This window comes from Camelus dromedarius, chromosome 33 (genome assembly GCF_036321535.1).
Source record: "Camelus dromedarius isolate mCamDro1 chromosome 33, mCamDro1.pat, whole genome shotgun sequence".
NCBI classification, from domain to species: domain Eukaryota; kingdom Metazoa; phylum Chordata; class Mammalia; order Artiodactyla; family Camelidae; genus Camelus; species Camelus dromedarius.
In genome coordinates, this window is record NC_087468.1 from 11,826,424 (window position 1) to 11,954,416 (window position 127,993).

General features: G+C 47.1%; 4 protein-coding genes across 8 annotated transcripts; all 4 read right to left on the reverse strand.

The window, feature by feature from the left end:
• Positions 1–3,802: 3,802 nt before the first annotated feature.
• MAL (mal, T cell differentiation protein) lies at positions 3,803–22,457 on the reverse strand. 3 transcript variants are annotated; one of them, XM_064481911.1, is made up of 5 exons: positions 22,230–22,457; positions 10,063–10,230; positions 8,688–8,813; positions 6,744–6,902; positions 4,358–4,422 (listed from the first exon to the last, which is right to left on the reverse strand). In XM_064481911.1, the coding sequence occupies exons 1-4, from the start codon at positions 22,320–22,322 to the stop codon at positions 6,786–6,788; spliced, it is 504 nt and encodes a 167-aa protein (XP_064337981.1). In that variant the 5' UTR covers positions 22,323–22,457; the 3' UTR covers positions 4,358–4,422; positions 6,744–6,785. The 3 variants fall into 3 exon arrangements, with proteins under 3 accessions (XP_064337983.1, XP_064337981.1, XP_064337982.1); XM_064481912.1 differs by having other exon boundaries at positions 6,744–6,869; positions 22,230–22,454; XM_064481913.1 differs by lacking the exon at positions 6,744–6,902 and having other exon boundaries at positions 3,803–4,422; positions 22,230–22,431.
• A 21,643-nt stretch (positions 22,458–44,100) lies between these two features.
• Positions 44,101–69,036, reverse strand: LOC105092946 (mal, T cell differentiation protein like). 2 transcript variants are annotated; one of them, XM_031441228.2, is made up of 5 exons: positions 68,842–69,036; positions 67,162–67,363; positions 49,693–49,860; positions 47,572–47,694; positions 44,101–45,559 (listed from the first exon to the last, which is right to left on the reverse strand). In XM_031441228.2, the coding sequence occupies exons 2-5, from the start codon at positions 67,264–67,266 to the stop codon at positions 45,497–45,499; spliced, it is 459 nt and encodes a 152-aa protein (XP_031297088.1). In that variant the 5' UTR covers positions 67,267–67,363; positions 68,842–69,036; the 3' UTR covers positions 44,101–45,496. The 2 variants fall into 2 exon arrangements, with proteins under 2 accessions (XP_031297088.1, XP_031297089.1); XM_031441229.2 differs by lacking the exon at positions 68,842–69,036 and adding an exon at positions 67,657–68,004.
• Positions 69,037–74,832: 5,796 nt separating this feature from the next.
• On the reverse strand, positions 74,833–113,570 carry NPHP1 (nephrocystin 1). 2 transcript variants are annotated; one of them, XM_031441231.2, is made up of 20 exons: positions 113,478–113,570; positions 110,852–110,925; positions 107,795–107,855; positions 106,611–106,735; positions 103,632–103,851; positions 103,236–103,337; positions 101,079–101,179; positions 100,705–100,747; positions 99,746–99,830; positions 98,533–98,627; positions 96,876–97,004; positions 92,709–92,783; positions 90,852–90,962; positions 89,721–89,803; positions 87,841–87,917; positions 86,809–86,908; positions 81,022–81,134; positions 78,926–78,999; positions 77,080–77,124; positions 74,833–75,536 (listed from the first exon to the last, which is right to left on the reverse strand). In XM_031441231.2, the coding sequence occupies exons 1-20, from the start codon at positions 113,544–113,546 to the stop codon at positions 75,264–75,266; spliced, it is 2,055 nt and encodes a 684-aa protein (XP_031297091.1). In that variant the 5' UTR covers positions 113,547–113,570; the 3' UTR covers positions 74,833–75,263. The 2 variants fall into 2 exon arrangements, with proteins under 2 accessions (XP_031297091.1, XP_031297090.1); XM_031441230.2 differs by having other exon boundaries at positions 99,746–99,833.
• Positions 113,571–117,178: 3,608 nt separating this feature from the next.
• MTLN (mitoregulin) lies at positions 117,179–118,058 on the reverse strand. The gene is made up of 2 exons (XM_031440977.2): positions 117,741–118,058; positions 117,179–117,302 (listed from the first exon to the last, which is right to left on the reverse strand). The coding sequence occupies exon 1, from the start codon at positions 118,020–118,022 to the stop codon at positions 117,852–117,854; it is 171 nt and encodes a 56-aa protein (XP_031296837.2). The 5' UTR covers positions 118,023–118,058; the 3' UTR covers positions 117,179–117,302; positions 117,741–117,851.
• Between the last annotated feature and the right edge of the window lie 9,935 nt (positions 118,059–127,993).

The following is a 127,993-nucleotide window of genomic DNA, read 5'->3' on the forward strand; positions in this document are numbered from 1 at the left end:
CATAGCATTGTCACGAAGACTAAGTGAATGAGTAAAGTGCTTCAAGCAGCACAGGGCATCCGGTGTTGTTGACAAGTCTTCTCCCATCATGTCCCCAGGTGTCTGCTTCCTACCAAGTTCTCATTGACCATGTATTGGCTGAAGGACATCCTGAAAGCTGAGCACCCTGCATGTATCAAACCTCTCTGGGTACCACCTCTAGAGCCTGGCACTCTAATTGTCCCAGGTTACCTGTGAAGGAAGAGAGAGGTCAGCACTTAGGAGCCCTGTTGTCTGCCTCCAGCACCCTAGCTCTTAGAGGATGCCCTGACTGTACGATGGAGACAGAACAAAGGCTATGAAACACCCAGAGAGTGGGGACAATCACTTTAAATCTTTTTTTCGAGTCGTGTTATTTTAAATGCCATGGGCGGATGCCCATGTGTGCAGGGGCACTAGGCTGGGCCAGAGGCTCTTTGTCCTCTGAAAGACCCCGTTGTGACATTGAACTGGCCCCGAGTGATTCCGGGAACAACAGGCCCTTGTGTGGACCCTGAAGGCTGCACTGGCCCTTGGCCCACTGCTGGCAGTGCGAACGTTTTGCTGTCTCTTTAAGATCAGTAGAAAGAGGCCTTAAATCCCCCACTTGAGCTTCTACCAGGGTTCTGATAAGAGGTGCTTTTTAGGTTTTGGATTCTAGGATGTCGGTGAAGCTCAGCTCGTCTAAACTATATTCTCCCCAGGAGGAGGGCAGACCCAGTGGGGCCAGCTGTGAGTCCAGCTGAGGGCAGGAGGTCGGGTCCCAGAGGAGGACCGTGTGCAGATGTAGCCCCTGCCAGGCCCCCCTGCCCTGCACAGGGAGTGCCCCTAGGACATGCCCCTAGATCTCCCATGAAGCAGGGGGCCGCAGTCACTGAAGTCATAGGCCAGAGCCTCCAAAATGTCCTGGTGGGATTTGTCCACAGCTGCCTCTTGTTCTTCCCATCCCGTGTGTACCACCCACGTGTGTAGTCACTGTGGTTTGTTCTGTTCGGAAAGCTTTGGCACTTGGTCACGTACAGATATCGATTTCTTCTTAATCCCTTCTGAGGCCTGTAGAGGGATTTAGCTCTTTGTTCCATGAACTTAAAAACACCCAGTTATTCACCTTCTTCCCAAAGCATCATCTGGACTGGGGAGGCTTTGGCATTGTGGGGGCTGCAAAGTGGCACTCAGTAGCTGCCTGAACGGGCGTGGCTGTGACTTTGCCGCTCAGAGCAGTCAGCACCTTTTGGGAGACACTGCACCCAGGACCTGGACTTGGCCAGGTGGCCTCCTGCAGACCCTGCACGTGTCTGGGGCTCTCCCAAATGCCTGGGGTCATCCCCCACTGACATCAGGTCTACTACAAGGTCTTGTCTTACTGTTACTTCCTCAGAAGCCAGAGGACAGACCCACATAGGGACAAGTCTGGGTACCCGAGGGCAGTAGGTGGCCACGGGGCTTCAGGGACAGAAGGAGTCAGCCCTCAGCCCAGTTCCAGTTCTCACCAGCTGAGTGAGTCTGTTTCCTTACCTGTGGAAGGACAGTAGTAGCCATCTCCTGTGCCCACTGGGAGGATGACAGGAGGCTCTCTATATGTAAAGCGCTTCTGCAGTGCCTAACCCAAGGCAGGTGCTCCAAACATGGCAGGCAAGATGGTCACACAGTGCAAATGTGAGTCCTTTGTGCAGTGGTGGTTGGATAATTGTGCTACCTGACTTTTGGTCCAAGTCAGGTCCACCAAGCAGGTAACCTCAGTAACCTGTAAGGAGTGTCCCGCCTGTCCTTGGCATGGCATCAACCCCAGAGAAGGTTCTCTCCTGCCCAAGACTCAGAAACAGACTGAGGTATACCAGTCATGAGAAGTTTGTGGGGTAGTACCATCACACACCTCAAGGGCCATTGGTCCCAGCACACAGTATGTCCTCAATCAACACACATTTTCTGTGGTCTGAGGACCTTTCTGCTATTGCCAAGTAGGCGGCTTGAACGCTACCTTCCCTAGGCAGCCTGGGTTTCCTGGGAGCATTGCTCTTAGCAGAGAGGCCTGCCCACTGGCCAGCGCAAACACTTCCTAAACAGCTGGATGCAAATGGAGCTGAGCAATAAGAGGCACCAGCAGGAAGGCTGGACCAGGGTCTGCTGGGGTTGGGAGGGAGGAGTGGTCTGGGTGAAGACAAACAGGACCAGGAGAGGGCATGTTTTGAGGCTGCCCACCCCTATTAAAATCCAATGCGAAAAGGATGCAAATTAAATGCTCAAGGAAGCTGCAGATTTAAAAAATGACCCTGGAGGAGTCCATAGGAGGAATGAGAAAATCATGTCAAAGAATCTTTTGCAAAGCCTAGGACTAAGGAGGGTTTAGGGTTTAGAGTTAGACAATTTGCACGTGAAAAAGAGAAAACAGGAAAGAGCATATCAAAGTTCCTTTAAAGAGGGTGATTGAAATTTGGAAACATTGAGATACCTTTGAAAAATTCAGCTAAACCTCTGGTTTGTCTGTCTGTCCTTTCTTTCTTTCTTTCTCTCTTTCTTTCTTCCTTTCTTTGATGGGGTAAAAAATGAGCCTCTGTTAGCATCATGGTGCTTTGTGAGAAAATGATACTTTCCTCAATCAACATTTAATGGCAGATTTTGTTAAAAAGTGACAAACTTACTATCATTTCCTAATTTTTATTTTAATTTTTGAGGGTAAGTCCCAATCAAACCATTTGCTCCTAATTTACTGTAACATTCTAATCTAAATTTTAAGTGGATTCAGTTAAAACAGCCTTTTCTGAAGATTTTTGGGGGGATGAGGAGGGAGGTTTATATATTTAGTTTTTAGGCAGTACTGGGGATTGAACTCAGGACCTTGTGTATGCTAAACATGCGCTCTACCACTTGAGCTACACCCTCCCCCCCGAAAATGACCTTTTCTGATACAGTTACCCTGGGATAACAAAGGACCACCCGAAGATACCACTGAGACCCAGTTTAGTCACGAGGTCCCCAAATTGGAGGGGAGTAAGATATTAACTAGTTAAATCTCTGCTTGAGGCTTGAATCATTGCTCTGCATGCCTGCTAGCAAGAGGTTGTCCAGCCTCTGCCCTCACACCTCCATGCTGGAAACTGGCCTGTTTTTGAGGCACCTGTTCGGGGTCCCAGCTCTGGAATATCATTAACTTCTTTGAATGAAGGGATAAAGGAGCATTTAACAAGAGCTGGGCTTTCAGGATTCCTAACTGAGTGCCCTCCTTCCTAGTCACCCTCTCTCCTTCCATCCCAGATGACTCATACCTGAAACGTGGTCCTTAACCACTTGTCACTGTGCTTCCTCTCACACTGTAGCCTGGTCCGCATTCTCTCCTATGGAGTCATCCAAGGAAAGTCTAAAAACAGTATCTTTTCCACATTCCTAGTTGGGACACAACACAGAATACACTTGCTGCCCTGGACATTTCTGATCAGCTTTGCAAAAAGTGAGAAGACACTTCTGCACTTGTTTTCTTTGGGCTTAAGAACTTGCTAGTTGAGCACAGAAACCTTTATTTTATAGGAAGAAAGAAGAGGGCCCCAGGCTGGTACTTGGTAAATTTCCAGAGAGGACGAGGCCTTCTGATCTCCCTGGTAGCTGGGGAGTATGGGGTATCAGCTGGGCTTTCTGAGATGCAGTGGCTGGGCACAACAGCTGTCATCTGAACTGCTCGCTGATGCTGCCTCGGGAGATCTGGTCTAAGTCAAGGATTCCTCAGAAAGAAAGCTGAAATGATGGTGTTCCCAATACTGGGGAATTAAATACAAAAAAACACCCAAGAAAATATTGAACATAAGGGCACTTTATAAAGCATTTCAAAGGTTTATCATCTCCCACTGTGGACATCTGCAAATACTTGTTGGGCAAGTCTTACTCCCCATGACAGAATATCTGTGAACACGTAGACTATCCATGAAGACATAGTACATCCATGAATATTAGAAACTTGCTGCAGGATGGACAATCAGAAGAGCTCATGGAAAATTCCAGTAGACAGTTCTCAAGATCCTGTCCAGGGGTCAGCAGGGGATCCTTGTTTCATGGTCTCTCAGATCACAGTCCCCACTTCCCACACCCACTGCCCCCTTTCAAATAGGAAATGATCTTAGAAAGATAGCTCAATAGTTAAGAGGATAAACGTAGCAAGTCCCCTACCCTAAGATGAGGGAATATGGAAGAGGAGACCTAATACCCACAAAGACACAGAGCGTTGCTATTTGTTTTCTTTTTCCATCATTGAGAGTATTTTTGCCTTCAAAATGTTATGCTGTAAGGTGGGCTGATCAGTTAACACCCTCCTGGGTTTTCAGCTAAAGTTCTTCAGCTGCTTTACGAAGACTTCCATCTGATTAAAGAAAACACTGCGTGGACCACGTACAGCAGAGTGACTGTGTATGAGAACACCTGAAACCAAGGCAAATGACCGTTAATGGGTTGCATGGGGAGAGGGAAAGGCGTGGGGAGAGGGAAAGGCGTGGGCTGCCCACAATAGGGTGACCACTTGCATGGTGCTCCTGGCTGACAGCCCTGAAGTTGTGGGGACCACCACTGCTTCCCATCACTCAGAGAGTTATCCTTTCCTGCAGAGCCCAGATGTGGCCCAGAATGCTCTCAGCACAGACTCCAGGGGACCTAACGACCTGCTGGCCTTGGTGTGCAAGGTCAGCTCTCTGCTATCACACATCACTATTTGGTGCCACCCAACTAGAAACAAGGGCCCTCAGAGACCCCACAGATGATAATTGCAGGCGAGTATCAACTGCTTTTCATGGAAAACTTCCCTCCAGCAAACCACTAAGACCAGAGTCTACTAGCGCTGATCCCAATGTCCTCGGGAAAGATCATGAACACGTGGGTTTGCTGTCCCTGCTTATGGTCTTGATGCTCCCTGGACCTCCTCAGACCAGACCCGAATTTTGTCCTAAAATTGTGAACTTCACAAGCATGGGCAAGAGAACCGGCCACAGGAAGTGAGGGACTGGGACAGGGAGGAAGGATTTTGCTTTTGACAAAAGGAGGAGGCTTACTGAGAAAGCCGCTGGGAACAGAGGCCCTGGAAATGTGGAAATGGTCACTCTGTGCCCTGCCCAGGCCCTGACCTGCCATGTTCGCTGGGCACCACCTATCCTATCACCCTGCTCCGGGTGGCTGGTCTCTGAAGGCTGCCTGCCCCCAGGCAGATACCTGCACCTGGCTTGTGACCTTGGGTGTGGGGTCGAGAGTTTCCAACCCAAGCACAGCGTCAGGCTGGCTACGCTCCCGTGACTATTGAAAATGCCCATAAAAACCAGCCATTACCATGCCTGCTCTCGCCCTGCCTCCACACCTGGGCGAACCCTCACCCTCATGGCCAGAGGCGATGAGTAAGCCGAGTTACTGAATAACCAAAGTAAGAGAACTCATCTGGGAACTCAAAGACACTGTCTGAAGGGAGCAATCACACATGAGTGAGAAGGCCCCAGAAGACACCTCTCCCCACCAGGAGGAAGCAATCTGGGGGCCTCCAGACCCTGTGAGAACCCTGGGCAGAAGCAGCTCAGAAGTCCCCACAGGGACAGGAATCAGAGACTTGTTTTCCAAGGGAGATCAAGAAATGGCACACTGGGGACACTGAGAGCCAGGGACCTGAATGGATATTTACCTCGGCCCTCAGAAACCCCTCTCCCTAAATAGCTGCCATTATCGCCCTCCACAGTTAGTATCCAGGAACCTCCAGATTGCTGCAGAATTTCCCAGCAACTCTCAGGAAATTCCCACCAATCCCAGGGACCCCTTGAGGACAGACTCCATGCTGCCAGCTGAGGAGGGAGGGAGAAGCTCAGGTTTTGAGGCAGGTCAGGAACCACAGAGGGGGCGAGAGGCAGGCCAGGTGCTCCCAAAGACCAGGGGTGTGTGGGAGAAGGTCTTGAGATGCCTCCCCACATCCTGGGACTGGCCACCCCCGAGACCATGGAAGGGCATGTTGTGGTTGGGCAGGGTGTGGGGTTAAATCCTGAGTGTGTGATCATGACCACTTCTCCTGCGGGCATGGATACAACTGATACTTTGAATAGAAAGGCGTGACTTTACATAGAATGGGGCTCATGTTTCATCTGGGTGCCTTCAGCTCAGCTTACCTACCTGCTCACAACATTTGGATTCCTGATTCTAGCTCTGCTGACTTTGCCTGGACCTGCTCATGGTTCTCCAACTCAACTCACAAAGATGTAGGGGCATGATCAGTCATGGGAGGGATACACAGATATTGGGGTGGTCATCAGTGCAGCCCTGTACAGCAATGAGAAGACGCCCTCTGCGTCCCCATCCTCCAACGTGGACGAGCCCCACAGACCTAAGCTTGAGACAGAAGCCAGATGTAGAAGGCACACGTATCATTCCACCAGCCTGAGGATCCAAAGCAGGCAAAATGGAACCCTGCAGCTAAAAGTCAGGACAGTGCTTATCCTCAGTTCGGGTGCACAGTGAGGGCAGCAGGACCAGCGGGGGATTTCTGGGAGCTGTTTATTATGTTCTGTTTCTTAATCTTGATGCTTGTCACACAGAGGACTTGTGGATTGCGAATAATGGAGGAAATATGGAAATTCACCTGCATCCTGCTCACCTCTCTGGATGCATGTTTATGCTGTATTTTGATAGAAAGTAAAAGAGGAAGGTCGGAACATGGTTGAGTCCAGTGGCTCTCAAATAGTGATCGGCCTAGCGGGCAGGGTCATTAGCTCACGCACCTGGTTGTTCCATCAGGAGCTGACCCACTATCCACATTCCATCTACGTTTCCCTGCTGTTGTCTGCAGTAAGCTTACTGAAATCATTGTCAAATGCCTGGCTGATGTCTCTGCAGAGAGGAGGCTCCTGGGGTTGGGATGGGAGAAGTACGTGTAAGCTCTGCAGTGAGGGGGCAATGAAATAGAGTCATTTGAAGGTGATAGAGGAGGCAGATTACCAGTCTCCCTAGGGAAAGAAGATGAGCCAAAGTGCTGCCTGGCTGTGTTACTGCTTAGAAACCAGCCATCGTGGGAGATAAGCCAGTGTCAGATATGGCCCCACACTGTGGGCCATTTGAGGGCGTCAGGGAGCATGAAGTGGCCATGTTTATGGAACTGGGGAGTAGGTTGGGAGCTTAAGGGGAGTGTGTTGCTTTCCCGAGGCAGGGGATGCTGTCATGGGGGCCAGCAGACAGGCTTTGAAGACCTCTCCTGAGACCCCGCCAACGGAAGCAGGAAGGGCAGCCTCGCTAAATCCCTTCCCAGACCTCAACACCACCCAGCCTGTGGGCTTTCCCTCAGCCTCTGCTCTGCCCTTTCCAAAAAGGGGTGGAGGTGGCACAGCTCTGGCACCTGGAGCTGGCATCTCATGATATGTCAAGATATTTGACCTCAGCGTTTGTATAATAAATAGGTGGATTGCTAGAAATCTGCGAGTGCATTTCCCGCAACATTTTCTTATTTTTAAAACAATATCCATGGTTAGAAAAACTTCCGACACCATGAGTTAGCATCCAGGGACATAGCCACACATGTACAACTCTGGAAGAGAGTTCTATGAAACAACACATTCTCTTATTCTCTGTTATTCTGGTCCATTTCGTCAAGAAGAAAATTAGGCCGTGACCTCACAGCTCACTAATGGATCTGGCCCTGCAGTTGGAGGACATCAGAGCTCAGAGACAGGCAGGCAAGGTGCCCCAGTCACACACAGCCTCACCCCCACCTCCTCTACTGATGGAATGGAGGAGGCTCAGCCCCTGTTCCACCCACTGCTCACTGGGAAGCCTGCGGGGGAAGTGGTTTACTAGCTCTCTAGTCCTCCAGGGAAACAACAGGAGTCACCACCCTATTTTATAGATGAGTAAGCCAAGGCTCAGAGGGCACAAGGGACTTGCACAAGGAATGGGTGAGTGAGCTCCAGCCCCTCCTCCTGTCAGGCAGGAGACAGCGTTGGGCAATGACAGGAAAGAGGACAGCCTGATCCCAACAGCAAATCCCCACAACTGGGGGTCTGGACACGTTGCACCTGGAAGGGCCTCCCCACAGCCCCACCCTCAGAGTGAGCGCCTGGGAGACACTGGCCACTCAACTTTCTGTCCTTGGGCTCAGCACTCCTGTGGCCCTGACTGTACGCTTTCCTGGAAGACTGGGGAGAGCTGGGAACCCAAGTTGCCATACTCTCTGCTCAAACTGGTGCTAAGAGTGTGGTGACAGAGCACCGGTCCTGGACAGCAGGGCCCACCAATTCTTTGTGACCTTGAGACAAGGTGTGTACGCTCTTTGAGCCCTGCTTCTCCATCTGTGAAATGGGTATAATAACAGCACCTCCATCCTCGGGCTGCTCTGATGGGTAAATAAGATTGTTCACAGGGAGCTCAGACAGTGCCAGGTGTGTGTGGTCATGCCTCCCGACACATCTGCCTTCCCCGAAGCCCACCCAGGCACGGACCCCCAGCCAGCCCAGGCCTGGGCAGTGCAGCACTGACCGATGGCTCAGGGAACCTGCGGCACATCGTTTCCCTTCTCTGGGGCTTTTTTCCTTCAGAAATGAGGGGGAAGGTGTACTTTATTCAAACATCAGTGAAGTATTAAAAAACAGGGAGGGCCTGGGCAGCCTTTGGCTCAGCCTGTCTGTCAATGGGTGGTGGGAGCCGTGAACATGGCAGGTTGACTGTGGACTCACCACGGCAGAGATGTTTTCATGGTACTGTTTGTACCTGAAGCCGTCTTGCATCTGGATGGTGGCAAAAGCTTCCAGGACGGAGGCACCGAAGTAAAACAGGGAGGCCACACAGTGGTAAGCTGCGTCCTGCAGGGTCAGAAGGGCCATCAGAGCGATGGGGCACCCAGATGTGAAGATGTGGGCAGCTGAGGCCCCAGGAGGGTCTGTCGAGCCCACCTGTCCCCACCTGGCATCAGCCAGGTCCCTCAGTCATTTCTGCTGCTTCCCTTGACAGCTCCCCTTCCCCAAACCCCACCCTGTCCTCACAGAGACTGATTACCCAGGGCCATGCAGCTGAGTTTTCTCTCACTGGTTTGGGAGCCAGAGTAAGGACTTTGATGGAGGAGGGACCCTGCTTTCCCTTGAGGTGGGATCAAGAAAGGGGTCAGGGAGGGGCCTCTTGGGATTGGTAGAAATTGATCTGGACCTGAGAAGTGTCATCTGTGGTCACGTTCCCCAGGTCGGATGTGGCCTTGGTGGCCATGAGAAGTGTCATCTGTAGTCATAGTCCCCAGGTCAGATATGGCCTTGGTGGCCAGTGCAGAGTGAGAGGACTGGGCCGTTTCCATTGTTGTGTTGTTTTGTTTTATTTAGTTCTTGTTCATGTTGAGAGGTTGGATGAGCAGGGGACTGGGGCTCCAGGCATGTTTAAAAGCAAAAAGGATGAGAATGGATCTCTGAGTAGTGATTTGGACGTGGTTTCCAAGTCTAGATTGGAGGCCTTTTGAGAGTAAGAGGCCTGGCCAAAGGCCCCTCTCCTTTCACGGGAGGTAAAGGCAGGTGGTCCCCGTGTAAGTTTACCTCCTTCATGGGTCTCAAGGCAGAATTCATGCAGAAGAGAGATCACAGGCCATCCCTCTCCCCTGGCCAAGTCCCTCTCTGGTGACCCTGCTCTAGAAGGCCGTGACTGGGAGCTGGGCAGTGAGCATGGTCTCACACTCGGCAGCCAGGGCCAGTCCCCAGGACCCTGCCCTCCTTCTCCTGAGATGGAAACGAACTCTCCTGGGTGGTGGGAGATGCCAGTGGGCGCCTGGCAGGTGCAGGAGGTACAGGGAGGCTTGTTGGGCTGCTGGTCTAGGAAAGAGGCAGTCACACAAGAGAAGGGAGACCAGCTGTCAGAGAATTAGGCAGCGACAGTCAACCTCTGCCTTTACTTCCACTGACCGCCTGCTGCGGGGAGCCCTGGGCTGCTGTGGACAGCTCAGAGCTCAAGGCCTTGGAGGATGGGTAGGAGACATCCACAGGGCACCCCACCCAGCGCAGGAAAAGCCAGTCTCCCAGGGGAGAGGGCCCAATACTACCCACCCCCTCTCAGACCCCCAGGGCTGGGACTCACCAGGGTGATCCAGAAAGTCCCACTGCCGTGTGCACCGATCACATAGAGAAAGAGCAGGAGAGTGGTGGTTACGAAGCAGAACACAGACACGAACATCACCCAGCCCTGGACCAGGGGGATGGGCACCAGAGAGGAAGAGATCAGGATCCACACGAGACCCCCAAACACCTGCAGAGGGAGGGAGAGAAGAGGTGAGCGTCAGACCAGGGGAGCCCGTGCCCAGGAAGGGCCAGACAAAGAGTCTGTGCTGGGGCACCAGGGGCCCTTTGCAAATACGAATTCAGTTAATCCTCACAGCATCGCTCTGAGTGTGGCGGTGATCCATTTGTGAGATGGGAAAACTGAGGCACATTTAAGTTAGAAACTCGTCATCCCAAGAAAGAACTTATGCCATCCAGTTTTATCATTAGAACAGCAAATGAGATTATATCCTTCCTAGTATTTTTGCTGTAAAAATATCCTTTCTTTTATAAAATGGTAGTGACCAGCAGTTACTTTTGGTTTTTACTTGGCAAAACAAATTAGCCACACTATGTTATTTACATTAAATAAACTTGACCCCTAAAGCCCCAAGTTCAGGAAGTGCTCTGACTACTGGAGGCAGGGCTGGAGTGGGGAGGGCCCAGGCCAACATGGTCTCCTTGGATGGCCTAGGACGGGCATGAGAGAGCACTGCCCCCATCGTTAACCAGAAGCCAGCCCAGCTGGTGTGCACAGGGTCAGTGAGCCCCATGTTTTCAAAGAGGAGCACAGGATAGATGGAGGGGTCATAACCTCAAAGCCATAGTCCAGCTCCTCCTTCAGACAAGGCACAACCCCAGCTGGGGTTTTCTGTATTTATCTTCCCCTCTTCTTGTCCCTCTCCATCCCAGTGAAATCACCTCCACCTCATCTACTGTCCCCACCCAGGGAAGGACTGGGCTGAGGGTGGGCTGGGACACAGGTGGAGGTGGCTTTGTAGTCAGAGTTTCCAGGGTTCTGTGGCACTTGGCACCATCCTCCTGAGGGCCCGGGGGCTGATTATGGGCTGTCCCCCAGCACTGTGTCCCCTGTGGTGTGAATCCACATGTTACCCAGATCCTGTCTCACTGCACCTGCTGCCCACTGTCCTCACAAGTGTTCTCTGAGCCTCTTAGCTGAGAAACTTCAGGAGACAATTGCGTTTCGGTAGATAGGTCAGTGCAGTGAAGAATCTGGAGTTAGTAAAACCAGGCTGGGCCTAAGGAATCAAATGTGGGCATCCTTGCCCAGGAATCTTCCTCTACTGATGACTCTGACAGCCAGTGGGACACACTTTCCAGCTTATAATAAGTGGTGCAAAATCAATTAAATAAAAATCCTCAGACTGCTGTAGTGTAAGATGTACTTGTAGATTCATCCATAGTTGATTTTAAAATCAAAGAGATTGCTGGGCCTTTTCCATAACGGACAGTGGCAAAAGGATGTGATTGTGCTGATGGCTGAGACAGACTTGCAACTGGGAGACAGGAGTGTGTGGCATGGAGAAGAGCATGGGTCAGGTTTGCCCATCCTGTGGGCAGAGGGCTGCTGGCACGTGAGCTGAGAGGGCCTCTTCCTTGACTGTACTGAAGGAGGCTGTAGCATGTCGTTGTGCCTCTTGGGCCTCGACTTCCTTGTCTATAAAGGCACTTGGCAGCTCTTGCCTCACGTTGCCTCCTGGTCGAACTGGCCAAAACTGTGTGAGCGTGAGGCTTCAGCCTTGTGCCTCGCACTAAACTATAACTGGAGAAGACTGCTCACCCAGGATGCCGGCAGCCCTGTGCAGACAGACGCAGTCAGCCAGTTTTAATGCAGGATGGTCACTCGCCCCGGGTGGGCAAAACAGCCCCAACTGCGCCACAGCCCCAGTCAAGTCTAGAAGGGGGGGTGGACTTAGCTGGTGAGCCTGGCCAGAGGGTCAAGATGATGTTTTCAAGGATGAGGAAAGAGTACATGCCAGGCCCAGAGGATGCTGGAGCACCAGGGAGGTCTTGAAAAGGCCGTGAGCTGGCATGACGTTTAGGGACAAGGAGTGGCTGGATGTGGGGCTTGAGGGACAGTGACCTCCAGACAGGACTGATTGCTGGGCCACCTTGAAGGCCTCCCAGGGCCAGCTCAGTGGAAAGCTGAGATTCAGTGTGAATCATGAGGCAAAGCCAGTGCCTGCCCCAGTCCACCTGCAAAGTGTGCATAGAGCAAACAGAGCGAGCATGGCACCTATGTCCAGGAGATAAGGCATCCCAGGCCGGGGCAGTCCACCCTACCCTGGCCACAGCACCCCACTGGCCAGACATTTGTCAAGAGCAAAGGCGTAGATGAAAGTTCAAGCACTTCCATTCCTAAAGAGAACTCCCGGGAAGCACACTGACAGCCAATTGGTTTGAAATACTAGTCACACAAGTGGAGGCATGGCCCCAGTTTCCGGTCATCTCTGTCAATGGGCCAGATTTCCACCACCCCTGAGTGCACCCAGGTCACCGTCCTCCATAACAGAGTTGAGGCAGTTGGCCAGGTTGGTCTCAGAGAGACATCTCTAAGCTGGGTGGCTCAAGAGTCAAGTGGGTTGAGCTCTCTCTGGGTCCCAGATCCCCATGCTAGAAAATGAAGGTGCGGCCTGGGTTATCGCTCTGTGGTCCTTAGTTCTCCTTCTACACTGGAATCACCAGAGGTACCTCAAAAAGCCCAGAGCCCAGGAGAGAAACAGTTACAGGGCAAGAAGTAGATATCCCAGGCTCTTTGCCAAAGGCCTTGGAATGTGTTTCCATAACACAAGCCCATGGAGGATGTTCTGGTAAGTCCTGTCAAACATGAAGAAATGGCTCCTGTCTCCAAAATCCAGCAACACCAGCCGAGATGGCTCTCCAGTTCCTTATTGGGCTCTGGGAGCAAAGTTCCCTTCCTTTCCTCATCTTAAGTTTTCATCCCTGTCTTGCCTTGAACATGAGAGTACCTAGTCCTTGGGTGTCCTCTAGATGTGACGCTGCCTCAGTGTCTGTGATTGGGGTGGAGCTGATGACCTGAGGCCTCTACCCACCCTGGTGTTTCAGGACTGGAAACCACCCATCTTTTAGTCCGGTTTTGGATGCTGAGCACAGGTGAAGTTCTGTAAGAACCGAGGATATTGTACAAAACAAGACACAAAATTTCCAAACATTTAGAAAAAGTTTGTATCTGTGGGATACCCTGTCAAATGTTTTTTGTGGAAAAAAAAATTCCTCAGGAGATGATCTTGGGGAAACTTCTCCTGTGAACTCAGAGAAGGTTCTCTCTTTTCAGAGTTAACCCACAGGAGGCAGCTGAGAGTGGTTAAGGGTGTAGACTTCGGAATTACAGAGTTTGAATCAGCTCTGCCATTTAATGCTGGGTGGTCTGTTGTCCCTGGCAGGTTAATTCCTCTCTGACTCTATGTGAAAAATAGTGTTAACTGTAGTGCCCTCCCCATTAGGCTGGGGTGAAGTGGGTTTATGTCTGCAAGGTGCCTGGCACACAGTGGGTGCTCCAAGTGCTCAATGTTACAACTATTGTTTGATGGGGTGAAGCCTCAGCTGTAACCATGTGAAAACCCCAGTAGGTAGGAGCTCAACATGCACAATTATCCCCTCTAAACATTCTTGGGACCCAGAATGTTACAGTAACTTCAGAAACATCGAAAAGAGAGAAAACCCTATGATCCTCCAGAAATCGATGTTGAGAAAAATGTGCCTGCCTCTGCGGAAGGAAATACAAAGGACATAAAAATATGAGAAAGCCTTCCTTTAAACAGTGAGCTCGGTTACAAAGGGAGAAAAGCACCCCTCCAGCACATTCCTGAGATTGGTAGGGCGTCTTCGTTGCTTGTGCAGGGCTGAGAGCTCTGTGTCCACAATTGTCCAGTGTTTTTGCTGCAGGACTTGGATCACTGAGGTCAAGGCAGAGGAATTGCTCACATTCTCTGGATATTTCTCTAGCAGTCCATTTTACTCTGCCAGCGTTGCCACAGGCACGCACTCTTCAACAGCAAGTCAAGACATGAACCAAGGATGTCCCATGCAGGGCTGTCCACATGCATACCTGGTAGTGTGAACCCTCGGAGCCCAGTGTCAGAATTCCCAAGCTCCAGGGGCATTGTGTGCATCTTGAAGGTTCGTATGAACAACAGTTTGTGCCTTGAAGTCTTGAGAAGTAGAGGAAACCGGCCACAGAACGCAGGCTATGCACCCAGCCCTGAGCCGTCCTGCTGCTTTGGTCAGGTGGGCAAAGAGCAGCTTCCAGGAAAGAGGAGAGAGATGGCCATGCCAAGCAAGGCGCATCCCAGCCGCTCTGAGCTGAGCCCTTTAGTGCTCTCCCCAGGCCACCAAGAGGAGGAGCTCCAATTCGTGTTTCTGGAAATGTCTGTACCCACTGGACTATCTTTGTGGTCGGGTTTTTGCAGTGCCGAGAGGGCATGTGCAGGTGTTTAGACCGGTAGAGTAAGTGTGTTGCAGGAGTAGCAGCAGTGGCAGCTGTAAGCCTCGGTTGACCAAAAAAATATAACCATTTAGTGAGGTAGAGTAGAGGGCACATGTGTGTGTGTGTGTGTGGTGGTGTGTTGAGGCTGGTTAAGGATGAGCTGCTGCAGAGAAGGGAACAGGTACCAACGTACGTAGCACCAGGAGAATGCAGAGAGGAGGTCAGAGGGTAAAGACCAAGACCCCAAACACTGAAGCCTCCCCAGGAACCAGAAGAACGGGTCTGAGAGGGAGGCTGGGGACTCCCCCTGTTCTGAGGGCAGAGAGAGCAGGAAGCAAACTCTAGGGGTGTGTAAGCCCCATCACCGCCCTTGTGTGGAGAAACTGAGCTCTCAGAAAGTCAAGGAAAGGTTTCCTTCACTTGCTCACTTACCCACTCACCCATTCATTCATTCACTCATTCACTCATGCATTTAACAGACACTGAGGGCAGGTGCAGATTTAGGGGCCCATCCAGGACCTAGTGACTCAGGGAAATAGACTTTAATCAAAGACACACACACTAGTAAGTGAAGCCCGTCTACCCCTTTCTTTCCTCTCTTATCCAGTCTTGCCTTCCTTTTCCCACTGCCCATGCATATCAACGTGACAAGGCTTTACTTTAGTTCCTACATATTTTTCCCAGATCCTAGGACCTTGGTGCATTAAAGTGATTCAACACGAATTGTTTTTTTCTGCAACGTGAGCAGAACACTAGCCACCTAGTGGGAGGGACAGAGAGCCTGAGCTGAGTGTGCCCATCCAGAAGCTACCAGAAGCTACCAGTAGCCAGACCTTCCCACCAGAATGTAGAAGGCAAGTTGGAACCCCACAATGTGGAGAGTACCAGGTCCCCACTCCACGCTCTCAGGAACAATCTTGTACCTGCAAAGAGTTGGCCCACATCTCCCAAGGCTTAGTGCTTCAGTGACCAGGGGTGCCATTGACCTGCCTTCCTCATACCCATCAGCATCCAAAGAGAACACCCTCTGGAGCATCTCATCAGCACCTCCTCCTGGTGGCTTCTGGTCCAGGGACCCATACTTGTAAGCCCAGGAGGAAGCCCAGCTGGGCTTTTGTCCGAGGTGGAAGCCAGGGCTCAGTGCTGAATCCAGGAGGAGTCAGCCCCCGGGCCCCACCCAGGTCCAGATTGGCTGTCCCCATCCCACCTGGCCCAGTCTCTGCTACCAGCCCTTCCCTCAGAATGTGTCCTGAGTCCAGAGTAAAGCCAAGCCATTCCTAAGGCTGTGCGGAACTGGCCTAGGCTGGCAGGCAGCACAACTCGCTCCCCAGCTCTCTCTGGCAGCCTGAGGGTGTGGGTGCAGATAGCCAGCCTCTGTCCCTGGCCTGACCTGAGTGTGAGCTGTGCCCTGCAGTGGCATCTGAGATCCTCCTACTCTCTCCTGAAAGTGCTTGGACGTGGGGGTGGGGAGGAATCTGCGTTGCGTCGAGGGTGACTTGTGGAAAGTTTAAAAGCCATCTTTTTCAACATAGCTTGGTTGCAGCAACATTCGCATGAGAATGCTGGAGCTGAGCCCCTTCATCACACTTAGCAGTTTCCAGAGAACAGTCAAAGTCAGTGACTCCTGATTAAATCAGGCCTCAGGTTCTTGAAAAACTGGAAAAGTCACTTCTCAATTCCGAGGACAAACCCCTCAGAGACCTCTGCCTATAATTCTTCCCCTCCCTCTAGAGAATAGGCAAGTAGAAAACCTTCGAAGCAGCTCCAAGGAGGGGCCTGTGGCATGAGAAGAGACGCAGGGCTAGGAGGCAGTGGACACAGCCAGGGAAGCCAGGCTTAGCCACTGTCCTGCACTAACCAGCAGGGCCAGCCCCCGCTCTCCGGTGACTGTAGGACAGGTACATGGCTGGGGCAGCAGGGAAATTTCCCCAGGAGCAGAGAGGGTGCTTGCCCTGAACGGGGGAGAACCTCAGAGCACCTGGCTCCCTGCCCCAGCCTCTCACTGAAAACTGTCTCCAATATCCCGTTCCCTCATTAAATGTTGAGGAGAGGGGTGGCCTGGCCTCCCAGTGACCACTCCAAACCTAGCTGAATCGATGCAGTGCTTATCAAATGCAGATTTTGGGGCCCATCCAGGACCTAGTGACTCAGAACCTTCAGGGTGTGTTTTTGACAATAAGGCCTAGGAGGGTGTGAGCTCCCCAGTGGCTCTGAGCTGTTTCTTCACTCCTTGAGGGGACAAGAGGGAACCAGGCCTTGCCCAGGGCTGCCAGATGGGCAGCATGATCCCTTCTGCTGTGGGCAGTTCACTGTGGGTGTTTGGTGAACGCAGGAACCTGGAACAGTAAGATGCACTAACTGCAAGAAGCGCCACCCTGGAGCTCGAGTTACCAGGCAAGCTGCCTTCTCTCTCCGAGCTGCTGCTCCTCCCAGAGCCTTAGTTTTCCCCCAACTCTGAAAAACTAGGTTTCTGTGTTTCTGCACCCCTTGTCTTCTGGGAGTCGTCAGGCTGCCTTCCCAGTGTAGCCAGAATGTGAACCGCCCGTCAGAAAGCTGCACTGTCATCCAGCCCCTGCCCCACGCCCACTGCCCAGTTCCGACTGTGCTGCTGCTCTTTCCCAGGCAAGTGAAGATCGAGGGCAGGTCCCAGCACTTTTCTGGTCACCTCCAAATAATACAAAGGCCTCAGTCACTATGGGTCCAAGAAACGGTCTCATTTGAGTAGCTACTAGGTAACTTAACTTTGAGTTCATTGTTAAGAATCAAAACTGTCAACCTACTCCAGGTGGCTCTCCCCTCTCCCTGCCCCCAAAAGTGCACATCGCAAGCTTTGCCCCTCACCAGCTGACCTGTCTGAGGTGAGTGGGCGGGGAGGCCAGTGCCGCCTCTGGAGACATGAATGGCACACCTAGCACACACTTTCAAGAGAAATGTTCTCTTAATTGCCAGCCATTCTGTCAACAGGTCCACCTCAAACAGGCTAGGGAGGAGGGAGTTGGGTTAAAAATTATTACATAACCCATTTTCAGGCATTCTCTTCACTTTGTTTTGAAAGCGGAAGGTGTCTCTCCCAGCACTTTGTGAGAGAAGTTTCCTCTGGGGTCCTGGCCAGAGCTGAGAAGAAAAACATCCTATGTTAGCATCCTGTTCTGTGAATATGTCCCAAGTGTTCTGAAGCCTCTGGCTTGGAGGGAGGAGGAGGAAGGGGAACAAGAGCTTTGGCTCTAAAAGGAAAAATCCCCTCTTGGGTAGGGATGGGAGGACAGGCTAGAAACAGAGCTCTGGATGGAGTTGTTTGGGGAGAGGAGACATTGGACTTTCCACAGGTGTAGTGAGGGTACACCTGTGACCCCTCTGCCTGCAACAGCAGCATGGCCTGTGTGGCTCAGAGGGGCAGGGCCACACCACCTGGTTGGGCCTACCTTCCCCTTCCTGTGAGGACTCTACAGCCTTCAGAGAGCAGGAGCTTGGGGGTGGGAGTGCAGGGCCAGGGCAAGGGCTACACCCCTCCCTACTCTGTGGGCTGTTCTCTTGTCTCAGGAACAGAGTGGAGCTTCACCCTATTGGCCCCGGGGGCTGAAAGTTTGACACCCGCACCTCCCAGGTCATTTGAGGGTCAGACATGGAATATGGACTGAGTAATCAGCAACTTGCCGGACCACAGATTTAAAAAATAATTAAGCATTTCACACCCACTGGGCTAGCAAAAGTGTCTGACTTTACCGAGTATGGCAAGCGTGAAGAACAGTGAGGACTTTCATATGCTGCTGGTGGGAGTTGAGGAAGTTTAGCTTGAAGCTTACGGAGTATGGGGACCTTCATAAAAGTCTGCAGAGTGAGTCAGAGTCTTGGAAGGGACCTGAGCAGGTGGGGTGGTGTTCCTGAGCTTGATTAGGCTTCATCGGCTTCCCAGTAACTCTGCTCCTGGCTGGGTAAGTTGGAATAACCCTTTTGGACAGCAGTGTGGTAACATCTGGGAAAATGAAGACGTGCATTCCCTATGACCCAGCCAGTCAGATCTCTCTCTTTTCCCACAAGAGGTTCCCAACATACAAGTCAAGGGGCAAATACAAGAATGTTCTTTCGCGATGCTGTCTGCAGTATCGAAAAGCAATAAATTGGAAATCACCCAAATGTCCGTCAACAGAAGATGAATAAAGAGCGTCAGAATATATAAACCTCAGAACAAAGTGGCATGAAAAGCATGTTGCAGGAGGATGTGTACAGGGGATACTACTTTCATAAAGTCAGGAAACATATAAAACCCTGCCATGTGTAGTCGTAGACAGGTAGGTGTGCGGTAAAGGTCTAACACATTCAGCCCAGGGGTTGTCCTGAGGCTGGAGGGAGGAAAGGAAGATCATAGAACATCCAGGGGGCTTAGTGCCGTCTGAAAAGCTCTGTTTCCTTAACACTGAAAGTAACTAAGGCAAGACATTAAGATTTGACAAAGTTGAGCGATCATTATGGGAATACTCATTAAAGTATTATATAATTTTCTGTAATGTTTGAAATAGCTGTTAATTTTTAAGAAATGGAAGTGAAATTGGCATAATAGAAAACTATTTTAAATTGAACTGTTCAGTGGCATTGAATACATTCATGATGTTGTGTGACCACCACCTCTGTCTAACTCCATAACATTGTCATCAGCCCAAAAGGAAACCCTGTGCCCATTAAGCCTGTCCCCATTGCCCTCTCAGCCACTGGTAAACCAGTAGTTGGTGTTCAGTCTCTATAGATTTACCTAATCCGGACACATCATATACATGGAATCATACAGTGAGACCTTTTGTGTCTGGCTGCTTTTACATAGCATAGTGTTTTCAAGGTTTATCAACTTCATAGTCTGTGTCAGTACTTCATTCTTTCTAAGGCTAAATAATGTTCTGCTGCATAGACTATCACAATTTGTTTATCCATCATCCGTTGATGGGAAATTTGGGCTGTTTCTACCTGTTGGTTATTGTGGGTGGTGCTGCTTTGAACATGAATGTTCATGTACCTATTCAGGTCCCTGCATTCAATTCTTTAGATTATAAACCTAGGTTTGGAATTGTTGGATCATGAGGTAATTTTTTTTTTTTTTGAGGAATTACCAAACTGTTTTTCATGGCAGTTGAACCAGTTTACATTCCTTCCAGCAATGCCTGAGGGTCCCAATTTTTCCACATCTAGGCCAGCACTTGTTAATTTTCCAATTTTTTGTTAACAGTGGTCCTAATTTCATGTGAAGTGGTCACTCATTGTGGTTTTGATGTCATTGTCCTTATGATTAATGATGTTGAGCATCTTTCCATGTGCTTATTTGCCACTTGTATGTCTTCTTTGGAGAAATGTCTATTCAAGTCCTTTGCCCATTTTCTGAACTGGGTGGTTTATCTTTTGTTGTTGAGTTGTGATAGTCTATAATTTAGAGAAAAAAAAGCCTCCCAGGGTGGCCAGCTCCTCCTTGGACCCTTTAATTCTGTACCCTTTCCACACAGCAAAACACAGCTTTGGGTATGTATAATCTGTGCAGAGAAAAATGTAAAGAACTGGCATCTGCTTTCTTTTCTGTTCTCCCAGGCACCCTGTGGGCAGATCCCCAATCTAGAGAGGAAGAAAGAGATCCAGAGATGACTACTGAGGCATCCAGGGCCCCTTAGGAAGTGGAAGGAGAGTCAGGGCGTAGGGGTTGAGGTGGAGGAGAAAAAGTAACTTCTAAGACACCTGGGGAGGGATGCGTTCGGGGCAAGGGAGAATTCTTTCTTTCGGAAGCCGCTACCATCAGCAGGTCACAAAACTACCGTGGAAGAGTATGTTTCCGTTAATCCATAGTTCGGAGACTTCCCACCCCTGGGTTTCTACTTTCACTTGGTGGTTTGGGAAGATCCTTCCCACTCCCACCACCAAGATCTCCCACCAGGATCAACTGTTCCTACCTACCCTCCTGAACATTCCTTCCTCTGAGCTGCGACACCAAGAAGAGGCAGAGGGCACTGGGAAGCTGTCCCTTCTGTGAAGCCAGGAACAACCCCCACCCCAAAACACAAAACCTGTCACCGCCTGCTGCCACCTGAGCCTGCTCTTGTCAGGGCAAGAGGAGGAGGGTGCACCAGAGTCTTTTGCATGAAGCCCAGCTAACACTGTCTCCCATGATTCTTGTTATAATGCTCCCCAAACAGCTACAAAGGCAGAGCTAGCCATTCATCAGGGCAACTTAAGGGACACTAGCAAGTCCTTTTGTTGCTTAAAAACCTCTCTGAACCATCACAACCCACAGTAACCATCTGTTTGATCACGAAACTCTGTCCTTGTAAATACAGTAGCCTCTGAAGAAACCACCCATTACTTATTACCAGGTCATAGTTTCTATGTGCTCATGTCCAAAAATCCTGCCTTGGGCAAGCACAGGCTAAATGCTGAATAAAAGCAGGGAGATGAGCCATTTGGGGAAGGAATGTTCCAGTGGATGCAAGTCCCTTCCACTCTGGGCCTGGGGGTCCCTATATGTAAATGGTGAGGCTGAGCTTAGAGGTGTCCAGGGCTGCTTCCAGATGTCACTTCCTGGATTCCAGCTAGCTCCAGGATTGGAAGTCACTCTAGATACACCCAGGTTTGGGCTCAAGTTCAGTGATAGGTAGCACCAGACAACCTTGACCTCTCAGCCCTTTCCTCCAAACCCTCCACTCCATGGATGACAGAACCTGTTCCCTTTGCTGTTCACACCCTCCTCCAACAATTAGGTGATAAGAAGCTGGAGTTCCATCTTTAAACAGTCAGGTTTGGAAATTTTCTTTTTTCTACCGACCGCCCAGACAGCTACTTCTGTGGTGAGGGTGCAGGAAAAGAGTCTCGTGGCCCATGGCACTGCACCCACAAGGAGATACAGCACGCCCTCTCCCAGGTGAGGGCCTGGCGCTCCCTGGGGAGTGGAGGCTGAAGGCATTCTGAAGCCTCCTGACAGCACTACAGGAGCGCACAGTAGAAAGCACTTTCCAGAGTCTTGCGGGGAGGCTGTGAGGCTCCAGTGTAAGGAGGGACCGACAGCAGGTGCAGAGGTCTTCAGGCTGCTCAAGGTCAGCCAAGGCTCCTGTCCACTCTTACTAGTCTCTCTCCCCTCCTCCTCCACCCCCCACATAGGGCAGAATGATTGTCAGGGAGCAAATGATGGCTCATTCTATTATTTCCAGATCAGAGTTCTCACAAATTTGTTTGCTCGCCAGAAAGGTTCGAAGGCCAGAAGGGAATAGTCCGGATTCAGCTCCTCCTAGGACACCAACCCAGTTTCCAACCCCGGCCAGTAATATTCAGGTTTCTTTTATTGATTTTTAAAAATCTTAATTGAAATCCTAAGCCTGGAGCGAGCTGGGCACCTTCATAAGGACGTCGCTCTCCAGTAAGGGCTGCTTCTGCGCTGCCCGTGGGAAGCAGGTCCCTGGCGCCGCTTTGGAAGCCGCGCGCTACAAGTGTACCCTGGCCTGCTCCCGACATCTGACTTGTGCTGTGAATCTGATTTTTCCTCCTAAGTCCTGTAGGCGATTTTCCCATTGTCGTAGGCTACATGGGGCCAAAGGACTGGGGGAGGGGGCGTGGTGGAGAGACTTTACTCTCCAGGGCCCTGCTACCCGATGCTCTGGGACCCGCGTGGCTTGCGGATCCGCCGGCGCATTGTGCGGAGCGCGGGCGAGAGCGCAGCACGGCCGGTCCCATCCCGCCCTTCCCCGGCCCGGGCGCCGGGCGCGCCAGCCACTCACAAACTCGAAGACGAAGAGCAGGTCCGGGAAGGTGGTGAAGACCGCAAAACCGCTAGGCAGGCTGCTGCCGCCCGACGCTGCTGAGGGGGGCATGCTGGCGGGCTGGCGTCGGCCTCGGACCCGGACGCGCGCGGCTCTGGCTCCGAGCTGACCGCTCGCGCTCTCGGGGAGCCCAGTGGCCGGACAATCCCGCGCGCGGGTTAAGAGCTGGGGCGCCGGAGCTGAAAAGGGAGGAGCCCAGGCAGCTCCCGCCCGAGACCACGGGGGCGCGTCCGGAGGGACCAGCTTAGCTTAGCGCCACTGGCCCCGCCCTGAACCACCTGGAGAATGGGGCGGGAGTGTGACTCCTGTGTCCCATGGCTGGGCACCACCTCCCACTGGGATCAGGACAAAGCCACTACGGGTGAGGTGCTTTGCATCCTCTGTCCTCTTCACAGGTGATCGCCACCCTTAGGAATGACGCCATCAAAAAGCAGCCCTCCAGATCTCCCTGCTGTGGTTCCCCCGGGGTCACCATTGCTTGAACTGTTCTTAAATTGGGTCTTTTTCTTCTTTCCACTCTTTGTCCACATGACTTCGTTTAATCCCACAGAGCCTTTCTGGTATCTGTCACTCCCTCTTACAGGCTCAGAGTGGGGAAGGAACATGCCCAGGCCACATGGAGGGCAACTGGGCCCTGACGCTAGAAGGCAGACTGTCTCCACTGCCTCTGTGCCCCATGCATGAATTCCACACACTTGAAAACCAGAGGTGGTGGGTTGTGGTTCTCAAGAGAGCTGTCCTCTGATGGGCTGATGGGGCACCTGTACCCTGCTGCCTCCAGTGACAGTGAGCCACTGAGTGTGACCTTTTTTGCTTGTTCCTGACCTCTTCGTATTTCCTGTGCCAGGAAGACTTGGCCCTCCACCACTGCCTGAGAAAGTCATCACCAAGCATTGTCTGGGTGTTACAGAGATGGGGACACAGACAGAGGGTGGCAGGTCCTTGAGTAGGAAAGACAGACTCTCTGCTAACTACATGAGTTCCGTCCAAAAAGATCATCATACTCGGAGTCAGTTGACATCTGGGCTAGGCCTGCACTAGGTACTTTCCCATCCTCTGCAGGTCGAACACTAGAGGTGGCACAAGGCCAGTCCTTCTACAACCAGCTTGGGGTGGGGACAGGCTCCCATTTCTGAGCACCTCTTGGGTGCACTGAAGATTTAACAGTACACCAGATAGAGACCCCAGGCCTCAGTTGTCCCATCAGTACCATCTCAGTAAGTGCTGGGCAGCAGGGATAGCATGGGAGCAGGGCAGACAGGATCCCTGTCTCTTTAAAGCTTATCCTGGGAGATGGAGATCAACCAAACACGTAATAGAATTTGGTCTGGAAGGAGAGTGCAGGGAGCCCCAGAGCATCCAGCAGCCTAGCCTGACTTGGCCTAGAAGTGGAAGAAGCTTGTGGGTGGAAGTGAACCTTGAGTGAGTGAGTGTGGGTGGGAGGAGGAGACAGCCTTCCCTGCAGAGGAACAGCATGTGAAGTCCCTGGAGGATGATCAGGCACTGCTCCACACACTGGGAAGCCTGCAGTATAAATCAGGAAATTCGTATTAGGAGTCAGAGCCCCACTCTGCTGGGGGGAAGAGGGCCAACAGCCGTGGGCATCCAGGGCAGAAGGAAATAGGCATGTGTGGCAGATATGAGTGAAGAAGACAGGACAGGGGAGTGTGAGGTGAGCCTGTGCAGGAAGAGGGAGGCAGGGTGTGCCAGGCCAAGGGAGCAGCAGGGAGGGGTCCTGGAGGCTGGAAAGCCTTTGATCTCTGTGGCTAGCCAGGTGGCTCGTGGGGCAGAGCTGGAAGGGCCAAGGGCAGGCTGGGCTCATGAGGAAAGAGGCAAAATTTTAAAAATATAAAGCACACATCAAGCTTAGTCATTTCCCCCTGTTCAGCCCTGAGAATAACTCTCTCTGTCCCAGACAAGGTTGGGACCCTGCACCTCTGCAAGGGAGCTCACCAGCTGCCCAGCGAGTTGCACCTGGAACTTGGCCCAAGTTGCCCAAAACATCAGGAAGCATGAGAGGCACAGAGAGGGCTGGGCCGGTGGGCCGCCTGGGTGCAGACTCACCCTCTCAGCAATTTGGGCTGGGAGGCCTGCTCCCTGTTACGCACTTGCCTCCCAGGTCTCACTGACAGCACCTCTCAAGTAGCTTTTGCCACACAGTATGCTCCTTAGACTCTGAAGAATTGTTGAGTAACATCGGAATTTGTCAGGTGCATCCTGGAACAGCCTTGGCCCCCGGGGCTTTCACTCAAACTCACACTGTTACCCGGGGCTTCCTCCAAAGGCCTCCCCGTGGGAACTGACCCCTCTTGGAGGACCAGGAACCACCTTCTAGGGAAGCCACTTGCCTCAGGCATTGAGAAAGTAAGAGAAACCTTTCCCTTCCCACCTGCTGGGCACAGGACCCTCTTTCTATCTATCCCTTGCACTTCTGTGTTATTTTGGAAGAAATACACCTACACTTAGAAAATGTAGAAAGGAAAATTGTACTAATGCCCCTTGATAGTTCCAAATCAAGGTAACTATTTTCAGTCTGCATATTATCTTTTAGAACTCATGAAATTGCAGACTTGTGACCTCTCTGAGCTTCTGTTTCCACCTAGCTTCCTTCCTGTTTTCACCTGACTTGTCCATTTATTCAGCCTCAAACCTCCGAGTGCCTCACCCAAGCTGTCTGAGCACAGGTAACCAGGCTGAAGTAGGAGGCATATGTGGGAGCCAGGGTGGTGGAGGTGAGGCCATTGTACCTGCAAGCATTCTAGGTGGGGGACATCAGGGCCCTTGGCAAGGCCAGTGTGAGTTCTTCTCTGGGAAAGGGAGGGGAGTCCAGCAGGTGCCCATGTTTCTTCTGTCCTTGGAAGGCTTGGTCAATGCCAAGCACTTGGGACAGAGTCTACAGAAACAGGTGTCCAGGGACCAGTTTGGAGGTCTCTGAATTGGCAAAAGGACCCTGGATATCTGTAACAGCATGAAGTCAGACAACACAAGAAAACCATAAAACCTCAACCAAGCATTGTGAACCTCAGTGCAGAAGAAGCATGGCATGTCCTCATGAAGAGTAGTAGGAACTTGCAAATTCATTTCTTGGTGCCCAGTACTTAGCTCAGTGCCTGGTGCGTGGGAGGGGCGACAAGTGTTTGTTGAAGGACAGGGAGAGAAGGTGGGGGAAACGGAGTGAAGAAAAGAGGGAGGGAAAAATTAAGCGTGCATGCAGATTTCTGGAAGCTCAGGAGCCCTCAGACTGCACAGGGGTTACATCCCTTCGGTTTCTTAAACTGCCACGAGGTGTGTCCTTCGGGTGAGTTGATTTCTATCACTACAAACTGACCAGTTTTTCCAGCTAAGGGGCCCAAATAGAGGGAGGAAGAGCTCTAGGCGGCCCCAGGTCTTGGTCTATGACTCAGGGCAGCCAAGCCCTGGAACGAAGGGAGGGGATCTGCTGCTGCTTCACCTGGATGACAAAGGAGAAGGCTCCAGAGAGCTGCACCCAGAGGTGTGCAGGACACAGCCTGGCTGAACAGGATGATGGCAACCACAGCCCATGGGGAGGAGGCCTGGCTCTCATCTGACCAGCCCAGCTGTTTTGGGCAGCAGTCCTGCTTGTGCAGAGCTGCTGTGGCATCATGGGAGGTGATTCAGACCCCATCACCTCTGCATCACCGCCCAGACCTCATCACCTTCCATGCTTGTCTCTTCACAAACCTACAACCTCACAGACAGGATTTCCCAGACCCCACCTTTTTCCAAACAGTCGATTCCCAGACCCCTTCACCTCTCAGATCCATCATACCCCTAAATCCCTTAAACATCAGAGGGACCAGAATCCCAGCATTTCCAGGTGCTCTGAGACTAAACATCCTCTCCCTACATCTGATCATTTGATGGGAGGGAGCAACACTGTGGGAAAGGACAACCCATTCTCAAGAAGGCCTTGTGATCACCTCCACTCAACATAGGACAAATGCTCAGACACACGAGGGCTTGTCATGTCCCACATCACCTTGGGATGTCATGTCAGCACTGGAAAAGGCACAGTAGATGTCCATGTGCTGACACAGGAGGATGGCCAGGGCAGCAGCATTTGGAGGTGAAAAGAAGTTGCAACCCATGTTTTCTCTTTTTAGAATATAGCATTTGGTAAGTGTGTAAATAACTAAGTCCCTGGAAGGACAGAAGCCACACTTTTGACAGTGGTTCCCTCTGGGGATGGGATTGGTGAGTAAGGGAGGGGTAAGGCTGAGGGGAGGAGAGAGAGGTCATTTTCTCTGAAAACAGTGGACATGGAACATAGAACTTGTTGTTAAAAACCGCATTTAGGAAAACGCATCTTGGCTTCAGCCTGCTGACCGGTGGCGTCTCTTCATTCTGCCACGCCAGGAACTCTTGCCTGAGCTAGCTGGGGCAGGAGACCTTGCATCTCAGAGCTCCCCACTTCTGGAAACGTCTTTTTCCTTCTCCCCATTCCCGAATGTCCCCAGCCTCTAACAGGCTGGACAGAGATAGTTGCACCTGTGAGTCCAGGGACAAGGAGTCATGCCTCCTGGCCCCGGACCCCTGGCTGATGAACACCCCCTACTCTTTGCTTGCTTGGACTTCCTCAGGCCCCCTGGTTGTCACCCCTCTTGCCCTGGGTTTCCTTCCTTCAGGAAGGACCTGCGCATTCAGGCAGCTGGCTGTTCTGAACTGCGGTCTCTGGCTTCCTCTTTTGCACGTTGTCTTCCACAAAGACAGTCACATATTGGTCCAGGGCTTGCACCCCTAATTTTATCACAGTCCTGGCCCCCCCTCTGGTCCCATGCTGAAGGTACAACAGACATTTAAGCAGCGGCCCTGGAGAGCGTCAGGTATGGTGAGTTCGGGACCTGGGTTAAAGTCTCCCTTCTGCAATTTACTAGCTGTGCAGCTTCAGATGAATTATTTGATTTCTGTGCTTTGGTTTGCTTGTCTGTAAAATGGCAACAGCAGTCCCTCTCTCACGGGGGTATTTGTGAATTAAATGAGATAATGTGTTAAGTGTCCTTTTTAGTGTCTTCCATAAGGTAAACTTTAAGATGTGAAAGTTGGTATGAATTGATGATCACAAAATCCCCGTGGGATTCACCACTGTCATGTGTTTGTCCTTTCACACAGCTTCATCTCAGAGGGTAAGTTTTTCCTCTACTGGACGCAAATTCCATTAGAGAACATTCTAGCCTTCACTCACATACCTGTGTCCCCACCTCCTTTCCTGGCAGTCACCTCCCAGGCCTGAGGCTATTTCTGTCCCTTCCTCTTTCAGCAAGTGGAAGTTTCTGTTTGGTCACTCAGGAGCCACCAACCGTGAATTCCTGTTACTCAGCTGATGGGAAGGCTGTGGGTGCCAATTAAGTCAACTGGCCACTGAGAACTAAACCAGGGGATGATCCGTGTGCATCGCCATGGCCTCACTGTGAGCTCTTAAAAGAGGTCCTCCTGGCCTTGCAATCCCAGGGAAGGAAATAGGTTCAAAGATGCCCCAGGGATTTCATCAGCAGATAAAGCCTCTCAGCCTCAGGGAAAAACTCGCCCTTGGTGGACTGGCTTCCTCCGTGGTTCAGCCCATTGCGCCCACCATGCCATCAGCTGGCACCTCGTTATGATGTGAACCAGGCACCACCCCAGGGGCAGCGGGTGCATCCTCCAACTCCGCCCCCGTCTCAGTCACCCACCAGCCTGCCCTGGACGTTCCACCCTCGTGTGGCCTCCTGGGCCTGCGGGGTGGATGGGGGCCGCCCAGCTCAGAGTAGGGGACAAGCAGATGTGCCTCTGGCAGCCCCTCAGGCTCCGCCTTGGGTCAGGCCTGGTCACTGGGTCTTGAGCAGCTGCCTTCAGCCGAGAAAGCTCCATTTTTCCCTCCATGAAAACCTCTCACCTCCAGCTCCTCCCGCTCAGAGGGCCTGAGTTCTCTCACCCTCCCTGCAGCTGGGCCCAGCTGGTGCCTGAGTCCAGGCCCAGGGAGGCAGAGGAGGGCGACATGACTACCCTCACCTGTTCCTCACCCTCTGCTCCCCACCCCCACGCCCTGCTCACCCGTTCCCTGCCGCCTCCCACTCCCCAACCCCATCACCATCCGTGGGAGCCCCTCCCTGTCCCCGCCCCTCCTCTACCACCAGTCCAGGACCAGTTCAGTGACAGTTTCTCTTTCCCTCTCTGCAGATCTCTTGTAATTCACAAAATAGAATTACAACTTCCCTCTGATGGTACGGTGTGGGAGTGTGCGTCCTAATTAAGTGAACAATGAGTGATCCTTTTTGCTCATGAAATTCCCTGTGCTCACCATTCTACATCCCTTATCTCATTAACTGCCCAACAACTCTGCTTAGAAAATAATGTTTAGTTGTGTGGTAACATACACTTAACATAAAATTTGTGATTCCAGCCATTTTTAAGTGTGCAGTTGAGTTACACAGAGCACATTGACACCGCTGCGTGACCATCAGCACCATACAGCCCCGTGACTGTTTTCCTCTTGTGAAACTGCAATTCCGTACCTCAGTTAAGCAGTAAGTCCTCATTCCCTGTCACCCCTGGCTCCCCAGCCCCTGGCAGCCCCCGTTACACTTACTGTCTTTATGAATTCGACTATTCTAAGTATCTCGTATAATTTAAATCATGCAGTATTTTGTCTTTTTGTGACTGAGTTCTTTCACTTAGCATAGTGTCCTTAAGACACATCCATGTTGTAGCCTGTGTCAAAACCATATTCTTTTTAAGGCTGAATACTATTCCATTGTATGTACATAGCACATTTTGTTTATCCATTCATCCTTAGATGGACACTTGAGTTGCTACTGTGAATAATGCTGCTATGAATATGAGGGTACAAGCCTCTCTTTGAGACCCTGCTTTCAATTCTTTTAGGTATATACCCAGAAGTGGGATTGCTGGGTCACATGGTCATTCTAATTCTAACTGTTTGAGGAACCCACCATAGTGTTTTTCATAGTGGCCGAACCATTTTACATTCTCACCTGAATAGAGTTCCAATTTCTCCACATCTTTGCCAACACTTTATTTTCTGCTTTCTTAAAAAAATAGTAGCCATCCTAAGGGGTGTGAGGTGGTACCTCATTATAGTTTTGATTTGCATTTTCCTAATGATCAGTGGTGTTGAGCATGTTTTTATGTGCTTATTAGTTATATGTACATCTTCTTTGGAGAGATGTCTATTCAAGTTCTTTGTTCATTTTTGCATCAGTTTGTTTGCTTTTTTGTTGCTGAATTTTAGGAATTCTCTCTATATTGTGGATATTAATCCTTTATTATTTTCTCTCATTCTGTGGGTTGCTTGTTTACTCTTTGGATAGTGTCTCAATATACAGAAATTTTCAATTTTTCATGAAGTTCAGTTTGTCTATTTTTAAATTGCCTGTGCCTTTAGCGTCTTACCCAAGATATCATTACCAAATTCCATGTTGTGAAGCTTTTGTCCGATGTTTTCTTCTAAGAGTTTTATGTCTTCATTCAGATCCTTGATCCATTTTGAATTAATTTTTGTATATGGTGTTAGGTAAGGTCCAGCTCCTTCTTTCACATGTGACTATCTGGTTCCCCTAGCACCACTTGTTGAGAAGACTGTCCTTTCCCCATTCAGTTGATGGAAGAAATTTTCACGTATTGAGCTATGGGGAAGTCATTCTGGCTTATACATGATTTAATTTCAACTTCATGCTAACTGGAACAACCTGTTTTGTGGCTTATTAAACATCCATTGTACATCTGCTTTAACCATTAAAGAAAATAATGCATTTAAAACTCAAAATGGAGTCACTGTGGTTCAGGCATTCAAAATGGAGCCAGGTGGCCATTGTTGATGTGGTTTCAGACACATTCTTCCATTACTGAGAACTTGAATTTTCTGAACTGTATCAGACTCAAGGACACCACCAGACTTTCTCAAAACAATACCTGCTAGCTACCAGCTTCAGTGTCACTGTCTCAAGTTCTCTGCCTTGCAACTGTGCAGCCATTTCAGACCCCAAACAGTTCTTGGTTAACAAGCACCCTTACTTCTTGCCAGCTCCAGTTATAATTCTTGACAGGCAACTCATGTAATTTTGTGGGTTTTGCCTTTATAAGCCTCTCCCATTTTGTAGTTGGTGGAGCACAATTCAAGTGCTTCTTGAATCGGTGTCTCCCGGGCTATACTCCTAGGCTTAAATAAAACTCTTCTATTTCAGTGATAGATTGTTCATTGATTATTTCATTGACAGAATGGTCTGGCACCCTTGTCAAAAATCATTTGACCGTATGTACAAGGGCTTAATTCTGGGCTCTGTCTTCTATCCCGTTGGTCTATAGGTCTTTTGTTCAGTACCACACTACTTTGATTACCGTAGCTCTGTGTTAAGTGTTGAAATCAGAAATTGTGAGTCTTTCAGTTTTGTTCTTTTTCAAGATCGTTTTGGTCATTCAGGGTCTCTTGGTATTCTATTTGAATTTTAGGATAGGTTTTCTGTATCTGCAGAAAACATCACTGAGATTTTGATAAGAATTACATGGAATCTGTAGATTCTCATTTATCTCTGCTCTAATCTTTATTATTTCTTTCTTTCTCATTATTTTAATTTGTTCCTTTTTTTCCTAGTTTCTTAAGTTGTAAAGTAAGATTGTTGATTTGAGCTATTTCTTGTTTTGTTTGTAATGTGTTACAATTTTCCTCCTTAGCGCTGCTGTCACTGCACCCGTAGTTTTTGGTATGTTGTGTTCTAGTTTTCTTTCATCTCTGAGAATTTTCTAATCTCCTTTGTAATTTCTTCTTGATTTACTGATTGTTTAAAAGTGTGTTGTTTAATTTCCATGATTTGTGAATTTTTCAGTTTTCCTCTGGTTAGGGCTCTTGCATTACTGAAGTAACTGGGTAATGTGGAAGGTGTTGGGGGTGGGGGAGCATGTAACTCGCAATACCCCTGAGGGTCTGGGGAGTGGGAGGTATGCAGGTGACCCCCACCTGAGCAACATGGACAATGAGACACGTGCCATTTCTCTACCTCAGGGATTCCAAGCAGCACTTCCTGGCACAGGGGTCGCCCGAAACACACAGACAAACCAGGGTCCTGCCCCAAAGGACAAAAAAGAAGAATGACACCGAAGATAGCTTAGGGCCCTGGAAAGGGCCTCTGGTAAACACTGATTGTTCCAGAAACACATTGGAACACCCAGCCCAGAAAAGTGCTGCTCCCGTGACCCATCACTCCTATGGCCCCAAAGCGGGCCCCACCCAAGCCAGGATGCAGCCCCCAGACTTGGGTCAATTAGCACTCTTCACTTGGGTGTTCCCACGCTGAGGAAGTTTGGGTAAGGAGAGAGTGGCCACCACATACTAGCAGCAGCGAGGCTGACACGCAAGCCCTAGTTCTGTCCCAGGCCCTCTCACCGTGGTCTGGAACCAATAAATAAACCAAGAGCAGTCTCCCGACAAAGCTCTCCAAGAGCCAGCGGTCACGGCCACGCCATCCTGCTCAGAGCACCAATTGTTTTATAAGACTTAAAGGTTCCTTTGATGGTGGACCCAACACAAAGATCCTCAGATAGATGAAAGGCAGACTCTTTGTCACTTACAGCTCCAAACCAGAGCAAGCTGCCAGGCAGGGCCACACAGGGGCTCGTACCCGGGACCGGGGAGCTGGCAGCTGGAGCTGTAGGGGGCAGCTTGTGTGGGGAAAGTGGGGTGGGGTTAGCTTCTCAGGCTCCCTGTGGACTGGCTAACTTGAATAATTTCCTGGGCTCTGAGGAGGACAGCTTAGGGGCTGTCCCTGGTTGTCTGGTGCCTGGCCCTGGTTGATTGGGGCTGGTCCCCAGGGTCCAGAGTGTGAAGCCCCATAAGGGAAGTGGTTGGAGTGGGGACTTAATCAGCTCAAGAAGGGCAACTGACCCACCACTAGCCAGGGCCTTAGAACTGGGTCAAGAGAGCATTAAAACAAAAACAAAAACAAAAACAACAAACCCCAAAGTCGCACTGGAGGGAACTGGGGGAAGAAGTACCTCAGGGGGCTGCCCAGCCCTGCAGAGCCCGGGGGCCGTCCTCTAGGAAGGCTGTCCCACCTCTGGTGGGACTTGGAGATCAGCCCGGCTCTGGTGAGTCTCAGGCCATCCTGGCAGAGGGGGACGAGAGAATCAGTGGCCCACACTCGACCAGACGAGGGGAAGCTGTAGAAGAAGGATGTGCCATGTCCCCTCTGTGTGGGCACTAAGGACCTGAAGACCTGGGGAGAAAGTCTAAGTGCTGACCGCCATGAGGCCAGGGCATTGGGACCAGTGACCTGACCCCTGGGCCGCAGGGCAGCACTAACCCCAGAGGTAGGGAGCATTTGTGAGGGTTGAGGACCTGGCAGCCTGTCCCAGAGCCAGAGGAAGCCCACCTCTGGGTTGGCTGGTGTTTGGGGCTCTCCCTTGTAGCCCATGACTTCTAGGCAGGAAGCTGTTTGGCGGTTTCCTGTTGGTGGCTAGAACCATGTCCCAGCTCCTCTTCTGAGCATTTGAGGGTGGAAGTGGCCATTTACTGAGCACGCATTTAGTGCCAAGCGCTTTTTTACCCATGACTGCTGGGGTTCACAACCTTATAAACAAAGAAAGCGATGTTGGGAGATGCCAAGTGACTTCCTTAAGTCCACACACCAAGGAGGTGGTGGAGCCTGATTTAAACCCATGTCTGATCCTATATGCAGAGCCTGCTCTTCCCCCGGCTACCATCCTGGGTATCCAGAGTTTTGAGCAGTTGCTGCAGTGGCCACTTGGTGCCAAGGGCAGGCTGGGCCATTATCTTGCCTGTGAGCCTCAGTGTCTTCATCTGTAAAGTGGGATGGTGCTGCTGGTAAGAGTCGGGAGAAATGTGTCTGGTGCCTGGTGCCTGGCCAGAGCAGCCCTTGACCCCTGCATGACCTGCCTCCTGGTGGACCACCTCGTTTAAAATTTACCTCCAATGATTAGAACTAAAAAAGGAGAGAGAGCTGATGATGGCATACGGAGAGAAGCCCTAGGCCTTCAGTCGCAATCACGATAACCTCACCGTCTCGTCTCCTCCACTGCAGAGCCCAGGGTGCAGAGGGCCTCCCGCCCTCACCACCCCTGACATGCAGGGAGCCGGAGGTAAGCAGTGGCTGTGTACACACAGGGGTGGGGGTGCCAACCGGTTCCGGGGGTTACAGCCTGGTGAAAATCCCTGGAATGTAATCTGGGGCAAGAAATGTGAGCCAGAGGTGACTCTTCTGTACAGTTTTAATATCTAGTTCCTTAAACTCACAAAAACGTAGTTTCTACCTAAGCATTTAATTTCAGTCAACAAATTTTAAAATTTTACGTATTTTATCTTGCATATTTAGCAGTCATTTTAAGAGCACTTTTATTTCTTGATAATTAAATTCCCTTAAGCCTTTAAAATTATATATATAAATATAATAGCTTCTATTTTCAAGTATTTTATTTTTATAAAATCTTCCTGTATATTTATGTAATTCTTAAAAATGTAATAAATTACATTTAAAAATACTGTGTTTTAAGTTCTCTCAAATATTTTAAAATTGTTGATAAATTTAGGATTTTTTACTTAAAATCACAAACCTCAGTTGAAGACATTTTAAATTAATCAAAAGGTGACCATTTACCCTACTAGGAAATTTCTTTTCAACTTGACAAGACACCTGGAATGTGAAATACGTACAAATTTACATGAAAAATGATTGTTATGGGTCTAATGAATTGTCAAATAATTCTGTGCTTCATTCTGAATGTTCCAGGGTGGCCATTGCGCAGACAGGGAGGAGCCTGGTGGGCAGAACAGAGGGGAGGCCGGAAGCAGAGGAGCTGGTGGAGGTGACCCGTAGGCCTGAGTGGCGGGCTTCCCTCGGTGGGGCCAGGCCTGGGGCAGGAGCAAGGCAGACAGGCTTTGTCTCTGCCAGGAGGGGAGGCTGCTTCCCTCTCGAGGTGCCACACTGCACAGACAGGGGACCTCGAGCCAAGCTAGAGGGGGTCTCATCACCCCCACCCGCTGCCTTGCAGAGATTCTGGAATCAGCCCTGTGGAATCTACAGTGTGACCCTGCAGTAACCTGGACAGGTGTTAATTTCTACTACACGGAAGGGAGTGTGGGTACTACGAGAGCATGTGTGCAGATGTTAACACGGAAATGTCAGTGGAGACACCAGAGTAGACGCCGCATTTCGCAGGAGAGGTGGGACCCCGCTGCATAGGAGGAGGGACCAAGCTGTGTGTACGTTGCTAAAAAACAAAACAGAACAAAACAAATGAACAAACAAAGCAAAACTCATAGATACAGAGAACGGACTGATGGTTATCAGAAGGTCAGGGGTTGTGGGGTGGACAAAAGGGTGAAGGTGTGGTGACAAGGGAACTAGACTTCGGTGGTGATGGCTTTGCAGTGTGCACATGTATGGAATGGTTATGCTGTACACCCGAAACTGACTCACTGGTAGTACCAGTTTTACTTCCATTAAAACAATGAAATGCCGTGTGTATTTTACACTTTCTGAACATCTCTATTCAGACTGGCCTCATTTCAAGTGCTCAGCAGCCTCGTGCGGCTCTCAGAGATTGAGGAATGATTTTGTTTTCAGGTATTAAAAAATTTGGTCCAGTCCACAACCAATGTTTCCATCTTGTCTCCAATTCGAATGTCCCCCTCCCCAGCCCAGGCAGACTTGGGCTAGGAAACCTGCAGTGGAAGGGGCAGCAGGTTGGTGGGGGGTGCTCTCCTCTCTTCCTCACTTTTTCCTTTTCTTCTACTGAATAGCTGTTCTCTCTGCTCCTCCACCCCACCCCTGTGCCTCTGCCCAGGACCAGGGAGCAGAGGCAGTTAAAGGACAAGGACAGAATCCTAGGCTGCTGTGTCTCCCTGAAGTTGTTTCTGCCAGAGTCATGCCCTGGCTGCCCTTCTTCTGCTGTGAGCTTCTGGGGAAGCCATGTGGGGCTCCTCCTCAGCTGGCTGTTTGCAACTCAGCTCTGGGCTCCTGGCTGACCCCTCCCCTCCTGGATTTCCCCGGGGGAGTTCACCTTGCCTCTCCAAGCCTCCCTGGCCCTTTGGAGGTGCCATTTGTGCGACTGCCCCTGCTGCCCACCCGTGGAGGGCAGCACGCGCTCTCCATTACTCTCTCCTCCTCCTGCCATGGAGGCAGCTCCAGCTCCAGCTCTTGCTCTTAGGTTCTCCAGGCACAGGTGTGTTGCTGCACCCTGGTACCCACCTCCCCACACCCCAGGGGACCCAGGTGAGTTCTCTGGCAACTCCTTTGATGCCGCTTTGTTTCATTTGAGGGTCATGTCCTCCCTTCCCCTTTACATCAAAGTGGGTAACGGACGATAATAGTGGCAGAACATCCCTTTGGTAAATCCTACGTGGCTGGACTTCCTGTCTCTCTGTGGAGATGCCAAGACCCCATTTTCACCCTGTCGTATTTACAAATACAGTCAGGAAGGGCGCGCCTGCACCAAATATTAGCATTGGCCGTCCCCAGGTAGAAAGCATTCCAAGTGACTTTTATTTTTGCTTTTTTTGCATCTCGAAATTTTCTAAAATATTATGTAAATGTCTATAATTCGTTATTTCTATAATGAGGTTTTTTGAGAAAAACCAATGACTCTGGGAGTCAAATAAGATAAGGATACGAGTATTCTAGAGAAAAAAATACATCAAGAGTGAAGCAGATGGCAGGTGTAGTGTGTGGGGTCTGTGCACATGTGTGTGAACAGGACGCTGTGTATTTGGAGAGTAAAACTTCCCAAACTGCTCTGTTCTGCATCATCTCCTAGGCTCCTTGCAGCTAGTGTTTTGTTACCTTTGGCCAATGGCAGGTTCTGGCGGGACCTGGGAAGCTGGTGGAAGAAGCCTTGTTCTTTTCCTCTACTTCTGATGGTTGACCTGGCTGCAGCAGCAGCCCCGGGCCTCAGGGGCCTCCGGGGTCCCCTGTGACAGTGGTCCCGCTGTGGCAGTGTGCACAGCCATGCCTCCAGGGCTGTGGTGTCACCACCTCCCCTCTTGTGTTCCTCTGGCATTTACTCCTGCAGTTACCAGTCTCGGTTCCCTCTTATTCCCCTTTTTGCTCCTTCAGCCCTTCAGACCATTTGTAACCACCTCCCTGAATTAAAGCCCCTCTCTCTGAAATACCCAGCCTGGTTTCATTTCTCCACACTGACTCAGCGCGGGTAGCTCTGTGGGCACAGTGTCACGCATTTAGTTTTACAGAGTGCCGCACCGTTTACATGCACTCACAACAGCAATGTATAGGTGATGCAGTTTTTCCGTATCCTTGTCAGCTTTTGGTGGTGTCATTATTTAAAATTTTAGCCATCTTGATAGGTGTATGGGTTTAATTAGCATGTTCCTACTCGTGAATGAAGTTAACAGCTTTGCATATGCTTATTGGCTGCTTGTGTGTCTTTTTTTTTTAAACTCTTTGTCCCCTTTTTAATGAGATTTGATTTTTTTGAAGCATATTTTTTAATGTTAATTTTATTTTTATTTTTGCTTGTGTTTTTGGTGTCATACCTAAGAAATCATTGCCTAATCCAAGGTCATGAGCACTTACTCCTGTGTTATCTTATCAGACTTTAGGAGTGTTAGCTCTTACAACTGTCTTTTGATTCATTCTGAGTTAATTTTTGTAACTAGTGTGAAGTAGGGGTCCAGCTTCTCTCTTTTGCATGTGGGTTTCCACTTGTCAGTATCATTTGTTGAGAAAACGATTCTATCCCCGTTGAATTGTCTTGGCACTCATGTCAAAAATCAATTGACTATAAATGTGAGGATTTAATTCTGGATTTTCGGTTCTATTCCTTTGATCTGTATGTCTCTCCTTTTACCAGTACCACACTGTATTGATTATTATACTTTGCATTAAGTTTTAAAATTGGGAAATGTGAGTCCTCCAACTTTGTTTTTCTTCTTCAGAGTTGTTTTGGCTATTCTGGGACTTCTGCATTTCCATATGAACTTATGGGGTCAGCTTGTCAATTTCTGCAAAAACTGCCACTGGGATTCTGACAAGGGTTGCACTGAATGAGTTGGTTAATTGGGGGAACATTGCTTCCTTAACAGTATTAAGTCTTCTAATCCATAAAAATGGGATGTCTTCCTATTTATTTAGGTCTTTTAAAATTTATTTCAACAATGTTTTGTGGTTTTCAGTGTGTGTACACAAGTCTTGCAATTTTTAAATTAAATTTTTTTCCTAAACATTTTCCCCTTTTGATGCTGTTAGACGTAGAACTGTTTCCTTAATTTTACTTTTCAATTATTCTTTGTTAGTGTACAGCCAGCCATCACTTTTAACGGGCCTCTGATTAACGTTTGTTTTCAATTGCAAACTCAGTTAAGGAAACATCTTCCGACATTTAAAACTGCCTTTATAACTTTAATGTATGTGTTTTCCTTTAAAAAGTACTTCAGTGGTCTGACAACAAAGTCATTTTGAGCCTTTTCACTTCAAATATTGAATTTGAAATATAATGAACCTTACATTCTCTTAAATGTTCCAGCACTGTTTACAAAATTAGATTTCAGCCTAAAACCAGAAGTCTGAAGTAATTATGCAACAACACACCGGAGTCTGAGAGTCCCCAGTCTCCAATACAGGCATAAAATTCCAGATCTGAGATTCCTTCTTGACACCCAGACCCTAATACGCAAATATTTCTGAACTCATGCGCAGTGCTTCTGAGCCGGCCATCCAGGTGCCTGGTGGGAGGGGCAGTTCCCGTCCCAGTTACCTGCAGACCCTGGGAGCAAGTGCACTCACTCAACTGAGCAATGATCTAAAAGTCTTGGTCAGGAGTTAATTGTAGTCAGTTAAAACAAACAAGCTTAGCCCCAAAAGCGTGTACGTAAATGCAAGCACAAGGCTATTTTGGAAAATGTATTTTGATGTTTCATACCAATTCCACATTTACTATCTATCTCCCCTAAACTTTTAAATTTATTTTTCATCATATTTAAGTGTATATATAAGGATAATGTAATGAATGTTTTTTCACTAAGCCCTATATAGTTATCTCAGTTTATCCCAGTGTGCAAAAAAATTGTATTATTTTCTCTGTGTTTCACGATGTGTGAAAGATTGTGAAGTAAAATGTAAGGAGGTTCTCCTATGTGCCAGGCTGTTGATCCAAGTCACCGTCCTCAATTCTCACACAAAACAGAGTGGCAAAAAGGAGAGGGAGCTGCCCAGGATGGAGCCTCTGACTGCTGGCCAGTTGGCTCTCGATAAACATTTGCAGGGGAAGGAAAGGCTTGTGTCTGCCATTTACACTTTAGTGTGAATTTATTTCTAGAGCATTATTTCACCTCTACTTGTGAAATGAAAGGCACATTTCACTTAAAATGCATTAGTAAGAGATGCCCTTGGGGCTGGCTGCTTTCAGCCACACGAGTGTTTCTACCCAGGGCTGCAGAACATCCTGGCCTGATTTGGTACTGAAAACACAGAAGACCTGTCGGTCTCGGGCAGATGAATCCACCTGCCTTGGAATTGTGACTGCACTTCAGGCTGGAGGGGAGCCAGTGACTTCCTGTGGGAATCCACAGCTTTTCAGTCATAGTTCCCTCCAGAGCTGGGGTCATTTATGCCCTGCTTTTTTTCTTTTAGTGTGAAGTATAGTTGATTTACAATATTCTATTAGATTCAGGTGTACAGCATAGTGATTCATCATTTTTACAGATTTTACTCCATTAAAAGTTGTTACTGGATAATGACTATAACTGTCTGTGCTATACAATATATCCTTGTTGTTTCTCTATTTTATACATAGTAGTTTTTATCTTTTTTTTTTTAATTGGCAACAGTCACGCCTCGGATAAATGTCATTGGCTACAATACTGCCACTGCGCAAAGCTGATAGTAGTTTGTATCTCTTAATTTGTCCCCCCCCCCCACTGGTAACCACTAGTTTGTTTTCTATGTCTGTGAGTGTTTCTGTTTTGCTGGATACATTTGTTTTATTTTTTTACATTCCATGTAAACAGGTGGAGACTAAACAACATGCTACAAAAAAAAAAAAAAAACCCCACCAAACAATGGGTTAATGATGAAATCAAAGAGGAAATCAAAATGCCTCGAGATAAATGAAAATGGAAACACAGCACTGCAAAATCCATGGGGTGTAACAAAAGTAGTTCTAAGAAGGAAGTTTCTAGTGATACAGGCCTAACTCAAGAAACCAGAAAAATCTCAAATAAACAACCTGGCCTACCACACCCTGCTTTATCGTGTCCCCTCTGGAACGCATGGGAGGAATGACTAGCAGGTTTCTTACACAAGCCACCCGAGGTCAGGAGGGGAGCCCTCGCCCCCTCGGCAGTACAGGCCACGGGGGCTTCACGGGTCAGACCAGACCCAGGCCTGAACACAGTGGCCCCACTCACTGGTCACAAGCTGTGGGCTGGCTATGTCCCTTTTTCCACCATCCGTGAGCCCTCAGCCCAAACTGAGCAAGGGCCTGTGAACAAAAAATACTGCCCACCATATCAGTAAACAAAGAATGCTGTGGCCATCAAGTCATCAGCCACTGCCCCCCCGCCCCAAGCGCCCCTGGTTTCTCTCTTCAGGGGCCTGCGAGCCCCTCAAAGGCAGAAGCCATTTCTTACCCATCTCGGCATCCAGGGCCCAGCGTCCAGTGGGATGCAACAGATGTCCTGAAATTGGCAAAGAGGATCTGAGACCGGCTCCGGGGTTTGGGCCCTGATTCTGTGCTTTGTCCCCGTTTCAGATTCAGACTCTCACTCTGCTCCTTCACACTTAAGGTGACCTCCAGCCGGGACCGAGGCCTCCCAGACCTGGGCTCCAGGTGGGGTTGGGAGAGGCCCATGTTTGGAGCCCTCCCGTCCCAGCCGCTGAGCTGGAGCCTCCTAGGAGCTCCGGTATGTGGGAGAACCTGGGGTCTTTGGAGTTGTGGCCCTGGGGCCGGCCCTGACCCCTCCTGGAAGTCCCCACCAGAGGACAGCACTTGCTGGGAGACAGCCAGGGTGTCCCTTAACACCTGCCACATCTGCTCACAAGCAGGCCCTGATGGCCGAGGGAGAAGTGTCTGTGTGAGGCTTGGTTCTGTGAGGCTCTATAAGAATGTTGGCTGTTATTACTAAAATTACTGATATTAAATTTCCAACATATTGCTGATAACAAAAGTTTAATCTTCTATACGTATCACGATGTGGAATCCAAAAGGGTCGTGTTTCATTCTTGGAGAATTCAAATGGGTAAACAGATTCCTGAGGAGGACACAAGTCCCCAGAGAGGCTCTGGTCACCTCCCTGAATGTCCTCCCGCCGGCTCAGGAGGCAGGGTGGCTAGCGTCAGCTTAGGGATCTGTGCTCCCTGCTTAAGCCCCCACCTCGACCCGAGCTCCTCACCCCTGCAGGAGAATCACAGTAACAGCTAGTATCTGTGAGCCGACACACTCTCCCCCAGGCGCTGTCGCCAGTCACCCCCACCGGCTGCTGTCAGCTTCTGAAACAGAGCTGCTTCAGACTCCAAGCCCTTCCTTATGTGGCTCCCCATCCTGATTACCCTCCCTGCCTAAGGCTGCATCGCACCTTTAGAACTCCAGCCGGTGACTCCAGGCAGGGAAAGGGCGTGTGGCTGACCACTGATCAATCTGGTAACTTTTTCAAGGTCCCATTTTGTAGGAGGCCTTTTGTAAATCCCTCCCCTTCACTTCCAGTTTGGGTCAGTGCCCCATTGCCCTGAAATGTGACCCCTCTGGCCCCCGCCACCTCCTACTCCCAAGTTCTTGAGAGCAGGAGCCCTGCCCAGGGCCAGACACACAGCAGACACTCAGCAGACATGCAGGTGGCAGAACCAAGCCTGTGAGTTCTTGCTGACAGCAAACATCAAGCCTGCCCCCAGAAGGCTGTGCCCTGACCGGAAGCTCTCAGTTGTTCCCATGTGTCTCCCGAGTCCACACGAAAGGAACCTGGCTTGGAGGGGACGCCCAGGTTTGACTTGGGCCTCATGACCTGCCCTCCCACTGCACAAAAATGCCCTGGGGTCTCCCACCTCAGTTTTCTCCTCCACCGTCCCCGTCCCTCTCTCCAGGACGAGACCCCAGAGGGCCTTCGAGGGCATCTCTGCATGGCCCTTGGTCTGCAGAGAAGCAGACCAAGGCACACAGAGAAGGCATGTGCCCAGGATGGGTGTGTTCAGGCATGCCGGGGCCCCTCCTCAGACCTAGATACAGAACTTCAGCAATGCGCATGGCCACATAACGGGGCCACGGCCCCAAACACCTGCGTAGAAGTTTCTGTTCAGGGGTGCTGGAGTGGGGTGGGAGTTGGCAGGGTATGGGGCGCTCCTGGAAGCGTCTGGAAACCTGGGCATAGACCAGGCAGGCAGAAGCTGATTAAAAGAACACGCTGGATTTTAATGCTGCACTGACATTGTAGTTCTCCCCTGTAACCTTGTGATCCCACGTGCTCGCCCATCCCTCCCTCAGTGGCTCCAGCAGCCCCAGGGAGCGCCCTTGCAGCTCAGCTTCTGCCCAGCGTGTCCCTCCCCGGCACAGGCTCATCACCCAGGGGCCCCGGAGTCTGTGGGCGCTTAGTGAACACAGCTGAGCACAAAGGGGCGGAGAGGGTGGTGATGCCCAGAAGGACATCAGACAGAAGTCCCTCTGTCCCCTACTTCGAGGCAGAGCACAACTGTCCCCTGGCTTGGGCCCAGCCTTTACCCAGCCACAGCGACGGTGGGTAGACAGGTGAGGCCTTCGTGTGACACCAGCCCCCTCTACTTCAGCCTTGACCCAACATGCCAACCGTGCCAAGGCAGGTCTGTCCCTGGGCCTCAGTTTCCGCATCTGGGAGGCAATGGGTAAACCTCCGAAGGCAGGAAGCGCCTCTGTCACTCCCTGCGGCAGGGGCAGCCTTCCCTGACGAGATCACCAAAGACCTCCCCCATCCCTCCGCCCCATCGGGTCCCCGCTTCCCTCCACTTCCATCCCGGACCACCTCTCACCACCGGGAAGACCCGCTCCTTCCCGCATCGGAGTGGAGCCCACAGCGCCGCCCAGTGGACCGTTCTGGTAACTGCACTGACCTCTTTCGACCAGCTTCCCGCCTCAATCTGGCTCCTGCACTATTTTCCCTTAAAAGGAGTCTTAATTCTGAAGGGAGAAATACTTTCATGACCTTAATGGCAGTGAAGATGTTTCCTAACATCGCTGGAGGAAGGGACCTTACCGCGGGGCACCCTCGTAGGTTCTCGCCAGGTTAGATTAAACAAATCAGTGATGCTCCCGTTGCTGCCACGGCTTTCACAGGTGCCCTACAGCTGATCTGCACCTTGAGATAACGTGACATAAACACCTTGACAAAAGAACATCTTGGTATAACTCCACTTAACCTAGCAGAGCTCGACATAATCCCCCTTGGCATCTAAATCTTGCGTAACTGCATCTTGACATAAATGCACCTTACCATTCCTCCACCTCTGCTTAATTACACCTTAACATATCTGTACCTGGACCTAACTCCACCTCGGCATAACCCTACCTCGACTCCGCTCCATCTTGACGTAAGTGTGCTTAGATATTATAGTGTGGGGATCCCATGTGCCCACTTTATGGATAAGAAGCATGAGTCCTGCAGCAGCGATGTGCCTCGCCTGAGTTCACAAGACTAGAAAGAGGCAGAAGCAGCCTCCTCTGCGTGGTCTTCCCTGCCCTCCACCATCTCCCAACTCTGGGCTCAGGGCAGGTGGCCTGGTGGATTTAGCCCCCAGAGAGTTGGCCCCTGCAGTCTCTTCTTCCTAAAGATGAGAGTGGGTCCCCAGCTAAAGAAACAAAGACACGAGGAAGGAGCTGCCCTAGAAAGAGTGGCCACAGCCCACAGCCAGCGTCCTCCACGTGCAGGGAAGTGGACCAGTTGCCCAGTCACACCCGAGGGCCACAGTTGCCCCTCCTGGGCCCCAAATCCCCATGCATCTCAAGTCTGGCTCTGATATTTTTGGAGGCATTGTTTTAGCAACTCACTCGGGAAAGCTCCCTCCCACCTGGGCTCTCAGGGCTCTGGGGGGAACTTAATGCTTTTTAATCTGCTCTACTGTGCGCTAGGCCCAAACCCGGCCAGCCAGGTAGCTCCAGCCATACATGGCGCAGCCCTGCCTCAGGGCCCCGCAAGGCCACTGGAGCAGGACCGGGTCCTGGCGGTGGTGGGCTGGGCTCTCCTCATTGTGGTGAGATTCTAGGGTGAAAGGAACTAACCTGCCACGTGGGAGTCTGGGAAGAAAAGGGACAAGACAGAGAACACTTCTTTGCCCCCGGGATGTCAGACCGTGGGCTGGAGGTGAGGCCTGGGAGGGAGGTCTCGGGAGCCAGCACTGCTGCCGTCGGTGCTGGCAGAGCACTCAGAGCAGAGGGAGGGTAGGGAAGAGCGAAGATGATGAAAACATCCAAGACCCAAACCCCCGGCCTTGAAACCTCGCAGTCTAGTGGGGGAGACCCCGTAGCACACGGGGCAACGCAGTGGGACAGCAGTATGTGCCCTATGTGCAGAGGCAGCCCGGGAAGGCGACGATTAACTCCAGGGGACGAGAAAGATGTCTTCCGAGATAAACAAGAGCATCCCCAGCTTTGCCTAAGCTGCTGTGTGAGTTTGGGTTCTGGAACTTGCACCCAAACAGTCCTTAATGAAGTGGAAATGATACCACAAACCCGAGCCCTGCAGACAGACTCGGCCACGCCACGCGGCCGCCCTAGGAGCAAGGCCGGGTGGGCTGGGCCTTAAAACCCTCAGGACCTGTGACGAGGTGGCCAGTTCTGGTGCTGATGCCACAAAAGCAACCAACTCAATGCTTTTTACTGTACAAATGACTTTTATTTGTATCTACTCAGTAAATATTTAACAGTGACCATCTCAGAGAGCTGCCGGCAATAAGGTGGGAGATAAATGGTGGCTTTTCAAGCTTTCAGGGTGATTAGAAAGTGAGGGGTCAAGAGGGTGAAGGCAGGCTTTCTCTTCAGTGACCTCCCTCCCGCCCCGCCCCACCCCCAGGAGCAGGAAAGCGTTGACACGAAACTGTAAGTCCCAGAATTGGCGAAGACAAGTTCCTTCCATGAAGCAACTAATTCCACTTCCCAGAGGCAACGGGCCCAGGCAGTCACGAGGCTGAGCCCGGGCTCACGTCAGGAGACCCTCTGACTCACGTCGGAGCCTGAGGGCAAGCGCTGGAACCCCAGCACAGTGGAGAATGGCCCGAAGTGCAGACGCCTTTGCGCTCCCAGGCCCCTGTGTGCCCGTGGTCCCAGGCCCCACCCAGCTGGACCACTCAGGGGGATGCTAGACCATGGGACGGGGTCCTTTCCAGCCTCCTGGATGTCCCGCGTGTGAGGGGAGCCCAGAGGAGAATCCTTGCACGTGGCGTCCTGCCCGTGTCCTTGATGGTCTGTTCTGAGGGGTAAGGTGGCTTCCAGTCCTTATGGGGTGGGGTCTTGGAGGCCTGACCCAGGCATCCTGCAGTCTGGCCGTTCTCTGAGCCACCTGGCTTCGGAGAAGAGGGTCCCACTCTTCCCTCCCCGACCCTCCTCCCTTCCCCCAGGCCTTACTGTATAACAATTTTGCAGAGTCAATCACTTATTTTCCCCACAAATCTACCTTCAAAGCTGATTTTAGGAAGATTTCCCTTGGCTCCCAAAGCAGAGGAGGAAAAGGAAGAGGAAGTGATTGGGGGTCGGGGACTGCAGGACGGGGCAGTGCGTTGGACCACAGCTGTGAAGCAGAGGCAGGACCAGGGGACAGAAACAAGGTCCTTGTGTCTTCAGATCCAAAAGCGCTGACAGCACCATTTTGATTTTAAGAAAGTAAGACTGAATGTTCCCATAAACCTGCTGTGGGGAACCTTGTTGCTGAGGCCAAATCCCCAAACAGGCGGGAGGCTGTTCTCACCGGTGAGGCCTTTGGCTGTTGGTTTTCTAGAAGAGCGAGGTTCATTGCCAGATAATTCCAAGAGACACTTTCCCAGGCACAACAAAACAACCACAAAGCCCCCTCACCCCTTGCTTTTTCATATTCATCATAATGAATTAAAATGTCCCAGCAGAGCTGCCAGAATGTGATTTCATCACTCAGTCTGAAAAGACGGTCTGTTAATCCATTAGGTCATTGCTGAGCTGCTGTTTATCGTCCAGATGGCGAATGTTGAAAACCACTTTTGGGAGCCGGCGCCCGGGGTTTTCAAAGAGCATTTCCCACGTGGGCTCGGCTCCCTGCTTCTTCAGTGGTAATAGATGCTGAAGGCGTGGAGGATGTAGAGCAGGGTGGTGATGAAGGCAAAGAACTGGAAGAGCCGGGAGGGTTACTGCTTTTGAGATGCCAGCGATCGCTGCCCACCCCGCCATCCCCAAAGGGCCCACAGCCTTGCAGCCTGGGAGGCCAGCGTTCTGACCCTGCCAGGTCTCCTGTCTGCCCATGTCCTGCCTAACCTGAGGGCAGCCACCACTGGCCAATTGACTCCATCCTCCTTGAAACGCTCTGTCCTGAGTGTCCGGAGGCCAGACTCCCGGTGTCCCACCCCAACTGTGCAGACGTGTGCTCCTCCACCTGGCCAGAAAGCAGGCCTGTCTCCATCCTGCCCTGGGTCCCCTCTCTCGCTGTCCTCTTGTCCTGGGCACTCTCCCCCCGCCCACCTTTAGCCGCTGTCTGTGCCCTGATGACAGTTTCACTCACTGGCCCTGAACTCGCCCTACGTGCCCATCTCTTGGCTCCGTGTGAATGCCTCAGAGGCCTGTGAGCTCTCAGTGGTCCAAACTGAACTTCTGAGATTTCCTCACAAGCTCAGTGGGTCCCTGGACCCTCGTCTCATCCAGCTACCCAAACCACAAACCTGTGGTCCCTCCATCACCCCACCTGCCACGTCCAGAGCCATCCCCAAAGTCGCCTGACAGTACTGCCCATCCACCTCTCTTGCCAGCCGACACTCCAGCCTCATTGAGCCCTGCTGTCCAGTCACATTCTGTTTCATTTATTCATTCACTTATTCATTCAACAAGTATCTTGTAAGCACCTGCTGTACTTCAAGAACAATGCTGGCTGTCATGGTGAACAAAAATGCAAAATTTCCGGCCCTCAGGGAGCTTGCATTTTAGTGGCAGAAGCAGAGAACAAGCAAGATAGACCAGTAGGGGAGCAGGTTACACGGGGCTAAGCACCCAGGAGAAAACACAGCAGGAAAGGGGCAGGGGAGGGGCAAGGCCTCACCGAGAAGGTGACTCCTGAGAAAAGATCAGAAAAAGGGGAGGGGTCTGGAGCCACGGCCGAGGTGGCAGTGTGTCTGTGGGTCCAGGGACAGCCAGGAGGTGGGTGTGGCTGGAGCAGCTGACCAGGGCTGGGGCCAGAGTGGTGCTGGGCCAGGAGGGAAAGGGGGCAGATGGGCTGCAAAGGCAGCTCGACGACCTCGCGGCCACCCTAGTGGGTCCCCGGGCCTGCCTGGCATCACTAGGGGACAGCACCCCACGCTGCGCCCCCGCCTCCTGCCCTCTGATCCCTGTGGGAGCCCCCAACAGACACAGGACTCGGCCTTTCTGGGCACAGCGACTGGTCGGGGTGGGCTGGGGCCCAGCTTAGGCCTTAGAGTCCTTCCTGGGAAGGATTAAGGAAGGTTAAGTGGCTCCAGAGCAGGAACTGCCTGGCTGTGAGCCACCTGCCACACGAGGGCGCCATCCCACAAAGAGAGGAAGGAGGCTGCCCTGCGGGGACTGGGCTGGCGGGGCCTGGGCCGGCAAGGCCCAGCTGGCCTCGAGTCTCTGGTCCCAGTGGACCTAAGGTCTGGAGGGGGGTCCTGCTCATCCCACAACTTGTCTGGACCACCTTGCCTCGGATTCCATCAGCCAATACGTTACCCCCGTGAACATCCATCATTGAAATAAAAGGACACAGGAATGGTCCAGCCATGCAGGGGAATTTGGGCTCCATTCTACCAGCAGTGGGAGCCATCAAAGGATTTTTCAATAAGAGAGGTGAATTTTGGAAAATTTACATTTTGGAAAAAACTACAAATTTTGTTTCCAATTTGCACTTTGGAAAATCAGTTAGTCTGAGGGCAGTGTATTGAGGTTAAATGGAGCAGTAAAAACAGAAGACGAGGGATGACACCTGACCTTGGGCTTGGTTACGCTACAATTGGGCACACCTGACATCACAAACACACACACACACACAGACACCCCCCTCCTCCCATCCCTCAAGGCTCCCTCAGCCCGAGGGCTCAGGGTCGTCTGTTCCCCACAAGACAGAATGAAGCCTCCTGCGTTTCCTCGGTTAGAGGCCGTCGTGTTTCCGTCCGGCACTCACCGAGGCTGCGGTGTTTATGTAGTAGTTTTTCAAGTCCGAGAACTCAGAGACGATGGTGGCGTGTGCCTGCAGGACGGCGGCACTCATGTACAGGATGCCAGTGGTCCCGTGGTACAGGCTGTCCTGGAAGGATGGAGCAGAGGCCACCGTCACTCGGGTACGGAAGCCGGTGAACACTTTCCCCTCTGACTGTGCAGCTGGGAAGAGGTGCCAAAGAGACAACCCCTGTTTCTCCTTTAGCAGTGTTTCTAGAGAAGTATCTATGTCGTGAACAATAGTGGGTAAATAAGTGGCAATAGTAATACCGACACGAGCCAGTATTTACTGAGTGTTTCTTCCCGGCCAAGCGCTAGGCTAAGCCTTTCCCGCATTTATCTCATTTAACCTTGTCAACTATGGTGAAGTAGGTGCTATTTATCGTGAGTGCCATTCTGAGGAAGTGGGAGTTCAAGTTAAGGTCAGTGAATAAAGGCTGAGCCAGGATTTGGATCCAGGCCACATGAACACCAAGCCTGTGCTCTTACCCATTAGTGTTATGAAGACCTACGAAGTGCTGGCACTGTCCTTATTATGTACACATGGCGTGTCATTTCATTCTCATAGCCAATCTCATAAGGCTGCCACTATTAATATCCCCAGTTTACAGATGAGAAAACTGGGGCTTAACTAACACAGGGAAGAGTTGGCCGAGTCAGGCTAATCTGACTCTAGATTCCAATTTTTGAACCTCCGTGCTGAACTCTCAGCAGTGTTCTTCAGCTCCACAAGAATGTCATAGTTATCAGTTCTGGAAGGACAGTCATAATGGTGAATCGGCATTTGCAGCCCCTAAAGAGACACTCAGTTCTGGGAAGCTCATCAGTGGAGGAAAGAAAGCATTAGAGAAAAAGTTGATGGGGTGAGGCTGTCACACTGAAAAGAGGGACCACCAGTCACCACGTGGGATGTGACTGGAAGCCATTTCTAAAGCGTTCTTGCCAGAAAGGTTTAACCCATCTTCAATTTAGCCTTTCGTGCTAACTTCTAATTTATAGAAACTTCAGGGACTAAAGAAATAAGTTAAATCACACTAGGAAGAAGCGAACAGACAAACCCACAAAATGTGGGACCTTTTACAGGACAGCTGACCGCCCAGTGTCTTCAGCAAGTCACTGGCAGGGAGAGCCAGTCTGAGTTAAATGTACCCAAGAAGCATCCGTTATCAAGTGCAAGTGGTCCTTGTAAGGACCCCGATTCAAACAAGCCAACTGCAAAAAAGACATTTCAGTTCTAATGGGGGAAACTGGAATGGGACCTGGGTCCTAGGTGATACCGAGGAATTACTGTTAATGTGATGTAAGCGTGGTAACGCAAGAAAGGCTGCGTGTGTTTTGGAGGTGTACTGAAGTGTGCAGGGTGGAATTACATGGTGTTTGGGGTTTACTTTAAAATCCTCCAGGAAAAAAAAAAAGAGGGCTAGACAAAGCAAGTTTGGAAAAATCTCGAAGATGCTGGGGTTATGGCTGCATGAGGGTCCTTAAGATAATCCTCCCTCCTTTTGTAAGTGTTTTGAATTGTTCAATGTAGAAACATTTTAAATGGTTAGCAAGATGATGTGATGACATGAAAAAAGTTTAATGATATAAAATTAATTGAAAGAATCTACATCCAAAATTATTGGTTCAGTGTGATGATCTATACATTTGGGATAAAATTTGCCAGGAACATGGAAGAAAGAACCCAGTGATTGTGATGGGACAAACCCAATGACTGAGAAGGCAGTGACACTTTTCCTACTAGCATTTCCTTCAGTGTTACTCCAATGATTTCACCATAAATTTCGAGGGAAATGCTTGAGGATGTACTTGATACAGGAGAAGACAGGGTGCGTATATTCCCAACAAGGAAGGCGATGGAGGGGACCGCAGTGAAAGATGGACTCTGGCAGAGGAAGGCTTTCGTTCCAACCTAGTTGTAAACGCATTCAATTAAAAAGTCGGGGTTCCATAGGGGCCCAGCCCAGGAAAGCTCTCTGGTTCTCCCTCCCCACCCAGGAGGCCCCATGACCAGGACGTTGGTCTGGGCGGAGCCCGAGGGTCTGGATGGAGCCCGAGGGTCTGGGCCACTCTCCCTGATTCTTACCAGGATTTTCCAGGACTCATATCTTTTGTAAAATCCGAACACGTAAGACAGCAGGAACATTAGGGAGATGAGAAACGAGGTGAGCGAGACGTACATCACCCATCCTTGCAGCAGGGGGCTTGCTACCTGGGTGGCGGCTACCAGGATCCAGACCCAGCACCCAAATATCTGCAAAAGAAAACCACAGAAGAAGGGGCTTTGTTGGCTGGCGCCGGGCACGTTTTCCTCTGCAGGCCATTCTCTCTCCTCTGGCTCCAGTTAAATGCTCTTCAGGTGGCGCTGGGTGGGAGTCAAGAGGGAAATGGGGAAGGAAGGCTGGCCCCTGGGTCAGAGTAAATTCTGTGAGGAAATTCAAGCGGTTAACACCGAGGTCGCCAATGGAAAGGCTTGGCTAAATTTGGCCTGTGGATGTGTCTTCTTGACCCAGTGTTGGCATATACAGTTTTTGAGATATTTCTGAATAAGTTACCTACATTTAAAACAGGGTATTTTACACAAAAACTCCAGATTTCAGACATTTCTTGAGAAAGCTGGCCACAGTCAACCCATTTCCCAAGCCAGAATAGGCTGAAACCAGTTGTGACTGTCTCTTTAAAAAGGACCTGGAGTTCTCAGTGGACCACATCTCCAACTTTCCCAGCCCCAGTGCCATTGTGTGCACATTCCTTGTAGCTCACTTTCACTGTGGAATAGTATCCGCCTTCTCCTGCCTCCCTTCACCCACTGACAGTGTCTGCCCGGCCCTGTGGACGTCTGGTTTGGGGCCCCCTGGTTATAGTATCTGACGCCCTGGGGTCAGTTCCCAGCTGGGCGATACACTTCCAATTTAATCACCTCTCAACTCTGGCCAGCCATTTCTTATCCCCTTGGTGGAGAAACTGAACCTTCTCCCTGTCCTCACTGGGCTCTGCGTTTGTTTGCTCTGGGGCTGGGCTTGCAGCCATGCTGGTGAGCCCAGAGGAGGAACCAAGTGTCCACCAGACAGCACGCTCAGGTTGACGCCTGGAGGGGGAGGGTTGATACGCACATGAGCACCAAGTTGTTTTGTTCTTGCCTCATCGCCTCTCCTTCCCAGGCCCTCTTAGGATGTCCTCGCCAGTCTCCTGGGTTCTCCCTCTCCTCACTCCTGTTACATTGGTGCTTTGAAGCACCGCATGGACTGGAGACCCCAAAACCCAGCTGCAGCGCCGTTCTCTCTGTGGCCTTCAGCCCCACATGCCCACCTGCCTGCTGGACGTCTCTACTTGGACGACCCTCTGCAGGGGCCAGCCCTGCACTTGCGTGACCACGAGAGCAAGTGCCTCATTCCGATTTGCACCGTTGGCATTCCACTTGCCCCGCCCCAGTCCTGGCCCTGCCCCGCAAGCTCTTTAAGTCTAACAGGTACAAAACCTGAACTCACTGCCCCTCCCCAATTCCTTCAGAACCCCCTTCATCAGCACCTCCTGAGAATGACCCTTCTGAAGAAGAGAGAGAGATGGGATTGGGCACGAGTGGACAGAGACCCCCAAAGACAATGACGTTCTATTTCTTCCACCTCATAGTAGGTACGTGGGAGTCTATCTCTTATTAAGCAATACAGTAATTCTGAAAAAGAAGGATTTGTGGGGCTATCTACAATTTCTGTCTGCTGAGATTTTGATTGTGTTAAATCTATAGATGGATTTGGGAAGAGTCGACATCTTTACTGTGGTGAGCCTTCCAATCCATAAACATGGTATGCCTCTCCAATGATTAAGATGGTCCTTGACTTCTTTTATGTTTTGTAGTTTTTAGCATACACACACTGAACACGTTTTCTTATAATTATGCCTAATCATTTTATCTTGGGGGAACTATTGTAAATAGTACTGCTTTTGTAAAAATTTCACTTCCCAATTGTTCGTGGCTAGGAGATACAAACATGATTTTTCCTGTATGTTGACATTGTATCCAGAAACGTAATAAACGCACATTACTTTAAGGAAGGTGTTTTTGTTTGTTTGTTTGTTTGTTTTGGTGGTTGTTTGCAGATTCCTCGAGATTTTCTATGTATCTCATTAGCTTTTAATTTTCATGATTACTAATGAGATTGAGCTTATTTTCACATATTTCATGTATTTCCTCTTCTGTGAATTTTTTTTAATTCATTACACATTTCTTACAGTTTGTCTTTTTTTGACTGATTCATAGGAATTCCTTCTATAAATTCGACCTCATTTACTGTTATAAATATTGCAGGATATTCTGCCAGCATATGTCTCACATTTTTTTCCTGTTTTATTTGTTTTATTTTTTAAAGTCTACATATAAGTGAAAGCATACAGCAGTTGTCTTTTTCTGTCTGACTTACTTCACTGAACACAGTACCCTCCAGGTTCATCCATGTGGTCACAAATGGCAAAATTGTATTCCTTTTTATGGAGGGGTAATAGTCCATATTATATATACATATATACATATGTATATATATATATAGATGCATATATATGTGTGTGTGTGTGTGTGTGTATATATACACACAGTGACACAGTATGTTGAGATGTGGGTATCTTTTCATTAATTTTGCTTCGTATTCATTTTATCTTCTACATCTGATAATGCCGTTGTCTTGGTCTTGGCAGCTTGATTCTGCAGTTTGTGGCCTCTGTTAACTTTCATTCCTGCTCACCTGTCCCCTCCTATGTTTACTGAATTTTGATCGTAAGCCCATGACTGCGGGTGCAGCTCAGCTCTGAATGGCGTGGTTAGGCTTCCTGGACTAAACGACCCCACTGGCTTCTGTCTAGCTCAGCTGAAAGTTACGCAGCTTTCTGGTCCTGCTTTTCTGGGACGAGCGGTTCTCATCTTACAAATAAACATAGATATGCCGCCCCGTCCCTTACGAGGCTCCCACAGCTGTTGTCCTAGAGAGGAAACGCATGCTTGGATGGATGGAGAGTTTCTGGGCTCGTATGAAGAGACGGGGAATGGGAGGAGCAGCCAGAACTGACCAGGGAGTCGACTACAAGGCAGAGCCTCCTGGGCTCTTACAGGGCTGGGCGGCACCTCCAGGAGCCTGACTGCCTCTTACAGCACTGGCTCTGGGAGCGCATCTTCCCCGATCTTAACACCCAATCGCCAGGTGAACTTTGGGGGTCCTAGGCTGGGCCTCTGGGCCTGGGACTGCCTGTGAGCGAGCCGGGCTGCCCTGTCCTGAGGAGGGAGTGTTGAGGGACCAGAGCCGCTGTCCTCTGCACCTGCTGATGCTGCAGGGAGGCGCCAGGGCTTGGCTTGTGGGCATCCGCCCAGCTTCTTCCCCACAGGCCACGGATGTGCACGGAGATGCCGGCCCACTGCCGGGACCCGAACCCTGCTGGCTGGTGGGGACGGCATTCGGGATTCAGTGACTGCAGCCGAACTTGTCGATTTTAGACCCACATTAGACCTCTGAGGGCGGAGACTGGTCAGTGCCATTCACCACTCATTCCTGGTGCCCAGCACAGGGCCCGGGACAAAGCAAGTGCGACGGGTGTCAAAGAACATTCTCTTTGCGTGAATCAGTGATAACCCCACCTCTCATTCCCTAGGTGCTTTACAGTTTATAAAATGCATTCACACAGACGGCCTCATTTCGACAGCTGCCACGTGATACCAGCCACCCCCTACTGCCCGTTCACCTGTGCCAGGCCCAGGGGTGGGCGAGCATGCCCCGGCCCCTCCGGGTCTCCAACTGCCAGCCCAGGGGCCCCCACCCCGCTCCCGCCCCCTGAGGCCGCCGGGCAGACACTGCCGTCTGCACACAACCTATGTGTCCGCACTTGAGTCCCATCACGGTCTGTGAGGTGGTGCCACCCTAGGTGGGTACTGAGGTCTGAGGTCACACAGGACATGGGGTGTCTCCTCACCACCAGATTCCCCACCCCGAGGGCAGGGGCCTCTGGGCATTTGGGAATCCACTTAAACTGCATGGGAATCTTCTGAAATGGCTATTTAGGATTGCATAACCGTCAGCAATGTTATGCCGCAGAATGTTATTTACTTTTTTCCCCACACCCTCTACTTTCCGAACAGTAGAAGGGACCAGAGCCAAAGACAAACTCCAGGTGAATTTAAACCCAGTGGCCTTTGTTATCTTGTTTCTATCTCAAGCAGTCTAGGTTGGACTCATTATGGGTAAAGCAAACTTTGAGTATTTGCCTTGACTTTTTTTTTTTACTTATATTTAGCTTTCCAAATTTTCTTGGCAGCATAATCTACTCTCTTACTTTTATCCTCCTTTTCTATTTCCCAAGAGCAAGAGATATTTTTAGATGTTTGGGGCTGGCCATCAACATGGAAGACTATTTTATTATAGGTAGAAGTTCCGAACGAGTGTATTTCAAGTCCAATCTGGCAGAGTCTGTTTCTTAAGGACACAGATCACTCCTCTATGCATTTTCTAAAGGCTGAACAGAAACCTGGAGGGCTCACTTAAGAGAGGACAGAGCTGAACAATAAGTTTATTTTTCACTCATTCTTCTCTAGAATGGAGGATAGTCTCTTACGTTTCGAGAGCTGGTTAAAGACACCTCATCACAGCGGATAGAAAACGCTTTCAAAGGCTCCTCGGTTCGGTCAGGATTCAGGAGGCGCCCACTGACCCAAAATGGGACAATCTGACCGTCCACTAAGTATAATAACTACTATGAATGGGAATAGACCAACTAAGTCAAAATCCATGAGTTGAAAATGATACTTTTAAAAAAAAGCCTGACTTTGGTGACTTCGGGAGGATGCATATTACCTTGGACGGCAACTGTTCACCACTATCCTGCCAAAAATCATTATTTTGAAAAGCGCTTAATAAAGGAAAAGAATTAACTCAAAAAACCTTGATGTAAGGGTAAGGAACTTCTAAAATACATGGATTCCTAAGTCGTCCCCTCAGAGTAGCACCCTGAGTCCTGCTACTCATGGAACCATCCAGGGACGCTGAGAAAGCCCCAAGGGCTGGGTCTTGCCCCAGAGATTCTGATGGGACTGGTGAGGGAGGCTGTGTTGTTAAAAGTTCCCCGATGACGCAATCGGGACTGCGAACCTGCAGAGCCCATCTCTCTGCTTCCAGGCTCCCTGCTCCAGTTCACGCGCAGGCAGCGGCGATGCTCCCAGGTTCAAACCCCAGCTCTGCCTGTTGGCCGGGTTATTGAACTCATCTCTGCCCCCATGTCCCTGTCCATAAAACAGAGGAGGTGGATGGCACAGGGTGAGTGTTGGGCAACCATTGTTGGCCATGTCATTAGCTATAAAGAGACGGGAAGGACTCTTCCCTGAGAAAGACCCAAAAGAGGGAATGTCCAAGGCCAGTCCTCCTGAGGGATGGGAAGTTCACCTCCGGGAGAGCTGGGAGACCAACCTGTGGGGTGAGATAACACTCAGGGGGTGCAGACCCTTCTGAGTTGATGATGACAGCTTTGGTCACCTAAAATAATGTGCCTATGAACATGTATGATACTGTCTACAGATCTGGAGTCTCAGACCCTCAAAGCCCACCTTTAGCCCCAGGTTGAAGTCCATTGCTGTCTCCAGCTTAAACAAGGGTGCCATCAACTGATCGACTATTTTGACAATATTTATCAAAACAGTAAATGCACATACTTTTCAATCCAGGAATTTCACTGTTTGGAATTTGTCCCATAAATAATGTACATGAACAAAATGATGAATGTACAAGGTTGTTTACTGTATCCTTGCTGGTGACAGAAAGATAAAGAAATATCCCCAGTGTTGATCCAGAGGGGACTAGTTAGAGCAATTATGTCTGCACAGTGGAACAGTGAGCAGCCTCCAACGAGAATGAAAAGCCCTGTTACCATAATGGAACAAACCCTAAGAGTTATACAAAGCACAGACCAGTGTGCCCAGTGTGCTGTGTAGAAAAGGAAGACTTATGTGGAAAAGGAAAGAACAGTGTGCTATGACTTATGTAGAAAAGGAAGGAACTGTATGTGTGCATATGTGCATTTATTTGTAGATGCACAGAATATTTCTGGAATGAGACTCAATAAATCAGCCAGTGCCCTGGCCTCCTGGGAGAAATGCTTGCCTCAGAGACGGGATCCTGAATATTCAAACTCATCCAGATCACCAACATATACAGTGAAACAGAAGGAAGAAAGACACTATGCTGGATGATGGAGACTCCCTTCAAAAGTCAAAGGCATTTGAATGGGATGGACAGGAAGAGATTGCCTTTCTTTTGGGGAGGATGGATCTGTCCACCTGGATAGAGCAGCTGGGAGCTGAGGGGCCTCTGCCAGGCTGGTGCAGGGGCCAGGCTGCCACAGGGCAGTGAACTTCACACACTGCGAGAGGTTCTGAAGACAGAGCTGCCCTAGTGGTGACACCATGGGAGGGGGAAGGAGTTGCCAAGAGAGACGCTCCTGGCCGGGCTGGGAGGTGTGGTCCATGTGGAGCAGATCAGGGGCAGAGAAACAGGGAGGAGATGCGGGCGAGACTCCAGGCGATACTGGCGGCAGGTTTTTCTGCATAGCTGCGTGGTATTTCAGCCTGGCAGGGCCACTTGCCAACACTGCCTGCTTTCTCTTACCACTTAATTTTCCTTCCCTGGTACTCTGGTGAATCCGCAGAGCTAGGTTCCTACGAGCCTGTGGTCACAACATGTCAACTGACCAACACATGACTTTGTTTTATGTGTGTTTCTGTTTAAAGACACTTTATTTAATATATAGTTGATTCATTAACATTGATCTCCCCACCAACAGCACTATAAGCTTATCTGACATGCATTTTCCACATAAGGCAAATCACAGCCTTCTCAAGCTTAGAACTTAGGACTTCTCAAGTTTAGCACTGCATCTGGGGCTAAACAGCAAAATCACCAAAAAAAAAAAAAAAAAAGCACAAAACTATGCAAGACTTGGCATTGAACAGACCTGGGAAAGGTCCCAGTGTGAGCTGAAACAAGAAGGCAGATATAGACCTCAGGTTGAACGTGTGTGTCTCAGATTTGTGACTCAAATTTTTTCCCACTCTGCACATGTCTTTGAATGACAGTGACAATGCAGCAAGTGTCGATTTTGGGAGTTAGAAATAAATTTTGTGTTCGTGTGTAACTGAAAAATTGTGCTCTACACTGGAATTTGACACAACATTGTAAAATGATTATAAATCAATAAAAAATTAAAAAAAAAAAAAAAGAAAAATTTTGGTGAGTGAGTGAATTTGCAAATACAGAATCCATGAGTAGTGAGGACCGACTGTACTTTCAATGCCACACCTTCCATCACATTGATAAAGCATCATTTACTCACTTAGACCCCAGGCACATGTGTTGGATGTTTCTAGCTTCTCCCTGTTACAGACGATGCTTCAGTAAATAACCTTGCAGAGACCAGTTGTCTTTTCAGCTCTTTCTGTGGAGTAAATTGCCCGCCTGGGCTTACTGATGAGTGGTGCAGGCAGGGATGGGATGTAGCCAGTGACTTTCCAACATCCATTAGGCTAATCGTATCCCTTGGCTGGGACACATATGTGACCATTCTGGCCAGAGAGATGCAGGCCTTCCGGGGACTCTGGGAAGGATTTCTTCCTGCCTAAGGAGACCCGGGGTGAGACAGTCCCCGCTCCTGCTCAGGCCACAGCTGTCTGGTATTGGGCCTGGGGCTATGATGTGGAAGAAGAGACAGAAGGAAAGAGCCTGGGCTGGAGGACACAGCTGGGCTGCAGAAGAATCACCCCGGGGGCAGAGCCCACCCAGCTCCGGGCTTCCCAGGACATGAGATCGTCTACTTCTGTTCCAGCCAGTCTAAGCCAGTGACAGCCCTGTCACAGCGCTGCTGAGGACCACCTGGGAGGTGAGTCTGCTCATGCTGCCGGCACCCCTTACCCCTGCTCCCTGTGATCCCCAGGCCAAACTCAGCCACCGCCCAGCGGGCCCAGCCTGCCTCTCCCCTCCCTGCCTGCAGCGCCCCTAGCACCAGGCCTTCCTAATGTGGGCTGAGACCTGTTAGCAGGTGCATTCCATTTAGTCACCACCAGCATTAAAAAGTTAAGCAGACCAGCAGCAGCATGGATGGATCTAGAGATTGTCACACTAAGTGAAGTAAGTCAGACAGACAGACAAATATCATATGGGATCACTTATATGTGGAATCTGAAAAAAAAAAGACACAAATGAACTTATTTACAGAACAGAAACAGATTCACGGACACAGAAAACAGACTTTTGGTGGTCGCGCTCTCTCTCGCCTTCTGAGATGGCCCGCACTCCATCTGTGGACTGTGTATCTAAATAAACATGCTTTCATTTTACAAACAAACAAACAAAAACTTACGGTTACCAAAGAGGGAAGGGGAGGGTTCAGTTAGGAGTTTGGGATTAGCAGATGCAAACTACTATATGTAAAATAGATAAACAAGGTCCTACTATTTAGCACTGGGAACTATATTCACGATCTTGTAATAACCTACAATGGAAAAGAATCTGAACAAGAATACACACACACACACACACACACACACACACACACACACACACACACATATATATAAAACGGAATCACTTTGCTGTATAGCTGAAACTAGCACAACACTGTAAATCGACTAGACTTCAATAAAAAGTTGTTTGTTTTGAAATAAAAGAAGTTAAGTAGACTAGAAGAGAAAATGCAGTGCGTTGCCCATAGGAAAGGGAATGAATGTTTCCTGAATCTTTTGTTTCAGTTACACACACACTCACACACACACACACACCAATTTGCCATGAAAATATATTTCGTCTGTGCATCACAGTCAGCGTGTGGAAGCCCCTGCTCTGACGCGCCTTCCTCCTCTAGCCCAGGGCCTTTGCCTGCACCATGTGCCCCACCCCCCACCCACCCCAGTTCCTTCCTTCACAGCAGGGTCCCAGTGGGTGGATGCTCCCCAGTGTCAGCCGTGGCAGCTGCAGCAGGAGGCGCATCCTGGGGCGTGTGTGGGAAGGATGAGTCCCCAGAGGAAGGGAGAGAGTCCTCACCTGGCTGCAGGCCTCCCTGTAGGGAGCGCAGGGACCCTGGTGCCCATGTGGGTGCTGTTTACAGCATCCATCCCTGCGACTGGGCCCCGGCAGCGCGTGAAGCTCTCTGGGCAGGCACGTCACCTCCTTTGACCAGGGGAGGAAACCGGTTCTGAGAGGCCAGGCGACTTCTCACAGTTACCCACGGGCGGTGGTAGGCCTGGGCTGGGATCCAGACCCGCAGACAACTAGCATTATACGGAGCTCTACGCTCCATAACTCAACCCAGGACACTTCCAAACACGGCGTCGCTAGGTCCTGACTCCCGGGGTGAGAATTTTCTCTCTGTGGCTTTAAGGCTAGTAGGAAATTACCAGCCCAGTCCCCTTGGCCTCCTGTGAGGGCCCCTGTCTTATCCGGTCCCCTCCTGGAACAATGGTGCTGGCCAGAGCTCCGTCCACGACCGCCCCCGGCAGAGCAAGTCCTGTAAGGCGCCCTGGTACCCACGCAGGCTCGCAGGCCTGGGCTGGCCGCGCGCCAGGGAAACCAGCGCCTACCCCGGGGTGTGTGCCCGGGAGGGGCAGGATGCCGCCCGGGAGGGGCCGGTGAGTCAGCCGCCAGGCCTCCTCTGCCTCCCTCCCCTCCCTCCAGGGGCTTCCTCCCCCAGGACCGCACCCACCCATTCAGACCGCCCCCTCCACTCCAGCGTTTCATTGAGCGAACAGTCCAGATTTACAATGTCACATAAAATAGGATAATAAAAACATCCTTACTCCCCCAAAGTCTAAAGGGCTTTTCCTTCGTCTCTTTTAAAAATTAAAAAAAAAAAAAATCTAACTAAGCATTTGTGGATTTTTTTTAAAACTTGAGCACCTTAGAAAAGTTAGACAGTTCAGTAAAGCAGCAGGATAAATGCACACTGCTCCCTCTGTGGCCTCGTGGGCAGGCTTTCCCACCCCTTGGTCTCTCCTCCTTTGGTTCCCTCTACGTTTTTTAACCTCATGTCCCTTCATACGTCCCCAGGAAGTTCCCAGAAGAGCTCGGCATCAGCTCCGGGTAGGTCCCCACCTCCTCCTTCCCTGAGGAACCGCAGACATTTTTGTGACCAGTGGTCATGTTTCTGCCCTTCGTCAGGCACCGAGGACCCAAGGATGTCACCATTCACTCTAGTCCTAGTTGGCTTGGGCTCAGCTCACCCCTCCTCTGCTTATCTAAAACCAGAACTCGAGGGCACGGACCAGAACAATGTCACCTCCTCCAGGAAGCCATTCCTGACTACTCCTCCCCAGTCCTTGAGCTCCTAGATGGACGCAAGACTTTGCCCTGTGCTCTGCGTGTCCCTAGTGTCGGGCAGGGAGCGTAGTGCCAAGCAGGTGCTCAGCACAGGCTGTTGACCGACTCGAGAAAAGGGGCAGGAGGCAGCTCGCTGGACCCTCCACTCCTAGCTGCTCAGTCTCGGCTTCCTGGGCCCGATTCCCACACAGGTGGCTCCACCTGACTCCTTCTGGGTCTGCCACTGGCTCGGCCGTGGACTAGCATTTCTGCCAGGAGCTGGGACCAAATGTGGACAAACACCCATTATCTGCTTCATCCCTACCCTTTTCCTGCTCCATCACCTCCTGGGTCCCAGAAATTCTCCAGATGGGGAGAATCTCTGCTAGGAGAGCAGCTGGGACTCCTGGAAGGCCTTCCCCAGCCCTCACCCTCCTCCCCAGGCACACAGGAAGAACCAGGCAAGAACGTGCTGTCAGAGAGAAGATGTTCAAATAAACACACCACCCCTCCCACTCCCAGCCAGCAACACATGGGCAGAGAGAGGGGCCAGATAGATGGGGTGGAGGGCTGTGAGCAGCGCAGGGGCAGCAAAGCAAAGCTCAGAGAACCCTCCGAGGGAAGGAGCTGAGACGACTTTCTTTGAAATAGGTCGGAAAACTCTAGAGCCCCAAACCCGTGCTATCTGGCCAGCTTGACTGGGAGCTCACTGGGGCCCCGCTCTGGGGCCTACCTGGTACCTTCTAGGTCCAGGTAGGGGCAGGAGGGTGGGGAGCTGTGCCCTAAGAAACATGGGGCAGGGGTTCAGGATGGCTCTACTGCAACAGGGCTGGCCCTGTGGGGACCCCCGAGCCACCATCCATTCTGGCTGAGATGGGGAAGATCTGCCCAGGTGGTGACAGCTGAGGGACAGGCTGGCTGGCAGGCAGGGGAGGCAGCAGGGAGGGGCTGGTGCGAGAGGAGGGGGGTCAAGGACAGGGAACTGGGGTGGGGCTCCTCCACCTGCCCTGCTCCTGGCACTTGCCAATCTGGACAACGCTCCAGAGACCTCTCCTGCGTCCCGCAGGTCTGCCTCGCCCTGGGGAAAGTTCTCCGGGCGAGAGCGCCCTGGCAGGGCGCTGGCCGCAGGTGGGGCCTTCTTATCAGGGAGACTTCTTCTCTGGGGCTCCCGGGGTCCAGTGGGACCGAGTGTGCCGGGCCCCTCCCTGCCACCCTCTGCCAGAGGCCCTGGTTATTTCACCCCAGAGCAGCTGTTGGCTCCAACCCCAAGGTCCCTGTGCCCCTCCTCTGGGGTGGCCACGGCCTCACAGCGCCCCCTCCTCCAAGGCCCAAGCGCCCGCTGGGCAGGCCCTCCTCGGGGGGTCTGCGCCCCGGCCCGCTCTCTCCTGACTCGTACTTGTCACGGTCTGGCTGCTTCGGCGCCTCCTTTCTGCTCTTTCGGCCTTTTGACGCTGCGTGAACACTTCGCTAGGCTGAATCCCGTCTGTGGGCAGGACCTCCTGTGTTTTCCAGTCCCTCCTGCACTCTGACCGGCACCGTTTATTTGCCTCCTTGGCTGGTCTCCATCTGCCCCATTAGGCATCAAACTGCACAAGACACGGATCGTGTCTGTCTCCTTCCTCTTCAGTGTTTATTGAGCACCTGTCTCCTCCTTGGCACCGGGTGGGTGCTCAATATTTGTTGAGTGAACACGTGGGGTTTAAGTGGGGGGGAAATCTTCCACTTTGCTTACAGCCTGGTTTTACTTATTCGTGAACCTGGGTGTCCTTGTCTGAACAAGCACATGGCTAACCCCTTCATCCAAACCCTGTAAGAACGACCAGTGCTCGGCCTGAGCAAGCTCATCCTGACATCTTCTCCAGCTCCAGGAGCCTTCGGCGAGTGCGGCTGTGCACCCCTGCTTTTTACCCTGTTTCTTATCTTGGGGTGCCCTTCACTTATCCACGCATCACTCCTTTAAGACAGGGTCCATGTCTCACCTTGTCCCTTTAATTATTACCTTCTTATTCCTGGATCGCCGTGAGGCTAGAGCCATAGCAGCATCTCAGTCAATATTTGTTGGTTTACAGTTGGGATTTGCTCACAAGAGACCCACGTTTTCTAGTAAGAGGTCCGGATGACCACCAACTACAAAATAGTGTGGGCTCACGTTTCTAAAGCAGTCATCTGTTGATGCTTCTGGTGAAAGTCCTTATGGAAACCCCAGAGCTGTCTTAGGAGAACTTTACAGCTGCTTTCTCCATTGCTGAGGCTCAGAGTGGTTAAGTAACCTGCGCAGGGTGTCACAGTGATTAAGTAGCAAAGCCAGGCTTACCCCATCCTGACTCTATTTACTGAATCTGAATGCAGCGAGGGCTCCCAGGGTAAGAGCTGAGCCTGTCTGGGAAGCCAAGTAAGAGGCTGTCCTCCGACTCCTTTCCGCATTGCCCCTCCCATTTTTCTCAGGGGCCTTGCCCTTCCCCAGCCCCACACTTCAACTTCCCTTCCCTCCGCCCTCTTCTCCCTGGGCATCATTACACTGGGGTCAGTGCTGCCCTGGGCACGGAGGCTGTTGGCCCCTTGTCCAGCAGGGTCTGCGGGCGAGGCCACATCATGGGGAAGTGTGGAGGGACAGAAGCCACAAAGAGGAAGTAAAACGGGGGCAAATGGAGTTTACTTTTGCTGCTTCCCGGAAGTATGGAGAACTGAAAAGGAAGCAGAGGAAAAAAAGGAAAGAATTTCCCTTTTGGAGACTCAACCTCTACGGAAGTGCTATGACAGTGGGGAGATATCCGCCCTCAGCCAGGCCCGAGACGAACCCAGCTCCCTCTCTTGGCCCCAGACGGTTGACAGACGGCTCTAGGGCTCAGTGAGCTTTCACATAAACAGAGCAGAAGAAGAAACTGGCTGACGTGAAGGAGAAACGGGGGACTTGGATAAGACATAAGGGTAAGCTTCCCCCCCGAAGGTTCTGGAAGGAGCCTCTGGGTGGGGGGGGTCAGAGTAATTCCTTCTGTGTAGGCGAGTTAGGAAGCTGAAAGCATCAAACACTAAGCAGAGTGTCCAAATCGTCTCACTTTTTAACTGGCTGACTCTAGAAACCTTAGCTGTTTGTAATTAGTCAAGTATCTAATTAATAACTTAACTAGTGAAAAGGTTGAAAGTTAAAGGACTTCCTTGGACTCTTATTCGCAAAGCTCTCCCTCAGTCACAGTCGCCTGGGTCAGCTCTGTGTCCACCTTTCATCTTGTAAAGACGCTGCGGGCGGGCCATCAGGCGGTCACGTGCCCCCCGCCCCCGTGCCTGCCACCTGCGTGCTGTTTGCTCTGAAGACGAGGCGGTGGGGCTGTGAGTCACCTGGTCCCCAGGCCCGCCCAGCGCTGGCACCAGCAGCTCCCACACTCACTGAATGAAAAAGGGAGGGAACAAACAACGTCTGTTCTCACTTTAAAGTGCACTGATTCAAAGGTTTCTCACACTTGGAGATTATGTTTGGAAGTTAATATTGTTTTCAAATGAGAAATCTGAATTCAACAGTTAACTGAACAAAATACGAACTTCAAAGTCTTATCCGTTGCTGATGGGAATGTAAAACAGTTCAGCCACTCTGGAAAACAGTTTGTCCATTTCTTAATAAAAACCAAGCATATGCTTATTGTACAAACCAGCCATCACACGTAGACACTACCCCAGTGAAGGGAAAATCACACCCACCCAAAAGCCTGTATGTGAATGCTCATAGCAGCTTGATTTTGAATAGCTAAAAACTGCAAATGACCAGCATGTTTCTCAATGGGTCAATGGTTAAACACACCAAGGTAAAGCCACACAGTGGAATACTATACAGCAGTGAAAAGGAGGCACTAGTTGCACACACATGACCGGGAGGGACCTCAAGGGAATTATGCCAAGTGGAAGATGCCAATCTCTAAAGACCACACACTGTATGGTTCCATTTATTTCTATAACTTTCTTGAAATTTCAAACTTATAGAGATGGAATTAGTGTTTTCCAGGGGGGAAGGAGGACAAGGTGGAGGTGACTGTAAAACGGAAGCAGGTGGGAGATCTCCGAGGTGATGGGTCGGTTCTGTGTCTCGATGGTGGTGGTTGCATGAATCTGCACACGTGAGAAAATGGCACAGAGGTGCAGGCAGAGCACCTCGGTTACCCCGTGTCGATATCGCACTAGACAGCTGTGAGGGGTGAGACGACTGGGGGAAGCTACGGGAGGGGATGGGAGACCTCTCTGAACTGTCTTTGCAACTGCCTCTGAACCTACAATTATGACAAAATTAAAGTTTTAAAATGTGCATTTTAGTGTTAAAGACTCTAAAATAAAGCAACTTGGGCGAAGATCTATAAAAGCAGGCGGCAGGGAGCAGAGCTGGCGGGAACACGCAGACACCCGGAGCCTGTGCCGTCCTAGTCCGTCATTGTCACTGAAGTGAAAGAGCTGGAGGCTGCCGCTCAGCCACAGGGGCGGCGTGAGGCCTCAGTGGAGCCCTCGTTTAATTCTGCTCTCCTTGTATTTCTGGCCCTTCGTTCCTGTGGGGAGGCCCTCGCTCAGTGCAGGGCCTGCTCACCAGACTTCGCAGTGGGAAACAGTGGCTGGATGGAGGTGTCCCCGCAGTCACCACTGATGTCCACCCTGGGCCGCCCCTTCATGAACGGCGCCTGAATCCAGGTTACGAGTTTCGCTTTCTCTGCTCCCTTTCGCTGGCCTGAGCATCCAGTTTTATTATCCACTGTCTGGACTTATGGCCTTAGAAGAGCCTACATCTGTCCGTGATGCTTAGGCCCCCAGACTGAGACGCTGCCAGGACCCCAAGGCCTGGGGCTCTGTGGTCAGCCCTGTGGGTGGCGGCAGGCCGCACACCCAGTGGCCAGGGGCAGAGGGGGCTTCTGCTAGGCTGATTCTGCACTCTCCTCTCCAGCCAGCCGGTCTCCTGCTCAAGTGGGGTTGGAATTAGCCACCAACTTGACATTCTCCCCTCCTCTCCTGCTGACCTCCCCATCCGCACCCCAGATATGACGCACACTCAGTTCTATACTCCATGCTGGGAATGCTCATATGAGGAAAAAGCAGGTGCAGAACAGCATGTACAGAATAACCCCATTAAATATACACACATGTGTACATGTATGAATATATGCACATGTGTGGATTATAATTATTTCTGTATTTTCTAAGTGTTCAACATTGAATAAAGATGATTTGCTAATTGAAAAAACAGTTCTTTTGAGGAAACATCAGACAAGGCCGAATGGAGGGACATTGTGTAAAATAACTGATCAGTATTGTTCGAAAGGGTCAAGACACAGATGGAGGAATTGGTCCAGATTAAAGGAGATGAAGGAGGTACAGCAACTGAATGCGATGCGGAATCCTGGCCTGGGTCAAGGCCCAGGAGAAGGACGTTAGTGGGAAACTCAGCGCAGTCTGAATAAGGTTCAGTAGAACAGTGGATGGTATAGCATCAATGTTGATTCCCTGATTTTGATGGTTGTGCAATGTAAGATGTGGACCTTAGGGAAGCTGAGTCAACAGTACATGGGAACTCTCTGTACTATTATTACTAGCGTTGTTATAAATCTAAAATTATTTCAGAGGAAAAGTAAATGAATGAAACTGAACCAGTGACAGTATCCCCTCCTCTAAGATACTTAAGACCCCAGAGCCCAGCGTAACCACACACTTTTCTCCCCTGGGGCTTTCATTTGCAGGCGCCCAGCACCGTGGGGTTGGGCGTAGGAGATGGCCCCGCTGGTCCGATTCCAGAAGCCCCCTCCCTCCAGCGTCCTTCCTGTTGGTCGCTCCTGGATTCCAGGGCTTTCCCTGTCTTGCGCATCCCCATCAGCCTGTCCCTTGAGGTCCAATTGCAAAGTCCCCTCCTCAGTGATGGACCTGGACCCCTCCCCAGTGATGGACCTGGACCCCTCCCCGATGGGACGAGGTTGGATGGCCTCTGTTGGTACCACAGCCCAGGACGGCCGCCGTCTGGGGAAGCACAGTCTGACTGCAGAGAGGACATGCTCGAGAGCCCCTCTCCAGCAGACGGGGAACCTGGGAGGGCAGTGGCCCTGCCACCTGTGGCTGGTGTGACTGACACACAGTGTGTGCTCCACAGAAAGCAGAAAAGTCAGCCCCGAACCTAGAGATGCTTGTAGTTGCTCCAAGGCGAGGGCACGCCCAGTTCCAGCACAGAGAACTTGCAGGAGCGCTGAGATGCTGTCAGTCTGGCAGGACCACCTCATCTGTGTCCCCCGTGGTGGGGGACCTGGCAGAAACCTGATTCTTGAGTGGGGTTTCAGCTGGAGTCACCCAAATGCAGGGCCCAGCCTTCCTGGCCTCCCTTTCTCATTGCCATCCATGGGCGCCCATGGGTTTGCCGAAAGGTCACTCAGTCCGGCCTGGCCTTCCAGGCGGACGACAGAGTGAAAGTTGGAACCACTTTCTTCCTTTTCCTCCCCGCCTGGGAGCAGTGCTGCCAAACTCAGAGCTGGTAAGGGAACATCATCCACAAGCTAGATATTTCAGAAGGTGTTCAAAATCCAGCATGAACTCCTCTACCCTAAATCGTTCACCGGACTGCGGTGTCCCTGTCAGGGCAAAGGACATGGGAACAGCCGGCCCAGAGCCGACTCTGGTCCTGTCGGACACTGAGGACCCGGCAGAGGCTGGGGCCCCAATTCAGCCACGGGGACCCGGAGGTGAACTCAGGGACAGGTTCTCAGCGCAACCAGGGCGTCTCACGCGACTGCTTCACGGCAGGTGTCATCGTAAGCTGCCTCCCATGGGGCGTCCACACAGGCCAGAGTTCAAAGCCAGCAGACAGGACCATTAAGAAAACCCTGGAAGAGCTGCTCTCGGAAGGAAAGACCGAGCACCCCTGTTCTGAACTTAAGAAAAGCACCAACGACTAGTAGCTGCAGGAAAGAAGCCACATGCAGAAGTCCATTTCCAACATCTCCCTGAGAAGCCGGGACATTTTAGCGGTTCCCCCATCTTCCAATCCAAACCAGGGGACCTGCCTGGAAGCTCCAGTGGGTTTCATTTTGGAAAGAGGAGACCCACTGGCACTGCTGAAGCCCAGGGACGCTCAGGGAGGGATTAGGGGACACGCGGCCCTGAGTCCGTGGGGGAGATGGGAGGCCACGGCAGCCCTGGCCCAGGTGCCCCTTCCCCAGGGAGCTGCTTCCAGCGCCAGGCTGGCTTCCCCCGGCTCCCCGCTTCCCGTGGGGGCCCCCCGTGGCCGCACTCACCAGCTCCGGCAGGAAGAAGGTGTAGGGAATGGTGAGGAACAGCGAGACCCCCAGGGGCACGTCAGGCGGGGCGTAGCTGGTGGCGGGCGGGTCCCGGGAGGCCATGCTCTCACCCTCTGCCTGGCGCCCTGGCTCCGTCCGCAGCCCGTGCCCGCAGCCCTTCAAATATCACCTCCTGCTTGACACACCCATCAGACGTCGCCTGGAAGGAAAAAAAAAAAAGAGTTCCAGCCAAGCAGGTCCTTCCACTGGCTCCAGCCAAGAGAATCCTCAGTGAAATGCGGTTTGTGCTCCAGACGGGCCTTCCTGGGCTGGGGCAGAGCTGCTAAGGAAGCCGGGCAGGAGTCTTTTCCTAGACTTTCCTCCCAAGGAAGTTTGAGTCCTGGGCATATCACTCCGGGGGGGCCAGCCACAGCCACCCCCACCCCCCCAGCCTGTGCCCAGAGTACAGGCTAAGCCACTTGCCATGACATGGACCTTTTATTAAGGACCTACTGTGAGCCAAGAAATCTGCAGACAACTCTGCTGCTCCCTGCAGCCCAGCACGTGGCTGTTCCACCCCTTTTCCAGACGAGGAGACCGAGAATCTGCCAGGTCAAGTCAAGGTTGCTGAGATGGTCACGGACAGTCCTGCTTCTCGGCTCCCGCCTTCTCCACCCCTGGGGGCCTCAAACCAGGGGGAGGGGAGCAGCCCCCACTTCCAGCTCCCATCCTGTCCTGGAGGCGTGGTGCTTCCTGCTTTCTCTGCACCCTCATTACCATCCTCCTCTCCTCTTTTCCTCATGCAGCAGATGGAGGAGGCTTCCCTCTGTGGGATGAACCCCCCCCAGTGGGTGCCCAAGAAGGTCTGGGCAGCTGGGTGCCGCTTCCAGCCCAAGCCCTCCTCCACTTCCGGCCTCGGCCCCCCGGCCAGTGCCGCCGGGAGCCAGGCTTGAGGCCAGGAGGTTCCTTCCTGCCTCCCGCCGGCCTGCTGGCCGAGCCCTGGAGCTGTGACCCAGCGGCTAAGCAGCTCCTTTCCCTCTAAAGAAAGGGCTTGGGGATGAGAGACCTTTTCCTGTCTGCCTTAGGATGGGCCACCCTGCAGAAAGGCCTGTGCCCTAGAGTCTGCTGGGGATGCTCAGGGTGACCCTCGCAGGCCAGTCGGGACGCCCCTCCCTGGAGTGGATGGCTGTGAGGAGGACTGCCCTGCGTGCTGGGGTGATGAGGTGGCTACCGCAAGAGGCCAGTTCATGAGCAAGAGCGGTGTGTGCCAGGATCTGCCCTCCTGGGCGCAGGCCGGGGTGGCAGCCCACTGGGGCTCGGCCTGGTTGGGGGAGAGCCCGGGGGAGGGGAGTACAGGTCCCTTCACTCTCTTGCCTTTTTTTTTTTAAAATAATTTTATTTATTTATTTATTTTGGAGGGGAGAGGAAGGTAATTAGGATACTTACTTATTTATTTTTAAATAAATAAGTACTGGCAGTACTGGGAATTGAACCCAGCACCACGTGAAGCATCCACTCCACCACTTGAGCTATACCCACCCCCCTCTTGCTTTTCCAGTCGCAGTTGTCAAACACATCATAGAGGCATGAGCTGAAAACCCCGTCAGATCATGCTATGACTCTGGCTTCCCACCACCATACATACTTTAAAGAAATTAATAGAAAATAACCAATCATTATGTTTACCCAGATATTTACCATTTCTCTTGCTCTCCCTGCACTCCTTCTGTTCCACGCTTCCCTCTGGTATCATTTCCCTTCTGCCGGAAGAATTTCATTTAGCATTTCTTTCAGAGCAGGTCTGCTGGCAATAAATTCCCTTAGTTTCCCTTCCTCCGAGAATGTCTTTATTTCACCTTCATTCCTAAAGGGTGTTTTTGCAGAATACAGAATTCTTGGCTGATGGCTTTGTTTCTTCTTTCAGCACTTAAAAAAAAAAAAAACCAAACTGTTCTATTGTCTTCTGGCCTCTGGTTTCTGATGAGAAATCCACAGCAATTCAAATTGTTGTTCCCTGTATTGAATGCATTGTTTTTCTTTGGTTGCTTTAAAGACTTTTTCATCTTTAGTTTTATAGTTTGATTCTGACATGGCCAGGCTTTCCCTAGGCTTAGCTTTTTTGGTGTTCACTGAATCTGTAACTCTAAGACTTTCACCAAAACTTAAGATGTTTTCAGCCATTATTTATTCAAAAAACATTTTTTTTTTCTGCACTGCACTTTTTCACGGAGACTGATGACAAGAATGTTAGACCTTTTGGTATTGTTCCATGGGTTGGGTTTTTTTTTCAATCTATTTCCTTTCTGTTGTTCCGTTGGAGAATTGGTATTGATATATGTTGATTTATGTTAATCTATTGAACTATCATTAAGTTTACTGACTGTCTTTTGCACTCTGTTATTGAGTCCATCCAATTGGTTTTTTCATTTTGGTTATTATGTTTATTTCTAAAATTTCACCTTGGTTCTTTTTGTATCATCTGCTTCTCTGAGGAGACCGCCCATCCATTTCAAGGGGATTTGCCCTGACTTCTTGGAGTATGACTGGAACAGCTGCTTCAGTGTCTCAACTCCAGCAGCTGGGTCATCTGAGCTGTTGTCTCTTATTGCCTTTTCCTTTTGAGAGATGTTACGATCTTCTTGTGTCTTCAAATATCAAGTACTTGTGGGTTACATCCTGGACATTTTGAATGTTTCGCTAATGGGATTATAGATATTGTTTAAACCCCATGGAAAAATGTAGATTTGGGGGTTTGTTTTAACAGGCGATCAGCTCGGTTAGGTTTAGGCTACAGGTTCTTACCTACTTTTTCTGGGCTGTAACCGCCGAACAATGTCAGTTCAGTTTTTAGGGCTTTGCGGTGTTATTCAGATCTGTTTGGTACGTGTGCTAGTCTTGGACCTGGGACCTGTCTGGGACCCTGGGGCTCAGTTCTAAAACCCTTTGGTATGTTGTTTAGGGGGAGCTATGGGGTGAGCTCAGACATTCACATTACTTTATGGGACAGCTTTCTTTAGCTCCCTCCTCTCTGTGATCCCCCAACACTTTCTAGTTCCCAGGAGACCCTGCCCCCTCTACGCTCACCTTAGCCCTCTGGCTAAAAAGCCAGGGTTTTAGTTTCTCTGCTCTAATGTGCCAAAAAGCAATGAGATATATTTATACGGGGTGGGGTAGGGGGAGGGAGAAAGAGGGAGCATGAGAGAGCGAGAGAGAGGGAGAGAGAGAGAAAGTGACAGGGATTTCTCCCCATGCTCCTAGGACCACAGTTCCCTTGGGAAGAAGAAAGGATCTCTCTCCTCGGAGTTCAGCCACCTGTCTGCCTGGCACTGCCATTGCCACCACGACTGTCACTACATTGCCTGGGGGCAGGGGCAGAAAAGAATGGAAAAAATGCAAACAAGCAAAGGTTTTCTACACTCTTTCTGACCTTTATAGGCTCTTTCCCATTTCTCAGACCAGAAATGGAGGACTTCCTTGGAGATGGTTTTTGTCTGTATCCCGTGCACAGTTCAGGGTTTCACACTGTCTCTGAGCCCAGGCCTGGAACTACTGGAGGAAAAAAATGGGAGGCTCACCCCACCAGTTTGGTTGTATTTTGAATCCTGGTTTCCTTCCCAAACACCCCCATCATATTTAGTTTTCAGAGTCCTCAGACAGCAGCTTCATGCGTTCTGTCCGGGGCTTTATTTACATTCAGTGGGAGGAAAGGATGGACTATCCATCTCTATTTGACCAGAATCAAAATTACACCAGCCTGTTTTGACCGTTTGTCAGCTCTGGTGTCACTGTCACGACCCTTGGCTTCATTCTTAACCTGACTCACTGCTACCCCCACGCACAACTCTAGGCTCTCACTTCCCGGCGGCTCCAGATCACACCTCTCGCGCCACCCTGAGCAGGGACAGAGAGCGCTCCGGTGAGTGAGCCCTCTGGGATTTGCTCGCTGTGAGCCCGTCCCCCATCCAATCTCTGTGACCAGGGGAGTGGGATACGCTGATCTTGAGGCAATCGTAGCCCGCTCCTGGAGCTGTGATGAAAAGGCTGTGTGTGTGTCTGTGTATAAGGGGGGGCTCCTCCAGAAGGAAAAGGGGGAATAAAGCTCCCAGGAGAGAAGTATATGGATCCTGGGCTGCAAAGGCACCAGAGGTCCGTGCACTTGCTTTCTGCTGTAGAAAGAGGAGCCCAGCCCTCCGGCTTCATGCTACAGGGACACCTACTCCCACTGTCTCTAGCCTGCTGATTCAGACACAGCTGGAGTGCAGCTAACACCTCTACAAATCAAGGTCATTTCCGCTCTCAAATGGGGGAGTTAGAACGCACACACCAGCAGGCCCAGGCTTGGGAGGTTAGTGCTGTGTTTGTGGTCACCAGGCAGAACTGAGCCTGGTCCCCCGTGTCTGTGGGGTCTGGACCAGCACAGAATGCTTCAGGGTCAAAGGACAGCTGCCAGGAAAGATGACAGACTCAACAGGACAATGTTTGGCTCATCCAGAGAGACCCACTGGAGAGACTATGCTGCTCAGAAAGCCTGGACCTTTTTTGTTATCTCCCCAAGTGGCCTCTTCGAAAGGACAAAGTTCTGCAAAGTTAATCTGTGCTGGTAAAGTCAGACCCAAATGAGCAGGTTAAGGTCCAGTCTGGCTCCAGAGCATGAGAAATGGACTAAGCGATAGATACACCCCCACAGCTCTGAGTCTGAGCTGTCTTCCGTCAGTGGTTCTGATTCTCCCTTTGTATTGCCGCACACACACTCGCAGGCCTGCATTCAGCGTCCGCCACCGAGTCATAAGATCTGAGGCCCCCGTTTTCCTACCCAACACAGCATGGCCCTTGACTCACCATCCACTTACCACTCCTCCCGTCCCTCCCCGTCCAAGTCCATTTGATGACTGGATTACTGCGTTCGAGTACTGGAATTTCAGCCAGCCAGCATGGCTCTTGAGGGATCCACGTGTTGTTAAATCCATATATTTCTGAGTTTCGGATGGTGAATGGAGGGAGTTCAGATAGTGAGGGATTCATCCGACAGCTGAGCTGAAGTGTCGGACGTGGGGTTTGCAGAGGGAGAGTGTGGGTCAGAAGGAACAGCCGCGCTGGCCACTTCCCTCGTGCTGATGCGGTGCTGACACGCCGGCCACAGAACTGCTGGAATTTATACATAAGGGTGGTGGCAAAAAGTCCCCTGCCCCTGTCATGGTTCTCTGTGCGATTACGGTCCACCTCGTGCCTTGCAAGGCAGGGATCCTGTCAAGGCTGCTCCCACCACGTCCTGGAGCATAGCAGGTGCTCAAAGCAGCACCTGTTAAATGAATGGATGGATGCATGAATGACTATAAACTCAGGTACACAGAGTAAGTTGGGTTCTGTCTCGGATCCTCTGTTTTGAGGAAGCAGGACACAAAGTCGCTAGGTGACAGCCAGCTCTGGTCAGCTCCACGCCCCAAGGAAACCTCCCAACTTGGAATACCTCACACAGGAGGAAGTGAGCGAGTCCACAGCAGAGGATGTCCTGCAACGCTGCAAGGACAAAGCCCTGGGCTGGCAGATGGCGCTTCCAGAGCCCTCCCTTGTCACTGGGGGCTTTCCCAGATGCTACTGGGTTGGCGAGTCAAACCCGCTCTGGGTGTATGTGGTCATTACGCATTTCAGCTGGTCTCTTGTCAGTTGCTTTGGCCTCACATCTTAAACCGTAAAACCACTGGTGACTGAGGTGGGACCTGCTCTGTCGTAGGTGCCCCGTCCCTCACCAGCCAGCCCAGGCGCCCGGGCCAGGGAGCTGCAACATCCTCCGCCTCCAGCTGACCTGAGGACCGTGATGCTTGACCCCTAGCTGGGGGGGTGGGGCAAGGGCCTCGTTGTGTGCAGTTTAGAAGCCCCGCCCTGCCCCCCCATTCTGATTAGAGACCGGACCCCCACCCCCCACCCCTCCCACCCTGGCACAGGGAGGCTCTGCACAGCCTTGTCCCCTTGCTGCTCCCCGCCACCTTGGCTCACGGGGAAGTCGAGGTGTTGCCAGGTCACACCCCGGGACTCACTTCCAGGATGTTTTTGGCTCCTTGACAACCTCTTCCTGTTTTGGAAGCGAAAAAGTGGCATTAAAAAAGCCAGAGAGGTTTCATTGTTTAAAAAAAAGCCTCCACTGACTGAAGAGGGAAGGGGGAGTCTCCCAATGGCGGAGCCACCCCGGCCCCTATGGAACTGTCCCCTCCTCACCCCTGCAGGACCATCCCCCTTCAGCCCTGTGTAACTAACTGTCCCCTCCTCACCCTGAGGGACCATCCCATCTGGGCGGACTGACTGCCTTCGCACCTCACTCTTGGGCCTGAGCGTTACTGAAACTGTTTTCTCTCCCGTCTCCATGTTTGTCTTATGTGTCAGAAACTCTAAATTTGCCCACGTTCGTCAGTCATGACACATTTCAAACGAACACGGAAGGCAGTCTGAAAACACTCTGAAGAAAGCTCCCTCTCTCTCCACGCTGTGTGTGTTCACTGAAAGGGATTCACCAGCAGTATTTTCTTTGACTCAAAATGCCCCACATCTGGCTTGATGCTAAGAATAAGCTAAATGATCAGAAAAGTCAAAAGGCAGAATTTAGGAATTAAAGATTCTACAGAGAAATGACCTCCACTATGGGGCGTGACATGGTTTCACGTTCCTTCAAACAAGACAGCAGGGACCTAAGAGGAGACAACTCTGAAAGAATGGGGAAATCCCTGTGCGTGCCCCCGCCACCTCCATTTGCAAAGGCGGGGACCCCTTTCCCCCCCGAGCGGGAGCTGGGGAGGGCCGTGGTCCCAGAGAGGGCAGGAGGCACCACCTTGAGATAATCTCGGGACATCAGCTCCTGGAGACATCATGAACTCTCTTCTCCAAGGCCAAGTTCTCCCTTGACATTTATGGCTGGGAGGCCTTCTATACCATGTTGACTTCTGAGCTGGAGGCCCAGGCTAAGTGCAGGTTAAGGGTTTAGCATAAGCTAACTAAGAGGTAGCCCCGGAGTGCGGGCTCTAAAAGTAACCGCCTCCTTTAAGGCAGCGCACTGTCAAAAAAAAAGTACCTCAGTTGGGACTCTGATAATTTGGGTTAAACTCCAATTTGATCATATTTGTCTACAAACAGCCTCCTCCTGTTTTATTTTCACATGCAAGTCTTGAATGTTTGCACTGATGAGGGGAACGTCTTGGGCTGTAGAAGATACTTGGAATCTTTACTCGGTATATTAGCCAAGCTGCTCACCAGCTCTGACTTTAGGCAACTTACTTGGTCTGCCTGGCTGGTTTCTTCTGCAATAATACAGGGGAAAAAAAAAACCCCAAAAACCCCAGTGCCGACATCCTATTGTAGTTGTGCGGCTTAACCCAGTTAAATGAGAACACACAGCAGGCACTCAATAAATGCAGCTGCGCGGTTATCATTAACAGTGAGGGCTTGGGGCAATTTACCCGCAGGGACAAGGTTACCAGAAATGCAACAGTCTTTGTTCTTTGAAAGTGGGGTGGGTTAGCTTATCCCCCAAAGCCTGGAAGTTTTTTTTTTTTTTTTTAAAAAGAGCACTTATAATATGAACTTGAGAAGGCAAAACTAGATTCTGCTTTATTTTCTAGTAAGAATAAACCACATTCAAATATTAGACTGAATTAAGCGATTAATAACTTTCTCAAATAGATTACTCTGATCTCCCCTTCATTTCATTTCACAACATACATTTTATTAGCAAAAATCTTATATATATATTCTGGATCCAAGACTCTCATCAGATCTATCATTTGCAAATATCTTCTCCTATTCTGTGGGCTGCATTTTCACTTTCTTAAATAATCATAAATTTAGCTTTTGATAGTATCTTGCTTTTATACAAATCTATAGGCAACTTAAATTTGTGAGTTGGTTTCTGAAAAAAATTCTCTTTAAATTTAGATATAACAGAATTCCTTACAAAAATGTCTTTTATTATGTTAACACATATTCAAATTAATAAATATTTCTTATGGAATGTGGCTGGTACCAAAAAGAATAAAGCCTGTTACACTGTGACAGTTACTTCTGGTTTTGTCACTTTACTCAGGTCATTGTGGAGGGCCCATCAGGTCCTGTGGGAAGGGTCAGGACCACCACTGTCAGGTCGCAATCTTTCTGATTTCACCCAAGAAGTCATAGGTCTGCTCTGAGATGTCAAAAGGTTCATGGATTCCCTCGGGCGACAGCAGAGCTTGGAGGGCGCCCTCGTTCTCTTGGTTCTGCTTGAGGAAGCCGGCGATGACCTTCCAGCGGGCGGCCTCGGTCTCTTCTTCTGCCCACCTGAACGGGGGCAGGAGCGTGGAGTGGAGGAGGGGGAGCGCGCAGTCGTGGTAAACCAGGAGAAACACAGCCTTCAGGAACTCCCTGTCTCTCTGGGAAAACACCAGCACCACCAGTGGTTGTGAATGGACCACATTATTATTTTTCAAGTGTTAAGTTCTATGAGCTCTGGTAACTAAAAGCTGTCTAAGGCGCGGGATGGAGGTGCCATGAGCCCCTGGCAGGTGATCAGCTCTGAAGCCAATGCTCAGTCAGGACCCGGCTCCCTCTGACGTGGAACCAGCAGGAGCCACCAGAGCAGAGACAAGCAGTTCTCTCGGGGGGTCTGAGAGGCTCCTTGAGACCAGGGTGCCCTCTGAGCTCCACTGAGAGTGCCTCAAACATTCCATCAAGGAGACTGGGGCGCTGAAGCCTAATACTGGGGACAAGGGTGCGGCTCCAGGTAAACATAACTAAGGCACCATGTGAAATCTACTGTATCACTGAATTAGGTCAGGGTGTTGCAGAATGGTAGCAAGTGCTCTGCATGAAATCCAGAGAGAGGAGCCCCGGGGAGTAAGATGTGATGGACAGTCGGGGTGGGAATCTCAGCCCACGCAGCACCTGCACAGAGACACGGCCTCTCCAGGCACACCACGTGTGCAGGGGCAACTTCTGCAGGCCGGAGCCCAGCACCTGCCCCCTGCTGAACTAGAACAGCATTAAACCTGCCAGCTCTAGCAAAGGTCAAGTGTAGATGGCACTGGTCAAATGGAAGCTCAAAGAAGGATACAGTATGTATGCATTCCCCTCCGCCAATTTTTAGGGTCTTTAGTTTGCTTATTCTCCCATGTCCCTTGAGGATAATTAAAAATTCAGATTAGAAGTCCAAAAATTATGGACCATGGGCCCAATGCAGCCCTGCTTTTCTTTTTTTTTTTAATAAATAGTTTTATAGAAAACAGCCCTGCCCAGCTGTTCATGTATTATCAGTAGCTGCCTTGTGTTACGAGGGCAGAGCTGAGTATTTGTGACAGGGCCCACGTGGCCTGCAATGCCAAATATATCTACTCTCTGGCCCTTTACAGAAAAAGTCTGCCAAGCCCGGACCAGAGCAATCAAGCCCCGACTCACTGATGCCTGCGAGTCCTGCATGGTGATGCCCATGCTCCCTGGCACGGTCAGCACCGCCACACACTTGACGTGTGCTGTGGCTTAAGCCTGTTTTCTTCTTCCTTCTCTTCACCCAAGATGGACTTTGAGAGCTAGGGGAGTTTTTTGTTTTTTTCCTTTTTTTTAATTGAAGTATAGTCAGTTACAGTGTGTCAGTTTCTGGCGTACAGCATAATGTCTAGGGGAACTTTTTTAAATGAGAGAAATCTGATCGCCAACTGGGACACTTCGGCTTAGAAATTTCCCGTCAATTAAATAAAACTGAGCGACCTGAAATGACTTGATCAAGTGTTTCTTTTTACACTAGGAATCGATCACCCACGCCCTTTTTCTAAGGGGTCTCTGCAGCCATAATAACACAGTTTAACTGTTAAGAGGGATTACGACTGTGGCTACTTGAGCTAAAAAAAGGAGACACAATTAGAATCTGAAGCAAATACTGAGCACTGCACACATGAGGTTCACTGTGGACAAGCACATTACCTTCTCCGATCTTTTTAATGTACTTTCTTTCTCAGCCCAGGAGCTCTAAAAAGCAAACAGAAATATTACATTAATCCAAGTATTCACAAGTCTTTGCCACACCTCTGCAACTTCACCCTGTAACTAAATGGACAGACAGGGTTAAAAACGCTGTTCAGAACCTGCACGTGTAAGAAGTCAGTCTCTCATCAGGCATCAATTGCTAATGACCCAGAACCAAACCGACGAGGTGGGATGTAAGCCCATGATTCTTACAAGCCAAACTAATTTAAGAACAGAATTAGTGAGACACTAGCACATCCACGCACACTTCACCAACGTAACACCTGAACAATAAAATAGTATTAAGATTTTCAGGTAAGACAGTCGTGAGAAAGGAAAGCTCTGCCAAATCCCACACTTCCCTGCAACTCTGTCTGCCGAGGTGATGACGGTGTTCAGGGCGAGATAAAATAAAAGCGCAGCTTTGCTGGTAAACATTTCCCATCTGTCCACAAGCTTTCACAAAAGCCAGAGTTCAGTTAACCCCACAGAACTATGAACCGAAGACCTTCCAGTGCCCGGCAGGATGCCTTAGCCACGGTGGGCTCCCGTGAAATGTTTGTTGAATGAATCAATGTATGTATGTTTTGTATAATGAATAAATGTTAGGATACTAATGACTTTACAGGGAAAGAAGGAGCAATTCTGCATTACTAACTTCTGTGCCAAGTGAACTTGTCTGAAATTACGGCTAATTACATGCTGTGAGTATTTTCTTACATCTTTTTGCTAAAAACCTCATCTTTACTGTTGACACCCCCTCCCCAGCCCAACTATCACATGAAATCAAAGGTGAATAAGCATCCTTGTAGATATCTGCTTCCTCCTCCCACTTCCCCAGGCCCGTACAACCTCCCCTCTTATCAACAGGAGTCACCTCCCAGCACAGCCCCCGGCCCCCTGCCCCGCACGCGTGCTTTTCTACCTCTCTGTGCTGTCAGGCGTTTTCCTAAAGCAAAAGCCTTCACGGACTGCCCACCACCTACCACAAAATGAGACTCAGACCAACCCTGACAGTCTAGAGATGACATTCGACGGGCCACCCTGGGTCACCGTCCTTCTCAAGAACACACCCTAGTCCTTCCTGCCTCAAAGTGTTTGCCAATGCTGTCCCCCCCACCTGCACTGTCTTCCACCCCCAAGGCAGCAGGTCCAAACCCGACACGGCCCCCAGCCTTTCACTAGGTCCATCTCACCCAGGACATCTTTAATCAGATGCCTCATTTGCTGCTGCCTTTAACCCTTGAGGACCTGGATTACACACCCCTACTGTGCTCATGCTGTCTGAACACTTGCCTCGCAGGCGCACAAGGTCTCCCAATATTTGTTGAGTCTGATGCTTAAGCTGAACTTTATGAAGCTGCCATTTTTGAAGGCCAAAAAAATGGCTAAAACTTAAGAGATTTCAGATGGTTCAACTTCATATCCAACTGCTATTTCATACAGCACATAACATGTCGAATAAAAATAAAAATAATATGCATGTCCTGTTTCTCCCCTGAAAACTCAGTCAATTTATCTAACAAAGCACTTTGGATTTTTGCACTTAAACACAATCAATGGCCATCTTAAGCCATGAAATAGTGAACCCAACTTCCGGGCCAGGCAAGGCCCCGGGGAGGCAACAGTCACACGGGGGAAGGAAGGTAAGACCAAGTTAGCTGGACGGAGGACAGGGCTCAGAAGACGTCATCCACATAGAGAAGGAAAAGAACTCAGAGCAGGTGTCAGAACTCACTAACGCGGTGTGTTTAACCGCTTACAGGACCCGTCGGGTCTCCACCGTGATGCGCACACTACCCACCCTGAGTGCATCCATGAGGTCAGGCTGCTCTAAGAGCTTGGGGAAGGTGGCCAGCACAGGATTACTAATTAAATCTGAAATACAAGAGGACAAAAAGCATTTCAAATAAACTTCACCCACTGTATCTTACTGCAAGAGACATAAAAACATTCATATTAAAATTACTGCACCACATGATCTGTTGATGACGCATTCTACTCGCTTTAACCGCTAGGAGGGCTCAGAGCTGTCCCCTCAACCTCCACCTGCCCCTGCGCCCGCACCCCGGGGAGTTCTGAAGAGCCTGTACCAAGCAGACGGGGCAGTAAAGCGGCTCTGAATGGAGCAGGACCAGAAAATTTTGTTTTTCTTTCTCTGTTTTTTTTTCAGCCTCTCTTTCCTCCTTATGACTTAAGTGTGTTGTGTTAAGAGGAATTAGGAGGCACCCATCCTCTGGCAAGGCTGAGCAGGAACCAGGAAGCACCAAGGGAGAGGAGGCGGAGGGTGGGCGGCTCAGGCCCGACTCCAGGTCACCACAGCTCAGGGGAGGACCCCCGTCTGGGGCCACCGGATGGCGATGGATGAGATCAGAAGGAATCTGGAGTTGGGGATCCCGGCCACGTGCCTAAGTCCTGCGCAGGAGAACACTGCTATCTCTCAGTCAATAGAGGCACGAGGAATTCTGTCCAAAGAGCCCTGGAAGGACACTTCAGAAACAGCAAGGGCAGTAAACTCTAAAATCACGTGTCCTTGGCAGAGAAAAATCCTTTCTCTAGATCTTACTAGGTTTATTCCGATGCTCAGACTCAAATGAAGTCAACAATTCTGAATAGCTTTTCCCTTACCTAGGGGAAAACTAATAAATCTTATCTTCTTTAAGAAGACATAGCATTCATGAAGTTTTTTTAGAGTTATCGCAATAAATTCAAAGGCAAGTGATGATGAAAAGGCTTGAACCGTGCTCCCTTTAGCTATGATTACTCCTTAAGAGATGCTGGTGCTGCTTTGACCTTGAGTTCCATTTCTACCTACTTGTCCAGGTGGTAAGTCCCCGGGAGAGGACTCCTGTCCAACCACGGCCTCTCCTTGTAAACGAGGATGGTCCTTCATGGGGGTCTTCCTCGGCTCCAGTCGCCCCAGCCTGCTTTCAGTTCCAGCCCCTCCAAGGCACTGTACTTTACTGGCCTTGGGTCTTCAGGTGTGTTGGCCCCTCTATCCAGAAAGGACCCCCCTTTGCCCACCTCCCCCACATACCTAACTCCTCTCTCAGTCTTACCATCTTAAATATTACTTTCCTCATTCTACACAGGAATTCTGGTCTTCCTGGTGTGTGCTCTTATTGTGTTTTCCTTCAGAACACTTAAGGTTAAAAAGGATAATTCACGTACTTTTGTGTCTGAAGTCTGCCGCCCCACCAGGGTGGGGATGTCGGTACCGGTCTCCTTCACCCCTGGGCCTAGCACAACACCTGGCGTAGGGCAGGCACTCACCACACACCGGCGTACCGGTGTGCTGAATTCAAAGAATTTCCAATAAAATTAAACTTTTTTTTTTTGGAGGCAATTCTTACAACACATGCCTATCTCTTTGCAAGTTCAATCATGTGTGACAACTTGATTTTTTACAATTACTTTTTAACATTTTACTTGGAAAAAGTTTCAAGCTTACAAAAATGTTCTAAGAATAAAAATAGAACATCTTTATGTCTCTTACCTGGATTCACCGATTTTACTCATTTTTAAACTTCGTAAGTTAAGAACCAGTTATTCTGGGTAATTTTGGTGTCTTCCCCAAAAGATGGTATATGTATTAAACACATGGGACAGCCATTATTAAAGAATTAATGGGACAGATGATTATAGCTGAGTTTCAGGATCTCCAGAATCTGAGACGTGAAAGCATGTATACTGTTAAAGAAGGGAAAACGTACTAAGCTCACACAGGATGCACACCGGGCGCAGTGCTTCGCGTCTGAAGACCTTTATGGACAGTGACACTATTCTGCGTATTTTATGCCATCTGTCACCCTCAGAAGAGACAGCAAGGATTGTATTTACTTAGAGCAAGCGTGATGTGAGCTCTACGTCACGTGTTAGGGAAACGCGAGGGCCTCTCACCAGCACTGTCAGGGCTCATCCTGTCTCTCAGGAGCACGTCGCCAAGAATCTGGCGATAAAATATCAACAAGTGAATGGAGCACATACTTCCGATTAACGTTTCTGGCAGGAGGCTATTAAAGAAGAAAAAAATGTACTCATTAAACAATTCCCTACAATCCCAACCTAACGGTGCTTTTTTTTTTAATTCCTATTTTTGATTGAACTGTAGTTGATTTATGTTAGTTTCAGGTGTACAGCAAAGCGATTCAGTTATACGTATACATACATACATTTTTTTTCAGTTTCTTTTCCATTATGGCTCATTACAAGAAATTGAATACAGTTCCCTGTGCTACACTGCAGGTCCTTGTGGTTTATCTATTTTATATATAGTGGTGTGTATTTGTTAATCCCAAACTTCTGATCTACCCCTCCCCCTGATTCCCCCTGGTAACCAGTTTGTTTTCTTTGTACCCTATGGTATTTTTCTTTTTTATGTGTACCCTTATTACTCTAATGAATAGTTCCAAGTTTTACTTTATTATTGAAAAAAGTTCTACCAATTTCAAGAAAAATTTCCACTATAAATTGGCTACATCAAACTTCAGAAAACTTCCATTTTCATGTGTCTTTCAAGTCGTTACTCTGTGTTACCATTCCTGTGCTTCCATTTCAGCATATATACCCATGCTAAATGTCAAATAAAAAAGGTAAGTCATCAATTATGTGTTTTAGAAAGAATGGGGCTAGTCAGCTACAAGTTTTAACAAAGCCACCCCGCTGCCACCCCAACTGATGTGACGAATGCAGAGGAAACACGAGTTTACAGCTCATGGTGCTGGGCGGAGCGCCGGAGGGTGTGGCGGACCGAGCTGAATTCTGACTTTGCTACCTCCTAGCTATGTGACTTCGGGCTGATTATTTATTCTCCTTGTGTTTTGGTTTCTTCATTTGTAAAACACAGTCATACCTGCATCTCAGAAGGTTACTAAAAAGATTAAAACGAAGTAAATGTGGAACGCTTAATGCAACGCCTGGTCCACAGTAAGGGCTCAGAAACAAAAAAAATTTCAATAATGAAGTTAAGTTGGTAACAGTTTAAAACAGATTGTGAGAATTTTATGATGTTGTATGTAATTCACATGGTAACCAAGAGAAAAAACGTCGATAGAATATACACAAAAGGAAAGGAAAAAGGAATCAAAATGCATCACTACAAAAAAATCAATTAAAAGGAAGGCATATGGGAGGAAATGCGGGATGAAACATATTAACATGTACAGAAAACAAGTAACAACATGGCAGTACTAAGTTCTTCCCTGTCACTAGTTAATGTAAATGGATTAAACCCTCCAATCAAAAGACAGACTGGCAGAATGGATAAAAAACAGGATCCAACTATATTCTATCTACAAGAGACTCCCTTTAGATCTAAGGACACTCATAAGTTGAAAATGAAAGGCTAGCCAAGGATATTCCACGCAAATACCAAACAAAAAAGAGCAGGGGTGGCTCTATTAATATCAGATAGACTTTAAGCCAAAAAGCTGTTACAAGAGACAAAGAAGAATATTATACAAGGATAAAAGGGTCAATTCATCAAGAAGATACAGCAGCTATAAACACACAGCAAACATTAGGGCTCCTTGATACATGAAGCAAACACTGACAGAACTGAAGAGAGAAACAGACAGGTGTACGGTCACAGTAGGAGACTTCAACCCCCCACTTCCAATAAGGGACAGAACACCGGGCAGATTAGTAAGAAGAAACCTGAACGACACCGTAGACCAACTGTGACTGACAGCCAGCCACAGACACTGCCCAACAGCAGGCTATGTATTTTCCTCAGGTGCACGTGGGGCATTCTCTAGGATTGCCATAGTTTAGGCCACAAAACAAGTCTTAACAATTTAAAAAACAAATCATACAAAGTATGTTTTTTCTTTTTTTTCTTCTTTCAAAGCATCTTTTCTGATCACAAGGGAATGAACCTAGAAATCACTAGCAGAAGGAAAACTGGAAAATTCATAAATATGTGGATATTAAACCACATACTTTGAAGCAACCAATGGCTCAAAGAAGAAACCACAGGGAAATTAGGAAACATGTTGAGACAAAGTGAAAACACAGCACAGATACGCGGGGGGTGCGGTGGAGGCAGCGCTAAGAGGGAACATTTACAGCTGCAAATGCTTACATTAAAAAAGAAGAAAGATTCCAAACAACAACCTAACTTTACACTTTAAGGAACTAGAAGAGAAAAACAAATGCAGGATATAAAATCAACATATAAAAATCAGTCACGTTTCTATACACTAACAATGAACACTTGGAAAAGGAAATTAAAACAGTTCCATATATAATAGCATCCAAAGAGAGAAAATACTTGGGAATAAAAAAAAAAACAAAACAGAAACACAATTTCAGTATTTAGATGTCAAAATAATAATCTGGAAACATGACAAGGGACACACTTTAAAACCCTGACATCTGGTGCACACTGCTTGCTGGGGACGTACCGAGCACAAGCGTTAACCTTAGCAAACACTCCAGAAAATGTCTTCAATCATTCTGAACATACATTTTCTAAGTGTTATTTTTAGAAATACAGGAACTCTGTCACTAAGCATGAAAGATGACCATAGAGGAAATCTCAAAAGCCTTGCAAACAATGTCCTCTGTTGAAGAGGAAGATGTCTTTGGGCTGAGAAAAACCACCTAAAGTTATAAGAGACTTTGACTTTTGGAAATGAATCCTTTCTTTTAATTTCTAGGATGAGAATTTTAGAAGGGAAAATTCATCGCAGAGGTAAGATCCAGGCTTCCAGGAAGAAAACAGAAAATAGAACGTGCCCCTTACGATGGTGCAGGAGCCATGGGTCCCCACGGGTAGCTTCAGGGAATTTGGATAAGCACCCTCGACCGCTTCCTAACCATTGCATTTATAGAATCACCCCAAAATGCAAGATGGATTCTCTCAGCATAGTGACATTCATATACAGCATTTGGTACACAGGGCCAGAAATCACCTTTTCCCAACCCTGCTAAAATTCTGTCTGGTATGTGCCTGACCTAGGCTGCAGGGGACACTTGAGCTGCCTGGAGGCCACCACCTGCCTTCTCAGTGTTCGTGCTGTGATTACTACAACCTGCCCGCTTGCCTGTGGCTCGTGTGGGCAGCATTTCAGCTGCATGCCCAAACTTATGTCTAATGCTGAAAAACAGCCATTAATTTTGCTAGGGGAAGGGGTGGAAGCTTCCTTCCATTCTTCCCTCCCCTGCTCTCACAGAGCCGCCTGCTCTATCTGTCGGGCAGGCACCGCGTCCAGCCTGTAGGAGAGCCCTGCGGTGCTGGCCGCCTGGGCCCTCCCTTCCTGCTGGCACCTCCCCACGACGGAGCCAGCGCTGCCAGCTCTTTATTAGCGTTTCCTTTAGGGAAATCCTTTGATTTTGCCAAACCCAAGATGACCAGAAAGATCGAAGCTGAAGAAGGAAAAATATATTACTTCTGACCTCATAGACAGACCAGCAAAGTGCAATGAACATAAATTTATAGTAACTTTATACACAGGGACATAGCCTACTTCTACAGACCAGTGTTTCTCGGTATTCAGAACCAGTGCACTGGGAGTCTGGGTCCAAATTCAGGGCTTTCCCTCAGCCGGGGCTTAAAAGCACATGTTTGGCCAGATCGCATCAAGTTAAACCCCATCAAAAAACAGCTCCCAAATCAGAAAGGCAAGTCTCGGTGACACTGAAGATCTATTTGGTCCCTCTGCCATCTCAGCTGAGAGGTCGACACGATCACATAAAAGCAGACCCACGGCAGGACTCAGGTGCTGCTTCCTTGGGAAGGAAGATGAGTGTACAGTGAATCCTTTGCATCTTCACAGGGCTTCTGACATCCAAAGGACACACGCGGAGGACTGCTAGCTGGTGAGAGGGCAGGAAGAAGCCGACCGGCAAGGATACTGGGCAAACTGGGCACTGACACAGATCACACCTGGGCTTCCCGCCCTTGGCCCTGCCTGTGTTGGTGTCTGTCCCATGGCGTAACAAAAATAATCCCTGCCATTTCTCCTTTAAGCAGAGAAATTTGGCTAAATAAATATGAAGTTCTTAAGCAAGAGAGAGTGGGGACAAGTGTGGAGGGTTGGTACCATCACTGGCCTTCTTTCCTACCCACTGCAGGAGGCCACGGAGAGGAGACGGAGAGGAATCAGTCCTGCCCCAGTCTCCACCTCCAGGGCACGCAGGCTCAGGGCAGTGATGCCCCAAAGTGCATCTCATCCTGAACCCACAGCACAGCCCGTGGCCCTCCCTGCAGCCAGGCCCGGGGCCTCTGGCTTCACAGAGCCCATGGCCTGTCTCTGGGAGGGCCTGTCTCTGGGAGAGCCTGCCTGAGGCTGTGGTTGGACCAGAGGTCCCGGCAGTCCACACTTCTGCATCATGCGATGCAGCGGCAATGTCAAGACAGTGCTCCCGTCTCTCCCTGGGCTCAGGGAGGAGAGGGGAGCACGTGCCAGGACAAGGCAGGGGGAGCCAGGGACAGCTGGGGGCAGAGCGGAGCTCCTGATGAGAACACTTTTACACTAGCACAAACATCTCCACTTTGAAATCATTTCACAGACATTTTCTGGGTGCCTACTGTATGGTGTAACCAACGAGGGCCTCGGCTCCCGAGGTCAGGGGAGTGGGGGACAAGGACTCAGGACCCTTTTTTAAGAACCCAGCACGTAGAAGAGCGCCCATCGCCCTGGGAGAAGGGGCCTGCCTACTGACCTCCGCACACCCAGTCCAACCTGGTCTCTAGACTGGAAAGCGCATCTGCAAACCGGTACTTGGGGCCAAAAAAACAGTGCTAAGAGCTGCCCTTGAAAGACACGCTGGGCTTTGGACTCTCGGAAGCTTATCAACGAGAGGATGGAGAGGCAGGAATGAGGCCAAGCAGGATTTTGGCTTCTCTCTTACAAAGACGGCTACTGTGCTGCTTTTTTTAAAATCTTGAAAAATAACAATTGTCCAAGGAAAGATTGACCAAAAAAGGGCATTTATAGGCTCTATGGGCAACTAGGGGGAAAAAAAGCCAAGAGCACGAACATTACCCATGAGCACATTATTAATGGCTATTGAAAGATTTAACTCTTCATACTATAAATAGCAGACACATTCCAGTCCCAGAGATAAGAACAAGGGCTGTTGAAACTGGGCGCACGATCCAGAGCCAGAAAAGCAATCATTCACAGAGGGGTGCCAGGCTCCTGCTTCTTGACAGCGCGAGCGCAGCGCAGGGCACATGGGGCCGTTCAGATGCCTCAGTCTCTGTCCCCAGGTTGCACTCTTCTCTCCACACCCCACCTCCCATCCACTGTGTGCGCTCCACGCCTTCCAAACCTTCAAAGCCTATTTCCAGTCCCCTCGGTCTTACCAGCTACATAGCACATCCTCATCTGAACAAACTTTATGACAGCTGGCGTCCTATTTCTGTTTATCCATATGTATGGTAACAATAATAGTAACACATCATTGTGGTGGATGCTGCGTTTCACCATGTGCCATGCGCTATAAAACTAGCTCAGTGCTTTATATGTTTTCTTTTCATTACATCTCTTTACAGCTTTATGGCTTTCCCCATCTCTCTACTTTACAGCTTTTCCCATCTCTCTGTTGATCTTTGGCAGAGGAATTAGTGAGGGAAAAAAACTAACAAAAGATGACCAAGCAAGGGGAGAAGCCAGAAGCAGAGATGACCTACAAATGCTGAATGACCCCAAGTTCAGACGAGCAAAAGCAGGTACCAACCTTAGCATGTTTCTTGATCTTCCGTTCAAAGATCTTAGTTTTACTAGAAGTTGAGGCCGCCTTCTCATTGTCATCATCTGATGGAAAACACTACCATGTGCTTTAAAAAAATTAAAAAACAAATCTCTAAACTTTAAGGGTGTAGGCAGTGAATATAATAAAAGAGTATTTTACATAAAAAATTTCATATAAAATAAAACAAAGTTCTTCAGCACCAATGGTGCTGAATCGTATGAAAGGCAGGGGTCACTCATAACCCCTAAGTGAGCTGGTAAAGAGTATGATGCCTCCTCACGTCCTTCCTAAGGTACCCAACTGGCCCCCCTCCAGCTGCCACTACATCAGACGCTCTGACAGCACCACCGCTGCTAGGTTACAAAGAAAAGGGGAGTTTAAAGAGCATGTTGCCTCCAGGTGGAACTAACTGCATCCCAGATCCCAGACGCCCTCCTGTCTCAGGAAGGCGGGGCTGGCATCACAGGGTGGCAGCAGTGCTGCGTGTCCTAAACCAGGAAACGAGGAGAGGGAGGTCTGAGGCGCAAGAGGGGGCTTTCAAAGCTGTCGGGCTTTGAGCTCCAAGAGGCAGGGACCGTACCTGTCTAATTCTCCATTTTCCTGCCTTCTAGCACAGCGCCTGGTCAACGAAAGCCTCAAAAGACGCTCAGTATTTCTGGAGGGCAACGTGGCACGTATATCACGATTTCAAATGTCCACACCCTGTGACCTGGCGATATGCAATCTCTGAACTGGCCTATTGAGTTAATCCTGGGGCCCGGTGTTCAATGCAAAGGGACGGATGCAGGGTCCTCAGGCTTCCTGCCTTCCTACGTTGGCGTCTCCTGTGTGCTCCTGAGGAAATTAGCACTTCGATAAAAATGATGCAGATTTTAATATCAAATGATGTATTTTTTAAAAAATGTGAATTCAAGTGAATAGTGTGAAGCTTATTAAACTAAAGCTATTTTCCCGGATGCATCTTCTGGTTGTTTAATCTTTAAGGACAGGAAAGAAGGTGACACTTAAGAGCAGTACCTCTTCTGGATACTGAAGGGTCCACTTCAACACCTTTTTCATAAGGGGTGCCGCCATTCAGGAAGAGTTCGTAAGTTCTACAAAAGAAACATACGTGGATGTGGATGCACGTTATGGACACTGTGAAACACTGGACTTCATAGTGGAATATCTTATAGTACAAACGTTTTATTTATGCCTCACTGGGAAATGAGAATGAAAGTTGACCCTGCCCTCCGTGAGGTCACCATCTCAGTGACTAGAGTCTCTGTCTTAACTATACACTATAGAAAATAAATTTTTCCCCATTAAAATGAGAAAGATTAACTGATGTCATTAAGGTGTTTTGACTTTAATGACTTGTGTTATGTAAACGTATTTTTCAAATGTTTCGAATCATTTGAAATAAAGCTATTATTAACTTCTATTATTTTTAAAATACAAAAGTAACGTAGATTGTGGTAAAAAGTTCAACTGGCATAGATATGAGAAGTAAAAATATGAGAAATCTCTCCCCCTCCGCTCCCCTCTAGTTCGGCAGCCCCCTGTCCTACTTTTTTCTAAGCAAATATAACCTTTGAAAGTTGCGTGCTATGTGAGTAAGTGTGGAAAGCAGGTCAGAGCCCTCTTTAATCCCGCGGCACCACCCCCCACCCTGCTCCCCAGAGGCAACCTCGGGCAACAGCTTACACATGTGCACACGAGCACAGTTCTCTGTGAGCAGAAGTGGAGTCACAGTACACAGAAGATTCTGCAACTTGCTGTTGTCGTAAAATAATATATGTTGGGAACGTTTCTGTATCAATACATAGGCCTCCACCTCATTTGAAAAAAAAAACCTATCACTTCAAGAAAAACTGAGTAGATACACTTTTCCCTCCCACTAAGTACAACTAAAAACCCTGAACATTGTTAGAAACAAAAACCAAAAAAATCACAAGAAACCTGGGCTTCTACACTTACAGGGAGTGGGAGGGGGTGGGGGGGTGAGAAGTGCCCCTTCCCCTCCCACTGGGGTGACGTCAGAGGAGGACGAGTGGACTCAGGACTTTGACGTGACCTGTGGTAAGGAGGCCACCCCTACCGTGTGGTGTCAGTAGAGGTGGAAGGGGAGCGTTATTTGAATCAAGGCTTTAGGGTTACGAACTATGATAATCCCCCATTCTAGAGATGGGGAAATTGAGGCTTGGAGACATTAAGGAACCTGCTTACAGTTACACAGACAGAGCCAGCACCATGGCCCTGAATGTCATCATTCCAAACCTGGGATCTTAATAATCATTCTACCGACGTCTGTATCTCTTCCGTGAGTTTCTTGTTTACATCCTAGACATAGATGTTTCGTGTGTGCCCACTTTCAAATCTGGATTGTCTTCTTCGTAATTTTTGAGAGCACTTTTTATATTAGGGATAATAATCTTCTGACTGTTATGTATACACTTCAAATATATTGTAAATATTTGCTTTTGGTCTTAAATTTTAAATTTGTTTACAGTGGCTGCTGCTACAATTTCAATGTAGCACCCACAGAAGAAAGGCAGAGTCACGGAGGACCTGGGGACCCGGCTTTTGCACCCCTGGGAGAGACTCAGGCTGTTTCAGCTCTGTGAAATGGGCCAACAGCACTGGAAGTTACTGAGGGACTACGCTTAGCAGACAGCTGGTGCAGACATCTTTTAAAAACCTCTTCTATATGTGTCATTTCTTCCAACCCACGATACGACCAGGCGTGCTGCTTCCTTCCACTACCCAAAAGAACACCAAAATCAACACTGAGGGCCCTCTCCTCCCAAGTTCCTGAAATGCTAACAGAACACACACTCTGCAGACCTGAGAGATCTAGTCTAAAAGATGAATTTCTACAAAATCACCCGTTTGGAAGGAATATATAGCCAACTTACTTTGCTGGAATAGGAATTCCACTGGCATCGAAAAGTTTCAGGAACACCCAGCCACAACTTAATTCTCCTCTTTCACCAGTTGACTAGGAAATAAAAAAGTGTATGAAACTCAATGTCTGAGCTAGTCAAATAAACACACACCAAGTTCTTTTCAAAGAAACGAAATTAGTATTTGCCTTTGAACTAAAAAAATTCTTCACAAGAAAATAAAGTGAAACCAGTGAAGTCCCCTTCGACTTGCAGGCCAGATGGCAAAGGCGGGATGCAAAGTGAAAATCTTATCTTGTTAAACTGCCACTTGATGACGTGGCAACTGTCGCTGCTGCTTCTTGAGTGATGCAAACATGCCACAGAAAGATCTCAGATCACGTGGACACCACATGAGAGTATGAGGCTGTCTCGGTGAGAAACGGAATGAGCCAATTAGATGATCCAAGGGTCTTCCTGCTCAGAACTTTATCCCCACTGCCAACTGTCAAGGCCACTGGGGTTCGTTCACCTGGGGGACCTGCCCCTCTCTCCCGTCCTGCTCACCCACAACACATGGATGAATCTGCCTTAAAGAAATGAAAGGCTGGTGTGGCATTAATGTAGTAACGGTTGGCTCTCTGGGTTACCACGAGGCCAAGTACACACTCTGTACCTAACAAGCTGTTGGTGGAAAACGGAGACGTATAATTACTGTCACAGACCCACACACACTGGTTCAAGAGTTTATATGATGTCAATTAATCCAAGTTTCTGGAGTTCCCTTTATCAAAACTACACTTTGCCAGGTCCCTTAACGAGAACCCCAGTTACACAGTTGAGGGTACCCTGACCCTCTAGACAGAGGGAAAGCCCTGTGCTGGAAAGCAACTGAGCATCTTTTATCACTTTCTGCAAAGTCCCATCTTTTTCATATCTACATTCTTTTAAAGCACTAGACTTCACTTAAGCTATAAATATAAACAAATACACTTTTATTTTAAACACTACTGGAATAGCAGCGTCATAAAAAATCAGAATCACTGCATTCTCATTCCTCAAGAGATTAAACTTCTATTACACATAAAAACCTCAATTACTTATCAAAATAAAACCTCCCTATTAACTGTTCTACTAGCAAGCTTTATCTTTCTCCGGACATACGTTGCGAATGTAAGAAATTCCAAGTTCAAATAACAGTCCAAGATCTGGAGATGAAGAATTGGACCTGATGAAACAATCGCCGTCAAACAAGCACGGCAAGATGCCCGTAACCTGAAACAGCACAGAGAAGTAAAGTGACTGACAGAAGTTAAACACGGGAGGGGGTCAGCTCTATACATCCGTAAAGGGTTTATGCCTTTGCATCATAGTGAAGGTCTTTTAAGGGGAACAAAAAGCAGATGGATTGCACTCATCTATCCCAACGATTTGAAATTTTAAAATGTAACTTTTGTGTTAAAGAAAAACAGCTTTACGTTCACTCACTCTTTGCTTAGAGCAGAGGCTAATGTGAAACAAGTACTGTTCCGAGGTCCTCAGAGGTATCACAAAAATAGTCTCATGTGTGATAAGATATTTGTATTAGCCATTGTCCTTCGTGAACGGAACTAAATCATAGGCTGCCCACTCATTTGCTCAGCTTCCCTGAGGCGTGCCTTGGAAAATTTCCCCTCCTTTCCTCTTGCTCATTCCGTTCCCTCTCCCTGGGCAATGGCATCTCTCTTCCTTGCCTAGAAAATCCAACCCACCCTTCAAGGTCTGGTTTCTCTTCTATAAAATCTTCCCTGTGCCTGAGGACGAGAATTAAGCTCAGGCTCCTCTGTGCTCCCATGGTGCCTGCAGCCCCAGAACCAGGACGTTCTGCCCACGTGACAGTTCTCAACAGCACCCACCCCACGGGGATGCCCTCAGGCCTCCCCCCGTGCCTGGCACGTGGTTAGGGCTCCGTAAACAGAGGACACTGGTCTTACACATGGATGTGTTTCTTCTCCACTAAATGTAAGCTCTCACTGTACCTAGGAAGAATGCCTCACACCTCACGAACGCTTAATTTCATTCACAAAGTAACACAGACTTATTATTTCTCCCTTCAAACAGTTCGTCTTTATATCCAAGAAAACATGAGAAGATTCTACCCTAACCACTGTGCATACACGGAGCCCTAACCACTGTGCATACACGGAGATGCACCATCAGAACTGTGAAGGGTGGCGCCCAGCCCCAAGCAGTGGGGTGCCTGGAAGATCAGGCTGGACGCATGGGAGTCGTGCTCCAGGCAAGCGCGGGTACACGCAGCACCCCAGTGAGGCGCGGGCTCCTCCCCGCACCGTGCCTCCCAGTGAACCGCTGTCCTGCTGTCAGATCCCCTGATGCAACAGGAGAAGGTTAACGGGGGGCCCTTAGGGTGCAGTGACCCAAGGGAGCTGTAGGAGAGCAGTCATGAGACCTCGGAGGTAGAAAAAAAGTAAAGTAAACGGAACTACACACAATTAATATTATTAAAAGAACCTAAAGACATCCTCGTCTTCACTGGCATCTACGTAACAACCGACTCAGTGCTCTGAAGCCACTGGACCTCATCCCAGGGACTTTTTGGTCCCATCCTGGCAGCACCTGGGTGGGATGTACCAGGTCCCCCTCGCGGCACCCAGGATCTTACCCGAGAACGCGCCGTTCTCGTTAGCACAGCTGGAGATGGCACTTGTGAAAAACACGTCCTAAGTTTTATCCTTCTGCTTTCATTTCCCACCAGAGGGAATTTTCTAGAATTTAACCCTGAGATCCACTGAATGAGATGATTCATAGGAATTACAATTTTGGTGAGTCAGAAACATGAGCATTTTTATCAAAGTCCACAAGAAACATTAAATCATCTAAAGATTCAAATCTGGCCCCATATATCCTGTGTTAACTATAAATACGTTATTTCAGGGCGAACTCAACTTAGAAACCGGTCACGTAATACTTAGTGGGTAAAAGAAGTTCACGTCCCGTTCCCTTCACTCGGCGATTACTCACCTGGGGAGAGAAGGTCCACGTCTTGGGCTTTTTAGGTTGCCACGTGGCCCTGACTGTGTGAATGTTGCTCAGAACCTGAAATGAGATTTTCCCATTTGAAACCATACTGTAGAAAGCTCTTTGAAACATCACCATTTCCATGTACCCAAAAGTCAACAGGCTCTACAGCGTGGAGCAGAGGGAAAGGCGTGTGTTTTACTTCTTACTTTGTGCAATTCTGTAATTTTTTTTTCTTTTTACATCCAGCACACACATAGGTTTTAAAATAATTAACAAAAAGCAAGGATTACAGTACTTAATTATAAAACAAAGAAAGAACTGATAAAATGAATTCAGACTCAGATCTTTGCACTAGTAATAAATTATAGCAAGTGAAATCCCTAATATCTGAGATAGAATAACCAGAAAATTACGTGAAATCTCAGGTACAAGTGACCTTTTAAGAAATGTGACCCACAAGAGCATTTTATGTGTAGTCCATGACCCTGCCACCAAGACAGACAATGCTAACAGCTCAGATGCAATTAGTTTTCTTCAAGATCTCTAGGGACATAAATTATATTCTTCCTATAATTTAATGTCTTTTTAAAATTTTATTTTGGAACAAACTTCTATGTTGTGTGCTGGTCTGGTGGGTCCATGGCCACAGGTCACTGGTAACTAGAAATAGTGAGGCGGGGAGGAGAGAGGACCAGCAGTCCAGAAGCAGGAAGAATGGTGAAGGGCTGGGGACGGAAGGGAGGTGAGGCTGAGGAAAGACCCAGCCAGCTGGGTGTCTGCCGAGGCTACACAAAGTACACGTCTCTGCCTGTCAGTCTGCTTTAAAGTGAGGGCGTCAACCTCCAGCGCAGACAAGGCTGGTTTGGGGCCCATGCTGCCATCTCTGGCCTGGGCGACACTACCCCCACCCCAGGCAATGATTCTTCCAGAGGGCTTACAGTCTGCAAGTCTTTTTTACCACCTTCTACCTGCCCTCCCTCAATTGAGGCTTCCAAATCTGGGGCTCAGGCTGTTCACTGTTTACTCCTGTATATAATTTAATGTCTTTAAAATGCTATTGCAAGAAGTTAATCCTACAAGATGCATAAAGCAATGAAATACAAAAGGAGCAAAAATTGTAAAAAAAAAAAAAAAAAAAAAAAGAGTTCAAGCTCTATAAAGCATGGCCCAAAATGGGTATCTTCCAGAAGAACAGATAATACACAATTTTCATTTTAGATAAAAGTATTTTAGTATAGCACTTCTAAAACCAAGCTTTCAAAATAATTAGAAGTCATCCCAAACATGTCATATTAGGTCAAATTCAATTCACTGCCCTCTCTCCTGTTATTGGGAGGCAACCAGGAGGATCTTATGGGCAGCCAAGTTGTTCCCACACAGAAAGTGACCGTTTCCTCCAATGACTAACATGTGAATTTATCTAAACTCTTCCTAAAAGAATATATATTCTCAGCCTGGGCTCTTGGTGTACAAACCCCTTTTGATTACTATGCAGCGTTTAATGTGAGACTGCATTTTCTTTATTCTAAGGTCCCTCTTGGTTTTTCAAACAGGGTTTCCCACTTCTAATACCCAGGCGGTCCTCTGCAGTCACTGACTCTGAGATCTCATGCTATTTCTGCTTTTATCTTCTCAACTTGGAGAAGACTGATTTTGATTCAGGAGTAACTTCTTCTGCTTGATAATTTTACATCTTTCTTGAGTCACTGACTCTGAGAGCTAAAAAGGACTTGGCCCAAACATCTCATGACACATTTAAGAAAACTGCTGTTAGAGGTGAGTGACTGGCTCAGAATCATTCTGTTTTCTGCACAAAACCAGAACTCATGGATGAAGTAATCAATGATTTGAAAAGTTTAGAGATTTTTCCACTTAGCAAACTGCATCAAGAATGTATAAGGGGGAGAGAGGTTACAGCTCAAGTGGTAGAGCGCATGCTTAGCATGCATGAGGTCCTGGGTTCAATCCCCAGTACCTCCTATAAATAAATAATTAAACCAAATTACCCCCCGCAACCAAAACCAACCAAACAAACAAACAAAAACAGCTGTATAAGGACTTCTGCTCAAGATGAATTTATGCTTCAACACAGCTGCTCTGCTCCCAGCATAAAGCAGTGATACTTAAAAACCCAGAGTAGGACTCCAAAGTGAGGCGCATATTTCAATGGCCCATACACAGAAGAGAAAATCAAAGACTAGGGTGAGACTAAAACTGGGCGTCTCCTGGGCTCTGAGTCTCTCTGAAAAACTAATGGCTGAAAAATCCCCAAATATGTCAAAAGACATTAACCTACAGTTTAAGAAGTCAAGAAAAACCCTAAACAGGATAAACCTCAAACTTTGTTTATAACAAAGTAGATAAACTTCTAAAAACTAAACACAAGTATCTTGAAAGCAGTGAGACAGAAACACCACCAAGATGACCCACAGGGGAAAACCAGCCCCGGTGATAGCGGATTGCTCGGCAGACGTCACAGGGGCCAGAAGGAAGCGGCGCAGTGTGTTCAAGTGCTTAAAGAAAAGATTCGCCAACCTAGAACTCTATCTAGTAAAAATATCCTTCAGGGATAAAGGGGAAACAGGGACATTCCCAAAGGAAAACGAAGAGAATTTGTATCTGGCAGACCGATCCTAAAAGGAGGTTAAAGAAAGATCTCTAAACAGGAAAAAAAAAAAGATGAAAAAAGAAGAAATCACTGAACATCAGGAAGGAAGGAAGAACAATGGAAAGAATGAAAACAAGGGTAAATACGATAAGAGTTTTTCCTAAGTTTTCTAAATTATCTTTGATGATTGAAGCAAAATTATAATCCTGTGTGATGTGGTTCTCAATGTACGTAGATGAAATACTTAAGACAATTACAAAGCAGGGAGGGTATACAGGACTAAAGGGTGGCAAGGTTTCTACACGTCACTTGAATGGGAACAGTGACACGAGCCACGAAGGTATAAGACAATACCCAGAGCGACCACTAAAGAGCCGTACGCAGGGACCCACTCAACAGCACTGCACACAGCCCAGCATGGCGTTCTAAAACACGCTCAGGCAACACACAGGAAGACAGAAGAAAGAAAACAGAGGACTGAAAAGAGAGGGAACAAAAAGAAAAAATCAAACAGCAGACTCAAGAGTTAAGACTCCGCTCCAAGGATCTGCCTGCTTTGGGCTGCTTTTCAGAGCCTTTCAGGGAGCTGCTTTGTGCAGAATACCCAGAATTTACAGTTGCCATCATGGGGCCAGTTGTTTGGAGCGGGGCTTCCTCACTCATGATTGGAACAAATCTCAATTAGTTTCAATAATAATGCTCTCTATTTGTGACAAGGCTTAGATTTATTAAGGAAGTATTCTTAAGTAAACAGGATGAGTGTGTAACTATGAAATGTATTCTCTAGCTCCTCAATTTGGAAATCTGACATAAATTTGTTTCATAAGTTAATGGCTATTATTTTTATATAAAATAACATCTAGTATTTTGATATGTTATTCAAAATAAAATTCCAGTCTTTGTTTTATGTTCTCGTGTATGAGAACAGGGAGAGGTGTAGCAAAAAACATCAAACCAGATCTCAGGGAAAGAAGGCCATTCATCATCTCCTGCTCACTGGCGACACCTACTGGCTCAGCCGTATCAAACAAACAAACCAATTAAGAATTGCTCAAATTCTTTGTTTGGTAGTCGGTAAAAAATATTCTCTTAGGAATCAGAGAGGAACACAATGGAAAAGGACACAGGAAACTTGTAAGGTGATGTAATTCTCCCATCTTGACTGGGATGTTGGTTACGCAGGTGTGTGCATCTTCAAAAACACAGTCCTCTACACTTAAAACCTGGACTGTCTGCAATACTAGAAGATGGACGTCGGTACCTTTTTTTAAGTGAAAAATCTAAGGCTCGGTGGAGTTAACTGTGATGCATAAACATGACACACTTAGCAACGGAAAGAGCCAGGAGTTAAGTCTATGTCATCTGAAGCCATGTGGTTTGCACGCTACCCCACATTATTTCCCATATATACTTATACAGACAGACACACATAGGGAGAGAGAGGTTGAGAGACAGAGAGAGAAAGAGACAGGCAGACCTTGGCCAGTACATGTTTACTATGTGGCTTTAACAAAACATTTTCCCATCCCGGTGTGACTGGTTTCTCCCAGTAAGCTCACCTTGTTGCCATCAAATACACAGAGGCGCACGTGTCTGCTGAGAACCTGGATGCTCGATCCTGGAAGAGGAATCATTTTACAGCTCCAGAGGGTCAGAATCAATGAAACACGGCTTGGTCTCGACCTAATCTGAGAGAAAAATCAGTTATTAGAAAAGTTTTACTCTCATGACTTAGAAGAAAAATTCATTTTCAAAGCATCTTTTGTAAATGCTTAAGAAAATGTATATAGAATAAAAAAGAACAAAAGAAAACGTTTTACACACAAATACACGCAAGAATCGTGTCAACAGTCTGTTTAAATCAAAACCTGAGTTAAAATTTCCATAAATATTTATGTGGAAAATATTTGCATTATTTTGTGAAATACAAAAAAAACTGTGATGGAAAGAGCAGTCAGTACAATCCGGTAAAATGCATGACCTGACCATGGGATCGACCGTATTCCGGGTTCCTTCTTATAGCTCATTCTCACCTAAGGAGGGTAAGTGTAGGTCACGTGGCGTTAACAGGCTCCAGTCAGTGCCTCCCGGTTTTAATCCCAAGCCCTTATCTACACTGTCCTTTGGCTTCTTATTTAGATGCTGTGACAGAGAGAACGCACTGACCATTGGACGCAGTTATTCAGCTCTGCTTCACAAGATCATTCGGAATGTCAACAAATGCATCGGCATTCTAGTTTTTTATTTAAGAACATCTTCAATTCTTACATTCTGCTTTATGGTTATGGGTCTTTCCAGTTAAATACCGTATCACGGAGAAAAATAAAGCCATTATCTAACAGTCTGACACCTTTTCAATTTAAGAAATGAGAGCTGAATATTTAGCTCTCCGGATAAAAGCTCATAAAATTAAATGCCACTTATTCAAGTACTGGTACACTACACAGACCAAACAGAATATATTTGTTGACTTGCAAGAAAAGGTACTTAAGGCTAAGAAGGTTCCAGGCCATGCTCTGGTTGAGGGGGAAAAAAGCACAAAAATTCTGCATGCCACTCCCCTCCGCATCAAAACCTGACCACCCAGGGCCTCTCACTTCTCCCTGAGGCTCTGGGGGAGGAAGGCAAACAAGAGGGGGAGCGAGGTGCTCAGTGTGGTTTACATGTGCTACAGAGGAGAGGAGACTTCATATCAGCTATGGGGACACCAGGAATCCTTTATTCTAAGCTGCCCCCCACCCCAAAATGGCATCAGCAAGTACTGCCAGGCTCCTCGCTACTACTAGTCACAGTGATACCGGCCGACATTCACTAAGTTATCATCAAGCGCCAGGCACGGCTCCAAGCCCTTCACACGTACAATGTAATTCTCACAATAGCTCCACCTTGGGAGTGTTACTGCTATCAGCCTCTCTTTACAGATGAAAAAGTGAGGCAAAGCATGATTAAGATAGACACCTAGTAGTATTTCTTTGTAACAGTGAAAGAAGAGAGCAATGGAGAAGAGAAACAAGATAAAGTCAAGGTAATAAACCCAAGTTTTGTCTTAGCTATGAAACTATCACTGAGTGTTTCAAAATTACAATAATTACAATACAGGAACAATTTTTTTTTTGTTTTCTATAATACGTTAATCAATTTACATGCTATTTGTATACTTGCGACCATGACTAGATCTGGAAAAGTTACCACTATACTGATGGCAACCATACTCACTGAGCCCGCTTTAGCATCCCACGTCAGGTCTCTGAAGGCCAGCTGTGAAGGAGTGAGCTCTGGCTGTAAGAAGTAGCTTGCTCGAAATTGAGTCCCTGCAAAAATAATTTTTCCTTTATTTTCCTACAAAGGACAAATGAAATTCAAATCCCCAAATCCACCAGGTTATGGCACAAATTTAAGAAACAGTCGTCGAAAATGCCAAGCTGTTTGCTAGAAACTTGCTTCCCAAGACAGATGAACCAAGAGAGATAAGAACAAGAGAAAATGAACAGACAGAAGTGCATCAGAGAGGATCTTGAAGCAGCTGTAGGAAAGATCTTAAAGACTTTTAGGCCAGTAACATGCCCCATGATGAACATGACCTATTCAAATATTTTTGTAAAACGCAGAAAATTTGTAAACACTTTTTGGATATTTTAGCAAAAGTCTATAATCATTTGTTTTACTTCTTAACACAAAAGCATTTTAATACTGTTCCTCCATCCTTTAGTAATGAAGAACAGTTATTACAAAATCAGTTACCCATTCAAGAAACCTTCTTTGAGTTCCTACTCTGGGCCAGGTACTCTGCTAGGAGCTGGAAATACAAATGTGCAACAGAGAAGTATGACCCCTCCCTCATTAGCTTACAGTTGAGCGGGGGAAGTGGTTCAGAAACATAAGCAGACAGAAGACTAAATAAAATAATTATAAGATGACTCAATGGCTCAGGGCATCCAGGAGAGCCTCCCCCCAGGGTTACTCCTCTTTAAAGTGAGTGTATGAACATATGTAGCCAAGTATAGGGAAACCCAAGAATGAATATGCAAACGGCACCAGTTAACAGGAATAACTCTGTGGAAAAGTCTTGCTGTGAAGAAAAGCAGAGAAAGGGAGGCTTCAGCTAGAAAGGCACAGGACTGGAGGGGCCGGTTCATAAAGGTGGGAGGTATTTGGTTTGCTAGTAGTACTGATGCGGGAAGGAGCCAGTGGAGGGAGGGGAGAGCGGGAGGAAGATACAGGAAAGGGCTGGAACCAGAGCACAGGTGAACAGACTGACCCCTGCCAGGATCAGGGATCCTTCCTCCACTGGAGGGAGGGTAAGATGACTGACCAAGACATGTGACATTCAACATCTTTTTCAACAACTTGCTTTGGCTTTGACAGAAAAATCAGATGTAAACTTTGACTGTTAACGAGCAGTCTGTGGTGGCTGGCAGACACCTGTTACCTTCCTCCAGCAGCTGGGAGAGTGTGGAAGGCCGGAACCCCGCAGGAATGGCTCCCATTGCGGTTAACATGTCGACGGTGTTTATCTGCTGAAGAGAGTAAAACAAAACTGGCTTGCCTGGTTTCATTCATGCTTCCTCACCTCTGTAATATTTTCTCTCTGTCACTACAGCAACTACAACCCCCAAAAGGAAAACACAAATGTACAGACTAGTTGAAGAATATAGCAGTTTAACCCAAATTCCTGACAGGAGGCCATCGCTGAGTCCTGGCCTCTCCCGGGGACCTAAGCCCCCTGCAGAGCCCAGTGGGCTGAGCTCTGCGCTTGAACCCTGCTGCTCCCTGCACGTCCCTCATCAAAACGTCCCTCCTCCTGTTCTGCTCCACAGTGTACCACCGTGCCACAGATGGGCCGATGCCGCCAACTGAGTGCACTGCAGAATATTAATGGCTTTTTGGTATATGTACACACATGCACATACACGTGTGCCATGAGTGAGAAGTAGGGTAAAAAAGTCAGAAAGGATATATTTACTAAACCGCTAGTGGTGATTCCTTACAGAAGGAACGGATTTTCATTTTGTTACATAATTTTTTAAATGATAAGATTATGGATAATTTCTTACTTTTTTGAGTTTTTTGGAATTTTTTGAACATTAACTAAAATTTAACAACAGTCTTTACCCAAATGACAGAAAATTCAGGCAGAATCAATGTGAGATATTTCCAAGTCCTCAAATCGACTCTTCTTACAGAAAAGACCTGATGAGAAATGTTACTTGGTGCACAGACTTACTAAACCAGAAATAGATGTTTTATGCTCTATGCATTCTATGCCCTGTACCCTGTTTAAGAGTCAACGCTATCATTTAAAGTTTCCATCCTGTTTTGAATCTGAACCCTTATCAGAACTATTAGGTAACAAAACGAGACATCATTAACAAAACAGGGGATACTGACCTCTGAGATGGCTTTTCGGACAGCGCTCCAATGAGATTCAGGTCTGGGGAGACAAAGTAGCTAGGTGACTGCACAGAAAGGTGATGCCTACTCACTCAGTTAGGGAACCTCATTAATCAAAGGACAAAGCATAAAATTATAAGTTCTAAAAACCTAACAGTGTCCAGATGAAACAGAGAATAAGATCATGCACCAAAAATAACCACAAGGTTAAAGTTGTAATGATCCTTAACCAAATAGTAATATGAAAAGCCCTGCTCTCAAACTATGAGTTGTTTCCATTTTGAGAAATTCTTGAATTATTTATAATAGTAAAAATAAACAAATAAAACATTTCTTGAACGTACGTTGACATCCCCTCACGCCTTTTTTACCTTTGTTTCACTTCTGCTTCCTCTGCCGTTTCTTCCCCGGCCTCCACATCTTCTTCGCTGCCTTCTTCACTTGATTCTTGGCCTTCTTCTTTATTACAGGGCTGAAAAATTATTGAAATATGAAGTACTTTTTACCTAATGCAAAAATAAAATTACTTTCAGAAAGACTCAAGTGTAGATATGGATTTAGCATATGATGGGCATATCAAAAATCAGTGGGAAAAAGATTTCCATACATGGTTGGTAATGTCACTATTTGAAAAAATTCCAAGGATAGAGGTAGACAAGAAATTTAATCAAAATAAATGCCAGACAGAACTTATTCAGATAAAAAAGAAGAAGAAAAGATAGAAACAAAGGAACCGTAAAAGTATTAGAAGAAAATAATCGTAAGATGGGGAAACCCTTTCCAATCACGACACTAAAACCAAAAATCATAAGTGGAACACTGACAGATTCAGCTGCATAAAAAATAAACAAATTGGCTGAAAAAAAATTGGCTGAAAGTCAATAAAGAGGGCATCTGTCACAGGTTTCCAAGGGCAATATTTTAAAATATTACAAAAACTCTTATTAATCAATGAAATTTTTAAAAAATCCCTTAGAAAAAGTCAAAATAACTGAAAAGAAAATTTTCAAATTTTGCAAAATTTGCAAAGAAGAAATAGAAGTGGTCATGAATGCAAATAAAAAGCAATAATGAGCCTTTTTTTTTTTGCCTATCACACTGGCAAAAAGATTGATGACAACCATCACTGGCAAATGTGTGGACAAACAGGTCCTCTCCTGTGCTGGAGGTGGGAGTCCAAATAGGTGTATCTTTCTTCCTAAAAGGTAAAATGGCAAATTCAATCAAAATATTAAGGTGTAAACGCTTTCACAAGCAACGAGCATCCAGGAATCTAGCTCAGGGAAATAAGCAGACAGTCTACAAGGTGCACGTGCAGACCGATCATAACACGGTTTCTTCGTTTCTAACAGGATCCCTGATTATAGCAATGAACCAGCTGAAAGACTACATTTTCCAAGCCCTCCTTGCAGCTAGGTGTTGTCAAGAAACAAAATCCCTGTCAAGGAGCTGTAACTGGAAGTTTTTTGTGTAACTTCCAGGAAGCCTCCTCTAAAAGACAGCAGCTCAGGCCTTTTGACTTCTTCCTCTTTCCTCTTTCACTGCTTGGAATCATTAAAAGATCTGGCAGCCAACCTAAATTACAGAGATAACAGCCCTAGGAATTTCTGCTCACAGACTAACCACAGAGTCAAATATTAGGTGAGGCCTTACTATTTCTTGGTTCCTACCTCCACTCTTCTTCCACACACAAGAGAAACACGCTTCTACCTTATTTTGGTCACTATTTTGAACATCTGCTTTAACTCATAGTGGAAGCTAATCCTGGCTTCTTTGCAATATAATTTATAGTTACTATAGGTTGGAAACAACCTAAATGTCCATCCATATGGGACTGGAATACTATGCTGCCATCAAAACAGACGACCCAGACCTGAGCTGGGCAACAGGGTAGCCACTTGCCACTGTGGCTACCGACACTTGGAATGTGACCAGTCCAGATTGAGATGTACCATTTAAGAGTAAAACACACAGGGGAATTTGAAGACTTAGTATGAAAAAAAGAAAAGATTTTAAAATATTGATTTATATGTTGAAATGACAATATTTTTGCTATTCTGGATAATATAAAATACATTATTAAAATAATGTCACCTGTTTCTTTTCATTTTTTAAAAATAGGTGTGGGATAATGAGAATATATATTTGGCCTTTATGCCTAGTTCTTGGCACAGAGTTCCTAAAACTCTTAGAATTTCCTGAATGACAGAAGCTCCTTCCAAACATACTTGAGTTTATGCTAATGAGGTCACCGCTTGGGGACGCGGGGGTGGGGGGGTGGGGGGGTGCTCATGGCCAGCATTGCAGGATAACATTTGAGAGCTCACCCGCATAAGAGCACTTCACAGGTCCCCAGGACTATTAATACGTGATATTTTCCCCATGCCCTCTCCCTCTAAAATTGAAGCAAATTCTGTATTTCAAGTCATTCACTAGTCAACTGATCAAAGAATACAGCTTAGTGTTTTACCAAAAACGAAAAAAAGTTTTGAAGGAGAAAAAGGGAAGAGTAAACAACAAAGACTAACCTCCAAGTACGTTCTGGGAATAAGACCTTTGTCTCCTTTGGAGTTCTTAGCCATCCACCAACCATCGGGGTGTTTTTCAATTACAAGAAGAATTTCCCCTTTCTTAAAGCAAAATCAAGCAAAAAAATTTTAATTAACATTTACTGCTGAATTCAGAATTATCAACATTAAAACTATTTTTAAAAACAGAAGAGCATTTACTCTTTTACCAATTTACTACCAGCTAGCTTTCACACGACTATGGCCTATAAATCATAATTCTAACTTATTTTATTTAAACAGGTTGAGTCTTTAAAAAGTTAATATTGGGAACATCTAATCCAGGTAGACAGGCAGAGTTTTCTTATCCTGTTAGGTTTGCAAATCTATCCTTAGGTTAGGTTAGGTTCCACCTACCTTAAATGTAAGATCTCCGACTTGCTGAGCCGTAAAATCTCCAATAGCGATGTATTCTCCACTTGCGGCCTCTTGGTGAGAGTCACCTTCCTGTCTCTCTTCCTCTTCCTCTTCTGTTTCTTCTTCTTTCCCCCTACTTTCTTCACTTTCTTCTTCATCTTCCTCTTCCTCATCTTCAACAGAATCGTCATCTCCCTCTCTTTCAGTAGGCGCCCCAATTCTACAAAAAATAATTCTTTGATGAGGATCACTTGAAATAACATATCACAGATCAAGCATGAGTTTAACTTCTACATACAGGAGAACTGGCCCCATATTTGAAAATGGCAAGTAAAGGAAATAAAAGGAAAGTACAACTAATAGTTTCTACGATCTAGCAAAGCAAGCAAAGAATATGTGCCTTGAGGGACTGAGAGTGGAGAAGGAGTTAATATATCTGAGGAATGTACGTGATGACACGGCAGAGCATGAGCTGGACTTGAGGCCAAGAGACTTGTCTTTAAGAATTGGATTCATCCATTCGGCAAATGCTGCATGAGCCCTATTTGCATAGTAGCTAGAGTATGGAGTTTAAATTCTGGCTCTGTCTCCTCACTGAGTGACCTTGGGTAGGTTTCTTTTCAGCTCCCCATTTCTCATTGGTAAAGTGGAGATCACAGTAGAACCTGCCTTTCTCACAAGGCTGTCACGAAGATTGGAGGAATACAAACTTGCAAAGCGTTTAGAGCAGTGCCTGCTCATAGGGAACTTCCAGTAAGAGCAGGTGATGGTGGTGGTGGTGGTGGTGGTGGTGGTGTTATACGTCAGCTTCCACGTCAGACACAGCAGATACAAAGGTAAACCAGGCACAATTCCCTGTCCTCAAGGAGCTCACAATGAAACAGTCCAGCAGACGGATACTGACAACACAGCTCAGCAGACACTGCCGCAGAGGTACAGTTCTCCACACCTCACCTAACCGAGACTTACATTCAGAGCTGTTCTTTGCATTCTGTTTCTCTTTTTCTGCATGAGTTTGTAAATTTTTTTATTGTTTGATCTTTGGGTTCACTGATCTTTTCCTCTATTGTATCCAATCTTCTGTTAAAACATCCAACAAATTTTTTTTTTCATTTTACATATTGTAGTTTTTAGCTTCAGAATTTCCATTTTGTTCTTTACTAGTTTCCATTTCTCTGCTTAAGATTCCTCTCTAATCATTCAACCCGCCCATCTCTTCAACAAATTCTTTAACAGGTTGAAAACAGTTGTTTTGTTGCTCTGGGGTTTGCTAATTCTCATATTTGGATCATCTAAGCTTCTACAGATTATTTTTTTCTCTGTATTATAAGACATCTTCTGCCTTTTTGAATCTATATACTGAATCAGATTTAGAAAGTTCTCAGCCATTATTCCATCAGATATTATATTTTGCAGTTGTAGAATGCCCAGTTTTATTATTTTCTACATTTGAATTCTCTTAAAACATTCCATGTTTTTTCCCATTTCATCCATCTTTTCTTCTGTTTTCTTTAATGTGTTAATCATATTATTTAGAAGTCCTTGTCAGCTAACTCTACTCTCTGACTCATATCTGGGTCTGCTTTTATTAACTGTCCCTGTTTAATTATTATTTATTTTTCCCTACTTTTTTGCATTTCTAGTCATTTTTTAAATTACTGGACATTGTGGATGATACACTTAGAGACTTAGAATTATGTTGTTATCATTTAAAGAGTGTTGAATTTTTTCTGTTACACATTAAAATGGTCTTGTTCCTGTTAAGGTCTGGTTTTAGGCTTTGTTGGAAAAGATATACTTCAGTTTTGTCTGTATTCCAAGCCCATAGGTCTTAATATTAGGGTGTTTACCCCTGGGGCATGGACCTTATGTGATCTCCAACTAAATGCCTGAAGCATTCACCAAGGTCATTTTACTCTAACTGGGTACAAACTCCAATATTTCCCTAGGATTGTGTGACCTCCAGAATCTTTGAAGCTCTCAGTCTCCCAGCAGGGGCTTTCTGCCAGGTTTCCTGGACTCGTGCTCTGTGCAGCCCAGGAGCCCACCCAGATTTCTGGAGCTCTCTCTCTGCAACTCACTTCTCTCTCCCACAAGTCCCAGCGGCCTTAGCAGCTCTGGAAGTTGACCCCTGCCTCCTCAGCCCAGTGGGACCACTGCTCCCTGTTTGGGATCCACTTTCCTGCACCACAGCCTATAAGCTGTCTCCAGGGATAGGGTCTGGGTAAACACAGGACTCTCCGCTTGTGTCTCCCTGTATTAAGGATATCAGCTCTACTTGGCCGATGTTCATTGACTTCAAACAGCCGGTTTGTATATTGCGTCCAGATTTTCCAGTTGTTTATGGCAGGTTAAGCCCCATACCAGCCACCTTGTCATTCTCAGTACTGGACATACGTGGAAATCCTAGAATCCTTGCAACTACATCCTTTAGCATTTTCCCCTGGATACAGTGTATGGTAAACAGCATCAAGAGTCTAAATAGTTGATTTTTTTCCCTTTTTGTCTCCCATGAGTTGGGTTTGTTTACACAATCAAGTTTTCTTCCCATTTTACAAAGGCTATTATTAAACATCCACTCCAGCAGGAAAACAATGCTTGTTTCTGCTTCCAATTTTAAAAGACTATTTATGAAAGGAGGAAATATACAAATAGAAAATCCAAATAATTTTCTTTTTCTACATCAACAGTGACCTTAAAAGCATCACCCTTACTTTCTAACATTTGTTTATTTAGCTCGTCAGACCTCTGTTTGGCTTCCCCAAGTAGCTTCTAAATTCCCTGAGGGCAGAGAGTATGACCTCTATGTCTCTACGTCTCTCACGGGATCGCAGACTTTCTATTATACACAATAAATACATGCTGAGTATACTGTCACCGCCGTTTAGTTTTATCTATGTGTGACTTTACTCTGAGTCAAACATTAAAATTGTTGGTGACATAATATCTGAAGGAAAGAAACGAAGGCAGAGCACATACTCAGTTACGCTCTCTCTACTTATGGACACAGCAAGTTCCTGCAGCCGGTAGGTAAGCTTCTCCAAAAGACTCTGCTCCTCCTCTTTCTTCTGATTATAATTCCCAACAGGTGCAGGTTCATCAGCCTATGAGAGAACATAAGTCTATTTCACTAAAAAAAAAAAAATTTCAGTTTCCAAGTACACTCATTGTAAAAGAAAAAACTCTAATGAGTGCCAGGAGACAAAATAAATATCAACATGAGACTACGCCTACCTTAGAGAAACAAGACTGAAAGAAATGTAGATTATGACGTTGGAACGCAAACCAAATGACAAAATAAAATTATACTACTTGCTTTTTTGTTTTGTTTTCTTGCTAGGTATTTCATACCCTCTACAGTCAGTAAGGGACAGGTTCCAGACCGAGGACTGGCTTTGGAGTCAAAAAGACAGGTGCCAATCCCATGCTCTGCCACTTACTGCCAGTGAGACATCAGGAAAGCTGGCTCCCCTTTGGAAGCCTGTTTCCTCCTTTGTGAAATAGGAATAATTAGGTTTTCGAATTTAGGGTCAGCCTGCCTTCTGAATTAAAGAGTTTCGTGTCACTGGAGAAATTCAGAAGAGACACTCAGTGGCCACTTGTCTCAGATGCAGGAGAGAAGATTCAGACACAGGCAGAGAGGTGACTTTCAAATGCCTTCCACCCTAAACGCTCTGTGAGTCTCTGTCCCCGGAAGCCTGGCTGAAGCTCAGGCTCATAATAAAAGAGAAAATCCTGAAGGGACTGCCAAGAGTAAGTTCTAGTTCCTCCTACTTCTGCAGAGTCACCGACAATAGCACTGCCGTGTGATACAAGATGCTTCTTATGTATTCTCCCCACAGAGTAATTAAAATCAAAACAATCCCAAACTGCAAAACATAAAATTTATACAATGCAAAAATAAAAAATGGCTTCTTCGGGGATTTTGTGAGTCCTCAATGCTGGGTCAGTTCATCAAAGCTGGACTGTTACCAGTATTTGCAGCCTTGGCTTTTCTGCCCCCAAGCACACGCTCAGGGGGCCCGCAGGGCAGGTGAGTACTAACCACAGTTACATGTCATCACTTCTGTGAACCCAGGAACTTACCCACTCTAATGAACTCCCACTTAATAAAATACTTGTGTAAAAAGTCTATTAATAATACGATTAACTAGAATACTTACTTTGTTTAATTTTTGAAGAGCATTTTTATTTTCATCGATTGCCTGTTTTAATTGGATACATCTAAAGTTTTAAAAGAAAGAAAAAGTATTGATTTTTTTTTTGCTATCAGAACCAGAAAGCTGTTTTATAAAATCATACATAAATCTTTAAGCAGGTAAGGCAATTTCTGTTGTATGAATAATGTTTAAAAAAAATTCACATTTACACCTTTCCATCCATTTGCTTGGGTGATCTTCAGAGCCAAGATCTAAAGTAGGAAGGTATGATAACCAAAGCTCAGGAAACTTAAGTGAATCTGGGCTTCAGTTTCCTGTCTCTAAAATAAGGAAAGCACTGGACTTTAAAATGCTTCTCCAGCTCTAAAATTCCATAAACCTAGGACACAGCCAAGAAGACACAACTAATAATGACAGTAACAGTGAGAATGTGCTGAGCATCATGCCTGATTCACAAACATCACCTCGTCTGAGTCTCAGGACAACCTTCACTCCAGTGGGAGGAAGTGAGGTCCTGAAAAGTGACCACAGCCAATCAATGGGAGAGTAATAATAAGAAGGCGGGGTTTAGGACTCCAGCTGGCCTCTTCCTACCACTGCACTGGGGGCTCCTGGGGCTAAAGGCTAGTCCCCAGACCCCTCAAAATTCCTGCCCACACACAAAGAACTTCCTTTTCTTCCAGGGGACAGCACTAGTAGGAAAGAGACCTATATACACAGCAACAGGAGAACCCATGACAGCTCTCTAGGAAAATTGACCTAGTCCCTCATTCTTAAAAAAAAAAAAAAAAAAAAAAGGGATAATCCAAGGGCCATTAGACATAATAAAGAAAGCCAGCAACATGGAAGAAGAAACTTAAGACCTACCAAAAGTGAATAATCTTAGCCTAGAGGAACCAAAGACAATTCAGAGAACAGAAGAAGAAAACTTAAAAAAAAAAAAAAGCCCAGGGGGAGGGTATAGCTCAAGTAGTAGACTGTATGCTTAGCATATACAAGGTCCTGGGTTCAATCCCCAGTACCTCCTCTAAAAATAAATAAACGAGTAAACCTAATTACCTCCCCCCCAAAAAAAAATTTTAAAAATTAAATTAAAAAAAAATCCCACTCATGGAAGAAGTAAAGAGATCATCTAAAAGCAGGAACACGATGCTATGAATGAAGTACTATTAAAGAACAAGAGGAAAAAAACACTTATCAGTTAACAATATGGCCGCTGAAATAAGATACTCATAGAAAAGTTAAAAGAAAACATCAAGAGAATCTTCCAGGTGTAAACAAAAAGACAAAGAAACAAAAACTAGTGGGGAGAGACCTAGAGTAAAAGTCCAGGAGGTTCAACATCCGACTCAAAGTGTTTCAGGAAGAAACAGATAAACAGAAGTAAAAGAACAATTACCTTTTAGTAAAAGAAATTCTCCCAGAGTTCATGAGAGACAAGTTTTCAAACTGAAAAGACCCACTGCGTGTTGAGAAGGATAAAAATGACACCTAAATACACCGTTGTGATGAAATTTCAAAACACCAAGGCTGAGGAGAAAAGCCCCAGACAGGGGTCAATTACAAAGAAATGACCATGAAACTTAACAGCATCACTGGGTGCAGAGAAACCAGACAATGTCCTCAAAGGTTTAAGATGATTTTTTACTCTATATCCAGCTGATTATTAATCAAACATAAGGGCTAAATGATGTCTTCAGACATTGCAAATGTGAATTTTAAGATGACTGCAAAGGGATCTTTTAATACACAAAGAAGATTATTTATGGTTACTCTGGTTTAAAAATAATTATTAGTTTATTAAAATAAAATTTAAAAACCTAGTTTTCTCTGGGACTTCAAACTCAGAATATAAATCTTACTCTATTTTAAATTATAGTAAAGCAAGTACAATCACCTTCACTTTCTCTTCCATTATTATTTGATTAATTCAACTTGAACTAAACTCCTTACATAATCAATCCTACTAATAAATGCAGTTAATTAAAATTCCCTTTGACATCTTAAAATTCATTTAAATTTTATTTTGCTTTTAAATGCTTTGAATGCCTGATTTAAGTAAAACTTTTTCAAATGATTCTAGTGAATCAATTGAACTAGTAGCATGAATCTCATATTCGTTTGAATGTTATACATTCTTTAAATACCCAAAATACACAGATTATTTTAGTGATGTCCTAAACTTAATGCAAAAGGGTTAATAGTTTAATTCGACTGAATTCATCGTGTCTATGTAATTTTAAACCCTATTGAATTTTAAACTCTCCCAGGGATTAAAAAGACTATTCAAAATAAAAGAAAAACCCTTACCCACCAAGAGAACAAGACAGGTCACAGGACGGGGGGCTACACAAGCCAAGGACCTACCACAGTTCTGCCTCCGCCCCTGATGTTCACTCTGAGCTGTTTTCACAGTTGCTGTCAGGAGAGCAAGTCTATAACCTTCAGGTTTCGGTTGGTTTCTCCAAGACCCAAGTTATATGATACAGTTCTTCCGTCTGATTCAAATGGACCAAAGGCTGCAACTCCACTGAGAAGGCAGTGAGGTTCCTTCTCTTGCTTAACTAAATTCTGCATTTCTTATTGATCTTAAAATGTTTTGTATTGACTTCTCACTTTAATGTCTTATAGCTAAGTAACGTTAGACATATTAACTAACCACTGTGAACCTAATTTCCTCATCTCTATTAATAAGTATCTCACAGTGTTAGTGTAAAAATTATTTAAGAAGTTTTTAGAGTGAGGACCACGTTGCTCAGTACATACAGAGTACAAAATAAGGGTAAGCTGCCTCTTTTTAACATCTGTAATGCTCTATTTAATCTTATCATGCAAATATTTAGACTTTGTAGATATAGATAATTGTAAGACATATTTTAAAATACATTTTGGAAAATTTTATCCATCGTTATCTCAAAATTATTTCCCACTATTACTTGTCTTTTTAGAAATTGTACTAATTGAAAAAAGAAATAATTCCTCAATTTCTATGCTATAAGTATTGCTCACTGAAATATAAGTACAGTTCCTGCAAAGCTTACATAACTCAGTGTGCTTTACCTCTGGTAAATATCTCGCCTTTCACTGGCTTCTAGAGCTCCTTTCAGTCGACTCTCAGAAAGCAAACCATCAACCTACAATAAATGGAGACTTTAAAGTATTTTGTTAAATATCATATAACCTTAGGAAATAAAAATGTAATTCTTTTTTCTCAATATTTTATAATGAACACTTTTAAATATACAATAAAACTGAAAGAATGTTATAGTGAACTTCCATATACTCACTACCTAATTCTGCCATTAACATTTGACTATACTTTTTTGATCCATCTGTTCGTCAACTCACCTTATTTTTCACATATTTCAAAGTAAACTACAATCATCAATACATTTCCTCTTAATTATACATCATGGGTATCACTAACTAGAGTTCAGTATTTGGTGTAAAATTTACATACAATGAAATACACAAATCTTAAGTATACATTTGCTGAGTTTGAGCAAATGCATACACCCTTGTAAACCAAATCGCTACTAACACAGGGAAAATTACCATTACTCCAGAAAGTATGTACTCTTTTGTGTAATCATTTCCCACGGCATGTTTTTGAGGTACTTCCATATGGTTGTGTGTATTATTAGTTTATTCCTTCTTATTGCTGAGTAGTATTCACTGTATAAATAAACCACAAGTTTTTTTTAATCCTCATTCTTATATCTTATACTGGGACTTGAAAATTTCCAAACACTACAAGTAACTCTGCCAATGTATCCACAAAAGAGGCAAATACATCTTTTGGGTTCTTTTCTATGGGTGATATGAAGAAGATAAAATGGATGGAAATACAGAAATAAAAATTTTCTACTCTACTCTCACCATTTTGCATTTGTCTAAGTGTTGTTCACAAAATTCACATACTTGGTGACAAAATCAGTCATCATAGTCATGACCAGATAGGCTCTTGATCACTTGTCCCACAGACAGCAAGTTGGAAATGTGTTCCGTTTTGTGCTTCAGGTGTCCTCCGTGGGCCAGGGAAGAATCAGCTCACACTGTCAGAGTCCTCACTCAGGGTATCAAAAGGCTCTGGAGCCAATTCGTCTCCAGCTTGAATAATCCTGGTAATAATTTTTGTTTCATCTTTGTATTAATAACAACTTTTATAGTTTACTTTTACAACTTCTCCTGGTTCTCCCAATGTCCCACTAAATTTAAAATCAGAAGCAGATCCATATTAAGCATTGGGTCAAAGCTCAGCTTAAGTCAATGTCTCATCAAGTTTTATTTTTATTTCTACCAGAAAAGTACTCTCTTTTATTGAGCCACTGTAATTCCAATAGAGTCCCTTAAGAAATATTTATCCATCCCATCTTTTGTACTTTTTAAATGATAGTCCCAAACTGGATAAAACATGGGCATTCAGTACATCTCTTGTCTGAAAAAGATTATAAAATAACTTTATTTTGTGTTAACAATACTTGGTAATCAAATGAAAAATAAAAAGTAAAACTAGCAAAGTAAAGCAAGAATTTCAGAAAATAAACAAACCATTCATTAATGCTTACTTTTTTCTTGATTTTTAAAGTAATATACAATGTTCAAAATTATGGTAATATCAAAACATATGAAGCAAAAGAGTCATTAGCATTCTACCACACAGAGTTACTATCCTGGCACGTTTCCTTCCATGTATAAAATATATCTTATATATAAAATTTTTAAATTGAAATACTGTGTATTCTATTTAGCATTTTTTCTAACTTGACATTTTATCACAAATATTTTCCATAACACATTAAAATTGTAACAAAATTTTATCCCAACGTAAGTTATTCACTCATTCCCGTACTACTGATTAAGTTGTATCCAGACTTTTCTATTGTAATACTGTGATGAATACCTCCATACTTCAGTCTCTGTCTTGATTTTTTAAATCATTATTACGTATGATAAATTCCTGGAAATGTAATTACCCAGCCTAGGAGGATGAGTATTTGCTACATCTTGTCAAACTGCTCTCCAGAAATGCTGTGTCTGGAGCAGTGTAACAATACTGTTTCATCACAACCTCCCCAGTACTGGCTATTGTGATTTTTTTAAGTGTTTGTGATATCTTATTTCCTTTGTAATTACTTGACTATCTTTGAAGTTAACTTTTCTCATGTTTATTAATTACTTGTAATTCTTCTTTAGTTCACGTCCTTTGCTCATTTGTCAGGTCTTAATGTTTCTCATATATATTAGGACTATTCCTTGACACCTAGTTCGCTTGGGTTTATATGAAGCAAAAACACTCAACAGTCTCCACTGGATGAGGGATAAAGGAAAGGGGTCTGGGAGAGTGGAGGAGAGTGATGTTGGGCGCAGAGATGGCTGGAATGATTATCGTTAAAAGTTTAGATCTGGAGGTGAGATGGGTTAAGGTAGTTGTTAGGCTGGAGATGGAGATGTCAGGGCGGGGAGGGAGGGGAGCACTTAGTCGATGATCCTGAATTTCTAACCTCCCGGCGGCTGGGTTGGGAGTGAGGGGTTAGAATCCGAGTTTGGAGCTGGGATGTTGTGGGTGGGGGAGCGTTACAACTTGGAAAGGTAAGTGGGTTGGAGTAGGCTCCCAGGGTTAGGGTGCGTCCCAGACCTCGCCCGCCGCCAGAGCCCAGGCCCCCGCTGCACAGCCAGCCCATACCTGCTGCTTCAACTCCTGACTGCGGCGCTGCAGGGACCGGAGGGGATCGCGCTGCCGCCGTGCCAGCATCTCCCTCGCCTCAGCGCGCAGCTCACGCCGGTCGCCAGGGAAACCGAGCGGCGGCGCCCGAAGGTGACGCCATCACCGCGCGCCCGCCTCGCACCCTGCAGCCGCGCGGGCGGGTCGGGAAGCGCGCGGGGACCATCCTCTCTTGAGGAGGCCGCTCCGCCAGCCGGCAGGTCCTGCGCTCTCTGCTCGGGATCACTGCCCAGGCAGTCGCCTTCTCCTGGCCACTCCCAAAGGTTTGGGGTGGAGGTGGGGGAGAGTGCCCCGCTGCGTCCGAAACTACAAGTCCCACAATACTCTGTTACCGCGACCGTCCTGCTGGGGTACTCGTCATGGCATTTGCTTTCTGATACCAGTTTTGCTCAACTAATCTTCAAATACAATTTAAGCATCGTCATGTCTTTAAATGAACTGCAAGGACAGCTTTCCTAAATGGCTTTAATGGGAAACATTGTTCTGGCACATACTCTCACTTCAGAAAGGCAATTTTTAATTCTTTGCCATTTGGGATATTGCTTAAGTATCAGTTCATCGTAGTTTCGCACGTTGCCCATCCTGAGTTCCGGGAAGATAGTGATTCTGTCTGCTCTGCTGCAGTTCTGTGAGCACGTAATTATGATCTCCGTTTCGCATCACTCAGGGAGGTTGGAATAACACTTCCCCAAGTGGGGCTCAGTCCTATAAATCCAATCCCCAAGCTCTATTCACTACACGGAATAAGAATGACAATCTGAGCTCACTTTTCAGAAGATGAATCACACTAATACCTGTTCTTCAGTACAACACACTAATTCCACAGGCCCAACTGCCATGCTATTTGCGAACCGTCTCCTTCAACTGAGAAGTGGCACAGCGCTCACTGAATTTTCACGCTGAACACACCCCCACGTAACATCACCAAGACTAGGATGCAGAACATGGCCAGCACCCTAGTAGTCTTCCCTCTTTGTAGACCCTGCCCACCTCCACCCCCTACACCAAAAGGAAACACTATCCTAACTTGTAGCTGCTAAAATTTGTCTTGCCTTTTTTTGAACTGATGGAATCACGCTGTGTGTACCTGCATTTGTCAGGCTTCTTTCACTCAGCGCGTTTGTGCGATGCATCTGTATCATGTGGGCTGTAGTTTGTTCATTCTCATTGCTCTCCTGTGTGCCATTGTATGCCATACTCTAATATACTCATCCATTCTACTGTTGCTCTGCTTTTTGGTAGCTCATGCCTTAATTTTGAATTAATTCCCCCATTATGGCTCATGATTCTTAACATTTCACTTAAATAGCCATAGTATTTCCATTAAAAAAGTTTATAACGACAAATGAGAAGTAGTAAGTGCTATAAAGTATTTTAGATGGATTAATAATCAGTACTTCTAAGTGATCCTGTAAGAGATAAGCAAAAATAAAAGCTGCACTAAAGACAATCCATCATTTATGAAATCTTTTTTTTTCGCATGTATGTCTGTAACTTAGGAAAAAATTCTACCTGCTTTATAGAGACTTCCATATTTTAAATAGAAAAGTTACAGGGTCATGAAGATGGTACAATTCTGTGTTGGTAAAAATAAACAAATAAACCCCCTCCACATGTGTATATGTATGCAGAATGAGGAAGGATGCAAAAAAGTTTAGTACTCCTGCTCACCTCAGGTGGAAAGATGACTTAGATCTTACACATTTTTGTACCACATTCAGAGTGACAAGCATTTATTCCTATGAGTCCTGGATCAGCGTCATCAGCAGCACCTGGGAGACTGTTAGACATGCGTATTCTCAGGCCTCGCCACAGCCCTACAGGATCAGAGTCTATATTTTAATAATACCCCAGTGTTTCAGGTGCTCATTCAAGTTTGAGAAATACCACTTGGGTATTCACCATGCTGTAATGAACAAGGTTACTCAGCTAAATGCCTTCTTTTTCGTCAACTTACATTTCTTTTGACTTGTAACACTGAGCATAGTCACCTTAACATGAGTCATTGCTTCTCCACTGTCATCCCTTGATGCCATTAAGAAAATCAGAGTAACCTCAAGCAAGACAGTTTCGATGTGAGGGTAGCCCAAACCAAAGCAAACCATGGCTGTTGTTTCTCCTGAGAACAAGTTACTACATAAAACTTGTCATGACTGTCTTCGATCGGTGTGTTACAATGAACGTCAGCTTTGCATGGCTTCCTCACAGGAGACACCGACAAGACTTTAACAGCTTCTGAGGGACTCATAGTTTAGAACTAATGGGTAACGTGGAAAGAGTAACATCTCTATATAAGGCAACATTTTCAGGGAAAAAAAACGAACACATTTAAGTAGGGCAAGGGGTTGAGAGCTTGGGGACAAACAGTAGAGGCAGCATCAAGGACAATTACCCACCACAGAGCTGGGGATACTGGGTACAGTGTGAAGAGGAAGCAGGCAGAAAACAAGGGGACGATTAAGAGTGGTGTAGGGTGGCTGAAAACCATGTAAGGACCTAGACAGGACGTGAGGGTGAACAGCACACACCCAGAGCAGCAGGGATGACAGAACACTGAGGCGAGCCAAGAAAGGGGGACCAGTGTGTCCGGGTGCTGCACATAAGTAATGGGAAAGGAGTCAACATTGGAGAGTCCACTAGGAACATGACACACGAACAGACCCTTACAGGCAGAACTGGTCACAACCTAGGTGCTTAACCGGGCAGATACCAACAGTCTGGGGCACCGCATATGTGCCGTAAGAAACCTACCTTAACTCAGAGAGCCTCCACTATTTGAGCCTCGGTGAGGGATGGTGACTCAGATATTTCAGCAAACTGCAGCTCAGATGGGATGGCGCTCTAGGAACAAACAGTTCAGTCCTTGAGCACTTTCACAGAAGGAAAACAAAGTTGGAAGTAATAAAGCATAATGGCCTCAATAAAATGGGGGGGGGGCAGCTTTCTGTGGAAACAACTTTTCTGAATTTCTTAGGTTAATATGAAGCTGCTCGTACATTTGTTTCAACACAAAATTAATTTACAGGAACAAGCAAGGGCAGTGTTCTAGAAAACACCTCTTGCAAATCAAAAATAACTAGGAGCTTGGTCACTCTTGAATTTTAGATATATAGTCGTCCCTCGGCATCCTCAGGGAATTGACTACAGCACCTGGCTCTGATACCAAAATCCAAGGATGCTGGCCCTTCCTATCCACGTTTCCACATCTGTAGATTCAAACCTCAGATAGCACAGTATTGTATTCACTGACAAAAACCCACGTATGAGTGGACCCATGCAATTCAAACCAGGCTGTTCAAGGGTGAACTGTAGTTGGGATCCATCACTAAGCTCTATTCAAGACGGTTTCTCCTTCGCATGTATAGTCCATAGTGACACAAATGAAATTTTTGCCAATAAAAACCTATACTTTGTGAGTTGAGTATATTGTCACTCTTGGGACTGCAGAAGTTATTTTTTACAGCCCCTTGCTTTCCTCAACAGGTCCAGTAAAATAGCTGGTCAAAAAGACCCATAAGGGTCCCCAGGCCAACTCTGCTTTGCGATTGTACCAAAGAACTAGCATATATTCCTTAAGAAACAAAATATCTGATTAAAAACAGTAATACATCAGTTTTGAGAATCCAGGTCTCTCAGTGCAGTAAGTCACATGGCAGGCAAGATACTCCTTTTCCTTTTAATAAAAGGTTCAAAGATGTTTAATTATTTTTTATTTTAAAAATAAAATTGATTCATAAAGTGCAAGCAGAAAATACGGTCCAGTGCTCCATATCCATCTTCGACAGGCTGTTGGAAACAGAAAAGAGAAATAAAAGTTAGGAATACATAATCGTTCACTTCAACTTTATTTTTGAGTTAAATCATGAACTATATGATGTGGTGTTACACATAAGAAAACTGAGAAACTGGTAAGGGGGGAAGCGGTGGCAGGAACACCAGACTTCTTTCTTCTCCCTTTTTTCTTCCCAGTATTTTCCATTCTGAAGTTTAATGTGGTCACGGTTCACCGACATCGCACATGGTTAAGACATTCCCGTTAAACACACGCAGTGAACTGAATAACGACACCAAAGTGCGAGTTACTAGGAAAAATGAACTTCCTCCTCTTTCTGTGTCCCTGGGAGCAAGTCATCCCCTATGGGTTCTGAAGAGGCCCTCCTGCCCCCAAGATACCCGTCCGTCCCCAAAGTCTCCCCTTCGAGCGCCGCTGTAAGCACCGCTCACCGACTCTAGGAAGAGCCAGCGCTGCGAGCCGAGAGCGAGGCGAGCCTGGCGGCGGCGGGGCCCCATGCGGGAGAGGAGAGGGGCCGCGCGCAGGCCCGCAGCGCGGGGATCTCAGGCCAGGTCCAGCTTCTTCTGCGTCGCCGCCAGCTTGTCCTGCAGCCTCTTCTTCCTCCAGTCCAGGTAGCGCCTCCGCAGCCGGTTTGCCTGCCAGCCCAGGAGGACTCCGGAGGCAAAGGCCACCAGCACTGACAGCTGCAGCGTCCTCTCGGACACGTCCGCCATCGCGGCCACCGAGAGCGCAGCGCGGGCTACGGCGGGGCGGCGGGGTCAAAAGGCGCCGCGCGTTCCCGGGCGGCGCGGACCGCGCGTGCGCGGAGCGGCCCGGAAACCTACAGCGGGAAACTTACAGATCGGCGCCTCCCGCCTTCTGCTGAAAACTTGCTCGGCCCTTGGTGTCCCCATTTCCCCCTCCTCTGAGGCCCTGCAATACTTGTCTGACATTCATCAGATTTTGCTTTGCATTCTTAGCTAACTTCGAGGGTGTGTCTTTCCCACCCCATTGTCAGCTGAACCTCTTTGCATTTTCTCTCAGCAGTAGCATGCGAGACACGTCTGTGACTTTTAATTTTCTGGTAATTCATTAAAAAAAAATACAAGCAGATGAAATTATGTTTAATAATGTATTTTACTTAGCTCAATAGATACGGGTTGTTATCACTTCAACATGTAATCAGTGTAAAAACTATTAATGAGATGTTTTATTCTTTTTTCATACCAAGTCTTTGAAATCCGGTGTAGGTGTTATAATTAACAACACGTCTCCATTTGAACACTAAATTTTCAGTGGAGGTACTTGATCAGTATCTATATTTCATAAAATTTCGTTGAAAATTTAGATTCATATACCCACGTTGTTCCAAACAGGTGTAAAAATTTCTCCAACAACTGGTATCGGTTTTTAAATTAAATTTAAATTCATATTCATTACATAGTTTTCTAGACATTCAAAAATCATTTCTCCAGTCACACTAGTCATGTATGGACCTAGTATTACCATATAGGACAGCAGGGTCCAGAGGGCCATGCTATGCCAGAAGTAACACTGGGTCAGAATTGCTGGGATAGAAGGAAAAGCAATTCTTATGATGAAAGTCATTCTGATGGACAGACCCTAAAGTTACTCCCCACCGGTTGCCACCTCCTTCCTTCCACTTACAAGTAAGTCCTTCCTCTAGAGTATGGACTGCCCGCTGGGATTTACAGCAGGCAGATAGCTAGATATGAGCAGAGAAAGTGGGGCATGGGCCAAATGGCAGGAAACCATACATCTTGTGAACAATGGGGGTCGTTGGGCAGACAAAGAAAAGCAGGAACCTCCAGACTGATAAGAAATCATACATTTTGGGTTGACAAGTAGTCTGGAGACAGACAAAGAAAGATGGGATAAGGCAGGAATCTTGGTCATTCCAATGTAACATTTTGCTCACTATGCCCTCATCACAATAAAAGTAGCCTTGCGGATAAGAAGTACCCATCATATGTAGATGCCATGATACTTCTGATCCAGACTAAATAAGGACGTAAATACCTCCTTCCCTCAGGAAGGTGGAGCTGGGATGAAAATCAGGAAATACGACTCCAAATCTTTCCCTCTCTAGTGAATATTCTGACCATACATTTTTCACCCCATATAACCAACTTGTCAAAGAAACTCAGCACAGCTGCTCAGCTGAGACTGCCCATTCTCCCCTAATAATAAATCCTCAGTTTGCTTTGTTGACCTCCGGTAACACTGGGATATCACTCCTGTGATTACTTTATGTTATATAAAACTTCCTAACAGACTGAAGACCCCCTTTGTGGGCTTGATAAAGTAAGCAGATGTGTTGGAGAAGCTTATCCAGCAAAGAACTACAGGTGGCCTCTAGGAAGAGTGGCGTGCCTCCAGCCAATAGCCAGCAGAAAGCTAGAGCCCTCAGTCCTATGACCACAAGGAAATTAACTTTGCCTATAAGATGAATAAGCTTGGAAGCAGATTCTTCCCCAGTGCAGCCTCCACGTGAGAACACAGCCTGGCTGTTGCCTTGATTGTACTCTTGTGAGAACCTAACAGAGGACCCAAGGACCCCTAACTCATGGAAAGTTGAGCTTATAAATATGTGTTGTGGTAATTTGTTACACAGCAATAGAAAGCTGATACAGTCATGAAAGGGAGGGAAGCCGAGGATGGGGTGTGTGGATTGTTGACCTTCACCTAGCCTCTCTATGGACATCAGCAAATGGACTTTCATACTTGAGACAAAACCTGTCTTAGGAAGATGATAAAGACTGTATTGGGTCCAGTGTGAATTCACGTCTTCCACGCTTAATGATCATTTATTTAGCAAATATTTATTGACTGTGGCAGTAGGTATTGGGAGTGCAGAGGTGAATATGGCCCAACACTTGCCCTCAGACAGCTTAGTGCAGAGTGAAGGAGACGGAAAAACACAATTATGACACACTCTGATGAATTACATCAGTTATGGTTAAGATGCCTATCTAAGGAAGAATTTCAATGACCCCAGATTTCTGCATCTTTCCATACATAGAAAGGCACTAAAATCATTAGCTTGAGATATCTATTCTATACTCACCCCCCTAAAATTGTAAGTTTTTTAAAGTTAATTTTACATATTAATTTAAAAAATAATAAAAGGTAAACTAAACTGCTTTGAAACCAAGTCCACATAAAACTTGCAGATGAATGTTTATGGCTTCTTTATTCATAACTGCCAAGACTTGGAAGCAACCAGAGTGTCCTTCAATAGGTGAAAAGATAAACTGTGCTACATCCAAACAATGGAATATCATTTATAAATAAAGAAAAATGAGCCATCAAGCCATGAAAAGAGATGGTTTAATCTTAAATGAGTATTGCTAAATGAAAGAAGTTAGTCTGAAAGGCTACTTACTGCATGATTCCAATTACACAGCATTCTGGAAAAGGCAAAACTGTAGAGACAGTAAAACATTCGTGGTTATCATGGCTTTTGGGGGAGGGAGAAGGGCTGAATAGGTAAAGCATAGTGGATTTGGGGGGGTCACGAAACTATTCTATATAATTTGGTAATGATGCATATGTGACATACATTTTTCAATCCCCCTAGAACTTTACAAAGATTAAATGGTAATGTATGCAAATTGAGGGGAAGCTTTTTTTTTTTACTGTGGTAAAATATATGTAACATTAAATTTATCATTTGAACCATTTTTAAGTGGCAATGAGTACGTTAACAATGTTGTGAACATAATCCCAACCCTTCATTTTATCCTGACCAATCCCCACTTCACAAGCTACTGTCCAGGTTCCTTCAGTCATTACCAGACATGTTCAAGGAGTAATTTATATCAGTTTTCTCCATGTTCTTGCCTCCCATTCCTTTCTCAGCCCACAATTGTCCCCTTCACTCCACCACAGCTACTGTGGCTAAGGTCACTGGTGACTTATTGAGAAATCCTGTGACCACTTTCAATTTTCTTTTTGCTCAACCTCATTCTGGTACTCGGTCCTCCATCTTGGAAACTTGTCTCTGTAACAAAGAAAACATTCTCACATTAAGAAATGAATCAACTGCAGGTATTTATTATAGTCAAACCTGAAGGGAGAAAGCCAGGCTGTGAATCTGTATGTTTCTTGCTTAAGGAGTGAATTTAAGACGCTTGTATTCCTGTGGCATTCTAGAACATAGAGGGTGAACTAGTGGATTGCAAGACAGATGTCATTGTGTCAGTAGGTACATTACTTCCTTGTGACTCAGAAAGTGGGCAAGGACTAGCCGCACCACCAGCAGCTAGAAATGCAGAATCTTGCTCCTTCCCCCGACTTCCCAAAACCATGTGCATTTTACCAAGATCCCAGTGATTCACATGCACCTTAACATTTAAGACGTGTTCCACTACGTGGTGGGTGAATAAATTTAATTTCCTACAACAAACATATTCTAACAAATATAATTTCCAAAACCACTATAGAATGGGTGCATATAACTCCCCGTAATGAACAGGGCTAAAGATTATCTTCCAAAGGCAAGAACAGTAAGCTAAAGTCAGGATGCCTCAAGGAATTACTTGCTAACAGACGAGATAACAACACTTAGATAACCAGTCAGAATGTCCATCATTCAAAAGTCCACAAATGACAAATGCTGGAGAGGCTGTGGAGAAAAGGGAACCCTCCATCACTGCTGGTGGGAATGCAGTTTGGTGCAGCCACTGTGGAAAACAGTATGGAGATTCCTCAAAAGACTAGGAACAAACTTACCATATGACCCAGGAATCCTGCTCCTGGCATATATCCAGAAGGAACTCTACTTCAAAAAGACACCTGCACCCCAATGTTCATAGTATCACTATTTACAATAGCCAAGACATGGAAACAGCCTAAATGTCCATCAATAGACGACTGGATAAAGAAGAAGTGGTATATTTATACAATGGAATACTACTCAGCCATAAAAACTGACAACACAATGCCATTTTGCGGCAACATGGATGTTCCTGGAGAATGTCATTCTAAGTGAAGTAAGCCAGAAAGAGAAAGAAAAATACCATATGATATTGCTCATATGTGGAATCTAAAAAAAAAAAAAAAAGAACATAAATATAAAACAGAAACAGACTCACAGACATAGAATACAAACTTGTTCTTGCCAAGGGGCGGGGGTGGGAAGGGATAGCCTGGGAGTTCAAAATTTGTGGATACTGACAGGCATATGTAGAATAGATAAACAAGATTATACTGTATAGCACAGGGAAATATATACAAGATTTTGTGGTAGCTCACAGCAAAAAAAAATGTGACAATGAATGTATGTATGTTCATGTATAGCTGAAAAATTGTGCTCTACACTGGAATTTGACACAACATTGTAAAATGACTATAACTCAATAAAAAAATGTTTAAAAAAAAACAAGACTTAGATAAGTATTTATTTGTCAGGAAGGAAAGTTAACCTCAATCTGGATTCAGGCTCATAATTTTAGTCCCCACAAAGTGAATGTTTCTGAGTGCAGTTACCAAAATAATATTATCTTATTTAACAGCACTACAGAAAGCATTCATGGAAGTGATTGTTCATCATGATTTGGTACACAGTGCTTTAGAAATTATTTAATTGCATTGGATTTATTAAATTGAAGAGCTATAAAAGAAAAATGTTTAAAGTTTGTGGTGCTGAATTTTACCAAGAGACTAGAGAAACACAATTAAAGGAGAAATGTGTTTATGTATTACCAAACTGTATTAGTTTCCTAGGGTTGCACCAACGTATTACCACAAACTTGGTGGCTTAAAACAACAGAAGTTTATTCTCTCACAGTTCTGGAGGCTGGAGGTCTGAAATCAAAGTCTAGGCAGGGTTGCGATCCCTCCGAAGGCTCTAGGGGAGAACCCTTCCTGGCTTCTTCCCCGGTACTGGTGGCTCCAGGTGTTCCTTGGTTTGTGGCCACATCACTCCAGTGTCTGCCTTGTATTCACATAGACTTCTCCTCTGTGTACATGCATTTTCTCCTCTTCTGTCACTCATAGGACACTTGTCATTGGACTTAAGGACCACCCAGATGATCCAGGATGAACTGATCTTGAGACCCATAACTTAATCACATCTACAGAGACCCTTTTTCCAGGTAAGGTCACCTTCAGAGATTTGGCATGGATATTGGGGGGGGGCATTTTTTGCCCACCACACAAACTGAAAAAATTTCTCCCAGAACACCTTTTCCCATTTAAGGTGAGTGTTTTATCACCATTTTCTAGCTTTTGCCTTTGTCTACATGGCCAGCTCCAGGTCGGTTTTTCAGAGTTCCTGTGTCACGAATCTCCTATTTTGTCTCCTATTGGTTTTTGTTTTTTTTTTTAAAACAAACTGCTAAACTTTTAATTTCTGGATGCGGTTTGATTTTTAGTCCAGGCTGAATTAAAGAACAGAGAGCCCAAACTTTTCGGTTTCCACATTTGATTTCCTAGACATATCTTCGTGCAATCCTCCTGCCTCTCCAACCATCTCTCTCTCTCTCTGACTTTTCTGCCCATCCTTATGTTTTACTGTTTTTCCAGGTGCCTATTTCTTCTCACTCTACATATTCCATCTAGAATATTCTATTCTATTCTTCCAAATCTATTTCTCCAATTTCTATTTTAAGTACTACTATTTTAAGACCCACATTTCCAGCTGCCAGCCAGACCTTGGCCTGTGAATGTCCCACAGACACTTCAAGCTCAACGTGTCCAAAACGTATCCGGTGTTCTCCACTGTATATCCATTTCATCTCTGTCTCAGGAGGCTGACCTGCTTAACCGCTTGAGTGGGCTCCCTTACCCTCTGGCTTCTGGTTGGTTTTATATAAGGGGAGATCCTGAAGGCTACTAAAAGGAAGAAGAGTGAATTTAAGGTATCCTTCCTCCTCCCACCCATGCCCCAGGGTAGCTCCCTCCCTTCAGGGGTGCTAGAGCCAGCTGAGGAAGTCGAGCCTGCTGGAACTTGTTTTTATTTTTTTTTACAAATTGAAGATTTGTGGCAACCCTGCGTTGTCAGATGATGGTTAGCATTTTTTAGCAGTAACATTTTTAAATTAAATTGTTTTTTTAAAGGCACAGTGCTATTGCACACTTAATAGATTACTGTATAGTGTAAACATAACTTTAATATGCATGGGGAAGCCCCCCAAAATTCGTGTGATCCACTTTACTGTGATATTCACTTTATCGAGGGGTCTGGAACCAAAGATGCAATACCTTTGAGCTATGCCTGTATTCCTCAAAACTGATAGTTTTATCTAGATCCTTGATCATATTCAAGTTCTGTTTGGGGCAAGAATATGCTGTAGGTAACGGTGCATTTTCTGTAACGAGGCAAAAGACATCTGGCTTTTTTCACTCTCTCTTTTTTTTTTTAATGTTAGCAGCCATGTATAATCATTGTTCATATCCATGACCTCATCAGGGATTGCAAGTGGTCATCTTTTTCTTGTTGTTTGTTTATGAGGGGGAGGTAATTAGGTTTATTTATTTACATTTGGAAGAGGTACTGGGAATTGAACCTAGGACCTCATGCATGCTAAGCATGTTCTCTACCACCTGAGCCACTCTACCCTCTCCCCAGTAAGTGGTCGTCTTTAATTCTGTAGTTCTTCATTTCTCAGCCCGCATACTTCAATAAAGAGGAACTTCTCATCATCCACCCTTAGTTACCCTGAGTACCATTCGATTAAGAAAGATAGGATAGGTGCTTGAATCTTCCCCTCTGTTTACCAGTTTTCCAAATACTGAGTTAGTTTCCTGGCATTCTCTAGCTATATTTTAAAAGTATCATTAGAAACTCATAGACTTTCCTCAGTACCTCCAGTAAATAAATAAATAAATAAACAAATAAATAAATAAACCTAATTACCTTCCCCCCACAAAAAATTTTTTAAAAAAAAGAGAATTCTAATAAATTTTTTTAATTGAAAAAAAATTTTAAAAGAAACATACAGATTTTAACACACATAACATATTTCAGTCTATTACCATTATACCCTCGTTGGTGCTGCAATCATTCTGTCTTTGGTCAGGAGAAACTTTTCAGGCTGGTTCCTAAGTCCTTCTGACAGCAGGCTCCTAGTTGTCCTAGACAGCCTCCTTCTTTCCGGTGTGACAAGACATTCTGGGCTCATTTGTATATTTCCACCCCTGGATCTGGAATCAGCCACTTCCCGAAGGAGCTCTGACTCCTTTTAGTTGTAAGAGGTCATTTAGAGATTACACTCTGACTGTTGGGGTGCCCCTATTCCCTCATTCCCCCAAAGATAATGTTTACAAAGAGTTCTAGTGTTCCCTTCTTTTAGTTTCTAATATGAGCAAATACTTTTATATATTTATAACCCCCCTCTTAGATAAATGGCAGTATTTCACACCCACTTTTCTAAACCTTGCTTTTTTCACTTGGCATATCCTGGCCATGACTTCTTGGTATGTAGAGCAATCCCCTTTCCTTTTGACAGCTCAACAGTACTCCGTTGTGTGAAGGTACCACAGCTTAGTCCTCTCTTAATGGGCATTTGGGTTGTTTGCTTCTTTTTCTGTGCAAATAATAAAAGCAGTGAATTTTCAAGAAGAAAAGAAAGGAGCAGAGCATGTGAGGGGAGGGAGAAGGAGATGGGGGTCAAAGATCAGGCCGGGACTGAGCTGCCAGGGAAGTGAGTTTGAGAAGGTTTGCCCCCATTGTCAACCGTGACTCTTGTCTTTACCCATGCATCCAGATTGCTGCGCGGCAGTGTTTAAAACACTGCCACCAAATCCCATGGGACCCTAGGGGTTAACTGGCAAATTCTTTGGTTAGGCAGAATTAGGCAGAATTCTTCATTTAAATATTAACTTTCTTCATTTTCTCAGCTAGAACTACCTAGTAGCTATATCCAGAGAGAGCGAATGGAGTGGAAATTCCACTGTGCCAGTAGGTCTGGGTTTGCCATCCCAGTGCCACTGCTTTCAGGCTGTGTGACTTGGGACAGGTTGATTCTCCTCTCTGAGCATCTGTTTCCTTAACTCTAAAGTGGGGATGGGGGGAGGGTATAGCTCAGTGGTAAACTGTGTGCTTAGGTTCAATCCCCAGTACCTCCGTGAGGTCCTGGGTTTAATCCCCAGTACCTCCATTAAATAATAATAATAAATAAATGAACTTAATTACCACCTCTCCCCCAAAAAGAAAAAATAATAAAGTGGGGATGGTACCTGTTATTGGCCTGTGTCCCTCCCAATTCATAAGCTGAAGTCCTAACCCCCCAGTACCTCAGAATGTGACCCTGTTTGGAGTTAGAGTTTTTACAAAGGTAATTGAGCTACAATGAGGTCATCAGGGCAGACTCTAATCCAGGATGACTGCTGTCCTTAGAAGAACTGGAAATGTGGACACAGGCATGCACAGAGGGATAGCTACGTGAAGACACAAGGAGGCGAAGACAGCCACTTACAAGCAAGGGAGAGAGCCCTTGGAAGAAACCAACCTGCTGACACCCTGATCTTGAACTTCTATCCTCCAGAACTGTGAAAAAAAAAATTTCTGTCGTTTAAGCCCCCCGGTCTGTGGCACTTTGTTACAGCTGCCCTAGCAAACCAATTCAGCACCCCAAAGAGTTGCAATAGGGTGGGCTTTATGTTAACTGGCTTCTAAAGGCTGTGCTTTCTAAATGGAATTCCTTCTCACCCTGCAGAGATGCTGCCAGGAACAGGCGTTTTCAGGCATAATTACCAGAGTTTAAATTTTTTCCATCACAGAAAATATTTTTTAATTAAACAGACAAAATTGCTATTTAAATTCCATCCCCACATCCCTGTTGATTTTAGCATAGGCAAACACAAATAGAATATAGAAATAGAGTGGAAAATAAAACCTTACAGAAAAGTATAAAGCAAGAGAAAAAAGTGTCTCCCCCATTACTTTTCTACTCCCTGTTGTTTTGGCTGCGTGCTCAAAGGAGAGCATCGATTCTGATTTAATTGTGTATCCTTCCAGGGAAATATTTTATTCATTTATCAGAAAATATAGGTATATGTATTCTTTAAAAAAAATTGTACAAAAGATATTCAAACTCCAGGCAGGGTACAACCACCATTCAATGTCTTGCAGGTTTTTTTCCTATCAGCTCTCTAGATCTACTGCATCTGTCTCCTGGGTCCTATAATAGCTCACATAACTCTATGTGCGAAAGTTAGGTGGTTCTAAGGAGGGAGATACCAAAAAGCAGTCTCTCCGCATGGCCCTAAGAGACCTGGCTGCCTGTACCTCTCTGCTCTGCCGTCCACAGCATCACCCGCACCCAAGACTGCCTGCAAGATGGTTGCCAGTGGCCATTAGGAATACACATTATTGGTTTTCTTAAAATTTTATTTTATTAAAAATTTTTTTAATTTTATTTTTTTTGCAGGGGGAGGTAATTAGGTTTACTTATTTATTTATTTTTTGGATGGCCGTACTAAGGATTGGAACCCAGGACCTCGTGCATGCTAAGCATGCGCTCTACCACTGAGCTATACCCTCCCTCCTGTTTTTCTTTTTAAATTTATATTTATAGGAGAGGGGGAGGGGGAGAGAGAAAAAAAATCTTTCCTCTTTTTTTTTTTTTCTTTTTTTGGTCGGGGGAGGTAATTAGATTGATTTATTTATTCTGGGGATTGAACCCAGGACCTCATGCATGCTAAGCATGCACTCTACCACTTGAGCTATACCCTCCCC

What these genes read in the sequence shown, in the direction of transcription:
- MAL (XM_064481911.1), bottom strand. Translation starts at nt 22,322, where the DNA reads ATGCCCCCCTCAGCAGCGTCGGGCGGCAGCAGCCTGCCTAGCGGTTTT. An exon ending in GGACTTTCTGGATCACCCTG is followed by an intron (nt 8,814 to 10,062) that starts GTGAGTCCCAGC and finishes CTGACCCTGCAG; the next exon opens with GACGCAGCTTACCACTGTGT. An exon ending in ATGAAAACATCTCTGCCGTG is followed by an intron (nt 6,903 to 8,687) that starts GTGAGTCCACAG and finishes CCCTCACTGCAG; the next exon opens with AGCTTACACGTACTTCTCCC.
- LOC105092946 (XM_031441228.2), bottom strand. Translation starts at nt 67,266, where the DNA reads ATGGCCTCCCGGGACCCGCCCGCCACCAGCTACGCCCCGCCTGACGTG. An exon ending in CCTTCTTCCTGCCGGAGCTG is followed by an intron (nt 49,861 to 67,161) that starts GTGAGTGCGGCC and finishes TTTCTTTTGCAG; the next exon opens with ATATTTGGGTGCTGGGTCTG. An exon ending in ACATAAACACCGCAGCCTCG is followed by an intron (nt 45,560 to 47,571) that starts GTGAGTGCCGGA and finishes CGGCTCTTCCAG; the next exon opens with TTCTTTGCCTTCATCACCAC.
- NPHP1 (XM_031441230.2), bottom strand. Translation starts at nt 113,546, where the DNA reads ATGCTGGCACGGCGGCAGCGCGATCCCCTCCGGTCCCTGCAGCGCCGC. An exon ending in TCGGAGATCTTACATTTAAG is followed by an intron (nt 103,338 to 103,631) that starts GTAGGTGGAACC and finishes TTTTGCTTTAAG; the next exon opens with AAAGGGGAAATTCTTCTTGT. An exon ending in GTGTATTTGATGGCAACAAG is followed by an intron (nt 92,784 to 96,875) that starts GTGAGCTTACTG and finishes ATCTCATTTCAG; the next exon opens with GTTCTGAGCAACATTCACAC.
- MTLN (XM_031440977.2), bottom strand. Translation starts at nt 118,022, where the DNA reads ATGGCGGACGTGTCCGAGAGGACGCTGCAGCTGTCAGTGCTGGTGGCC.